Source organism: Daucus carota, chromosome 5, assembly GCF_001625215.2.
Source record: "Daucus carota subsp. sativus chromosome 5, DH1 v3.0, whole genome shotgun sequence".
NCBI lineage: Eukaryota > Viridiplantae > Streptophyta > Magnoliopsida > Apiales > Apiaceae > Daucus > Daucus carota.
In genome coordinates this window covers 30002143-30144503 of record NC_030385.2, presented here as the reverse complement: position 1 = coordinate 30144503, position 142361 = coordinate 30002143, and the positions used below count along the sequence as shown (strand labels likewise).

Below are 142361 nucleotides of genomic sequence, written 5' to 3'. Positions count from 1 at the left end.
AATTTTATACAGAGCTTACGTGGTTTGGAATGTGAATAGGTAGGAGACTTGGAGAGCAATGAGCGAGTCCTTGTAAGATAAGCTCAGCCTTGGCCTTATATGATTCTACACTCGTGTACAAATTTATATGGAGACATAAGTAGGAGTGCGCTGACTGTTTACACCTAGCTTAAAATAGATTCGGGTCCTCCAGCCACAAAAGTTTGGGCTCCCCAGCATAGTCCACTACAAAGAGCTAGTAAAGATGATTCCAAGTTGTAACAGGCATCTAAGACTAGTGTTTTAAGAGGGGGACCTTGATTTTGGGATACTGGGTCTACTTGATTTCATATGTAACAGAGATGTGTATTCCAGAGCATGTCCAGTGCTTGTGCTAAAATAGATGGAGCTATTGCTACAATTTAGCACCAACAAGTGGTTTTTGATGCTTAATAGAATCATGTTTCCAATGGTTGGTTCTACATCTTGTTCCAAATTTCATCAACTCTCTTAGTACCCCACTATTTTGAATACAAAATTATTTTTTCCATTCAACTTGTTCACTTCAAATGAGATCAAGATGGTATGAGCTCTATTTATCTTTTGTTCTATCTTTGGAACTAAGTATAGCACTGTGCTATTTTAGCACAAGATATAGAACCCCATTGGAGTGGTAAATTTAGTTTTGTTCTATAATGTAGATGTAGAACAAGATATAGCACACCATTGGATCTGCCCTCACAAACTGACAAATCTAAATTTACAAAAACATCAATGAAATGGCCAACAAATTAATTTTAAGCAATGTTTATATAGTTATGTGTACCATTATCGTTTCCCAAACCATCCGATAGGTCTTAGATGATTGGTGTTGAATACACAGGAGCCAAAAGCATTTTTAAATATTTTGACTACCCACTTCGACTGCCATGTATTGGTTATATTCAAACCGTGCTCAACCAAGAAATGGGAGGGGGAAGTGACCTTAGATATTGAATTAAGCTAAATCTCATGTTTAAGTTTTATGCATGTGTTGCCCCTCTTGTGTCCTGTTAGCTATCATTCTCAAACTTAAATTTACTGGATCATTTTAAGGTGCTTGCTGAGAAATTGCCAGAACTTCTTGATTTTTCAGAAGATCTTGGAAGCTTGGAATCGTCAACAAAGGTGTGAATGCTTGAGCGACTTGTGAAACTAAGTGATGACATTGACAATATATTGATCTTGCTTTTTTTCCCTGCAGATACAACTAAAATATTTGGCTGAGGAGATGCAAGCTATCAGCAAAGGGTTGGAGAAGGTGGTTCAGGAATTGTCTTTGTCTGAAAGTGATGGACCCGTGTCAGAAAACTTTCTGAAGGTAATTTATGTGCACCATCTGCAATTACTTAACCTGAAATTAGGGTTATTTTACATTTTGCAATAAGATAGTAACTCAGATCATCTACAAAGAGAGAAATAATCATGACAACATATTAGATTTCCCTGGCCGGGTTAAAAAGCTTTCCTCAAGCTAATCAGAAGAAAACATTGGATGGAAGAGAAAAGAAGGCTTCATTAACACTTATATTTCATCCATGCTTGCAGTGTTAGTTACAGATCTTAATTATCTATATGTTAGATGTATTCTGTCGTGTGATCCATAATTCGAAAGCAGAAGATTGGTATATATGGTGTAAAGAATAAAGATATATTATCACCTCAACCACACCTTCCTGATTCAGAAGCAAATAATGGACACATAATATGATTGAAAAGAAAAAAAGTGCTGTGATACATAAGTATCAAGTACTGCATTGTTTTTTCTAGAGGGCATAAGTGTCTCTCCTTATTTACTTTGATTCATTAATCAAACGTCACAACTCACAAGCGAACACATCATACTGTCTGTGACCCGGTGTCCCGGTTTTTATATATGACATGAGGATGCTAACTTTAATTTTCTCTAGCATGTAGCAGCTAGATACAAGTGAACTCTTGTTTATAGAATAATTAACACTCAATGATCTTAATAAGTTAAACAAACATTTCTTTAAAATAAACACCCTCTTTAGAGTAGAAGGGGTTTATTGTCAGGAGCCAATCGATTGGCTTCGTTTAGAAGTAGTACATTTTGAACATTTAGAATGAAAATAGGTGAGATAAATGATATTAGAGAGATTCAGATAGCGATAGGAGTGATTTGGCACAGAAAAGGGGGAGAGAAGAGGTAAATGTAAGACAAAGAAAACCAGAAAGAGAGGTGGTGAAAAGAATTCTATTTCCTATCCAACATATTTGAGAAGTAAATTTTAAGTATTTATAAGGTGTAGTTATTGATTGGCTTCGACGAGCTTGAAGATTTTTCCTTTTAGGACTGCTGGAGTACATGACACCAACCAATTATTCACTATACTATTAAGGAGCTAGAAGTCCTGACATTTTCTCACTGCTTTAGTGAGCTCTGTACCCCATGACCTCATTGAGGACCAAATTTGCCAAGTAGCAGCACTTGGACAATCTGCTGTCTTCCTAACTATCCTCATCAAAGCAATCTGCCACCCTTCTACTAAATTAAATTTGGTGTATCCCCTTGAGATCCCCTTGAGCTGTTGCTGGATGAAGCTGTTGAGGGATTTAATTGTTGCCGTGTTCCTTTTTGTCTTGGATAGATGTTATATAGGACGAACTCTGGATGTGTCTGGTACAGAGAGTGTATAAGCTACAACATTCATTCTTATACAAGATTTCATGAGGTCTATATTATTCGGCTGCCAAATTCATGTTCTTCCAGAGCTACATAAACCAGTATATAAGTTTGCAGCTTCAAGTATAACTTGTACCCCACTTGAAATTGTCCATCTGTTTTCCCTTTTTCAGCATAAGTTGATTATCCTTTTTTTTTTTTGAGACCACATAAGTTGATTATCCTTTGTTTTCCCTTATCTAGAGGTTGTCTACAAACACCCCATGCCTCTACCTTTGAGCATTTCCTCTAAGAAGCTGATACTGGGCTCTTTTCCAGGCCTTGTGGAGTGTGGTTCCTGGTCTCCTACCCATACACAGCGTAGAGCTCTGTGAGACGGTGTTACATCACCATTCAACTTCAGCTAGACAATATACCATCATGTGGGTATCTTGACTGCTCATCCTTTACAAGCACCCATTTAAACATTGATCTATTCTCTATGTACAGCCATCTGATCGAATATGAAAAGATAATTATTACTGTATTTCTTATTTGTAAAATATTTGTGTAGATAACAGAACTGCTTGTTTAGATAGCTAATTACTTCCTGCTTAGCAACACTAAATACAATTTCAGTATTAACGATACTCGATAATGTTCTAGCTTTGACCAGCTTGGCGTATTCTTAAAAAATGGTTATTTTGACTTTCACCATCGATGCTAATGTTTACTGCATTAGATAATGCCATTCACTTGATTAAGAGCTAAAATTTGCTAGGCGATTGTAGGTGGTTAATGTCTTCTGATAATCATTTGAATAATGCGGAATCATTCAGATATATTCTTACTATTGTTTTTAGTATTTTAGTATAATTATTTATAAATGGACTGAAACAAACGAGTTTTTCTATGATTACTATATTTTAGTTTACTATTCACTACTCCTATTATTTTTACCAAGACGTAGATTAATAGATATGACATAAATCTATACTAAACAATAATAATATTTCTTTTTTGGTTAACATATTGATATATTCTAATACGTTACAACAACATTGGATCTTTTGGTAAATGTTACTTTTGGAGTTTTGGTATATTAGTTAAGTATCTAAATATACACAGAAACAAATGAGCTTTTATTAAAAAAAAGTAAAAAATTCTGCATTTAATTTTATATTGCAATACAGATATGATATGAAATTTATTTATACAAATCTTTTAGCCAATTAATAATAATATAAATGTTCTATCTTTATTGAATTAATATTTTAACATATCTTCATGTATTAGACAAAACAGTGTCTAGGTGGGATTCTGTGTTGTTTGTCTAAGCTTAAAAGTAACTTATACATACAAGTATGAATATGGTTTGTTTGTGTATAAAGTATTTACAATACTTATAAGCAATTTAACTTTATAAAAATGCATCTTATCAATTCTATTTGTAACTTTTAGTATATTTTTGTTCTTGTTATATGTAACAAGTTATAGATATTGCTACTAATAAATTTATCTAATCAGCCAGTAACTTTAAATCAAAATTTAGTTTTGTGTACAAAGAATATACCTTGAATTAAATTTAGTAAAAAAATAAAAATAAAAATACCTTGAATTAACAAGTAAGTTTCCTTAAGGTGAGCCAAGTGGGCAGTTTTACATAGTCAAATGGATAGAGGACCTTCTAGCGATTAACTGATGAATTGTGAAATTTCAGAACACTCAAAAATAGATTCTTGAAACTCGAAACTAAGCAGAGTCACATGCTTAATATTCTTTTTCAAACATCACAATTTTTGTGTTTATTGTTCACCCCTGTTGGCTTCTCTAATTTTTGTGTCTGTGCTACTCAGGATTTAAAGGACTTCCTTTGTTTTGCTGAAGGTGAAGTTAGGTCCTTAGCCTCACTTTATTCTGTGGTGGTATGATTCTAACTGTTTTGGAACGTCAGCTTAAGATTCCCTTGTGAATATTTTTTTTTTCCTGACCTATTATCTCTAACGCTTGAATCTTTCAGGGAAGAAACGTAGATGCATTGATTCTTTACTTTGGAGAAGATCCAGCTCGTTGTACATTTGAGCAAGGTATCATTGTTACATATGATTAATTGGCAGTGTTGGTGTTAGGTCAACGATTTTCATTTGAATTGCTATTATAAATGTAGAGTCACGTACCACTATAAATCATTTTAGCCTATAAACTCAAGAAACCTCCGGAAATAACTAAAAATATGCACAAGGTTCACTAATTATATGATTTTGGGTCACCAAATAATCAGAAACATACAATTATAGTTTGTGGTTTATATAAAACAAGATCCAGTACTATGCAATTAATTTAACTGGATATATATACAATTTATTGTTTGTGGAATTTGTAAGTTAACATGGGTTTCTGTTTAAAGTTGTGTGGTGTGTGGGCTCATGTACTTGAAGTCATCAGTTGATGCATTTGGAATCTTGAATATTTATAAAATAATTAGTGTTGTATATATGTTTGATGGGATTTCACCCATACGTCCTGTTTAAGAACAAATATAATAATGCTTGTGTAATTATTCAGATGGTTGGATTTGCACCTAGTTTACCCTTAATTAAGCAAATGTTCATTTCTTGGGAGCAAGTCCAATGGTTGTGATAAAATATATGGAGCTATTGCTATACCAAAAAGTAGTTTTTGGTGTTAAAGTATATGGAGCTATTGCTATACCAAAAAGTAGTGTTTGGTGTTCAAATAGCACCACATTGCTAATGGTTGGTTCTATATCTTGTTCTAAATTAACTCTCCAAGTGTATTTAGTATTAAAAAAAACTCTCAAAGTGCTCCCTTTATTTTAAATTCAAATTTACTTTTCTACCATGTCTTTACACCAAGTATCCCACTATTTTACTTTTTGATGAGGTGGCAATTATAGTTCCATCTATTTTTTTCTTCTTCAGTATTTAGCACAAAATATATCGTTGTTTTATATTAGCAGATAGAAAAGGGTCATGTAGAGAACCATTAGAGAGAGAACCCATAGAACCCTTACCTTACCTTATGTTTTAAAATTATTTTTGAACACACACAACGATGAAAAAACATGAAAAAAACATGTATTTAGATTTAGATACTAAAAATCTATTTAAAATTTGGGGTTCGGCAGCAGAACCTTAGTGGTTCTATGGTTCTATTTTAGGGACTGGTTCTCTCTTGAGCGCGACCCTATATAACATTTATACATATTATAATATTAAAAAAAATATTCGTATATAAAGAGAATAAAATAAAGTCTAGTCAAGTGAAAATAATATTAAGTTAGACAACCAAAAAAGAAAAACTAAAATGCAGACAATCTAAATTAGAAACAAAAAAAGCCAACAAAATGACATTTAATTGCCTCTTATAGGCCGGCCACAGTATGTGCCATCATACATGACCATCTAGGAAGCAGGGATTCTTTACTTACCTGCCGCACTATGCGCTCGATGTGCACTCGATATTTGGGGATTCTGGAGTACACGGGGATTCTCGGAGATTCTTTTCCCACCAAGTGAGAGAAAATAAGGAAGATACTTAAAAACATGATCAATTAAGGACATAAAAATGCATCAGTTGTGTTATTAAGTACAAATGACACATATTGTTAAGGATAATTAACTTATTTGGTTCACTATTTAGTATAATTTAAATAAAACTCTTGAAATATATATATTACATATATATTCAATATATTATGCCGAATCCCTAGCACCCGAATCCCTGTAATTTTGAATTTGCCGAATTTCCGTATCCCCGCAGTACGCACCCTCACACCGGACCCGCACTAATGCTTCCTAGATGGCCATCCATAAATGGTATGAATTAGCCATTAAACAAGACAAGACTACAATTAGCATACAAGTTATTTTATGGAGATAAATGACATTCAAATAATTTCCATGTAAGACAATCTAATTAATGACTTTAAAAGACAATTAAAAGAAATTGAATGATTAAGGTGTCTTCCAATTTTACAAAACTAAGAAACGTAAATCATGCATAAAATTTAGTCAATCACGATACCACGCCAAACCACCATCATCACCTATCTCATAATATACAACATGTTACAACGAAGAGATCACATGAGAATTCAAGATTGTTATTATAAATTACACCTAATCACATAAACAATTAAGACTATGATTTTAAAAGAGCACACCTTATTTTTGTGAAAGAACGTATTCAAGCCGAGGATCCAGATGGAGGATTTCCACAGCGATTGCGATACTTCCTCTTCTGTGATGGATGACTGATGACTGTGACACAACGTCGTTTTACAAGCCGTTCTCTTTGGATCTCAAATTACCTGCGCTATTGGATGATGATATGGATATCGAAAATTCCGATGATTTACAAACCACTGCTCTGAGTCTCGCGATGAAGATGGGGAGCCGTTGATGGAATGAGATGATGTGTATCAATCCGATCAAGAACCGTAACCGGAGACTTTACTGCTACTACCAACTATTGAGCCTTTTCATTTGTCTTACTTTTCTTGTATTAATTAATAGTTGTGCTTTTTAGTTGACCACAAACCAACCAAATGGAGCTCTTAATCATCTTATTATCAAATTTGCTGCAGTTGTCTCAACTCTACTTAACTTTGTGAGGATGTTCAATAAAGCCCATGAGGAAAACTGCAAGCAACAGGAGCTTGACAAGAAAAAAGCAGAGAAGGAAGCATCCAGTGAATTAACAAAGTTGAATGCTTCATATAAGGAACCTGAAATCCATGTTGTCAGATAAAATTTCTGTCACAATTTGACTTCAGAAAGTCACTTTCCTGTGATAAGAAACTTAATCTATTGCTGGGTGGAGGAAATTACCTTCTATGTTGGTGAAAACAGAGGACCTGGATGGAGTTGAGCAAAGAGGAGTGAAAATATTTTGATGACAAATGAAACAGAAAGTGTAAATGTGGATATAGAAGTCTGAAGTCGACTATGTTAACATGATGTGGTAGATTTTTGATCGATGATTGTCGAAAAGGTACTCTCCACTATCTGCTTTCTGGTGTAATGTGTGCTTTTAAAGTTTATGTTTCAGGATATTGAGTGTTTCTTTTTATCCTGTTAAATGTGAGAACTAGCTAGTCTGATCTGTTTACTGTAGTAGATATGAGGACTTGTCACAGTCTGGTTAGAAAGGCAACTTGTAGATATTACTGATAAGTGTTTCCGTAGGAAAAATATAGTGATACAGATCTTCTAGATATCAATATACAACTTTTCCAGATTTCTTTTTTTTAAGTTTTTTTTTCAAGTTATATCTTTTCTAGTAGAGAGTAATAATAATGTTATCACACATCTTACTTAAGTTCTTCTGTTTATCTGTTCTGCATTTTATCTTTCCCCCACTGTTTAGGTTCTACCGAGTTCTCTGTGTTCTATCTTGTAAATTACTCAAGACAGTTAGACCCTCCTTGTGAAGAGGTAGAATGTGTATATAACTGTAGCGGTGCCCCAGTAGTTTGGCTGTTGTAACTTGTAACTTCGTCCTTCTCGACATATAGTCTGAATATTGTGTACTCAACCTTACACTTATCTTTCATTCTTTATTAACCACTTCTCATTTCAATGCCATCTTTATTATATACATATATATATGTGTGTGTCTGTGTGTGTGTGTGTGTGTGTTTTACGAGAGTCTGACGGTGGCTGGTGTAATTTGTGATGGCAAACTGTGTCATATTATTTCAAGTTGGTTTCTTTTTGGTTAGTACTAATTTGAGCAGGTTGTATTTACTACACATTTATATTGTTCTCTGCATTTATTTGACGAGTACACAACTAATGCTTAAAGATTTACGACTAAGTCTGGCATTCACTGAAAATCCAGGTGTTCCATATGTAATCTGATTAATTGTGTAATGCTGACGCTGCGTATCACCACAGTCTACACTTTTATTTCACATAAATATAGCTCTGTATTTTTATTGTTAAAATACTTAAAACCTCAGAGTACCTGAGCTGAGGACATCGTGACTCGTGAGCCCAACAGGCCTTCAAAGATTTAATTTTGCTCGGAGGGTCGGAGCAACTATTTTTTCCATGTGAATTGATCTCTGAGCAATTTATATGGTTATTCTTTGTAAAAAATTGCATGTCCCTAGAAATTGTACTCCTTCGAACTGTTAAAGTTGATTTATTAAAAATTATATGTAATATGTAAAATTTTATTCAAATCATCTAAAATTCTTAGTTAAAATTAATGGTAAAAAATATAAATAATATGTAACATTTTGTTCGATTCAACCATGCATTTTCCTTTTCTAAAAATATAGACAATCCGCTAGCAGTGTCAAATCACATAAAATCGTTAGATAAAATCATTAATACATATTATTAATAAAAAAAGGGAAAATCGATTTTTTTGTCACTGAACTTATTATGTTTTTAGAAACTTGCCACTCAACTAAAATTTTTTTCCTTTTAGTCACTGATGTTAGGTTTGGATTTGTTTTTAGTCACTAACTTAGGTTCGGATATGATTATTAGCATTGTGATAATTTTTGTAGCATCATTAATACATAGTGATAGTATATAATTTTTTGATAATATGATGTATGTTTATATCTTTGTATATAGCAATAATAACATAAAATGAGGTGATATAATATTAAAATCAGGAAAACCGTAATTAGAATTTTAGAAATTCATTAAATCATCAGTATGGAATCAATGACTTCAAATAATTTATGCTCTCCATGATAAAATAAAATCTAATTGAGTGATACGATGCATCATCTTTAACTATTAAAGTTTCAATCACTTAGTTCAGCCTAAAATCTCTCTTAAATTTATCCTCATAATTTTTAATAACTTATCTTATTATAATTTTCAAGATAAAGATAAATAAATAGAGAGGAAAACTTAATCTTCGATGATTTATGAGATTTTCTTTTGCGTATAAAAATTCAAACACTAAATTTTTATTCGGAAGAAAAAATAAAATAATTTATGAGAGTACACTTTTAGAAACCGTAAAATGCGTGTTTAACTCTTATCACCGAAGATAAACGATCTTAGGTACATAAAAGTACTATATATAAAAATAGACATATATCAAATCATCAAAATATTACAGGTTATCACTATATTTTAATAATACTACAAAGAATTAATATAATGGTAATAATCAAATCCGAACCTAACTTTAGTGGCAAAAAAAATTCCGAACCTAACATTTTAGTTGAGTGATAAGTTTCTAAAAACATAATAAGTTTGGTGACAAAAAAATCTATTTTCCTGTAAAAAAATATAAAGATTATATGAAAAATCACCCAACTCCAAGGTACTTGATGTTTGTTATTTTTGTCGAAATGTTAATTATATTTGTCGAACAGATGTGAAACATGTGACTTTGAAAAAAATTGTTAAAAATCACATTTAGTTACATAATAAGTTACAAGTAGTTGTAAAGATCCAAAAATGGATGTTTCCGCATGTCCTATTCTAATATCACAAAAGTAACTAGAAAATCAATTAAATATTTAAATGCAACCATGAAATTTACTAAAATCAACCTGCCGGAGATAATAAAGCACTGCAGACATCTCTTCTTTATCTCCACATTCTCGGTTTCAATGACGCGTATCAAGTAAACAGCTGAAAAATCCACCGGAGGAAAGACATCTAGGAAACAGCTCGCCACAAAAGCCGCCCGCAAATCAACCTCGGCCACTGAAAAAGTGAAGAAGCCGCACCAGATGACCAGAGAAAGATGGCTCTTGCCTGAAGAAGATCGGTTCGAACCGCTTCAGTATGCTTGTGACTACTAATGTTGGACTGAGAACTTGTTTAGGAAAAGACTTGGCTTACATGCAAATAAAATTCTGTGACTTCAATTGTGCTGTTGGGCTCCGTCTCATTTCTAACCAACATGTTCGACCACTTTTCAAAAGTAACCAGTTTTTTTTCGAGCTTTCAAAACCAACCAGTCTAAATGAGGGGAGAAAGAGCGACCCGCATGGAAATATTTATCACAGCTTGCGCGCTTTGAAAGAGCGACCCAAGCTTGAAAAAGCCAAGCTAGGGGCGCGCTTTGAAACCGCGACCCAAGCTTGAAAAAGCTACATACGGGGCGCGTTTTCAAACCGCGACCCAAGCTGTTAAACATTCACCGAAGCCACCCATAAAAACCCTACCCACAGCCTAATCAAGCATAAAAACGGAGGAAAAAAACTGAGAAGCGGCGGAAGAAAGAAACAGGGCAGCTGAAGAAAGAGGAGAGGGGAGTCCGAGAGGGTCACCGGAGAACTGAAAAGGGAGGAAAGGGTCGCCCAAAGTCTGATTTTAAGCTTCAAATCAACCCCGATTAGCATTAATTTGAAGGTATTATCTTAATCTTCTCTAAAGATTTGTGTATATATGTATGTATAGTGCCTTGATTTTAATTAATTTGTTGTATGATATACTAGAATTTGCATGCTTCAGATTTTATATGAGATTTGATATGAAATAGTTTAACAATTTAGAGATATTAGGATTTTAAGATTTTAGGATTTGTACTTGTTAAGCATTTCTAAATTGGATCTTTAGTCTAAGTTCATGATTTTAGGATTTTAAGATTTTTAAATTTGAATTAAAATATACGAATATAATATACGAATATAATATATTTGGAATAAATATATAAATATAATAATCGAATTAAATATATATAAATGTTAATATTCGAAAAACATAATATTAATATTATAATATTCGAAAAACATAATATTAAGATAAAAATATTAATATTCGAAATTAAAATATCAAATGAAAAAGAAAATATTCGAAATATTAATATTGTAACTAAAATATTAATATTTGAATTTAGATTTTAAATTAAAATATTAATATCTGAATTAAAATATAAATATTAATATGCTTTAATATACGAATATAATATATTCGGAATTAAAATATTAATATTAAAATATTGATATTATATTATTAAAATATTAATATTATAATATTCGAAAAACATAAAATTCAAATTAAAATATTAATATTAAAATATTAAAATTTGAAATTAAAATATGAAATGAAAAACATGATATTCGAAATATTAATATTGTAACTAAAATATTAATATCTGAATTTAGATTTTAAATTATGCTTATTTTAGGCATTTTTAGGAGTTTTTAGGAGTTTTTAGGGTAATTATGAGATTTTAACTAATTTTTAGGGTAATTTAACATAATTCGAATTAATATTAAAATTCAAATTAAAATATTAATATTATAATATTCGAAAACATAATATTCATATTTTAATTCGAAAAAGATAAAATTCGAAAAACATAATATTAAAATATCAATATTATAATATTAAAATATTAATATTATAATAATCGAAAAACATAATATTCAAATTAAAATATTAATATTAAAATTCGAAATTAAAATATCAAATGAAAAACATAATATTCGAAATATTAATATTGTAACCAAAATATTAATATTTGAATTTAGATTTTAAATTATGCTTATTTTGACTTAAAATATAAATATTTAGATTTTAAATTAAAATATTAATATCTGAATTAAAATATAAATATTAATATGCTATATACGAATATAATATATTCGGAATTAAAATATTAATATATATATGGGATTTGATATGAAATTTAGAAATTTGAGTTTAATATATGGGTACTTGTTAGGAATTTTTAAATTCGAATTAAAATTGAAATTTATTTGTTGGCGCAGATGGATCCCGTAGTTCACCATCCCGGCCGATCGATGACAGCTTGTTGACATTGCAGACGGATCACAGGTCTGAGGCGGTGTGGAACATTAGAGAGGTAATGACCTGACTTATTGCTATTTATTAGAATAAAACGTCTGCTTTATGATAAACTACTGACACATTTTGCATTTTTATTGTGCCAGCCACCGGAGGATTTGGTAGTGAGGGTCAACTTCGGTGATTATTGGAACACAGTTAAAAATCACCGGCCGCATGTCTCGATAGTGGCTGCCATCACGGCCGCGGGTTTTGGATGGATTTTCAGGCTGGGGAAGGTCAGGCATGACAGGGGGGTGATCACAGCCTTCATTGAGAGGTGGCGTCCAGAGACGCACACTTTCCACTTTTCATTTGGCGAGGCCACCATCACACTGGAGGATGTTCATCACATTCTCGGCTTACAGACCACTGGCCGACCACTTATCCTACACGGGCACACCTCCACTGCAGCTCAGAAGGTGGATTTGGTACGAGATTTACTTGGACTGGCTCCTGACACCGCTGATTTGAGGAAGGACAATTTGAAGATCCGGTGGTTGATTACACACTTTGGCAGATGTCACCGGTTGGACGAGTCGGCTGAGGATTTTGGTGCGTAGTCTATCTTTCACATTAGGGCACACCTACTTTGTGTGATCGGATCGTTGTTTCCACATGCCAGCGGGAACTCTGTGCCGCTAAGCCTTCTTCGGTTACTAGATGACCTGGAGAGCCTGGGTGGTTATAGTTGGGGTAGTGCTGTTCTTTCCTACACATACAGGAAGATGTGTGATGCGAGCAGAGGAGTCAAAGACTTCACTGGGTATGCCACATTACTTCAGGTACGCATTACTTCCACTAAATCCCATTACTGTCATTTAGTTTTAACAAATTGTCTTCCCATACAACTTGATGTGCAAATACATGTACTTTGATACCAGGTGTGGATATACGAGCGGTTCCCTACGATAGCTCCACATCTCAGGTCTCAACCCCAGTACACTTACCCACTTGCGCTTAGGTATGTAATATGCTACTCTTCTCATAAACGTATTCAATTATTGCACATGCACTACTTCTCGTCCTTAATTTAAACATTTTGTTGTAGGTGGGTGGCTTCAGTGACCCGTACTCAGGTGCCGGACGCTCAGAGTCGTATGACCCGGTACGAGTTGGATAACATGGGTGTGGAACAGTTTTTGTGGTGGCCGTATGCATATTTAGATGATGAGTTTCAGCCCGAGCAGACATTGTACTTGCAGTGGACAGCTCCCACCCCTTTGATGTACATGGCATATGTGGAGTGGTGTTATACTGACAGGGTCACGAGGCAGTTTGGGTTCGTACAGGACATACCTACATCCTCCCCACGTAGGAATCATCATGAGTTGCACGACATCGTCAATGAGTCCATTGACTGGCAGGGCGCCAGGGAGATATACATTCATTACTGGGATACGTCTCTTGCCCGAGCTATGACATCTCCGCCATTCATTTTGGGCAATGGTTGCTCTCCCGCATACATGCCTTGGTACCTCCAGGTTACACGTAGATACATGGTTAACCCATTGTTCTGGCGTAGAGCGGATGCTTTTCAGGGGACACAGGGCGCCACACAGTCATTGGTAAACAACTACTTTTACTGTCTTCCACAATTACTTTTGTTCTACTGCATATGTTATGTCATCTAAAATGTATTCTCGGCCTGACTTCTCTTTGCATGTTTATGTTTGGTAATAGGAGGAGCAGCTTCTAGAGGTGGACTCTGCCATTGACCCTGCTGCTCCCGATCTCAATCGGGCACAGAGTCTGCTACAGGGGATGATTGCTCGTGTCAGGGGTCACGGAGGCCCTCCGACACGCAGAGGTCGGCGTCCTGTCACACCAGTTGAGCCGGAGCCTGGCACTTACTACACTCATGTGGGCAGTAGTAGCTGGTCGCACCATGTTGGCACCTCTACTGCGCCAGATAGGGATGCACGGGCTCCTTCAGGGGCGGGGGAATGGCCCCGTTGGACCGAGGTGGCAACTGAGACTGCAGGGGATGACTACGTAGGTGGTGATGGTGGTTTTGCGGTGAATTTAGGGGCTGACGAGGACACCTCTCCTAGTGGTGGGCACACACATGTTTCTCCTCCACTTCAGGAGTCATACCAGTTTGCTGATCGAGATGTTTATCGTCCTGACATGTCATTCCTGACCGATCAGTACACCACACCTCCGCTACAGGCCCCGGTCCCGTCATTTGGTAGCCCATCCTACGTGTTCGGGGCACCTGCGTTTCCAGTTACACCGGCAGGGGTGAGGTCCACTCCTACTCCTGTACATATGCATAGTTTTGGTGCGTACGCTGGTGAGAGTAGCCCGTGGGCAGTACGAGATCAGTCGGAACCCGAGGGGCCGTCCCAGCCTGAGCAGAGACAGCAGCCACCCAGAGATGCAAAGGGGAAGGGCAGGAGATGTCACACGGGCAGCCATATCATCGGGCATAAGAAGAAGTAGTTTATGTCTTTTGAGTTTATGTATTTTCAGTTTGTAGTTGCGTTGTTTGCTTATGTATGTTTATTTGGTACTTGTTGCTTATGTATGAACACTTGGTAGTTGTTGCTGCTTTTCAGTTTAGGTGTCATTATGTATGTAAACATTATTGCATAACATCAGTTTTTTTTCGACAAACAATGACAAAGCCACATAAACATAGTAAGTATCAACGTAACACTTAAAATGCCACTCAAACATAGCATATTTAAAATGACCTTATAAGGTTAAAAGAAGATCCGTTCATCCGGTAAAGAAGCGAGGTTTTTTCAAGATTATTGTCTTTGTGCACGTATTTTGTGGATGCAAGATGTTTCCAAAAGAATTTGTGAAAGAACAAGGTCATCTCTCCGATACATATTTGCTAATTAATCTGCTTGGTCAACATAAACATTCTTGCATAACATCAGTTTTATTCCAACAAACAATGACAAAGAAAAACACATAACATGAAAAACACGAGATAACAACATTTGGAACACTTATAAAATAGATAGAGATGTGCATAAGTTAAAAAACATTGAAAGACAAACACATAACATGAAAAACATCAAACATCCTCAGCATCCCATCGAGATCCATCACCCTTCATGGTCTTCTTCAATTTTTTTACTCTTTCAGCATGCTTCGTCTCCATTTCTGCAATTTCCACTGCCTGAGACCATTTGAGGTCACTTATTTCCTCAGAAAGTTTGTTGATGACCACAGTTGACCGGGTGTCTAGCCGCTCATCTAGCCATACTAAGTAACCACAACCACTAGCGCCGTTAGGACATTGCAACATCCGTCTACCAACGTCGGGACCGTTGTCATGACAAACTCTCTTAACAAGGACTTTGTCACAGTAGCACTTATCGACAGCAACGGAATCCATAAATGTTATAATGTGTTTGAGATAGTGATGAAGGTGAGATGATGAGGGAGGGACTTATTTATAGGTGAAAATGATAAGTCCATCAGTTTAAAATATAAAAAAATAAACAACTTAATACATAAGACTGGGTTCGTAAAGTGGGGAAGGACAATGTATTATTGTAAGTACATAATAAAAAACACAACAACACATGCATGTTACTAGGACATGAACTTAAACCAACGTTCGTTTTTATTTTTTGAACAACCCTCCCCTTTCTTTTTTCCCTTCACAGATTTAACTTCTTCATCATGCCTCTCCCTAATCCTCTCCTTTGCAAAGTGATGATCCCATATGAGGTCGCTCATCTCCTTAGTCATCTCAGTAAGCACTGTAGTAGCACGCGCCTCAAGTGGGTCATCGATCCAAAACATGTATCTGCACCCCTCTGGCCATAGTGCACACCGGGACATCATTCTTCCAGCATTAGGCCCAGTCCCTCGATAAGTACTATGAACGGCAAGCCTTTCACAGTAGCACGTATCCCCTTGAACAACCTCACCTATTGGATCCATGTAATTAAGATTTGTTTAAGAAGTGTGAACAAGTTTTCCACTATTTATAAGGCCAATTTCCCAAGTACGCTCCCTTCATACAAATGTTTACTCACCATATTACCATTATTGCGGAAGAAAATAATGGAATCTCTGTCATGGGTGCATTATAGGCTTCACATGGCTACAGTCTCCGAATTTCTGCAAAAAATAATTCACATGGGTGCACATGAGTACAGTCTCCGAATCTCTGCCAAAAAGACCATGTCATTTACTTTTATCATGGTTACAGTAAACGAATCTATGCAGTTTCACATGGGTGCATTATAGGGGTTCACATGGGTACACTTTCACATGGCTACAGTCTCCGACTTTCTGCAAAAAATAATTCACATGGGTGCATTATAGGGTTCACATGAGTACAGTCTCCGAATCTCTGCCAAAAAGACCATGTCATTTACTTTTATCATGGTTACAGTAAACGAATCTATGCAGTTTCACATGGGTGCATTATAGGGGTTCACATGGGTACACTTTCACATGGCTACAGTCTACGAATTTCTGCAAAAAATAATTCACATGGGTGCATTATAGGGTTCACATGAGTACAGTCTCCGAATCTCTGCCAAAAAGACCATGTCATTTACTTTTATCATGGTTACAGTAAACGAATCTATGCAGTTTCACATGGACCGATTCAGACACCTTCACCACTATACTCAAGTAGCTTCACATGGCTACACTCCATGAAAGTTGTGCAACCCTAGCCTTCCAACTCAACTACTTCACATGCCTACAGTGGATTATTAGTCTATATGTACTCATGTTTATTGAAGGTGTCTACACTTACAACTTCAAACTTAAATCTTCTCATCACGATATGTTCTCATCCTCTAGAATTTGGTTGCTACCACAAATGGATGACGACTACTATAGTTTGAGATACACCGATCCCAAAGAGTATTTCGCTGGAGTGCGGCGCGAGTGGGCATTCCGTCTTGAAGAATCGAATCAGTTGCGAAATGATCTGATTGGTCTCGGTGCAAAGCTCCCCGTCCGCGATTCTTTAGGCGTGTATCCGGCTCGTAACTTCAACGGTAGTTGGGGTGATTATCGCCGTTTGGTCATTGAAGCTGTGGGACTAATAAGGGAAGAGAACAACAGAATGTTGTTGCGTCGTTGTCGTTTCTACATGCTTAAGTTGGTAAAAGATTCGGCAGCTGCTAGCGGCAGGGAAATGACTTTTGAAGAAGAATGTCAACTTCTTCAAAATCCAAATTACTTGTCCGATGAGCCGATGTCGGATGAAGAGGCAACTGATGATGATGATTCCGAATAATATATTTTGTTCTTGCTTTTATTTTCAATAAATCTAGTTGTTTGTACTTGCATTATATTTATTTCAATGAAATTGCACTTAGTAAGAGCATAAACACAACATTACAACTACTTCAAAATCACTCACGTCTAACATATGACAAAATTCATCACGGATGCTTTGCATACTCGTCAAAATTTGATTTCACAATATCTATCACTTTTGCATCGTATTCTGCCCAGCTCTCTTCCAACAATGCTACCCTTTGCTCCTCCGTGATCTGTCCTTTCAAGAAAGAAGTATTTGTATCTCTATCTTTTTTGAAGTGATATTCTCGCAACGCCCTGCCTACTCCATACATAACCTCAGTGTCGGTCTCATCCTTGGTCGGCACCCAATGTCTGCCCTTTCTTTCTTCTCGATATTGCAACAACCGCATCTCCGCAACAAACTTCATCTTCCTCGATGCCCTTTCCGCAGCAATTGAAAGCTCGCCTTTCGTTTGTTCATAAGCCCATTCTTCCATCCCCTCGTCTTCCTTTCTCGATCTTTTATGGTTCTCCATTCAGAGCTTTGTTTGTACGAGTCGATCTAGAATATGTGTGTATGTGTGAGAATGGCTAAAAACCAATGGTATTTTATAGAAACATATAGGTTAAATATTTAAATTATACTTCAATATGAGCTTAAATATTTAAATATTACAATCTATAATATTTTATCTATGTTATAATATTTTTTATCTATGTTATAATATTTTATAATATTATTTATATAATGATATAATATAAAAATATTTAATTACATAAACTGAAGGGAAATTACATATGACCTACAGTCTAATCTTTACAGTGAGGCACTTTATTTTTGCAGAACCTTTACTTTATGACCTACTGTACACCATGTGACCCTCTGCATTATCAGATACTACTGTTGATCATGTGAATATCAGCATTATGAGATACAACTGTTGATCATGTGAATATCAGCATTATGAGATACAACTGTTGATCATGTGAATATGAGCATTATTTCGTTGCAATGTTATGCTGTGCCTATAAATAGGTTCACATACAATATTGTCAATGCACTCACAACCATAGAACTCGCACAAGAAATAGTTCAACATAAATCATGAGTTACACACCAGGTGATCTGTTTGTTGCCATGGGTAGGAAATGGTGGTGTGAGGATGAGTTTAGGTACTCTTTAAATCCTAATTTACGCTATTCCCCTGAGTCGATTACCACCATGTTGGATGAGTGGACGTGGCGTGTGCGTTCGCTTGAAGTGTGCAGGGAACGTTGTGCACTAGCTGGGATTCCAATTCCTAAACAAAAGGCTCGTACTATGCCTCGAGAGACGCCGCAGGAGATGGAGGCCGCCCTATTCAGAGCGAGAGAAGAGGAGAATCGCATGCAGCTGCGTCTGCAGCGTCAGAGCCTATACGATGATGCTAGGATGTTTCGGGAAGCAGGGGACTGGTTTAAGGAACAACAATACCTTGCACTGGTCACCAGTCCGGATTATTATTCTGATAGTGTAATGTCGTCCGAGGACGAATAAGTGGTCGTAGTACCATCGTGTTTGTTATCTACCTTTCAGTCTAAGTTGGTTTTCTCGTTCTTTAAATGTTGTGTTGTTAAATTTGTCGCAATTTGGCTTCAAGCACTTTCAAGTTAATGTCACGGATTTAATTGTTGTACATTTATCTATCGTGCTTTTGTGCCTGATGTAGTCATTTTAGCAGTATAGGCCTGTATGAATTTCCCTTGTCATTTCAAAAATGTAAATATGAGTTGTCTTCTCACCACTTTAAACAAAATAAAGACAACACTGCAAAAGAAGACTGCAAAGAAACAACACTGCAGCAGAGAGTTGTTATTTCAAACTTTTAAAAATGTCAGGCTTATTACTGTACACATGTGAACCATATCTTCCATCAAAATACGCATGCATTTAAAGAAATCAAAGCATGCATTTAATGAATACAGTTGGATTTCAATTTTTGCCTAACAATAATTCCTTGGCGACCTGTCTTATAAATAGGTCCTCCAGTCTGTCTTCTACACATACATTGAACTCAGTTTCCACATTTGAACTACGAAAAAACATCACTTCAACTGCACGAAGATGGAAAAGGGTAAAATGCCAATGTCCCCTGGCTACGAAAAACGCCTGGAACAGCAACAACATAGAAGACAACAACCAGAGCTATTGTTGGGAGGGATGCGCAGCAACCAAAACAACCAACGACCTGCAGTAGCTCCTAAAAGCAAACCACCACAAACGTTGAAGATCAAGCGGGATCATGCGTACTATTTGCAACGCAAGTTCTCTACTAGGAGAGCCCGAAACGGCAAAGATTGGGTGCCGACAGAGCAGGAGGTTGAGGACGAGGGGAGACGTTATCCTGAAGTTGATAAACTTTTAGAAGACAGACTTCGTCCGTTGGATAAAGTAGTTTCTGATGCTCGCTACAATCGATACATGGCTGGAATTAAGCAAGAATGCGATGCATTGCAGGCTAAACTTGATGCACGTGATGAAGCTGATTATTGGGCAATTTGGGGAGATGTTGACGCTGTGGATGATGAAGATGATTATGAAGAATATGGTTCCGACTATATTGTAGACATCACCAAGGATTGAGAACTTAAGTCATGTTCTCATTTTAATCATATGTAATTTCGTTTTAGTTTATGTAATGCTTCTGTTTCTTTTAAGTTTATTTACTGCTTTAACACCATTACATTAAATTAATTAACGAAAATGGATTAACAACAATAAAAAACAAGGACTGAAAAGAAAAATACAGATTAACAATAAAAACTAGATCATGCACTGAAGCACAATATGTCATTACATGTGCTTTAAACCAAATTGCGACAAATTTAACCACACAACATTTAAATCACGAGAAAAGCCACAAACAATGCGATCATTAAACAAAGTAATCCTACTACGGTTGTCAATGCCTTATGCATTTTCCTGCTTCTCTCCAGGATAATTGCATTCTCGAGTTCTTGCACCCTTGTCTCACAAGCGTGAAGAGTGGCCTGCAGATGTAGACGCTCATCATTCAATCGAGTAATTATAGCATCATCCTCCAAAGGCTCATCATCAATCCATTTGAAATAATAACAGCTATTTGCCTGCAGCGAAATATTTTACAGTTTTAAGCACAAAGAATGTAAACATATGCTGTATATTCCAAAACTTTACTTACAATTGGAGAACCGCAGCAGTAAAATCTCTGAGCCATCATCTCATCATTCCAACAAGTTCGTATTTTAGCCCTCACACCACAATTACAGAAGTGGTTGCTTGATGCAACGAGAGAGCTTGAAGACAATGATATCATCGGAGTTTGTAGTGTTTGTTTTTCTGATTTGGTTTTGGTGCATAATGAAGAACACAAAATGCTGCTTATAAGGACACAATTCAAAAGAAAACACTGTGCTTGAACAGTGGATGCATTTGCTTTCTTCACTTAATGGATTTGCAGAATCGTCCTCTCACCAAAAAAGTCATCTTTCAGCAGTGAAAACAGGCTTGAATATTTGATGCAGATTGCTTTCTCTACTTAATGGATTTGCAGAAAAACGTCCTCTCAGCAAAAAAGTGAATATTTGAGCAGTAACAACAGGCTGGCTTATTGAATTCTTGAATGATTTCAATGAAGTTGGCAGCTTTGTCCAGTGTTAAATCAATGTTTTGTAATAAAAAGCTAAAAAACCTACTGCCTTAGATGTGACCATACAATCAAAATTATTTGCACACTCCTCAAAAAATAATTCTCTGCATCACATTTTAATATTAGGTAAATAAAACTTTAAATATTAGATAAATAATTAATAAACTATAAATATTAAGTAAATAAAAATATATTAGGTAAAAATTAGATAAAGGAAAAAATATTTCCGAATTAAATTAAATTAAAAAATATAATATTACAATCTATAATATTATATTATATCATTACATAATATAATAATATAAAATATAATATCACAAATAATGTATCACTATATAATATAAAATATTATAAAATATTATAATATAAATAATATGGGTCACCCTTTGAAATAATATTTTCTGATTTTTGATTTTTTTTTTTTAAAAAATATCCCGTAAGGGTCGCCCTTTGAAAGCGCGACCCAAACTTATATATTTATGTTTGGGTCGCTCTTTCAAAGCACGACCCTTACTGGAATATTTTTCTGGTGTGGGTCGCGTTTTCTCCCCTCATTTAGACTGGTTAGTTTTGAAAACTCGAAAAAAAACTGGTTACTTTTGAAAAGTGGTTGAATAGAGTGGTTAGAAATGAGAGGGAGCCTGTGCTGTTGTGTTGCCAGTTTTTGTTGGTTCCTGGCCGAACATAAGATGTCCTTGATTTTGTTTATGAAGAATAAGTTATTTTTTTAAAAAAATACTGAAGTTGCACAAAATTGCATACTATATTCACAATTATTTTTATAAGATAAAATCACAAAAAAAACTTACAAAAAGTTGTATTTTCTAATGTTTTTCAATTGTTATATAACATTTTGAGTTTAATTCAAAATAATACTTGTTTATAATAAAATTAGAAAATAAAAACTAGATTTATTATAATTAATTTACATTGTAATATGAAAATATTTAAATAATAATATGATGAGGATTATTTAACTTCAATAAATAAATATAATATATTTATAATTAACATATAAATATAATATGTATATAATATATGAAAATCGGGTGGGGATATCCTAATACCCGAGCACGCCCCCATCTCCCAATTTTTTTTATAAAACTTCCCCAATCCCGGTTACATACCCGAAAAGATCCCTGATTTCCCAATCCAAACATGACGGTGATCAGATTTGATTTGAGGAGAGTGGGAAGAATGCTCATTCTCAGTGAATACGTGTTGTTTTCGAGAACCTTACTGTTAACTTTTTAACTATAACACAAAAAATATGGTTTTAGCAAGCTAGTATTTCTAATGTTTTGTTTTGTAGGTTGTTTGAATTTTTTGCATATATTTATAAGTGTTATGATTATATAATAAAAAATTTATTTTCTTAAAATTCTTTTGTAAATTAATAGATTTATTGTATAACTTATTTAGGAAAAGACATTAAAAATGATATCTTTTTGTTTATACTATATAGTGTTTTGACTGTATAATAATTTATTTATTTTGTAAATTAATATATTTATTGTATAGTTTTGATATTTAGGAAAAGAAGTAAATGTGTCTGCACGCACGCGTCTGCTCGTGCCGCGTGTGCGCGTGCATGTAGTGTCAAACAAAAATTATAAATAGTGTATAAAATTTAAATTAGGGGATATATTCAATTGAATTTTAATGTATTAATAATAATTTGTTAATTTTAATAAAATATATCTGATTTTAATTTTGTGCGGAATCTAGCAGATTCCAGATAAAATGTCACAAAATTGATGTAGAGTATTTAATATTTTGGCGTAAAACTTCAAAATTCTGTATATTATGTTAGGATATCAAAAGACATAAAATAGACTTGAACAATCCTACAAAATTAATTATTTGAGGAATTTCAAAAAATATCTATCAACATTTGGGAGGATCTTCAACCGTAAAAAATGTTTTGGTAACAATAATTGATATATCCTATAAATAAAAAATATAGAAATTTAATATATAAAAAATAACTCCAACATAGATATTTCCTTATATATTATCTTAGCCAAGTGTTGATTATATTTGGTTAATTTCCTCATATTTCTAAGAAGATTCCATATAATTTGTCACCATATTCAAGTAATAATATTTATTATAATATAAAATAATAATAATACACTATTTTAATATATAACAATTAATATAGTTAGTATTATTGGAGCATAATATTTTACAAATTCAATATTTTACCAGCCCTCTTTAGCCAACATCATTGGAAATTTATATAATTTCAATTGTATTATCAGATTTTTAAAGAAAACTTAAAATATCGATTAACTATCACCAAATTTCTTAAGATAATCTAAAATCATAATTCAATATCTAAGATTCTGATATATTTTTTTAAAAATTAAATTGAATACACCTAAATTCCTTGAAAGATTTTATTTTTTTAAATCTGATTAAATACACTCTTTATTGAGCATACATATAAGCCATATTCGATTGGAAGAATTATAATCTTGTGATAATAATATTATTTTCTTTAAATTTAAGAGATTAAATTTTTATGAGATTGTATGCGAATTGTCTTTCTCTCACAAAATATTATAATATCATACAAATGAACAAACAAATGATGAAAACATAAATTTTCATCAAATTATATTTTTTAATTAAAATAAATATAATAATAATTTGTTTATTATAATCCTTTCAAACAAATATGATGTAACAATAATATACACACGTTCGGAAGTATAAATATTTTTGGATCAGGTAAAATTGCTTAAATCAAAAACATTAAATCTCAAACCGAGTCCAATAACGACGCGAGTCCATACCCAATTTACAACATACACCAATAATAATACTCCCTCCGTCCCTAAATATTTTTCCTATTTGCTTTTGACACGGTTGCCAACACACACTTTTGATCATTAATATCTTTAATTTCGTATTAGTATTAACGGTTTTTCTAGTGTGTGCCCATGGGCACACAACAAAAATTGATAGTTTTTCTATGTTTTGATTGGCTTACACTCCTTTAATAATGATAGCCCCCTGCATTCACACCAATCACACCAACGAAAACACACTAAATTTATGAGTTTCCGTGCTTAGCATGTGCCCATGGGCACACACTAGACAAACCCTAGTATTAAATATAAAAATTTCACCGTATTAAATTACTCGTAAATGCAAATTAAGATTACATGATAATCCCACCACATCATAATCGAATAGATTAAACAGCCAAATCACAAGGACTAAATAGTAATTTAACCCTTAATCCCCACCTATAAAATTTTAGCGCAAGGCTTATAGATAATTGTGTAGTATATGTATAACCCAACCCACACCACTCTACTCCCAAAATTATAAACCCCGCCGCTCGTTATCAGTTATCGCAACCCTAAAATCCTATTATTCAATGCGGAGAAATGGTCGGGATTTCGCGTTCTATTAAGCTCACCGTCTCAAACTCCTGCGGCGGCAGAAATTGTCACCGGAAACACGTCGAGGACGGGTGAACTCTTCGATCAACGCGGTAATTTCATCGTCTGAATTTCGGTTTTTCTTTCGGTTTTACTTTTCATTTATTTAGTCTGTGAAAATGTCGAATGAAGATCGTAACCGTGTGTTGCACGGTAAGTACGAGCTCGGGCGTCAATTAGGTCACGGTACGTTCGGGAAAGTGTATCACGCACGTAATCTACAGTCCGGCAAAAATGTCGCCATGAAAATTGTTAGTAAAGAGAAAGTAATTAAAATCGGAATGACGGAACAAGTGAAACGTGAGATAGCGGTTATGAAGATGGTGCGTCACGATAATATTGTTAATCTCGATGAAGTCTTGGCTAGTAAATCGAAGATTTATTTCGCGATGGAGCTCGTCCGTGGCGGCGAATTGTTTTCGAAAGTTGAGAAAGGGAGGATTAAAGAGGACGAGGCGCGGCATTATTTCTATCAGCTAATTTCGGCAATAGATTTTTGTCATAGTCGCGGTGTTTATCATCGTGATTTGAAACCGGAGAATTTGTTGTTAGATGAACAGGGTAATTTGAAAGTTACTGATTTCGGATTGAGTGCTTTTTCGGAACAATTAAGGCAGGACGGGCTTTTGCACACGAGCTGTGGGACTCCGAATTATGTTGCACCCGAGGTTATTGCGAGAAAAGGATATGATGGTGCGAAGGCTGATATTTGGTCTTGTGGTGTGGTATTGTATGTGCTTTTAGCTGGATTTATGCCGTTTCATGAGGATAATATTGTTTCGTTGTATCGGAAGATTCACCGTGGTGACTTTAGGTGTCCGCCTTGGTTTTCAGCAGACGCGAGAAGGCTTATTGTCAGAATGTTGGATCCGAATCCGAATTCTAGGATTTCCATCTCCAAAATTATGCAGACTTCGTGGATGAAAAAGGCGGTGCCGAGAAGTGTAGAAAAGGAAGAGGATCCTCAGGGATGTGAAGGTAAACAGATAGAAACACTGAATGCTTTTCACATAATTTCATTGTCGCAAGGTTTTGATTTGTCGGCTTTGTTTGAAAATGAAAAGAATGAGGGGAAGGAAGAGATGAGATTTGCAACAACAAAGACCCCTAGCAGTTTGATATCGAAGCTGGAGGAGTTAGCAGATAGTGCAAAATTAAGTGTTAAGAAGAGTGATTCGAGTGTGAGATTGCAAGCAAGGGAGAATGGAAGAAAAGGCAAATTAGGAATAGCGGCGGAGATGTTTGAATTGGCACCTTCTTTGATGGTGGTGGAGGTGAAGAAGTGTGGTGGCGATACTATGGAGTACAATCAGTTCTGCAGAAAGGAGCTCCGGCCAGCTCTTAAAGACATTATCTGGACTTCAAAGGAGCATGATTCGAGGTCTGATTAATTGGTTTTCTTATTAAATTTGCTTTTGAGCTTGTTGCATTAATACGATTACATGTATGAATCTGTTTTTAATTTGTAACCTGGAGTTGAAGAACATGTTCTGGCAACTTAAATTCTTTATTGCATCAGCTGGTTCTTATAATCATTCAAGTTATTGCATCAGCTGGTTCTTATAATCATATTCAAGTCAAGATGTTGCTTCCATGAATAATTATAACCATAATACACTTACACACACTTGTTTTAAGGTGATCTGCAAGTCTTGAAATAGTTTTTAGACCAAAATCAGTCATGTTCAGGCCTAATCAGTTGCCAAAATAATCATATATTACAAGAATAATTTATCTTATCGGATAATGGCCCCATAGTGATTGACAGTCAGTTTTTCATAATCTTGGAAAGTTTGATTGATGATATACATCAAAACCGGAAAATGTCATGTTCCCTAAAAATTGTCCCAGAATATTTGCAAATACATGTGTTTTGTAAATATGTTGAGCGGTTACGTTTCTTTCTCGAAAGAAACGGACTCTCATACATGTACATGAATAGCACGAACTAAATCACGCTACTTTACATTCATGAATCTACATGAATAGCACGAATTAAATCACGCTACTTTACATACATGAATCATTTTAGGATCCTCGCATTGCTCTAAAAGCATGATGAATGATGCTAGATTGAATGGTTTCTCAACAAATATTCATAATTCATGGGATGCCTCACTTAATCACAATTATTTGTACTTGATTGTCTGGGGTGGACCATGTCGTCAACTACTAAGAGATGGGCGAGTTTCAAATTTTGTAATCTGTAAATAGTTTATCAAGAATCAAACCAAATTATAGAGGACAAGAAGACTTTCATAATTCACACCAAAGTGAAAGCAATCTTTCAACAAATAAAAGTACAGCATAAGTTCAGGTGCTAAACAAATTAATTACTAGACTCCTATAGTATAAATGCTACTCCATGTGTCCCTCTCATTTTTTTACACTTTTTTTACATTACTCGACACGCATTTTAAGGCGCATATAAAATATAATTTCATAAAAAATTTATGAAAATTTTATTTTTTGTATAAAAGTTTAGATAGTAAATATTTATTCAGAACTTGGGAAAAAAATAATTTATTCAGAAGAAAAAAGAAATAAAAAATTATTTATCAAACTATATTTTATGAGAGTATTAGAATACGTGCCGAGCCCCCGTCTTCCAATGTAAACAATTGAGGGGGACGAGGGAGTATATCTGACTCTGGTAATACCGAGAAGAACAACAATGTTATACAACCCAGATTTATATCCAAAATTCTTCCCAAATAATATGGTGTTGTAATGTGTCAGTCTGGAATGTTTTTATTGTTAAAATTATTGTGAATGTAGAGGTCAATTATATTTAAATAGAATTATAACTTATTAAATCATGACATATGTCATGGATTCGTTTCGAGAATAGATTTAAGTGCTCTAGCATTTTTCAATTCAGACGTATAAAAATGATTAATATAAAGGATTAATTAATCTGTCTAAGGTTTTGCAGTACAAAATAGAGTAAATTTTAAAGTTGTAACCAAAGTTTACACCGATTATCAAAGAGTTGGTCAGTGTTTCAAATTCTCTGTAAGATATCCAAACTTTGCCTCCGCTTTTTAAAAGTGTGGCTCCCGTTAAATGCGAGAGTAACGGGCAGAGAGATAAAATGAGTTCCAAATTCTCGTAAAGGTGGCCAAATTTTGGCTCCGCTTTCTAAAAATGTGACTCCTGTTAAATGTCACTAACGGGAGCCACATTTTTAAAACGGAGCCAAAGTTTGGCCACCTTTCTGAGAATTTGGAATTCTAGCCAAACTTTTTAAAAATTGATGTAAATCTTGACCACAACTCTGAAGTTTACTTACATTTTTCCTTCCTCACATTTTCCGCTCATCTCTGCATAAAAAGCAAGAGATTAATGGTGAAGGAAGTCGCTGGGCTCAATTATTGTCCTATCATTTATCAGATACTACAAATTTCATAATCACTACACATGTACTCGGTACGTTTATACCTTTACGTGTCTTCCCTCGAGAACTTTATGAAACTGTATCCAGTGAACGCAAATTTTAACCAATGTGATCGGAATGAAGTTGCTGTCAATCTTAATGCCTGAGATAATTAAAACAACCAAGAAATACTGAAATAGAATGACTTGCTCGCTCTGCCATCGTCTAATGAATAGCAACAAACAAGGATGTAACATTCATTTACTCCTCAACTACTAACCACAAATCGGGAAAATGATAGTCACGTGTCTACTCGTTATTTCTAAAATTATGAATTTTAATCCACAATTTGCCGGAGCTAACAAATACGAAAATTGATAATATGGTTGTTTATATCTGATCAGAAAACAACTCTGAGCATTAACAAAGCCAGATCATTTGCCTTGTAATATTTTGAGCTGATTCTAGTTAAAGTCCGTAGTCATAATAATTATAATGTGTCAATATAAGATTATTTCTTAGAAGAATGTCTGAAGAATGTTGATTAATAATTTGGTAATACAAACACTTTCCTGTGACTCTTCTGAATCTTAGTGCTATATGTTAAAAAGGTATTGGGTGGATCCTTGGGCCACACTAAAGTGTAAACATACATGTACAAGATTCTTATCCGGGTCCACCAGTAGTTTGATTGCATGGGTCAGGCCCACCGGAAGTTAGGACAGTAGAATCATGCCTACACCAAATTATTCGGAGACAGATGTACAAGTGAAAACGGAAAAGAATCACATTCACAGCCTATACTCTTGTCTCTCCCGGGAAAACTAAAGGTTGAGATGGCTCTATAATTTGTCTTCAATGATGCGTCTGGGTTTTATTTCTTCTGCTGCTAAACTCTTATCTTGTGTTTGGTCTGGGAGAATGAAATGAAATAAAATTACTTGAAAGTAATAGAAATAAAGTTAAGTTTTGAAATAAAAATTGAGTGAATGCGAAATTGTCATGATGAGATTTGAAAAGAAAATTGAGAATAAAAGAGGATAGAGTATTATTCTCAGATTGAAGGTATGATCTCTACCACATGATGTAATGAAATAGAATGGAGGAAGGAAGGAATTTCTTAAGAATATACTATAATATAGTTCATTTTTTATCTCATTCTTTCTGAAATCATCCACCTCAACTATACACAACATTAGGCTTCATTCGCTTGGATTGGATGAATGTGGGGAGGATGGAATAAAATGAATTATTTGAGTTTAAAATCTAACCTCGCATGTTTTGGAAGAAATGCTTAATCTACTTCCACTCTGAGGACATGATAAGAGGATATCTTGGTGATTAGTAATAAGAGATTGAGAGTCTCGATTAAGATAGGATGTGTTAGCATTTAAACCTTTGTAATTGACCCCTGAATTGTAATCCGCAACTTTCCATCTATTAAAATTTAAATATCAGATTGCCATCATAGTCACCTTGAATAAAATTTAAATCATTTGCACAAAGTTGATGCGGATTGGTGTATATGACGATGAGATCATCGCGGTGGTGGGAATGACCGGAGTTGGTGACTGTGGCGACGATGACAGGAGGTAGTATTATTCACAGAATTTGTAATGCATGGATTGATGGCTACCCTTACAGATCTCTAACCTCTAAATTTTGAAATTAAGCTACACAATCATATTATTGTGTGACCTATATACTCTCTCTATGTACATCCACCCTGTGTATTCATTCTTTTCAAACAAATAATTAATAGAAAAGACTGCTATTATCAAGAAACGGCATTTGATTTAACATCTGTTATTATTCCCCTCCTGTTTTGTTGGTTGTTAGAATGGCTTCTATCGCCTGCAGCTGTAAAATAATCAGGACCTTTAGAACTAGAGAAGAATGTTCGCCAAAGAAACGCTAGAGCACGATAAACCTGATGAATTTGGCAAAATTATCCCAGCTCAGACGAGCCTCTAAAGTAGGAGATTTAGGTCTATTAACATTTGCTGGAGCCATTATCGGTTTTTCATGATACTGTTGCAATATTTTCCATATTTTCCACCTATTAGCTGTTGCAGAATTGCTGCAGTAGTTTCTTGTTTAAATCGTTGGTGAATTGCTCTGTAGTGTTACCAGTTATGAAAGCTTTTGCTGACAGTTATAATTGAGAACCGCTAAAATAGTAGTTGGACGATGCTAAAAATATAAACTTTAATTACAATTGTTCTAAAACACCCTCTTTAGTGCGTGCGCTCAGAGGAGGGAAGACACGTATAATATTATCTGCAAAAAGTTGCTGGATTTATTAGCTTAATGTAAGATGTAAGATAAAGAATAAGATTCATTCATACTACATACTAGGCAAACCTGTTTCGTATAGAAATGTCAAATGCAACTGAAATTGAACACCCCTCAAGAAACTATTGCTTATTGGTTAACTAGTAAGGGAGGTGTTTGTTTTAACTCCTCAGCGCAGGACACTCTTGCGTGATCGTGAGACTGCCTGTGTCACTGCTGTTATTTTCTACGCGTTTTTATAAAGATCAGGAATTTTTTTTTAACTTTATCATATTATTCAGATTGGTAAAAGGAAATTGAAATTCTTCTTTTGCTGCATCACATCTGAAGCATTTCATTCTGCTGGCATAGTTATGTAGCTTCACAGTTCATGACATCAGTACCGCCGACAAACGTCTTCTCTGCTGATCCTTGGGGTGTATTGTGATTCTAATTTTGCTCGAGACTCTATAAAGAATTGTGTTAGTAATTTTTCTCTCCTGCACTGCAGATTTTAACTTCTATTATTTATTTATTTTGTCACATGCAGATTTTAAGTTTTAAGTTGTATTAATGTTGGTAAATTTGATCTGGGTTATGGAGTTTTAGTAGTTTGTCCAAACTACCAGTATGTGATTTGAGGCATCATTTCATAATTCCTTTATAGACACAACTGGTTATTTATGTGTTTTTGCAACCTTGTTAATATATCTGGTTGCAGGCTGCAGCTGCCCCTGGAATTTGGAAATCCACTTTACAGGTTGTAGTTTCAACTCTCAATAGCATTGTTTTAACATGTTTTATTGTGCTTTCTTTTTGATCAATAATACTTAAACTTATTCTACAAGTTTCTATATGTTGATTTATATCTTTGTTATAAGTTGGTATCTTATTTGCTTTTCTTTGAATAAACTTAATTTCGTCTTCCTTCTACTTTAAGACTTTTTCCGAGAGTTCTCGTACACATCTTTTTAGTTATTATATTATTTGTTTTGAATAAGATTAAAAGATTAGAAATTATTTGGTAGGAAAATCTCAAGCAAATAAGAGGACGTGACAGAAAATCTGGTAGCTTAATAGAGACAAGAAGAGTCTGAAAAAGTTGGAAAAGACTGCACCCGGAAATAAATCATGTAGAAAATCATTATTGTAATACGATAACCAAAACCTGGATCTCTATATAAGGGACCTCATTGTAAAATCATCAGTTTTGTGATCTTATTGTTTTAACATCTACCTCTATCAATGACTATCCAGAAACCCGCACCCCTTGGCATACTCTCGAAAATTGAATCTTGCATGAGAAATGCCAAACAAACCCTTCATTACGTAAAACTAGTCTGTTCACGGTGGTTTACTCGTGCTTATAGGCACTTGAAGTTCAGGGAAAGCACTTTTTTGCATATGCTAGATGGCCTTTCAAAACCTATCAGCTAGCGAGATCTTCTTGAATGTCATGATACATCTGATTCTGGAAATTTTCACCAGTACAAGCTTCAGCTCAACTGGCTCTCCTTAGAAGATGCTGTCAAAGAGAAGTTCACTGTACTTGAGAACGTGCAATGGTTCCAAGTTCTTCAAGGCAAGGGAGGGAGGGCACTGCTTGATCTGGAACTTGTGGGGCTTTGAAGACTTGTAAAAGACAAAGCAAAATTGCTCTACTTGGGGCAAAGGAAAACGCCACCCCGTTTTCCTATATGCTTGATCAGGGTGATTAGAAAATTAATTCTATATTTTTACTCATTGGTTTTTAGAAAGAGAAAGAACATTTAATGTAAAAGAAAGCCTCATTAATGACTGATTCATCATGTATCTTTGAGTGAATTTTGTAAAAATATGACAAATAATGCAAACCACCTGAATTAGTAGTTTGTACTTATTTTTAGGCTCGTATTCTAAACACAAACACCAGCATACACACATTAATTAATACAAACTAACATCTTTTTCCAAAATAATAATCCCCATTTTAAACAACTTCTCTGCCATAACTTGAAACAAAAGAAAAAAATAAACAGGCACGATGTCTTCTCTATTATCATCTACCTAAACTAGGAGCACTGCATTGATGCAACCATCATTCTCAGGGTTATTTGTCACTTGAGCATATTTCCCTGCAATTACAAAATATTAACGTATCAGCTACCAACAGAAGATGTTATTTAACACAGTTTATGTTGATCTGAGATTCTAATACAGTAACAACAAGCTATTCTTACCCCATACAACTTTTCCAGCAGGTGTGACAAGACCTAGTTCGCTAACATTCACCTGATAATATATACAATGATGAATAATGGTTGGAAAACCGAATCAGATATTGCATGACAAGGTATAGCAACCAGTTTTTCACCTCTATGATAGTTCCTCTGGTTACAACACCGAGAGATGTATACATTGGACCATTTGGATTCTTCTTCACACCAATCATCTCAAGATTAAAAGTGCATTTCAGCTCAGGGTGCGTCACATGGGCTTTTGTAAATCGCAAACCAGAAGGACGGATGAAACGTTCGTACTTTGGGGGCTTTCTTGTAAAGCCTTGTCCCACAAATGTTACCTTAGTAATCATTCTTTTCCACTGTTTAGCTGCATAATATCATATGATAAACTATTATACAGATTGTAGAAACATAACATAGATCTTGACATAATAGTTCTCATGAGGCAGAAATGACTACATACTGCCACATATTTCACATTAAATAAAAGCATAATCAGCAATCAACTCTACACAGCATACTTACTTTTGCGTTTACCAGTCCTGATCACTTTAAACATCTCATCTTCAGCCACAGGCCTGACCTGAAAAGTCAAATCCCCTCCAGTTACTAAATATGTGATTTAGTCACGGAAAACCCAGACAAAAGGAACAACACTTCAAAGATAACTGCATTAGAATCTTTGAAGAGCACACAAAAGTTGATGATGATAACAATGATAATGCAAAAATTTATATGAACTAGTAGTGTCTAACATCCATCAATCCATGATGCACACTGTATAAGTGTAGAAGGAGATATTCCACCATTCTCTAATAATTCTATACCTATTGCAGAGTCAACATTTTCTGCACTACCTTCGCAGTTGACTTTGCACAACAACTAAGGGTCTGTTTGGGAGTGCTGTTAAAAATTGTTGTGCTGTCAGAAAAAGTGCTGGTAAAATAAGTGCGGTTGTAGAAATCAGATAACTGTTTGGTAATTTTTTGATATTTACTTATTTTGAGTTATAATATAAAAAAAATAATATTTTTGATGAGGTTTTATAATGAAATCTATAACAGCATTCTACAAAAGCTGAAAAGCAGCTTTTTCCAAAAGCATGGGAGGACCTGCTTTTTCTAACAGCAGCTTTTCAGCTAAAAGCTGCTGTTCGGAAAAGCTGCTTTTCGATTTACCAAACAGTTTTTAATTCTTGTGTCTTTAGGATTATTAAGTGAGAAGCAGAAGAAGAGGTATATAAGAAATAGAGTGCCCAGAGTTTTGAATGCTTGCTTAAAGTCACAAATTGCATGAAGTGGCAAATTTGTTTACAGTCGAACAAATAAGAAACAGAATTGACCCAAAGGCCAAAGTCAGAATTGACAAACATTTCTTGTGCTGCAAAAAGTTACAAAGACGATGATATAGAATGATGCAAAAAATAATGAATAATAATAAAATAAACAGGGAACCTACCTTTGGCAAAGGAACATCCCATTTACCAGCTTTCTCTTTCCTCTTTTGTTTTATCGTATTGCTAAGAATCTACATAAGAAAAACATATAAATATATAATTAAACCGTTGCTAAAACAGAGCTACATAGAGACTCACTTAAAGTTACTGATCAGTAAATCAAAACCCGAAAATATCACCTTTGCTCGCGTCGTACTGTCACGATCAAGAAGATATGAAGGAAGAGCACCATCATGAACTTCATCATCAACCTTACGTCTACTGGAGCTTTCTTCATGCATAGCCAACCTATAAACATGACAAATAAGAGCACACATACTTGGGATCAGCAACTACTACTTTTACAATACTATACACAACATGAAGAGGGTTCTTGGCTAATATTATTCTTCACAATTTAAATAATTATACCCCTATTAAACCAAATATACAATTAAATAATTAAATAATAAAATGAACACATATATCAGAGTCGAATTACCAAGAAACCATAAGCAAGCATTGGTTGCAATGACATACAATTACCAACAGAACTAGAAGCTCACATGTTCGATTAATAATAAAATTTACAAGTGCGTTACACTGTGTAGTGTTGATGTTTATATATAGTACAATCAACATGACAAGACATGCATATATACAAGGAAAGGAAAATATCAAGGCTGTGATGTGGCTCCTACCCAATCTCCAGTTCTATTTCCTCTAGTTTTTTACATTGCATCCTTTAATGCCTAAGAATATACAATCAGAGTAAAATTAAAAGGATCATATACATTAACGACTTCCAGCCTCTAAGGGAGCATTTTGTTTATAGTTTATGAGCCCAGTTAACGGGAATCGGAACCTCATACCCACGTACTGGTGTTTGGATTAGCAATTTTATTGTGTGGAATAGGAATGAATAGGAACCTCATTTCATCTAGATAGGTAAATTATTCCTTCCACATCCCTTGTAATACTCATTCTCATACCTCCCATTCCCGTACCCCTCATTCCCATCCCCCCAATTCCCGATTACCATTCTCAATCACCATCCAAATGCCCCCTAAGTAACCCCAATAAATTTTTTGTTTCTATTGAAGAATAGCCGCTAAAATCACTTTACGAGTTAAAGACGTTTTGGCTGATTTTTTAATATTAAGTAGATTAAGTAACAACTCTAAAGACAATGGAGATGCGTTAAAAATTCTGGCAAAATCTATATCAACATATATAATAACAATGAAAACCTTTATATAATAACAATGAAAGCACGTACAAAACCCTCATATTGGTTATTGACATGAGATCCCTATCTGCAACCCCAATGCCTCAGATAAATTACACCAAAATTTAATTATTCAGTTTCTTTCTTCCTTGCACAGCAATATTTTTTCAATATTGAAAAACAATAAAAACAGCATTCCAGGTGAAAACCTCTGTCAATATTTTGCTATAACATCATGTGTTCTTACATTCAACAACATGGAGATGTAGTCGGTTGTCACATGGCCCTGTTCATATGGTATCTTCATTAAATTTGTATAATGAAGTATCTTACTCTTCTTGAACAGGTTTGTACTTCAAATCCAACACCTCCGATGGAATTAGTTGCTATCCTAAAGTTGTGTTCACTTAGTTGAAATGAGATTTGTACTCTTGGTTGAGGGAGATCAGAAAATAGTGCTTATAATTTTGAGCCCATCATTCCTTCCAATCAATTTAAACTAAAATCCTAATGCACCTGTTTTGGTTTAATTTGTAAATTTCATAAACTCAACTATCCCACTGAAGTTGAACCTATTTCATTAGGTATGGAAGTATTTCACCTAGAGATACTTATAAAAACATACATACATCATATCGAAAACCACAAAATTAACTAATTAGATATGGAGAGGGAGGGAGGGAGAGAGAGAGAGAGAGAGAGAGAGAGAGAGAGAGAGAGAGAGAGAGAGAGAGAGAGAGAGAGAGAGAGAGAGAGAGAGAGAGAGAGAGAGAGAGAGAGAGAGAGGTTACGTTTTCTTCATAAGAGCCTTTTCAGCATAACGTTTTTTGGCGAACATCTTACCCTTAATACCCAAAGCCTGCCAATTCAAACGAATCAATATACATACACATATACATACAATACAGATACAGAGAGACGAGGAGGAAGAATACAAACATTTTGAGCAGTTTTAGAACGCTTGTGAACTTCACGAGCCTCCTTCTTGCGCTTACGATCGAAGTGATCAAGACGATATCCACTACGCTTCCTGTGAAGCTCTATATAATCTCCTTGAGGCTGCAATTCATCAGTTTATCACTTGTTAAACATCAAATTAATGGAATTATTATTAAATATATACATAAAAAGATGCTGCAGAATCTACATACCATAGCTGTAGACTGTAAGAAACAAGAATAGACGATGGAGGGATAAATGAAACCTAGAAGCTCGGTTGGGTTTTATGAAATATATATGGGCCTGTTTGGATTAAGGCGGTGGGGTTTTTATTAAATATATATGGGCCACTTGGGAGTAAGGCCTTGAGTTCACTATTTTTAACTACGGTCCTTTCTGTTCCAAGCCTTATGTTGGGCCTTGTGTATGAGAGATATGCATGACAGATCTGATTATTTTTGGTATACACAGCAAAATGACTGAAAACAACATGAAAAGTTATACTTAATTTAAATTTTAAATACATGATACAAAAACAAAAAAAATTCGCGGCAAAAAAAAAACAGAAACAAAAACAAAAATTTTATTTCGAATTTGTTAACGACACAAACAAATATATCATATTTGATATGTTAGTATTTTGCATCATTTCATGAGGTATCATATTATATTTAAATTATATATCATATTGGTATTTGAAAAACTAAACACGACTTAGAATTCATATGATTTTTACATCAAATATCTGAATATAAAAAATTTGAAAAAAACACAGTATAAATTTATGACTTCGAATTCGCGTCAAATATCTCGATACACAAGATTTGAAACTACATTGTACAAATATACACTGAAGTGCCATGAAAACTTATTATCTAACCGTCGGACATGCAAGATGACCGGGGAAATTTAGACAATAAAACTTTAATGTCCGAAAAGAAAACCGGCCTTCTCCCAAGAATCCTAAAAATAAAACAAGAGAAACAAAAAGAATATAAGTCGATATATTTAACAGATTATATCAAAATATTCCCACAATCATGATAACTCATGATTGAGACAATTAAGCTTAACGCCCTCAAATAAGGCCCAATTAAAGCACTCAATAAATAGGCACAATTTACGCCCTCAATAATTGAGGCACGATTTACGCCCTCAATAAAGAGGCATAATTAACTAGGCACAATTACCGCCCTCAATTAAGGCACGATTAGCGCACTTTCCTTTCTGAAATCGGATCCCGTCCTGAAACCGCCGTCACTGCCACCATCGGCCACCACCGCTATGTTATCGATCAAGTTGCCTCGTCGTATGCGAAGCGAACAACGAAGCGTATCACATGTGACACGAAAAATCGCCAAAAACCAAACAAAACACATGGATTAAACAAACAAACAAATACACACAAACAAACAAGATTAAAATCAACACCTTTCGCACAAAATATATTTGTTCATAACATGAGGCCAACCGAGTCCTCTGAACATTGTACTATCCATGAAATTACTGTGAGGGTCAATTGTGAAGCTAATTTCGGAGGAGATGCCGGGTTGGATTGCACAAGAAACCATCATCTTCATTTTTAATTTTCAGAATATTTGTATTCAGTTAGTTAAGCAATCTGGAAACAAAAGCGACTAATTATTTAGTTCGTTTATTTGTTTTTCAACCTGGTTGCATGATCAATTGGGGGTTTGCCCCGATTGAGTCTCTTTCGTATTAATGAAATATGCTCTAAATTTTGGCAAAAAAAAAAAAAAAATCAACACCTTTCGCAATTCCACTCAAAATCATGAGAAAAAGAAAGAATATTGTAAATAATTGTAATAGAAGGACATACCATATCATATTGTTCATGTAAGAAATATCAAAAATAAGAAGAGACATACCCATGAACTGATTAGAAGAAGCATGAGCACATTTTGCAGATTTTCCCATGCATATTCCCATTTTCTCTTCACCACCAAACTCTCAGAAGCAAGCCAATTTATGTAAACAAAAACACAGGTTGCACAAGTAGATGTGATAAACGGCCGAGTCACGTGTTTAAGCGATAGAATGTTGTGGTGCCGTTGTAATCCTTGCTTATTGTAGTTCCGTAAACATTACTAGAATCTATTCCTTACTGTAGTTGATGACATAAACCTACTACGTTCTAACATAACTGATAGATTATCGAAAATAAGAAGATAAGATAAATCAAACGAGGTCGCGAGAACGAGAACTTGATCGAGAATGTATGTCCGAATTCACTGAAGTGCCATGTTTAGTTGAGAAGTTGTCACTAAACAGTCCGCTGTCCTTAATGCAGTCGTTTTGGCATTTCAAGTTTCGAGGATGTGATGACCACCGTCCACCACTTCATTTCAAGGCACAGGGACAGCACAAAAAGAAAAAATTACAGAAATTTTTTGTGATGGCTGGGCTAACGAAGCTTTGGCTTCTTTCGATAAAAATTCGATTTTTACTCATTCTGACTCATTGACGTTTGATTTTTTACACGTATTTTCAATTATTATTTAAAAAAATCTAAATAAAATTATTTAAGTTATAACTTTGTTTAGAAAAAAAAATTACAAAAATATTAATATTTACTATATGGTCAAAGCACCTAAAATTACGTGTAAAAAGTGAAACGATTTATATAATTGATTGTAGGGAGTATTTTTCTTTACTATCTTTTTGTGTAAAATGTCAAAAGCAATTATTAATGTTGGCTTTTATTTGAAGACTTTTTTATCTTTCCCAAACAATATCATGTAAATTTAAGATTAGTTTTCATTTTTAATCCACTTTTTTCTTTAAACATGAAGCATTTACCCAAATGACCCTTTAATAAACGACCACTCATGGGCAAAATTGAGATGCCACTTAAATGAAAGGGTAAAAAATGAGTATAAATACAAGAGGAAAGAAAACAGAGGGCAGTGAAGAGGGAAGCGTAAAAACGCTCAAGAAGGACGAAAGAGGCTAAAAAGCAGAGAGACGGGAATTCTATAAAGGGGGCTGTTGCCCCTCTCTGCAGCACAGCCCATGATTTCGCCACTTCCCTTTTCTCACAAACCAACAGCCCCCTCTTTTCCTTTTCCTTTATATTCAAAGAAACCACACTTTTCTTTTCTGGTTTTTGGTAAAGGATCTGCAGCAATTGCCATGGAATATTTCTCTGTACAAGTACAACTACCAGATTTCCATTTCTTGTGGCTTTCTCGGATTAATTTTAAAACCCTAACCCTAAAACAGGCTGTGATGATGTGATTAAGGATTCTTGAGCAAGTCGGGGCAGTGTTGATGTTCCCGTATCTTGGCGGGGCGGACCCACCAGATGGCATGCGCTGAGAGGGATTCATATGTTGAATGTTTTTGGGTTTAGGGTTAGGGTTTTGATTCAGTATATTTGAATCCCTCTCTGTTGATAAATTGTGCATGCAAGTGGTGAGGTTGCAGCCATGGCGGTGCACACTCCTTGCCCTGATTACTTTCTCATCTGAGCCTCATCGTTTCTCGGATTAATTAATTATTTTCTGTACACATAAATTCTGGAATTTGAAAAGGTTATGCATAAATTTATGTTTGTATTTTTATGTTCTTTGTGTATTTTGATGTTTCTAAATATTAAAACTTATATAAAATGGTGGTGGGTTTATTTTGTGGACACCCAGCTCTGTTGTCTCGACACACTCGGTTAGACTATGGCTCACTTTGACTATGGCTCACTTTGAGATGTATTAGATACTCAAAATTATTGAGCTTAAATGCGTCTCGAGGTTTGGCTTAACATATTTTTGTATCTGAAACCATAAGCAAGTCAGCATCATCGTATGATTGTTTAGATAAATTTAAAAAAAGTGCTTCTTCCGTAGCATCATCATCTTTGTCCTACTCCTACTGTTTATCTAGTTCGGCCGTTTAGGTAAGTTTTAAAAAAAAAATCTTACTTCAAGTAATTAAAGAAGTTAAGTGAATATGAGTTAGAAGTAAATTAAGAAATGATTAAATTGTTTGGAAAGAAGTAGAATCCCCTGAAACAAAAGTAAGCATATTTTTAACCCCTAAAATATTATTTTATATATATATTAATGGATACTTAAAATATTGGGGATCAAAAAGCTATTTTACTCCAACGGTGTTCCCTGATTTTTTATATTTTAAATTTATATATACAACTCAAGAAAAGAGAAAGATTGCACTAATAAATAACAGAAAAATAAGAGTGAGATTCACTACAAGAGAAAGCGCTTTTACCAACGGAAATTGCTAAGGAAAATTAGTCCGTTGGTAGTTCCCAACGGATTTGTAACGAGTTAACTAATCAATGCTCTGTCAACCAATTCGCAACCAAATCACTACGTTTATATACCAACGAGACGTTTATATACCAACGAGACGTTCTGTTAGGAAATATAGCCACGTAACGGAATAGTAACAAAAGGCCAAGGAATGAGCAAACAGACTAGCGACCAAAGCATCTGTTGTTAGGTTTGTTGATATTCTGTTGGTAAATACTAATAATTCCGTTAGTAATTAGTTATTAGTTTTAGATGGCAATTAATATTCGCTACATGAACACATACGTGAATATTATGCCAGTGGCTTAGTTGACATGTGTGTAATGCTAAAGCCCAATGGGCTTTAGCTGATTAAATTATTTGGGTTGTAAAAAAAGTCCAATATTATAATGGACTTAGATATGTATTTTTAATATTAAATAATTCTCCTGAATTTATATATGTAACACAATTTTTAATTGGCACATTCTTAATTAGAAATTTTATATTACGTTCTTAACTAGAAATATTATATTGAATATTTTTTTTAAAAAAATTAGCTTTTTATTTAGTACGTGGATTTTGTAGTCAAATGCCGTCAATTTACTTAGCCTTTGATCGAATACCTACCAGAAACATAAAACTGTTTTTTAAACATTTATTTTGGACGTTCCAACTGTACATATATTATTGTAATGTGATAATACATATTAAATTTTTTTAAATAATAGCCTTTTATTTGCTATGTGGATTTTGTAGTCAAATGCAATTAAATTACTTAGCCTTTAATAAAAATCTTACCCAAAACATAAAACTATTTCTTAGAAAATCATTTTGGACGATCCAACCGTACGGATGTTATCGTAACATGTTAATATTGATTAATATAAATTTTGAAAAATATGTCTTTTATTTGGTGTGTGGATTTTGTAGTCAAATGCGGTCAAACTACTTAGCCTATAATCGAATACTTACCCGAAACATGAAATTGTTTTTTTTTTAAATTATTTTGAATGATCCAACCGTACGGATGTTATTGTAACATGATAATATTGATTAAAAAATTTTTTTAAAAAATTTAGCTTTTTATTTGGTGTGTGAATTTTGTAGTCAAATGTGGTCAAATTGCTTAGTCTTTAATCGAATACTTACCTGAAACATAAATTATGTTTTTTAAAAATTATTTTAGACAATCCAACCATACAATTGTTATTGTAACTTGATTTTTAATTAAATACGGTAAAATTACTTAAACTTTATTGAAATATTAAAAGAAGGCTTTTTATTTTAATGTATAATATATAATAAATTACATTATGTGCTTATTTTATTTAATATAACATATTACGAAATCTAATAATTTTAAATGTACATATAAATATTATTTTAAGATGATTCTGATTTATTAAAAATATGAAAATAATAATTAAATACTTTCTTTGCGTGAAAAGATGAGCGGCAAAATTCCCACCAAAAATATAATTCACTCCCTCCTACTCTCTCTCTCTCTCACCTCTCTACTATGACCTGCCTCTCCGCTCTCACCTCTCCCGTCTCTACTCTAACATCTCTACTCTGCGTTTTCACATCTAACTAAATATTCGTTCATGGATTTTCTACTAATTGTTACTAAGTTGAACTATTGCCATCTAATTTTATTATTTCTACTAATTGGGTTTAATGTCTTTGTTTTGCAGGTGATTAGGGTTTTTCAATTGGGGCTTTCAATCTAAGGTAAATCGTGTCACTGTGCTTCCAATTTTAATTGATGTTGATTTGATTTACATTCAGGTATTCTTTGTATATTATTTTGATTTTGTTTTATGTGGAGAGAGATAGTAATAGAGACTCAAACATTCAGTATGAGAGAAGAATAGAGAGCGAGAGAGAGATGGTAACAGGGAGGGAAAGAGAGTGTGGGCTATAGCGAAGGAGAGAACTGAGAAATGGAGAGAAGAAAGAATAGAAAAATTGAGAGATGGACAGAGGAAAAAAGAGTTATAAAGATAGAAAAAGAGTTAATTGGGTCTGAATTTCTTGTTTGAAACCAGATTGTTAATTTAAGATTGGTTTCTAGATGTAAAAGTCAGATTCCATACAATATGGTGTTAACATGAGAGCTGACCAACTGACTCTTTGGTTTTATATTAGTTATAAATGTGAACCAGTTTGAGTTTTTCTTTGTGACTTATAATTTTTCGAACCGACTTATTTGCTTCAAAAGTATAGTATTCATTGTGTTGAGTTCTTACTTACCAAGCTTCTAACGATCCAGTGTATAGTAGCTACAGATCAGCTATGGAGTCTACCAGCCAAGCCAAGAAGATTCTCTGGTAATTATCTGCTGATTACCATTTAAATTCATTAAAAATGATTTTTCTTGTAATGCATCTTCATTTACATGTGTACTAAAGACATGTGATATAAATGTGTGGATTGTCCATTATCTGCTGATTACCATTTGCTTCCACATGCACTATTTGAATCATTGTTTGGAAAACTCAATGCATATTTACAGTTGGGTTTTGCTATATGGGAGCCGCCTAATGGTCCTTACAGTTGGGTTTTGCTGCATGCACTTTTTCTCTGTTATTTCTTTAGTTAGAGGATTCTCTTGAGTAAATGGATGACACTCAATATGTGCTTGAAATCAAGAGACTAGTGAATGACGGTCAAAGTAGTGATCTTATTAAGTTCACACTCTGGATTCTAAGCTTCGAGATTTTTACACAATTTTTTCAGACATGTGACCTGACTTTTTATGAGCTCTCTTTTATATAGTTTTGTGTGCTCAAACATATGAACTTGTAAGAACTTCACATTGTTATAGGACTTGAGATTTTAGTGAGTCTACCTTTTATATATATTCAGTATATAGAACTTCAGTCTAATTCTTTACTTATTTGATTATTTTATTTCTATCATTTATCATTCATTATGTCCAGTTGAGTTAAATAATAAGGTATGTATTGTCTTTTTAATAAGGCTGTGCATTGAGGTAATCGACTTGCACTTTTAGAATGACTAAGTATTACTAATCATATGATCGAATTATTATATTGCAGTTTGTCAGTAAAAAGAAACTCAATTTGACTGTAATTGTTGACAAAGATGGCTTTACCTCTAATAATCAGATCGAAAGTAGAAAGGCGACTGAGTTCACCAAGACAACCATAGACAATGCAAATTACTCCGACCAAGTAAGTCATTTAAGTTGACTATATTTTCATTATAATCTTAATTTCTGTGACAGAGGACTTTAAATGTAGACTATTTTCAGTCCTTAAATCTTGGCAGTATTGCATTTTTTTTAGAGCTCTGTACTATTAGGACATTGGCAGTAAGAGATGAATGTTTTTTTTTTTTTTTTATGATTTTGAATCTGTTGAAATGTAACTATTTGCATAAGTGAATATTAGTTTTAAGTCAGAAGGTTGAGACAAGAATGATAAGTCTATTTTCAGATATCATGTAGCCATGCATTTTCAAATAAACACTATATTATGCTTTGCATTTTTATCCATGGCAGACAACTGCATTAAAATGGCATTGAACACCTTGCATTATGGTTTTATTTGATTTTTAGTTATCTTGCCCGATAATCCATTATCTTTTATATTTCAGACAAGAGAAGTTGAGGAATAATGCTGAAAATATATCAGGTCAATCTGTACAGAGGCTACCTGTTCAGTCTGGACAACGGTTACTAGCTCAATCCGGACATTGGTTACCTGCTCAATGTGGACGTCAAATACAAGCTCAATCTTAGCATCATCTGCAATCTGGACGTGTTTCCGCTCAATCTGGAGATTATTATACATTTGTTCTTGCTATTTCTTTATATTCTTTAAATATCTTATAATGTACGGTCCTTGGAAACATTATATTTGTGGTGTTTATACTGGAAATAATTAAAATTCTATTGGTAAAGTGCTGGGAATTTGGTAATAAAATGGTTGGCAAAGTGTTGGTAACATGTCTGTTAGCACTTCTTTTACTAAATGTACTAACATAATTTCGTTTGCAATTCTGTTACCAAATGTACCAACAGAATTTTTGTTACTAAATATACCAACAAAATTTCGTTGTGAAAATGTTACTAACAATACTAACCAAATATTCCGTTGGCATGTTCGTTGTAACATTCTTATTGTAAAAACTCAGAAATCTATTATTAGTGTGTCGGTATTCCGTTAGTAAATTTAGTAACGAATTTGTTCCGTTAGCATGAACTTCCCAACGGGCTATATGCCAACACTAGGGGTGTGCACGGGTCGGTTCGGCTCGGTTTTTAGCTAAAACCGTTACCGAACCGTACATGTCGGTTCGGTTCGGTTTCTACCTTAAAACCGTTACCGAACCGTTTCAAACAGTTTTTTTCGGTTCGGTTAACCGTCGGGTTGGTTACGGTTTTTTTCGGTTTCTTATAATAAAAAATATTATACAAATTTAATAATCAACTCAAAAAAGAAAATTAATAAAAAATAAGGTATAATCACTAATTAAATATTATTCATTAGTATGTATTTTCCAAAATAAATAAGAAAGAAAATATTTAATATATAAATACTTATTAATATAATCGAAATGAAGTAGATGAGCACTATTACGGTATGTAAAAATGATCCAGAAATGTAAAGTATGAATCAGCCCAGTGTTTTTTTTTTAAGAAAATGAACTTGCATTACTTAGAAATTATCAGAATTCAGTACAAGGCTTAGTTACACAATATCTCTTTACGGAAATGATGTTAATTACTAACTACTCTAGTACTCTCTCTACTTAAATATAACAAACTACTGTAACTTGATGACTTGTAACTATAGTTGAGGTGGATAGTTTCTTGCTTAGCAGATAATATACCAATAATACCAACGTAATAATTTATTTTATATAAAATATATAATATATAATAAATTATATAATATTATATAAGCGGTTCGGTTTTTCGGTTCGGTTTTAGGTGTAAAACCGTAACCGTCAGTTTGGTCAACCGTCGGTTCGGTTGAGCTACGGTTTTTTTCGGTTTTTGTCGGTTTCGGTTTTTTCCGGTGTGGTTTTTCGGTTTTTCGGCTCGGTTTCGGTTTTTCGGTTTTTTTTGCTCACCCCTAGCCAACACATTGTTTTCATCATCATTCCGTTGGCAAGGTGATTTACCAACGGAAATCCCTATTCTGCCAACGGAATTTCTGTCATTAAAAATGAATTTTCTTGTAGTGATTTGAGCTGGTGATGACATGGAGTATAGGGGTTGCTTTTTCATCCCTCAAATAAAGGGTTGAACTTTCTCTCACCTAAAATTAATAGGGGATAGGGAATTGCGTTGAGTTCTTTTTGTTCTCAATCCTCAAATCTTGTCCATGTAGATCATATATAGGTAAGAAATGGGTGCATTGGAGTTGCTCTTAGCATTTTCAATTTTTTATAAGTATTTCTGACTTTTTATATAAACTGATCAAGAAAAATAGAAGTTCATTTTTTATCAAAAGAAACCATAAGTACCACTCCTTCCTTCTTATTTTAATGGTCCATTTGCACCGATCACATGTATTAATAAATATTAATGTGATAAGTTGTTATCATTATTATGTATTGGTTATACAAAATACAACTAATTTTTCATTCCTTTCATTCATTTTGTTAAAAGTCAACATGTTTGCATCATAAATCGTAAAAATTATGAGATTAATAAATGTTAACATTGAAATTTATATAATATTGTACTCCCTCCATCCCAAATTAGATGGCCCCGTTGACTTTGAGCACACAATTTAAGGTTCATTGACCGCATAGATACGTGACTTATTTTTAAAATTTTATTTTTGCAAATAAAAATTGAAATATGAAAATTTTATTTATAAAAGAAAAAATAAATTTCGGAAATAGACGGTTAATCTACCTAAAGTTACGTGCCCAAAGTCAACGTGGACATCTAATGGGATGGAGGTAGTGCTACTGTTAGACATAAAGAAAGAGTACTTTTGTTGAAGTGAGGATGAGAGATGAGGGAGTAAGCCCAAACAGCCACGGTATCTTTCGGCCTGTTTAACGTAAGCCAGGTTGGTTTAAGACTTTTGCTGAGCCTATTGGGTTCATTGGAGGCGGGCTTGGCTTTTGAGGCTTCAGTGTCGGCCTTTTATATGTGGTACCACTAATTACATGATGTTGCTATCCGAGATCGCAGACATAATAATTTTTTATTGTAAACGATAAAAATAACTAAATAACTTCTAAAATTTAAGTCGTATTATTATGATGCAAGGCTAAAATGGAGATAAAATATTACTCTGTAGGACTACTCAAGGGTGGTGAATAAAAAATCGAATTCAAACCGAACCCGATAAAAACCGACAATAAGCGAGCCGAACTAAAAACGAAAATATTAAAACAATCTGACCATTTTAATGGATGCGGTCCCGATTTTAAGTGAAAATCGAAACGAAATAAATCGAACCGACCGATTATAAAACATATAGGTATAATTGTTAGAGTGAATAAATTATAAATAAATATTTTAGTTACTATAAACATGGGTTCATTAAGCTAATTTATATAATAAGTTACGACAAAAAACATATTATATAGTTAAGTTTTTGTTTATATCATCATTCGTTGTATACAATTGAACATGATAAATAGATCCTTGTTCAAGCGATTGTTTAAATTTCAAAATTTCTCTTCGATCATTAATTTAGTTAACTAATTTATTTATTAAATTAGAAGTATGAGCTGTTTGGACAAGTTTAAAAAAGAGATTATTTGCTTAAAGTAAAAAAGTGGATTAGAAATAAGAAATAAATAAGTTAATCAAGTGTTTGAAAAGAAGTCGAAACTGTGAGAGAAAAGATAACATTCTCATATTCTTAAAAGTATTTCTGCGTATTTACACAAAAAGGTCAAAAAAGTAAAACTCAGAAGTAAAAGCAACTTCTGTTAAACAAACAGGCGCTATATTTCTTAATTTTATTTTTTTTACGGTTCTAAAACCGAAACCGCACCGATTGAAACCGAACCGGGTTTTAAAACCGGAATCGGTGGTTTGATTGCAATTGCGGTTTTCAATTTTGAAACCGAAGATCTTCAATTTCGCCAAAAAAATCGAACTGAACCGAGGTTTAAGAGAATCTCCAATAGTCTCTTAGGTGACTCCTATATATAATATAAAATATTAAGCTCCTAGGAAGTTAGTACATCACTAAGAGTTTGAACTCCAATAATGCTCTCTATACACACTCCTAACATCATATTTTATTATTATTTAAACTCCACTATGACAAAAGTTCAAAGTCACATGGGTGAGAGTGTATACTTTATTATAAAATACAAGTTAAGAGTCATATAGTGGCTCTTAAAAGAGAGGAGAGAGAAGGGGCTCCTAGTGTTTTTAGGAGCCACTAGGAGTCTATTGGAGCTCCATTTTTTCTTATCCTTCTTATTTTTGGTTTTAAGAGCCAATTTAAGAAGCTATTGGAGATACTCTAACCCCGCTACTAATCTTAGTAATTTACGAGATCAGCAGGGAGCACGCAATTCCGGAAGGATCTAGACACATCATCCATCATACATAACGGTAACGTTATCGGAGTCGATATCCAAATATGTGGTCCTCGCTTCCCCACGCCTCTATCCAAACACGACCTTATCAAAACCCAACAAAACACCTTCCTTACTTTACAAGTAAAATTAATAAAAAAAACACAGCACCGCCCCAAAAATCTTACATCCTCGTAAACCCTCAAACCCCTTCTGTCTATATATACACACAACCCAAACTACACACACAAAATCAACAAAAACACACAAATGGCTACAAAGAAAGGCATGCAAACAGTGAAGGGCCTCGACTTAAAAAGATACATGGGCAGGTGGTACGAGATTGCTTCATTTCCATCGAGATTTCAGCCCAAGAACGGTGCAAATACGAGGGCTACATACACTCTAAGAGATGACGGCATTGTGAATGTGTTGAATGAGACGTGGAGTGATGGTAAGAGAGGGTTTATTGAAGGAAGTGCTTATAAGGCTGATCCCAACAGTGATGAAGCTAAGCTTAAAGTCAAGTTCTGGGTTCCTCCTTTCTTGCCTATCTTTCCTGTTGTGGGTGATTATTGGGTTCTTCATATTGATGAGGACTATCAGTATGCTTTGATTGGTCAGCCTTCATTGAAATATCTCTGGGTATGTTTTTATGTTTAATTATTAATTATTAATTACTCCATATTTTTGTAATTAATTTTTCTGTTAGTTTTTAATGCTGTCTGTTGATTTTATTGACTATGTTTATATATGGTCCATTGGTTCGAACTTTTATTTTATCATTTATGGGTTGGTTTATATAATTATTTTTTCTGTTAATCAATTAAACTGTCAAGGGATTTGAACTGTATGTAGTGTTGAATAATTTGTCCATTATCCATAGAAGAAATAAATTTTTTGAGTTATGATCCAGTTTGACAATATTATTTAGTGTCAAATTAGAGATGCCTATGGGCTGTTGCTATCATATTGTAGGGTATTGTTGGATCGTAGATATTATTGAGATGGGATGGTATTGTTTGCATTTGTGGTTGAGGGGGATGTGCATTAAAAGATTTTATTCGCAGATATTGTGCAGGCAGCCCCATTTGGATGAAGGGATATACAATATGCTAGTGGAGAAAGCTAAAGAAGAAGGGTATGATGTGAGCAAACTTCATAAAACAGCTCACACTGATCCTCCACCGGAGAGTCAAGTAGCTCCGGATGATACCAAAGGGATTTGGTGGTTCAAGTCTCTTCTCGGTAAATAGAATGAGACTGCCAGAGGGGTTTGATTGTCTTGAGCGTGAAGTTCAAAATAAAAGCTACAGTTCTTCTAGCTGCCTGTCAGTTTCTCGTAAATTTTGAATAGCTTTGTTCGGTTTAAGTACTAAGGATTTATGTTCTATACTTGTAACTTGTAAGGCTTGTTCTTGTCTGTTGTTTATTTAAAACTTAAGTTTATGTATGTACATTACTGAGTGAACTCATGTTTGGTTTTTTCCATGCCTGTCTGGCTTTGTCAAGTTAGCAGTGACATGTTCATTGCAAGGTACTATGGAGGATGTGGCTGTATAAGTATCTTGTGTTCTTGTTTACCTCAGGCCTTGGTCGATAATTAGTGTAGCATACCGAGTAACCGAGAGAATGCTTCAGGCCTTGGTCGATTATCATTTATTAATGTAGCATACTGAGAGAAGGCTTGAAATTCTATTTAGCTTCTTGTGCACTGCTGGTTGAAGTTTTGATTTGTGATCAGGACTGTGTCTGAAACATATAAATTCACCCTGTGTTTGAAACATACATTCACCCCCAGTTGGAAACACGGGCCTTCACTGATTTCATTGTAAAAAGCTTTCACTGATTTCATTGTAAAAAGTTTAACTGCATCGCTAAAGTTTGAGAACTAAATGTGAAAAAGACACCTCCAAATTCCAAAATAGTTGCATCATCAATAGATCAAAAATGAAGTGAGTTGATGTACTCTGACCAGAAACTGAGAGGGGGTGGAATTATCGAGAAAGGTCGCGATTCCTTCAAGTAATGCTAAAAATGTCAAAGTTGTGAAACATGATCCGAAATTCACTTACTAAATATCCAATATTTTGGTTCTTCTGAAAAAACATTACATAGTAATATTTAGGTCTCAAAATCGAACTTCACTTATTTATATCGAATAATCTAATATTTTGATTCTTATGAAAAAACATTACATAATTATATTCAGATCTAAAAGTCACTGCAAAACGTAACACAACATTATTTCATGTAACACGATTTGGTCTTTTAGAGTGTTCATTTGGCAGACTTGACAGATAACTGACTCTTATTAAAAACGGTGCAAAATTTGCATGCATCTTCTGTTGTGTTTACTCTGCTCTGGGCAATCAGATTCAGATGTATTGGTGTATCTTGAGTAAAGATTTCCCCTTGTAGTGAAAATTGCAACAATTGGTAAATAGATGACACTGAACTGCCTGCTGACCGGAACAATGCAATCAATAGTAAACATACAGATACTAAAACAAACCTCAGAAAACATAGTCCATAATACTAGTATTCTGCTGTCAAATCTCCCAAGCAAAGGAACTCTTGGACTTGTATCAAATTTATAACATGATATATAAACAATGATTACGTGGAAGGATCATCCATCACAAACGAAAGTATATAAGATACACGTGGTTGCAAAGCTTTTACAGTATTGTACAGCATTGATTGGTTTTCTTGGCCTGCTTGTAGAACATCTGAAGAGAGAGACCACACAGACCACATATCAGAAAAGAAATGCCAATTATAAAAAAGGAAAAAGAAAGAACGAGAATTCTAATTAGAGGGTCGTTAAGTAGATGGAATATTCATCCCATGACATAAACAAAGGCATGTTCCGCTCAAACAGTTTATGAGAAATATTAAGATATGTATATAACAAGTTCTAATTTTGTTTACAGTAATCTAATCTTAGATATATTAAGAATATATATGTATTTTACATATTAAATCAAGCTCAGACCCTAAGCTTTCAGTAATATTTAGTATTGTTATTTCGAGTTTACAATCCGTACTTAAAGCATATCACTCTCTGTTGAGCCTATATTTGACTTTCATAAAATGAATCATCGAGCTCAAGCTTGAGTTCGAACTTCTCAGTCGTGCTCGAGACTAACAGTGTTCGTCAACAGTCAGCTCGACTTGATTACACATTTATATATGTTATCCAATGTGGAGTAGCTATATTGGCCTTTATATATAATTTTAAGTTACACACAGCAACAAAATTTGAATTGAATGATAAGGCAAGGGTGACAAGGATGAGACTAGATAATCACTCAGCCTTTGAAAACAGATAAAGAATAGTGGAAGCTGCATAGTAAGTACACTAGAACTCGGTGAATCCAATCATTGTTAAATAGCTGTTAGCCTGTTATATGTATCAGACCCAAAAGAATGCAAATTAGTTCCAATTCCTGGACATGGTCAGAGGCTAGAAGTTAAGAGGATGGTATGAAATCCAATAGTACTTGACAAAGAGTTGACCTTTCTTATGGTTTCTATACATACTACTCTATGTCACAAACTAACCTACCTTGGTTTACTCTCTCATGGTCATATTATGACATTTAAATATGGATGATGACATGGGTTATTTAAAAACTCGTAAATGACTTGGTCTGGCAGCAGAAAGGTTTGGGAGCTGCAGCAGTGGTTATTTCAGCTCAAAGTACTCTATATCCATGGATCAAGTCTCAAAACAAAGTGTTGGTACCAGCTCTGATATTTTCTCTTCCAGATGATAGCTATGGAAGGTGGATCAGACCTCCGCTTAAAGCCATAAACAATAAATGTGGATGCAGCTCTTTTCAAAGACACTGGACAGTTTAGTTTTGGCCGCATGGCGAAGGAATGATAGGTGCAGTGGTGTAGGCTTAACCAGTTGTCTTGTGGGCGAAGTGTCTCCTGAGATGGCTGAGGCAATTGGCTTGTTTGAAGCCTTGAGTTGGATTAAGAAATAAACCTTGGGATCAAGTGGTACTTAAAAGTTAAAACTCATAGTCTTACAGTGGTGCAAGCTATTAGAGTCATCTTAAAATGGCCTCATATTTTAGGAGTGTGCTTGACAAATGTAAGAGATTATATGATTCATTAAAGGGTGCTTTATTGCTATATGTTGGACGATCTGCAAATAATTCAGCTCATGGCCTTGCCGGAGTTCCCTATGATGATCAGCTGATCGTGTGTTTGGAAGTAAGGGCATACCTCCTGAGTTTAGAATTTTAATCTTGGATGAAGCTGAGTACTAATGACAGTTTATCTTCCATTCAATATAAAAATGGATGTAAGGACTGTAAGTAATATTGCTGGTAGGTACGGTATGTGAAGACAAACTAGGGCATGTTCAATGTCAAAAATATATGTACATGTACATCTAAAGACATTTGCAGCTTTAAAGAGTTACTATTCCAATTTCCAAATGCATGACAGAATCTATTATATACAACAATTCTTCTTATGCATAGAAAATTGTTATAATATCTAATCTCATAATCTGGTTTGACATACCTGGGAAGCTGCACTAAGATCTGAGCTTTTCTCAACTAAACTGTCCAGCTTCTCTCCTCGAGCAAGAACACTGTCAATGGTCTTGTGCTGTAGCAAATAATATCATTATTAAATATCTACAAGAGATACAATAAGACGAAGTAAAAACAAGTGAATATATCTACAACTCCGTGATATAGATGTTACAGATTTGCCATTTATAGAGTAATTTTGCATTTCATAGAATGTCTTTTGATTATTTAAAATAAAATTAAAAGCCAAATTAACCACCAAGATGAACAAAAAAGGATTTTGTCACAAATCATATATGCAATTACAGCAATCTGTGGAGCAGCACCGTGTCCCTTCAAGGCTTATTTACCTACATATTCAACCTGGAATGCCGGATCTAGGTTGTTTCTGCGAGTAGTTTTGTAGCTTCCACACTAGGAAGCATGAGTGCGGGTGCGGGGGGTGCGTAGTACTAAGATACGAAAATTCGGCAAATCTAAAATCATGGGGATTCAGGTGCAGTGGTAGTTTGCATATGTATTAATATATCAAATATATATGTAGTATATATATTTCAAGAGTTTCATTTATATAAAACTAAATAGTCAGTTAATTAAGTTCATTATCTCTGGCAAAAAAAAAAAGTTCATTATCCTCATTAATATGTGTCATTATTACTTTTAACGTGTCTAATCGATTACGATTTCATGTATCTACATTATTTTCTCTCACTTGTGGGTAAGAGAAGAATCCATAAGTATAGGCTGCACACTGCGGCAGGTAAGTGGAAAATCCCTGATTTCTAGCTTCCACATATGGCCACAATTTTTATATATTTTTTAAACAAACACTATCACAGCAGATTTATTTGATGATTACATAGATAGGTAATTTTAAATAACAAAGAAGTAACATGCTATTAATAATCAGGTCAGATTTCGTCTAACATACTTTCTGAAGGATACCAAAGACCCAAGTGAGCTGTTTCTGTAGGCTTTCTGCCACAAAAAGTACTTTGAGTCGCTATCTATTGAATTTGCAACTTTAGGTTGGGATTTTGCATGATAAGACTGTGAATCACTGTTTTCAATCATCTTTCAAGTATATTTTGGCATGACAAGGGACAAAAACCAAAAAACCAGCCAATCCATATATTTGATTAACTTGATACAATATTAAAATTTCATATATGGCTATAAATTTCTAATCCCATTTTACGACTATAATATGGCCGCTATATGTAAAGAACCATATTTGGACAGCTGAATTTTGCCTATTTTCTTCTAATCAAGTATTTTAACTGGAAGGAGTGTAATTGGAGGGAATGGAATAGAAATTTGAACAACTTTGCTGGAGAAATATCTGTGATTGTCAGTACTTTATCAATTTCATTACTACCAATTTAATTCAGAGTTCAAAGACACCAATGATGGTGAAAACTCCACTACTCCCTGCACATTTTTTCACAATCCTCATATTGTTCTTCGGCACTAGTTGCTAACTTGAAACAGAGACCTGGACTCTACTCCAGCTAAAACAGAAATAAAAAAGGAAGGAAGAAGGCTTATAGAAGAAATAAAAGTAATCACCAAAGCCCAAAGGTCTAATACTCTGCTGTGGTCGCCACTCTCAATAGACAGAGACCCTTTTCAAAGTGAAAACAAACTTCAATACAAGTTGATACGCTTATGCAGAGTTACAGTATTCATTACTGGTCACTAGTTTACTTTGGGATCTTTCAAGGTATATTCCATTTAATCTTTCAGGTGGATGTGCATGCATACGAAATAGAAACATAAATGTGAACCATTCAAATTATTCATTCAGTGTGAAGTATTTCATGATGCCAGTGTCACATAATAGATAAATATAACAATATTGCCACAAGGAGAGACTTGACCAAGTAGGAAGTTATAGTAAAAGGAACATATGCAGTAACAAACTACAACTTACAAGTATAATTTTTGTTTCATCCAGTTCTCTTTGAATTTTCAGCAGCTTGTCAGCCTCGGCAGGGTCCTAAATACATCAAAGGGAACGAATAAAAAGATTAATTCAAATCTTCAAGCAGTGCAACTTTTGATAAAATTCAAAGTACTAGCAAGGACAATGCTGGAGAATCTTAGCACTATGATTTTAAATATATATTTCCTATCTGAAAGAAACTGGATAATTACCTGAAATTTGGTCAAAGCTTCATTCAGATAGGGCCACGGTTGTGCATTATCTGCTTGCACAGTTCGCCAGGACTCTCCAAAATTCTTCTGGTACTCATCTATTAGCTGACATATTTTATATATAATCAGGGCATAGATTTCTGTTTTCTCATAAAGTCATATGCTTATCATTTCCAGACACAACCAAACACAAAAATTAACATATGCAAACTAATTGTGCATTATAAAATAATCAGTACACAGAAGTTACATAAACATACATACCTGATTCAGCAAAGAAAATGCACTACGGACTGGGTAATGATCATCCATGAATCCCAAGACACAGAGACCATTTCTATTATAAGCATGCACCTTGTACTCTGTCAATCAACATTAAGATAAGACATAATTAGGCCTATAAGTTCATATTCCACATCTAAAAATGCCAAAATTCCTTGCACGGCTTTCTAAGTATCAATTTATGACACAAAATATGCATTCAACACCAAGCTCCATGATCCGGTAAAGGGAAAAATTAATTTATATATATGTAAGAACAAATTATTTTTTAGTGATTTGGTTTTATATAAGAATATATTAGTAGAATAATAATGGGTTTGTTTTCTTTTGTACAGTATTTTACTTGTTCTCCAAGTTGACTTAATTTCTAGATTTTAAGAAATATATTTAAACAATGGTAATCTTTACTACTGGGGAGATTATGGATACTATGAATTGACTATAATTGAATAAATCTAAGGATTAATTTGCGATTTGCAACTCAAACAGTTGGCTTGGACAATAGGTTTTCTCCCTATGGTTTCAAAAGCCAAAACTGACTCGCATGTTTGAAGGAGTTCTTCAATGGGTCAACAGTTGGCCGAGCCAGAAGCACAATCTACAGAGGGAATCATCTCAAATCAACAGATTATGTCTTTTCAGGTAGATTTTAATCCTGCAATACTCAAAGCTCAAATTTCAAGACTTGATTAACTACTTTTTGATTCTTAAAGGTGAAAAAGCAATTTTATCCACAAGGTTGTGTCTGCCGAGCCGCGATCGATAGATATGAGAAAGTAAAGAAACAAGAAGACCGATAATATGAAAAATATGCAAGGGCCAATACATATCACTCAAACCTTTTCAACATTTTGGGCACCACAATTCTTAAAACCAAAAGAAATGTGTAGGACCTGCGGGTTAATGGTAAGGAGATTGTTTACCCTCTCTTCTGATGTTCCAACTCTTCTAAAACATGAAGGGGTAAATGTTAATGATTTGGAGATCGTTCAAGCGGAGCACCAAAACCATAGCCAGTGTCTGGGAGTTGTACTGAATTTATTCATAGGTATCCACAGTTTCAAGAGCTTCTTATGTTAAGATAATTCAAACTCAGAACCCCAAGGTCCGACACTAGTTTACGGACTTGGCACAACTTAAAAGAGCATCGACTTTAATTCAACTCCACTAGAACCTACAAACCTAGCAGATTAGAAAAATTCAGGAAAAATTAACTACATCAAAATCCTCAGGCCTTTTTCATACTCCTATTGACTACAATCAAGCCTTTTCGATAATCAACTCCGTCTCCGAATCACAGATCCAATTAAAAAATATTAAAAAAAACACTAAAGAATTGAAAATGAAAAAGACAAAATTAAGAAAGACGTTATGTACCTTCGTGTTGAACAGACTGGCGTTGATTGGGAGGAGTGCGACTAGCGACGGTGCGACCGACGAAGACGATGAACTCCTTGATGCTGGAGCGCTGAAAGTAACCGAAGTGGCTCACATCGGTGGCGTTGGCTAAGATCACTGGATCCGAACCCGACTGGTCGCATCGAAGTACCAGTAACGCCGTTATCTTCATCGCTGTTTGTGTTTATGTATTTAACAACAAGAGAAGATGAGAATCAAGAGAACGCTATTCAATTCAATTTGTTTGCTTTATACGATCACTGAGTTGCGTTGGTTTACAGTAGTATAAAAGTTGGGTTATTATTCTTTGGTTGTGCGTTTGAAGATTATGCTGTCTGTCTGTACAACTTTGAAACTTCCGCGTGGACAACTCACGCCTCACGCGCCTCGCTTATTTTACTTCGGCTACAATTTTATTTATTTTACTAGATGTTTTACTCATTTTTTATTATCCGCGTGGGAAGATTAGTAAGTATATATTACACTGCATACCTGATTTGAGGAAGGAGAAAACCATTAAAAATAAATAATCTTGGAGCAACAGGAAGAGATATTTGTAAAAAAATCTCGATTTCTCAGCACTTCTTATTCTCCTTTCGATTTTTCTTGTCTTTAAAACAGACGCAGAAAAAGAAATTAATAACATCATATGTTTTTTTAGTTTAATTGCTTTTATTATCGTCCATTTAAACAATCATATTAGTTTTGATAGCTTCATGCTTCCATGGCTTATTTTGAACTGTTAGCTTCTTGCACCGATTTACTTTGGTTTTCGCAATTTTACTTCATAAATATATATATAATCATTTTAAAAGTTAATTTGTAACTTTTTATTTATATTATTAATTTAATACCTAATAAGTTGTAAATATTAATATATTTATCATACAAGATAGATTAAAAATAATTGTTCACTCTTAAATAATTTCTACTTTATAATAATAAATATAACCTAAGCCAAACAGTCCCGAAATAGGAATTAATATATTTCATCAAATATAATTATTACTCCTCCGTCCCTCCCATTTCTTATCGAATGGGTTGGGCACAGAGGTTAAGGAATATGTATAAAGTAATGGAAAAGAGAAGGAAAAGTGGGTGAAGTGGTGGGACCCATTGATTTTTAATGTATAAAAAGAAGATAGTGGAGTAAAAGTAGTGTGCAAAGGAAAGAAAAGTGGAGAAGTGATGAGACCCATTGACTATTTTTGGTAAGTTTTGAAATGTAAAGAATTGGGTGGGACACCCCAAAAAGGAAAGTGTAAAGAAATGGGTGTGGACGGAGGGAGTATAATTTTCCATTTGGATATACGTATATATGAATATTAGTTGCAATAAGAAGGAATCTTAATATGCTTGTATATCAGTTGAAATAAGACAAAATAGAGTACAAGCTATCATCACATGCTTTATTTACATAAAGTCCTAGTCCAACTTGAAAGAAAAAGGATAGAGGGTTATATATGAACAAAACCAGGCATATAACCATTAACCAGTGTGAGCAGGCAAAACAATAGATGATCTTCTGTGTCTAGTTGATTTCAGATTCTTCTGGTCAGATTTGGAGTTCTTTTAGCAACTCCCTTGGTATTGGTCGCTCCTATAGTGGATGTGCTGGCTGATTTGCTTCCACACCAGCAGATTCTTACTCCCCTTTGCTTAAAGTCCACAACAAATATGTAAACACTGACAGAATACAAATCCTATAAATACAATGAACAAGCTGGTTTACGTTGCTATATATTCTTTGGTGATGCCACTTCAACTAGATCACAAAGCATAGATATTGAAAGCACCAACTGATAAAAAGATATGGAGTTCAGATTTAAAAGTCTGTAACCACGACGATAGACAATTTTTTACTAAATCTGAAGGGCATCAATGTTTCTTTTCCCATCTGGCCCCTTTGTATACCACAACGAAACATAATCACCATAGAGCACTTGTTTGTATCGAGGAGGATGAATAACTGGGGAGATTGTCTTCGTCTTTGCAGGGTCATGGAATGTAGCAACTGAAAGGCGGGCCCTGTTGGCATTGGTGATGGCACGATGTATGGCACTTCTATATTGGCCATTTGTTATAACCTGCACAAAGGAGCCAATAGGGCCAAACATAGGAAAGAGAATCTAATTAATCATTTTGCTCTTGTGATTGATAACATGTTTCTTGATTACAATTTCATGTAATTTACACAAACAGATATATACATATACACATTGTAGTTCAATAACACAATTACTTCATCTCCTAAAAAGAAGAGTGCTGTTTTTCTCTGCATGTCTTCCACCCTACACTTTATAGTTTGCAGTAATTGGGTCGGTGTACTACAAAGTGTGTATAGGAAACAACAGAAACAAATGCATCTTCACTTTTCAAGGTCTGCAAACGGCATATAAGAAAGGAGCAAAATCTGTTCAAACAATGGTCATCTCTAAGGTCAGTGAAATTGTACAGACATTGCATGTCATGCTAGAAAGTAGAAACCAAGAACTTCCATACGGTGCAGGAAACAGGACAGCAACGTGAGACCTTGCTGATAATCAAAATATAACTAAATGGAACAGAATATGTTCTAACAGCAAAGCGGAAATGACAGACATAAAAATTGATGTATCATAAAAGGTGAACTGAAAGATCCCGGAAAGAAAAATTCAGGTAGCAACCAAGAAAATTTCCTTCTTTTTGCAAAGTCCCTTTTTATATGGATTCTTCTCTTTAATAAAATATAAAACTTGATAAACTTTTGAAGACCAGTAAGTAAAAACCTCATTACAACATTCAATTTACTTGATGTACTAGAACTCTAGAAGATATACATAATCTCAACAACAACAATTCAAAATGATCGTTAACTCCTACAATTCCGAAGCATTCGCAATTCAAAAACAAAGATAATCTAGCATAGCAGTTAAACCATACAAAATACAACATTGTAAGTAAGTTATATGAAGTGGTACCTCAGTTTGGTCAGCCAATATTACAACAATGGCATCAGATACAGGATGTACAGTTACCCATTCACCATCCTTCAACACCTGAAGACCTCCAACATCATCTTGGATGAGCAGGGTGATGGCACCCATGTCGGAATGAGATTGAAGACCAAGAGCAAGCTCTGGCTGCGGGCAAGGCGGGTAATAACTCACAGTTATATTCTGGTAAAATTCCCCTGCAGCCTCTTCTATGCAAGATGAAGGCAAGCCCAGACTTTCAGAAATCAAACACAAAAGCTTTTGTGCTAGGGCATGCATGTGATCACTATACTCTGCTACAACTTCCCTGTATAATGACTTTGTTAGTTTTGTTTAAACGTTTCATTTTTGCCTAACGTCAGCTAATTGTTCATTAAATATTAAAATAACGCCATTCTCTTTATTATAATGAGCCTGACCAGAGTAAAAAGCAATCACTCCACCAAAAAACTATCCACTACATATAATACTAAAATCGCATCACATAAAGGAATCCAGTGACATTATAGAAAACACAGAATAGCAATAACAGGATATGATTGCTTTTTATTTTTAATTCAATTAGAATAGTGAGTCGATTCCTAGACCATTTGTGATGAATGAACTTGTTAGTCAAAAAGCTTAAAGAAATTACCGATGCCATTATTAATCCTCAACAAACTGAGCAGTAATATATCATTGTTGTTCCATTTGCAGTGAGTTTTAGCACATAATTATCAATACAGACCTCTTCCTGGTATATGATCAGCACGAGGAGTTTCTTAACTTAAATTACAAACAAATATTATGTTACATATAAAGAGAATAGTAAGTCGATTCCTAGACCATTTGTGATGAATGAACTAGGTTAATCACAAAGCTTAAAGAAATTACCCATGCCATTATTAATCCTCTACAAATTGAGCATTAATATATCATTATTGTTCCATTTGCAGTGGGTTTTAGCACTTATCAATACAGACCTCTTCCTGGTATATGATCAGCACGAGGAGTTTCTTAACTTAAATTAGGATCAAATATTATGTTACATATAGAGAGAATAGTGATTCGATTCCTAGACCATTTGTGATGAATGAACTTGGTTATTCAAAAAGCTTATAAAGAAATTACCCATGCCATTATTAATCCTCTATGAATTGAGCATTAACATATCAGTGTTGTTCCATTTGCAGTGGGTTTTAGCATATAATTATCAATACAGACCGCTTCCTCGGTAAATGATCAGCACAAGTTTCTTAACTTAAATTAGGAACAAATATTATGTTACTACATATACAGATATCACTACATATTATAATAATATCACATCACATAAAGGAATCCAGTGACACTATAGAAAACACAGAATAGCAATAACTGGATATGATTGCTTTATATATTTAATTCAATTAGAATAGTGAGGCGATTCCTAGACCATTTGCGATGAATGAACTTCGTTATTCAAAAAGCTTAAAGAAAGTACCCATGCCATTATCAATCCTCTTCGAATTGAGCATTAACATATCATTTTTGTTCCATTTGTAGTGGGTTTTAAGCATGTAATTATCAATATACACCTCTTCCTCAGAGTTATGTGATCAGCACGAGCTTCCTTGCTTAAATTAGGAACAAAAATTATCTCACATATAAAGATATCTAAAAAGTAATAACCATAATTATATACGACTCGACATAGCTACCTATAGTTAGAAGGAGAGTCAGGCCACTTGGATGGATTCCTCCGAGAAACGGGCATTGTATGATGATCAAAATAATCTCTCCAATCCAAAACGGTGTCGTTAGATTCAACCAGCATCCGGCTTCCATATCCTTCAGAGGCAGGCAAATTAGGATCACAAGAATACTTCATCTTTTCCTCAAGTTCCTTATCTTCAAAAAATGATCGCCCGTTGTTTCGCATATCACTCAGCAAATTTACCGGAACGCCATGATCGATGACGTGAAAGGCGCCCCAGTCTCGGCAGGCCTCGCCGATTTCACGGCGGAGGGCGGCGGAGTCACGGTGGCTGCTGAGGGAGATTGACGGGAGGGTGATCTGAGAGGTATGGGGGTCGGGTCGGGTCTCGGGTGGTTGGATGTATTGAGAGGGGATCCGTGAGGCTTTGGTGATTTGGGATAGGGTTTGGACTCTTACCGGCTCGCCGGCGGCAACTTCCATATCGATCGTTTTTATCTTAATGATTCCCGGTTCAAGTGAGGTGAGTTACTGAATCTGTTTATACCAGCTCTATCCAACAACAAACAGAGAAATGGTATACCCGCTTATCCGCATTTTATATAAAAATATTGTCCGACCCGTTCGTTTAAATTTCCCTAATCCGATTTTTCAGATATGGATCCGACAAATAAATAAAAAAATAAGATTTTATTGCATGAGAAACCCTTAGCTAACATCCAATGCATGCCTGTAAAAAATTTATAATAATATTACACATCACTTATTATTATATTAAAATGATAAATTTTATTTATAATAATTTAATATTAATAAAATATTATTTTTAAATTATAACTTACCAATATAACCAATACCATTAATTAAGCAAAATTTCTTACAGTTTTAGCAAATTTTACATGATATCCTACATATCCAATTTAACCGACCATTATAATTTTACATAATATCCTATATGTCCAATTTAACCGACCATTGTAGCCAACTCCAATGGAGAACTCTGTTAGTTTAAATATTTTATATTACTGCACTGCTCTAAGATCATGTAATTTGTATTTTAACATATAAAATTTTCAGTTCTTCTATATTTTTATTATGCAATTAATACTTTTTTATCTAGTTTTTTTTTTTGTCAGGAATACATTTTTATCTAGTTAATGTGTTTTTTTTTTGGCTAGTTATCTAGTTAATGTTATGTATATTAGAACAATCATATTACTAATCGTACTATCTATGCTCGTGTAATTTACAATAAAATAAACTATCTTTTTCTCAGAAAATTCTCTCTGTATCAGCCAAGGATCAGAACATATTTGTTAATCGATCTCGCAAGTCAGATATTTATAACAAAGTACAGTAATAACTACGATCACTTTCTACTCGGCCTGTAAATTAAAGATATTCTCCTAGCAAATTATAATTTGCCTTGTCATTTTGTAAACATGTTTACCAGCTGTGAGTTGCATCTCGAAACGCAATCCTGATAAGATTACAACCTGAAGCACTCTTCCAAAGCTCAGACGTAAATACACAATATCCTAGTCACAAAGACCTCCTAAGCCTTGTTTTTAGGAGTAACCTGGGCAGCAAAAACACAAGTTGATCATATATACCCATAACTTTAAGGCATCAACATATTGTAGTTTTCTCTCTGCAGCAGATTGACCCGAGAGAATTTTTATTAATAAATCAAATAGATTTTGCAATTTCATCAAATTCACAGTAAGACAGCCTTCCAAACAAAAAAATAAAAAATAAATAATGAATCCATTTATACACCATATATTCCAAAGCTTCCAAATAAATTTTGGATTCACCCTAAGATCCGACGTGTTGCCATAAACCATAAGAGAGTTCCAGCAGTATTCTCCAAAACTGACAGTTGTAACTTATACAAGGCTAGCATGTTGCAAAATTACTTCAAGAGGGTTCGTCATGTTCACTTCCACACAGAAACTGAGATAAAAATTATGGTGATGGAAGTTGTTCACTTTCACACAGAAATGAAATGGTTAGCCTGGCTGCTATCATAACTTCAACGGTCTGGAAAGCTTATCGGTTCATGAGGTGCAGTTGGAATAAACATGTTGAGACAATAATTTTATCAGTATAACCTATCCCGAAACAGAAAAGTTAAAAAATATATGCATGATTGTTCTTGAACACAATGCTCTACAGACTGTAACAGAAGAGCTTTATTTTTCAACTGGTAGGCGAGCTGTGAGATTAAAATTCCAGCTTCAAGGCCTGAAGTGTCCACATCAAATTCGTTAGCAATTAGTTGTCAATTTGTGTGGTCGAGCTAGAGCAGATCTGTTAGCTTGAGTTAGTTCATGACTTGTACTTATAGCTTTGTATTCAGTTGTCAAAGTTGATTAAAATTGCCTTATTTGGTCGTGTATAGTGTATATAAAAAGTCTATCCTAATGCAATTGGTTGTAACGTTGCATCTTTGCCCTTCGATTCAGTGTACTATGCTATGAAGCTTCATCCGACATGTATCACAAAGTATGGTGAAGCTACTATTATGGAGGATCTGTTGTAGAGAACATGATGAAAGAAGAGAACTAAACTGTTTGTATTGAATAAACTTGTCCTTATCTGTACATAGCCTTCTGTATATATAGACTCCTATAGAACGATCTAGAAAACATTACACACACCAGCTGTATCTATTATTTTGTAACTAACTCTCCACCACGTGGAGCTACTACTTCCACTTCTTTCTTGCTGACGTCCTCACTGCTACTTGCACCTATATCAGTAACATCCCCCCTCAAGTTGGCATTTTGAAACTTGTTACAAATGCCCAACTTGGACAGCAGTTGTGTAATGGTATGCGAAGGAAGCGCTTTGGTAAAGATGTCTGCAGGTTGCATATTAGATGCAACATAAGCTGTGTCAATAACTCCAAGCTGTAGTTTTTCACGAACCACATGATAGGGGTGTACACGGTTCGGGTTGGGCGGGTTAAAGGAATTTAACGACCCAACCCAAATTAATCGGGTTTTTAAATTCTCAACCCAAACCATAAAAATTAAATTCATAACCCAAACCAATTTGTATTACTTCGGTTCGGATCGGTTCGGATCGGTTTGATCGGGTTATGAAATATAAAATAATTTCTTTTTCATGATCTAGCAAAACCAAATTTCGACACATCAAAAGATAAAACTTTAACTGAATGTAGTATTCAAAATGAGTTCAGCACTATAACATCTTAAAAAACATGCACTACTGACCAAAACAACTAAAGCTCGATACCAAATTAAGCTCGATACCAGAAACTTCAGAATTACAACAATAAATTTAAAAATTAAGTTGAACAGAAAAAATTAGTAAAGCACAACAAATCAACAATTAGCAAAGCACAACAAATCAATAAATTAGTTAAATGGACTATGCTAACATATTATGGGTTACTAGGGTGGGGTTTATATGTAAATTAATATTTTTTAATCGGGTTGGGTTGGATCGGTTAAAAAAAACCGAAACCCGTGTCCAACCCAATTAAATCGGGTTACTCATTTTTTAATCCAATTATCAATCGGGTCAAAAAAGTTCGGATTGGTTCGGGTGAAATATGGTCGGTTTGGGTTGGTTCGGTCGGTTTCACCGACCCGTGTACACCCCTACCACATGACATGCAATATCAATGTGCTTAGTGCGTTCGTGGAAAACAGGATTTGAGGCAACATAAGCTGTAGATTTGCTATCACAAAGCATCGTGACAGGCGTGAGCTTGTAAAAACCAAACGCAGCAAAAATATGAAGCAACCATGTGATTTCATTGCATGTTGCTGCCATACACCGGTATTCAGACTCAGCTGAAGACTGAGATACAGTCTGCTGTTTTTTACACTTCCATGAGATCAATGAATCTCCAAATTTGATAGCATATCCAGTGAGAGATAGCCTTGATTCTTGACACCCCCCCCCCCCCAGTCAGAATCACAGTAAGCAGTAAGGCAGGGCTTACTTTGAGCTGGCATGAATAAGCCTTGACCCAAAGTACCTTTCACATATCGAACAACTTTATAGGCTGCTGTAAGATGATCACTTCTTGGTTGAGCCAGATGTTGAGAAAGCACCTGAACTGGATAAGATAGATCAGGTCGAGTAACTGTAAGATAGAGTAAACGCCCTACCAACCTGCGATACAGGCTAGCATTCTGACTTGATAATACAGCACTGTTATTGCAGTTAAGATCATGATTCTGTTGCAACGGGACTTTGGAAGGTTTGGCTCCAAGAAGTCCTGTATCAGTTAAGATGTCTAGTGTATACTTGCGTTGATGCAAGTAAATACCATCTGTGGACCGAGCCACCTCAATACCTAAGAAGTATTTGTGTGCACCTAAGTCTTTAACTTTGAACTTGGTGCTTAAGTACTGAATCACACCTTGAATATTGTCTGGACTTGTGCCAGTGACAAGTATGTCATCAACGTACACCAACACTGCTACAAATTTGTTGCCACTGTATATGGTGAACAAGCTATTATCAGCATGGCATTGAGTGAATCCCCTTTCTTTCAGAGCATTGGCAAATTTCGTGAACCAACATCGAGGCGCCTGACGCAATCCATAGATGGATTTACGCAATTTGCAAACAATATTTGACCAATCTGCAATGTTAGATATTGCTGCTTGAGACGACAATTCTGCAAAGCCAGGAGGAAGTCTCATGTAGACACATTCATTTAAGTCCCCGTGTAAGAACGCATTGGTAATGTCTAACTGAGAAATCTTCCAGTTTTGTGACGCAGCAATGGCAATCAGAGTGCGCACAGTGGTCATCTTGGCCACTGGAGCAAATGTTTCAAAATAATCAAGGCCATGAGTTTGTGTAAACCCCTTGGCCACAAGACGTGCCTTAAACCTTTCAACAGCACCAGATGGTTTGTACTTGATTTTGAACAACCACTTGCAATCAACAATATGCTGATTTTCAGGTTTTGTCACTAGTTCCCAGGTATTGTTGCTCTCAAGGGCATGCAATTCTGTTTTCATGGCTTGCATCCAGTTTGCATCTGAGGATGCTTGCTTAAATGTGTAGGGAACAGGATCGACAGCAGTTGCACACAAGTACTTTTGATATACTGGAGTAAACTTATCAAGTGATATGTATTGCTGAATAGGGTAAGTACAGCTAGCAGAGAGAGCCATACCTGTTAAGGAAGGATATGGAGTAGAGATGGTAGTGTGAGCAGAAGGCAGACCTGTATAGTCTTTAAACTTGGATGGCATTTGCCTAGTCCTTGTAGGTCTGGGCTGAGCAACAGAGTTTTGTGGACACATAGTAGCAGTAGTAGATGTAGTAGGATTAGTAGTTGACTGTGCATTGGTATCATGTATGGTAGGAGGGTTCCCAACATCAGGTACCACACAAAGTGGAGTATCAGGAAAGATGTAGGAAGATGACTGAGTAGACTCAGATGGGGAAACAGACATCTGTTGAAATGGAAAAACATTTTCCACAAACGAGATGTCACGAGTGATGTAACATTTCTTAGAGATTAAATCCATAACCCTGTAGCCCTTCTTATGAAAGGAATATCCCAAGAAAACACACTTGAGTGCTTTCGGTGCAAACTTGTCCTGGGGAGGAGCTAAGTTTGAAATATAGCACAGACAGCCAAAGACCTTAAGTAGCTCATAGAAGGGCTTGGACTTAAACAACAATTCATGTGGTGATTTGTAATCTAAACTTTGTGCAGGTAGGAGGTTGATCAAGTGAACAGCAGTCAGTATACAATCACCCCAGAATGATATAGGTAAATGAGCTTGGAATCTTAAGGCTCTAGCAACATTCAACAGGTGTTGCTGCTTCCTTTCAGCAACCCCATTCTGCTGAGGGGTATAAGCACATGACATTTGATGGACAATACCAAGAGACAACAAATGTGTGGATAAATCTTGATTGACAAACTCTGTGCCGTTGTCAGTTCGAATAGTTTTAACAGACTTTTCGAATTGCTTGTAAGCATAAGCAATAAAGTTTTTGATCAAGTTGGACACTTGGGATTTTTCAGATAAAAGAAAGACCCATGTACATCTGGAAAAGTCATCTACTATAGTAAGAAAGCTGTTACAATTTCCATGAGTTGTACGTTTGTAGGGACCCCATACATCACAGTGTATTAGTTCAAACCTATCAGTACTAGAGGTTTGACTAGTTGCAAAAGGAAGTCTGGCTTGTTTGGCTAAGTGACATGTATCACAACTGTTCAAAGCAGTAGTAGGTATAGTAATATCCAAGGTATGTTGTAGAACAGCTAAGGATGGGTGACCTAATCTTTTGTGCCACAGTTGATTGTCCTGTAGTTGAGCAGAGCAGACTGATATAATATTGTAGTTGAGCTTGTACAGGCCACCTTCTTGACTACCAATCTCTTTCTCCATCTTCGAGACATGGTCCTGAAAAACACATTTGCCATTATTGAATAGAACTTGACAAGTACTATCCTTGGTTAGTTGAGCAACAGATAGCAAGTTATATTGAAAGTTTGGAACCACTAAAACATCTCGAAGACAGAGGTCTGCATTGAGTCTAATGTTACCAATGTGACTCACTACAGCTCTATTACCATTTGGCAGATGTAATTCAGAATTGACAAGTTGAGGTTCTGTGACCAGAGACAGATGTGGTGTGATGTGGTGTGTAGCACCCGAGTCAATAATCCAGGTGTGTGTTGAGTGTTCAAGCTGTGCAGTATTGGCATATATAACTGAATTAATTTTGAATGCACCTGCTATCTGAGCATTATTGTTGTTCAACCAGCTGGCATTTGATGACTGATTCTTCATAGTGTTCTGGAACATTTGCAGGAATTGCTGATATTGTTCATTTGACAGAGTAGCACCACTGTCACCACCAGATTTGTTCTCAGTGCATACTACAGTTGCAGCATTAGCAGAGCTCTGAATTTTCTTATTTGAAGCCCTAAGTTTGGGCTTAGGTTGTCCATACAACCTGTGCCAGTCTGGATAGCCATGTAGAGCAAAGCACTTGTCTCTAACATGTCCAGTTAGCTTGCAATAGTCACATATCAGAGACTCATCCACCTGTTTCTTATCATCTTTCCTCTGGCTCACATTTTTGTTCTTTCCAGCAAATTTCACATTCATAGCAGCAGATTCATACACAGTTGCAGTATTAGTCTGATTTGCTCTCTGACTTTCTTCTTGCAACAACATAGCATAAGCTTGTGTGATATCAGGTAAAGGCTTCATGAGTAGAATCTGACCTCTAGTATTAGTGTACTTCTCATTTAATCCCATAAGAAATTGACTCAGACTCACTAGTTGCTCATATTTCTCTATTTTCTGATTAGATTCAGCACACTGACACCTAGGTATTGGTGAGAAATTCTCCAATTCATCATTTAATCCTCTGAACTGAGTAAAATAGGTGTTAATAGAGTTTGATCCTTGAGTGAGTGATAATAACTCCTTTCGCAGATGAAACATTCTAGGAACACTACTCTGACCATATCTATGCGTCAAATCATCCCAAATTTGTTTTGCAGTTGAGAAATACACAATACTCTTCCTAATATCTGGAGAAACTGAGTTTAAGATCCAGGAGATTACCAGATCATTGCTCCGCATCCATAAGTGTTCCAGAGGTGAATTTGCATCAGGTTTCGCTTGTGTTCCATTGATGAACCCTAGCTTAAGCTTTGCAGAAAGTGCGATTCTCACCGATCTACTCCATTGTTGATAGTTCTGATCTGTGAGAGCTTCACTTACAAGAGATAGGCCTGGATGATCAGATGAGCTGAGATAGTAAGGATGATTGATGTCAATTACAGGTACTTGTGCTTGATTTCTGTTATTTGCTGAAGAAGTCATCGCTGAATTTGATACCACTGCTGCAAATGATAGCATTCAAGATGTGTAGATCTAAAGTAATCTGGTGTGTTGTATGATTAAGGACCAGAGCAACCTGGCTCTGATACCATATCACAAAGTATGGTGAAGCTACTATTATGGAGGATCTGTTGTAGAGAACATGATGAATGAAGAGAACTAAACTGTTTGTATTGAATAAACTTGTCCTTATCTGTACATAGCCTTCTGTATATATAGGCTCCTATAGAACGATCTAGAAACATTACACACACCAGCTGTATCTATTATTTTGTAACTAACTCTCCACCACGTGGAGCTACTACTTCCACTTTTTTCTTGCTGACGTCCTCACTGCTACTTGCACCTATATCAGTAACAACATGAAATATCAGTAAACCAAAAATTTCAGCACGATTATTGCAGTTTGGCCACAATGATACACCCACTTCAACCCACTATATAATTCAACCTATAGCCTCAATCAACTTATCATCAACATGGATAACATGACAAGTACTGTAGAAATTACTCTCAGAAAATTCAAATCCTCAGACGTTGAAGCTTTTATGGAGTGGGCTGGAAACCCGAATGTTACTCAGTTCTGTCGATGGGACACTTTTAGTTCAAAGGATGATGCTCTGAACTTCTTGAACGGGATCATTAAATCCCATCCCTGGTACCGAGCCATTTGCATTAATGACTCTCCCATTGGCTCTATCTACGTGATGCCTGGCAATGCCGGGAAAGATGAACGCAGAGGAGAGATCGGATACGCGATCAGTGAAAAATATTGGGGTTCTGGTATTGCAACTAAACCTGTGAAGATGGTGTGCTCATGTGTGTTCAAGGAGCTGGATTATCTAGATAGAGTGGAGGCCTTGGTTTTTGATGTCAACACAGCTTCACAAAAGGTTTTGGAGAAAGCAGGTTTCTACAAGGAGGGTACACTAAGGAAATATTTCTTTGTTAAGGGGGAGAGTAGAGACATTGTTGTGTACAGCATCTTGAATCCGGACAGATATGACGTGGACTGTGGATTTGTTCAAGCCTGAAGTGCTTAGCTTCCAATATGACAAATTTCAATGCTCAAACTCAGGGTGCTTGGTTTGCAATATAAACACATTACAATATTATCTATATGTCTAAAAATAAAAATTCTTGTGTATCTTTTGGAAATTTGCCTATATATATGATGGATAACTTTGGCTAGAGTTCTCATTTTGGACATGGTCGATCAAACAAATCACATACATATCTTCGTGCATGCATCTAAAATTACACGAGTTTTATTTTCATGCAATTGTCTCCAACCAAATTAATAATACTAGCTTTGAAAAGCACGGGCATAATAAATCTCCCATTCGATTTTTGTCGGTTTAAATTCGATTTTTTCCTCCCCTAAATAATAGTACTACGTATTACTCACTTAGATGATCTTTTCGAAAAAAAATATTTATTTCAAAATAGTTGAGCCTCTCACTTATCAATGCATATTTACTAACAATCTTCCATTCTCACCCTCTCTTCTTTATCATTTCTATGTACCATTAGCTCATATACAAAAGAAGTCAATACAATAAATATGAGTAAAGATGAAAAAAATTATAATCATTTAATACATTAGCTCATATACAAAAGAAGTCAATACAATAAATATGAGTAAAGATGAAAAAAATTATAATCATTTAATACTTCTTAATATGTGTGAAATGAGCAAAATGCTCATCTAAATTGAGATAGAGGGAGTAATGTATATCTCCATTTTAGCCTTGCACCATAATAATATGACTTTAATTTTAAAAGTTATTTAATTATGATTTTCAAAAAAAAATATTTAGATATTTTGATCATTTACAATAAAAAAATTATTTTATTAACATTTAAACAATTTCCGACCCCAAAAATTTCCCTCGACAAAGAAATGTCTGCGTCAACATCATGTAATTACCACATTTAAAAGGCCGACACTGGAGCCTCAAAATCCAAGCCCACCTCCAATGAACCCAATAAGCTCAGCAAAAGACACTGGAGCCTCAAAATCCAAGCCCACCTCCAATGAACCCAATAAGCTCAGCAAAAGTCTTAAACCAACCTGGCTTACGTTAAACAGGGCGAAAGATACTGTGTTTGTTAAGAAAAAATTTCTCCTATTACTTGTCCTCCTATTTTCAATATAAATTTTATTTAAATTTCGATGTTAACATTTATTAACCCCACAATTTTCATAATTTACAATACAAACATAACTTTTAATGAAATGAATAAAAAAAATAGTTATATTTTGTATAACCAATACATGACAATAATAACAACCTATCATACTAATATTTTAATGCATTTGATTTGTGCAAATGATTATTATAATGAGAAGGAAGGAATAGTACTTCTATTTCTTAATGCGTTTGATTTGTGCAAATGATTATTATAATGAGAAGGAAGGAATAGTACTTCTGGCTACTTTCGATAAAAAATCGTCTTCTATTTTTCTTGAACCTTCATGTAAAAGTTTGAGAATGTTAATTTTGAAAAACTATTATTTTAGAACTCCTACTATTTTCAAACAGTTTGATGAGTCTTAATTTACTCCTTTATCTTACTCAATTTTTTTACAAATCAAAAAATAAAAACTTTTTTTAAAATTACCTAAACGACCATACTAGATGGATAATAGGACAGAGCCCATGATGCTACCAAAGAAGTAGCACTTTTTTTAAAGTTATCTAAAAGACCATACTTGATAGATAGCAGATAGCTGGACAAAGATGATGATGCTGAGTTGCTGATGGTTTCAGATACAAAAATATGTTAAGCCAAACCTCGAGACGAATTTAAGCTCAATAATTTTGAGTATCTACTACATCTCAAAGTAGCAATAGTCTAACCGAGTGTATCGAGATACCAGAGCTGGGTGTCCCAGAACAAAAAGGGTAAACCCACCCTTTAGCGCCATTTTATTTAAGTTTTACTCCCTCTGTTTCAAATTACATGTCCATTTTCAAAAAATCACATAATTTAAGAAAAGTGGATTTTGAGAAAAAAGAGGTGTAATAAGTCATTAATTGAACCTAATGTGTGGTGTGGAAATATAAATTTGAAATATGTGGTGGATAGTTGATTTTGGAAATATAAATTTATATTGAAAGTTGAAGTTGACAAATATTTTGAAACAAAGCTTTTTTTCTAAAGTGGACATGTATTATGAAACGGAGGGAGTAATATTTACAAACATCAATATACACCTGACCAAAAAAAAGAACATAAAAATACAAACATAAATTTATGCATTTTCTAATTCCAGAATTCATATGTGCAAAAAATAATTAATTAATCCTAAAAACGATGAGGCTCAGATGAGAAAGTAATCAGGGCAAGGAGTGTGCACCGCCATGGCTGCAACCTCACCACTTGCATGCACAATTTATCAACAGAGAGGGATTCAAATATACTGAATCAAAACCCTAACCCTAAACCCAAAAACATTCAACATATGAATCCCTCTCAGCGCATGCCATCTGGTGGGTCCGCCCCGCCAAGATACGGGAACATCAACACTGCCCCGACTTGCTCAAGAACCCTTAATCACATCATCACAGCCTTTGTTTTAGGGTTAGGGTTTTATAATTAATCCAAGAAAGCCACAAGAAATGGAAATCCTGGTACTAGTACTGGCAATAATTGGTTTCCAAGTAGAAAAGAAAATTCCAAAGTATATGATCCATATTCCCCACCAAAATCCTATAAATAAATAAAGAAATGATTTGTTTAAGTTTGGAGGAAAAGGAATGGAGAGGGGCTGTTGGTTTGTGAATAAAGGGAAGGGGAGAAATCATGGGCTGATGTGCAGAGAGGGGCAACAGCCCCCTTTAAAATTCCCAGCTCTCTGCTTTTCAGCCTCTTTCATGTTCTTTGAGCATTTTTTACCCTTCCACTTGATGTGGCCTCTGTTTTGTTTCCCCTTTGTATTTATAGTGCTAGCTAACTATAACTATGAGTTGATTTCCCTTTTTGTCCATGGTTTATGTTTCTTTAATCTTCTCGAGTCTAGTGGATTTATCTTGGGAGTTGAGATCAAACTGGCGGTTCTTGCATAATGTCACTCCTTAAGGACTTGCAAGTTCTCACCAAAATTACTGTCAAACATCGGGTGAAAATTTTCATTAATTCTCGGTTTTTAATAAAAAAAAAAAGTTTTATATCAAAATGCTCACCGAACTCGTTAAAATGTATCAAGTACCTACTCAATCTCCACGACGACTCATTTTTTTTTGACAGCATGATATATATAATGAATTTAGTATGTTAAATGAGTCGTCGTGGAGATTGGGTAAGTACTTCATACATTTTAACGAGTTTGGTGGGCATTTTGATATAAAACTCATAAAAAAAGGGAAAAAGTTGGATTTCGAAATGTAACAATATTCGATCAGTGTTTAAAAATTTGTCCCAGTATAGTGTTACTAATTTTGGGTGTTTTTTGTGGACAATGAGATTTTGTCTAGATTTTGCGGAAAGGTTCCTACGTCTATTTCGATTAAATGTAAAGAATTTATTCGTTGAAAGAAACTCTTCGTGATAGCGTACTTCAGTACAAAAGGGATATAAGGTTAAAATTTCGAATGATGCTTAATGATTTTCTCATTTTACATGACTCTCTCATGCATTTCGGCATTTTCAGGCATATAAAAAGTACTCAGTTCCGACTTTTATACAAAACAAAAATTACGAAAAAATATATCTTGAAAAGCGTGAAAGAGTCATGTTGGAACGAACATAGTTTGATTTTAAAATAACAAAATTTTGAGGGTCTTTATATAAGATTTTTTGTATTCAAATAGATGAGAATTTTATGACGATACAAAGAAAACTTTAAAATACCTGTACCTGTTCGCGTTGTTGCACAAAGCCACCCTAATAATAATAATCCTAAGCTGATCATAGTACAGCATCCTAATAATAATAATCCTAACCTGATCATACAGCATATTTCAGTTCTCTCTACGGCTCGTGGACTCAGAGGAAATTTATTTGTATAATAATGCTCCTACGACATGTAACTAAACTGATTCAATATTCCGCAAAATTTAGTGTTAGATAAGCCGAGCCTTCTGGCCAAGCAGATAACACTCACAATAGCATCCTGCTAAAAAAATGTCTACATTATTCCACCTTATATTTTAAGCTTTTAAATGAAATTTGTGATTATACCTTGTCCATCGGGATATTTGTTCCAAACAGACCATATATGACAAAGTACATGTTTATGCTTGGGGAAAAAGGGTGAAAGAACAAGTATCACATAGTGACTGCATATTCTAAAAGATGGCGTCTATTGAAATGGTCCATTAAATTCACCCTGAGATCCAACGCTTTGCCAGAAGCGTTTCCATCCGACAGTTTCTCCAAATCTGTCAGGTTGCAAGTTATACAATGTTAGCAACTACGCATCCTGCAAAATTTATGCTGGCTTTCATGCAGAAAAGGAATAGAAAGAAAGATTCATCGAAAACTATAGACCACCTTTGTCTAAAAGATTTGTATTTTACAGCGCAATGGAGATAAAAATCAAGCTGATGAAAGTTTTGATTTTTCTTCTAACCACTCCACGAAATTGTCGAAGATTAAAGGCCAAGCCTCGCTGCTATCATAACCTTTAAGATCCGGAAAGCTTATCTGTTCATAGAGTACAATTGAAAAAAGAACAAAATCAGGAACAAAAGAAAATTTGAAATGAACGAGACGTTAATATATTCATAAAGGTATCAGCATAACCTAACACAAAACGAAAAAGATTTATGCATTCTGGTTCTCACAACACATTGCTCTACAGCTAATACAGATGAAAGCCTTTTTTACCGAGAGATAGGCACGCAGTAAAGTTTATATTAAAGCTTTTAAGATTAAGCGTGAACAATTAACTTACTAACAATTAGTTAATATCAGCTTGAGTGGTTCGAGAATAGATGATCTCTTAAGCAAAGTAATTCGATCAGGGTCTGTCACTCGAAGACTTTCACAGTTTAAGCCACTACATGTAACGTTATTTAATCTTTATGAAGCTCAAGTACCACGATATAAATATGGCCTTAGTCCATCCTTCACACCTCGCCTCTTTGTATTAACTATTCCTAACCACTAACCAGTTTCTGCACAAAGTGCATATAGGTCTGCCAACTAATATATACATGTACAAGCCTCAAAATGCGCACCACATCATTCAATTATCTTTAATAATTGATGTTTGGATGACGACTTAGTTTCACCCCATCTCATTGTTTGCCACTACACAATTCCTAATTCAAAAACAAAAAGACAAAACAAGAAAAAAGTACTGAAACTTCAAAAATAAATATAAAAACCAGCATACCTCATTGCAAAACCGGTGAAAGCTCTTCCACTGATCCAAGTTTATCACCTTATACTCACTCTGGATCTGGTACAAACAGTTCAAACATTATTTTTACGCAGTTATGATGAATTATAGATATATAACAATAATCTATTTGATGGTACTGGGAAAACTATTACAAGAAGAAAACTAACATAAATCCTGCAATTATCCTAATTTACTACAAAAGAATCTTTTAGCCCGAGTAAACTACCAACTGGCAAAACCAACATTATAAACAAAATCATTTCTAGTTTAAAAATATGAGATAAAATCATAAAAAATTGCATCTATTGTCCGGTAAATGAATCAACTCACCTTCAGATATTCCGTGAAGGAATCAACCTGCGCTCGGAACTGGGACCCAATAACAATATCCAACAGTGCACAGGCTGTATCAATGTCTACACACTTTTGCTTGTCTTCTGAAAGAGGTACACATTGCCCAGTAGCAGTAAGAAACAGCAGTTATAATCTTACCGCATAATATTGTCATTGGAAATAAAGGTTTCAATTCAATTTTACTGTAGTGCTTAATTACAAGCTTACCAGTCAAGCAGTACTGAAACGCGTACAGATAGAAATCCTCAAATTTTCCTGGCTCCCTGATCTTTTCAAAGAAAATGTAAACTTATTTCTCATTTGTACAAGACAATAAGTTCTCAAAAGCATATACTTCAGCAAACCAAAAGAATAGAATTACCTCTTTTACTAAATCCGAAAGTCTAGTCTTCAATTTCTTTATAGTGTCGGCCCGAATCTCCTTCAATCCTCTTTGCCATTCATCCTGATAAGGAAGGGGTAGTGTTGTTAACTAATGAAGATTCATAGTATATTGCAAGATGAGCTAAATGTAATCTTGCTACTGTCCTGACAAATGAATCATGATTTTCCCACTTGAGAGACAATGAGTAAACAGTAGAAATAAATCAACAGTGCTAGTACCACTGTCGATTTTACATCAAATATGTGCAAAGCAAGTACAAGAAAACTGTGAAGTTGCACAAATTAAAAAAATACGGGTAGATTCAGACACTAGAAGTCAAAGTCTTGGTGCATCAGTTCTATGTCCCCAACATACATAAATTAAAATCAACTGAGAATTGATACTAAAATGATGCATTGCTGTCTAAATCATCACAACCAGAGTTTGATTTACCTCTGTGAAATATCCCTGCTTTTCAGCATTCAGTTTCCTGGTTCATGAAAATTTGCAAGTCGAGTATTAGGAAGAAATCTATCTACATGAAACTCGATAGCGCACAGCAGAAATAAAATTAAATCCACGAATAACATACCAGGCCAGCAGTAGCATCCTCACATCAGTGTGAGCAACACCCAAATCCGAACAAAGTGCCTCAATCCCTTCTGGACTGAAAGATTAATAGAACACAGATAACTAAATATTGTCATAAAAGATTCTGGTGACCACATAATATGAAAATAAGGTAAACCAAAGCCATTTCCTAGAAAAGTCCTTTCTTCCAACCCTCCAAGGTCAAATTGAGTTAAGTCCAAATTCTAAATAGATTGGGATGAAGTAAAGCCATAATTTAGAATATTCCTTACTCCTCCCCAACCTTTCCTTTTAAGAAAAAACTTTTAGACTAGTGAATATTTTTCCTCTTCTTTTTCCTGTTCAACTTCACAATAAACATCCAGACTTCAGTGCGTACAAAATCAAGCAAGAGTCTTAACTAAGGCCGGAGAAATAGTGAAATTACAATTTTCAAGTACTTGCTGGCCAGTTAAGAAAATTGCATCTGTGATAGAACCTATATTGTTCTAGTTGCAGCCAAAATTTTCTATATCTTATTTCACAATATTTCGTTTAAGTACCCATAATTCATATGTCCAATCAGTATCCATGTAAGAATTAGGATTCACTTCCCTATAACTAACACAAAAGAAGAGGAAAACATCAGACTGTAATGCATATTTATATCTCAAGATTATAGTTGCATCAAGTCTTTACTCAGTTGGAATATACAATAAGATGACAGAAAGATCTCGCTGTTATAACATGTTTCACCAAGTGCAACATACGCCCTCTTGGTCATTAAGGGTAGCATCAAAAATATTTTTTGCAGATAATGTCGACTATATAATAGTATGAATAATGGCATTAAAATATAGTCGTCATAAGATACGGGCCAGTAGCACATAGACATATAGAGCAAACGAGTAAAATAAAGCAAAACGTAAAGAGTACACGAGAAGTTAATACGTGGAAACTGATTAAACTGACACAATGGAATAGCGACTAGTGCTACATATTGAAATTTTTTAAACCAGAAACCATGCTTATTCCTTTGTACTAAAGCTTTTCTAATCACTATATCTGATAATATGAACTGGCGAAAGAATATTACTTACTCAATCATGCGCAGTGACTTGTTTGCATAAGAATCAAAAAGTTGATCAATGCGTTCCACTTCCTTCGATGCAGCTTTCTTCGATGCTGAATAATACAAATTACAGAAGTCAGAACTATAATTTATATAGACAAAATTAAAATATAATATATTTATGTATTATTAGAACAATTAGTGCAAACTACTCATCCGAAATGTAAAAGTGGGTGTAGAAAGTAAACATTTTTTATTATGAAACTTGGATCTTGTACTAATCAGACAGTCCAAGATCAACAAAGGATAATGATATAGGTCTTAGTATCCTCCAACATGCACATTACACAGGCAAGACGAAGATGAGAGATTGACAAACTAAAATTTATCAATGAAAAGGTAATTTTCAAACAAATAATTAGAGACATGAACATATCTTTAGCATCTTAGTCAATAAAAATATTGTCACTATCAGTTACAAAACTTCAAGAACACTGACTGACAGTATTGACCCGTACAGTGCAATACAGGTTAAGCCGAAATGCGATACTGTATATACATATATGTGGGAAAAGATTATACAAAGTTAATTGTAGAAACAAATAAGATAACAACAATCACCTAATATATACATGGTAAAAGATTATCTAAAGCAGAAAAATAGATAACTTTTCTATTAGTTTGGCTTAAAATATAGTAATATATTTATCAAAATTTAAGTAATCCATCAGTACGGATGTTTAAATCATACAAAAATAAGCGGATGTACAAACATGTAACATATTACCAATAAATAGATAGGTATAATATTATGATAAATGAGTATAAAAGAAATATTATATATATAGAAGTGATGCTCTTCGTTCTTAAACCTGGCAAAATCATAATCCAATTGTGAGCAACGATCCGTAACTAGTTTCACAATCTTCTTTTAAGTATACAAAAACGATATTTCCCTCTGCCTATGGTTCTGGAAAATAAGCTTTGTATAAAACTATTTGTCCTCGTTGAATTTTGGTGATTCAAAACTAATTTTTGAGACTACTTCTTACTTTATTTAAAAAACCATTCACTGTGAATGCACAGGTGTGATAGACTTGAGTGTTTTTTGGGGTTCTTTAGGAAATTAAATATTACAAAAAAATAGTAAATAAAGTGTTATAAATGTTAGCATGAACATAATCTGATGAATAATTCCAAAACAATACCATATTAGTCAAGGGATGAGGCAGCATTAGGTAGTCGGTGCTACTAATTGTGTAACCTTTAAACTGTACTGATATCTATATACTAACCTAATCCAAGGTAATATATTTGTGCTGTTATAACATATTTGGTAACTTAACTAAAACTGTTGGTTGTTTATCCAGGATGTTTGTTCTTGCAATTTATTATATAGATATTTATTCTTGAAATATATAGATACAGACAAGTCAAGTCCGCATTTAACTAACATTAATATCTTCTACCGAATTAGAGCATGCACGACAAAAATCAATAGAATAAGTACAATTTGAATGATATTATTTATACCTAAATAACTTATACTGGTCATTCGTACAAAAGGAACACTGTTATATAAAGAAAAAGAACACCACCGTAGAATCTAACATAAAATTTCATTTAGATTGCAATTATTTACAAGTAGGTTTTATATACATAAAATAGAATATAAAACAATATTAACAATAGTTAGGATTAATATGACATAACTTCAAGTAAATTACATTGCGAGAAAAACTATTGCAGGTGTTTTGCATTCCTTATTTTGCAAAGGAACTTATGTTCAAAAAATATATACGGTAAAATATATTTTTGTAGGAATATTTACTTGGGTGGTGTTTGACATTCCTTATGTTGCAAAAATAATTACTTTTCCTGAAAAAAGTACACAATTATGTACTCGTTTTCTGGATATAATACTTATATTTTTAATATAATAGGGCAGGCCAAATAGGGAATATATAAGGCTATACGCGGGATTCTATACCAAATTCTATAACATTAAATTTCTAAAATTTGGATGAAATTTAACATTAAATTCGATATGTTAAACTTATTTAGTTTTAAACTTTGTCATTCCAACATCAACCACCCAATTTTTATACAAATGCATGGTATCTATGGTGACTTATATAAGCAAGTTCTTTCTGTAACGCAACTCGTATATATGGAAATTCTAATACAAAGGTAACTAGTCCCGCTACCTAGGTCTCATATACCAAAACTGCTAAAACAATTACAACTAATTTATCTTCAAAAAAAACTAATAGCAATCAAATTCTGGTATTTCACTTGATTTCATAAAAACAAAGGTTATAAATTTTCATATACTTTATAAAGTATTAGTATAATTCAAAATTGTTATACAATGTATCACCCTGAAATTGAATCCCAAGCATTACAAAAGCTACATACAATTCAAATTTGGCTTCACATCGAATTCACAAAAAAGTAAAAAACGAAGATCGAAGAAAAGCGAGAGAGAAGCAGGGGATTGTATACCAGGAGTAGCGGGAGGTTCAGTACGAGCTGATTTAGCGGGGGGTTTAGAATTGGATGCGTTTGATTTTCTTTTGGTTGAAGCGCGGGGAGGCATCGCGGATTCGAATTTGATTCGATTCGATTCGATTGTTTTTGAGGGTTTTATGTGGGTAAATCGCGAACAAGGGAAGGGAATGATGTATGTGTAGGTATAGGTATATATAATGGTTGGGGTTTATGGCGGAATTGAAAACGCGACGCGAGGGTTTGATGTGCACGTGATGTTCCCTTTTCGAGTTTGGAGACTCGTACTTTCTTTTTATTTGGATACCCACGTAATCATATTCTTCACCGATTTCATCAGAGCACAAGTACTCCCTCCGAGCCCACGTTATTTACCGAACAATATTTTCATAAATTATTTTAAATTTTTTGGACAGAAATTTTGTTACGTATCTTTTATAATAATCATGTCACGTTATGTTTAGAAAAAATTTGGAATATAAGTTGAAATTATTAAGATTATTATTTCAACAATGTTGTCCACATTATTAGAATTTAAAAATATTATTATAGAAATCAGAATTAATTGATTGACCAGTCGAATTAGAATTTGTTAAAGATTTTCTCGATAAATTAGAAATTTTTAAATAAATCGAGAATTTTAAGCACACTGCTTAAAACTATCGAAATTCTGGAAATTTTAGGGATAGAGATGTTAAACTTATAGGAGTATAAACTTTGGATATAGGTTAATATTTTCGGTCTGTTTGTCTGTTAATGAAATTACTACAGTTTTTTATACATACACGAGGATAATGGAAGACGCCGAACATAAATTGAACACTATACCGTCAAACTGCATCATTATTTACTGAGTATGATAGAATGGTAGACACTATACAATGTGAAAGCAAAATGTTGCGCTGAAAGTATGATACAATAGTAGACACTATACAATGTGAAAGCAAAATGTTGCGCTGAAAGTATGATACAATAGTAGACACTATACAATGTGAAAGCAAAATGTTGCGTTGAAGCTTGATCTTAGGGTCGTACATTAAGCTTTTCGGAGAATAACTCTTCTTTCTCTCTCGTACTCAACTTCATCTCTTTGATGCATGATTAACAGAGCTCTTCTTACCTGCAAGAGTATGCAACATGATTTCAACAACTTACACCATAATCTTCACATATTTCACGCGATGGTGAGGCATGAAAGTTGGATACAACAAGGTAGACCCTTACAATAGATTCATCCAAGCCCATTCTGGAAAGCTCATCGATTAGTCTTCTTTCTGATATATGGCTTGCAATTCCCATTCTTCTGTTTATCTGAGTTTTTGCTATCTGCATACGAAAGGCACTAATATACCAAGATCTTGAAGCTAAATGTGTAAGAATTAATGTAAGCCAAACCTTATGTCATTTGCCATCTCAGGAGTAAGATTTATCTGCTGATTGATTCCTGATTTTGCTATATCCATTGTAGCATTGTTGAATAATCTGATAGCTTCCATGACATAGTTATCGCTTGCAACATAGGACCTGAACTCAAAATGCAAACAGATTAGTACTACAAAAAAATTGACAGATACATAAAGACTAGCTATGAACACGTGTATCATAGAGACTGGATTTACTTGGTATATGTTTGTTAGTTTAAAGTTTTCTATACAATTTTGTTTTATGACCAACTGGAACTGGATTTACTTGATATCTGTTTGTTTTGAGTTTTTTAAACATTCTTGTTTTACGACCTTCTGGTGCCAGGGTAAAAATCTGTTATATGCATTGTTTGTCTGTGTACTTGCTTGAATAGCAAAATTACTAGGAATCAACAAAACCTCAAGAGCTGTTGCTCGCATCACTTTACTATCTATACTCGTATCAGCTGCGGTCATTACATTTGCTACTGTTTAGAGTAATCACACACCACAGTTCTCATTTTATAGTTAATTGCCTTGTTAAACATTATGAGATTTGATCACATATATTAAGTTTCTTCTTTCTTTATCCGGAAAACATCACAAAAGTTTTAAAGGACAACAAAATGCTCTAATAGAACTTTATATCTAGTCATTTATATATATATATATGGAGCTGCAAATTTTTAATAAAAATAATGACAACCTTACAAAAAAAAATATAATGAGTAAGAACCGTCTACTGAACTCACAGTTGCATCTTCGCAAGTGCCTCGCTCAACCTCACTATAGCTTTCAACTGTCTCACAGTTATTGGAACCGCTGCAGTTTCTCCATTTTCATTTGCTTGTCGCCTCGTATCCTACCAATAAGTATTTAAAAAGGAAAGTTAAAATAAGAATCAACCTCTAACCCTCTTTTCATTTTTTGTACTTACAAAGTTAAAACAGAAACCATTTTTTGTACTTATAAAGTTAATACATCTAATTATAGTACTTGCTTTAGTTGAATGGCAATAAAGAAGTCAATCAGGAGAGTCATATAGTAATACGAAAGCCTAGACAAATAATATATTCTGGAATGTAACAAGTGACTAATTGCATCAATGGCAGACGATTGGCTGAGTTGACTCGAAGCAAGATAACGTTAAAGACTAAGCTTTAGAAGCATATTCCTAAGAGCAACATCATTCACTTTAGAAGCTCTCATATTACAGTAGGTGTGAGAGCTGGCCAAATCAAGTTTTTTAGTGCTCTCAATGTTTGATGGGTTAAAGCATACTCTGATTTCACCATTTCCAGGTAAGTTAATTTGTTCCTTTTTTTTCTTTTTGAGATACGTAGATGCTTTTTTGCTAATTTTAAAATAGTGTCTGGTAGCCATTGCATTACCAGGCGAGATCCCAAGGTAAAAAGGACACTGAAAAAATCTAATAACAACCCCCCCTCCCCAAAAGAAATCACTTCAACTAACAAAAAAAACTAACCAAAATTAAGCACCCCACTTCAACATAAACATGAAACGAAGTTAGTTCACTAACACCAATTTATCTTTATCACTGGAAAATCTTGAATCTACTTAAAGTGACGATAAAACCTGGCCAGGGAAGAATTGAATGAAATGGACAAAAAAGGATTTTTCTACAGTTCAATGTATATTCAGCCTAATCTTTCCAAAGTGTACCTGTCTAATTTTTACATAACAATGTCGTAGTGATGCCTCATATCACTAGGAAAACCTCTTCAAGCTTTATTTTTAAGGCACCTCTCTTTTTTTCCATCTTATATTTTATAATAAATTATTATACATACTCTTTTTCTCTCTCTACTTTATATTGTCATTCAATGATGAATGTAAACCTTTAATAATAAAATATTAAATTTATATTGATGATAAGGCATACTGTTGGAGTTGAATTTATTAAATATGTCATAAATTACTAGGACGTAATTTTTTATATTAAATTTAAAGCTTCAACTAAGACACAGTTGAACTTGCTTTAAGTACCCATTATAGTCAATCTTGTGCCTGGAATAATTGTTTGCACCAGATGCCTATCAACTGAAAAAAGCATATTCCTTGGTAGTTTACCAGTAGGTACATCCTATTTATAAAAACAGTATAAACACTGAGCACATAAATTCACCACAGCTGACCTCCCCGATCAAGCAATGTACGAATCATACCTCAGGATTTTCTTGTAACTTTAAGGTCTGCTAATCAACATACTTGCTTTTATCTGGAACCACAATCCAGGGATCAATGGGGCAAGGTTCTTCTCCAGCCTGCATAATGTTTGTTAAATTTTTTTACAAAATCAGCAGAGAACAAAGGGTCTCACCAGATTAGAATTTACGGAAAAAACCTGTGGCACATGGTCGCATGAATGTAGCACAATCGCCCCTCCTAGCCCTGGACGACATGGAATAACTTTTACATTTACAGTTCTTACACAAAAATGTAACATAAGTTGCCCCTGCCTTGGTCCTTGATGCAGCAATAGTGATCCCCGATATCTTTACTAATTTGGATATATATTGTACCTATCATTAGACATAAAGTACAACCATAAGAAACAGAACACAACATCTATAAACAATAAAAATCAATTACTAATGAAACAGTACGGGCATAAAACGAATCCCTAGTAAACGCATTGAAACTGGATCCTGCTTCGATGTCAAAAAAATCTGCACCTCCTCAGTCTCAGGTTCCTCCATTTCACCACTCTCCCCTGATACTCTAGACCTCAAACTTGGCAGAGCTTCCGCAGCAGCGGTTTCAAACTAAACATATTTCACAAAATCCCCCAACTCATATCATAACTAAATCATCGACTCAAATCATTTAAAAATCTGCAAGTGCATCACAGTTTTGTATACTTATTACGAAATTAATCACCAAATAAACACTATGACTAGATTAAAATTTTAAAACACATCAATTAAACCTAAATTTGTAAAAAAATGTGATAAATTTGAGAGATATGTAGCGGAATTACGGCAGGGTTTTTTCGAAGCAAATCGCGAAAATCCTGGTCTTTGTCCTAATTGAGGAGATCGGAGAGATTGACGAGAAGATATTTAGGGTTTTGGACCAAGCTTTCTCTGTAGGGGAACACATTTGGTTGATTTTGAGCGCGAGGTTTCGAATAAACTCCTTCGACTTTCGGAGCACCGTGTGGCGACTGGCAGCCTGTTCGGGGTCTCCGGCGCCACGGGGGAACTGAGCTTGTTCGCTGTAGTACACGGCTCCTTCATCCCAACCTGACATCTTCAATCTCTCTCTCTCTCTCTCTGAAACTCTGTGGGAGAGAAAAAGATACTACTACACTGTTATTTATGGCGGGAAAGATTTGGCAGGAGATTCGTGTGTAGGGATGGCAATCGGGTCGGTTGAAACAGGTTTAGCAAAAACCCGAACCCGATTTTCTTTGTCAAACCCGAACCCGAACCCAAACCCGGAAAAATCCAAATCACTAAACCCAAACCCGAATCCATCGGGTTTCTTCGGGTTCGGTTCGGGTTCCGGTTAGTGAATCTCTGTAAATTGCATCTTTATTTTCGCAAACTCTAGTAAAAGATTACCGGGATCTGATTCAAGTCAAAGGGCTCATGGGTCTGACGATGTTGAAGAGCAACACTAGCTCAAAATTATTGGAGAAAGAAAGTGCAGATGAGAAAGATACCAATTATACTTACTTTGAATATTACTTCTGAAAATATGTTTGATGATAATATTATAGTTTAATAATATTAGACTTTGCTGCAATAATCTGCATAATGTATAGTCGTTTTTAGTACAAATATTAGTAATATATATTATACTAATACTACTTCTGAAAATATGTTTGATGATAATATTATAGTTTAATAATATTAGACTTTGCTGCAACAATCTGCATAATGTATAGTCGTTTTTAGTACAAATATTAGTAATATATATTATACTAATACTACAAATTACATGACTATACATGTATATATAAAATATTATTTATATATTATTATACGGGTTTCGGGTCGGGTTCGGGTTTAGGTCAAAATCGAACGGATTTCGGGTTTTCGGGTCGGGTTCGAAACGGTATGCTCTAAAACCAAACCCGACCCGAAAGCAGTTCGGGTTTAAAATTCAAACCCAAACCCGAATCCAAACCCGAATATTTCGGGTTCGGTATAACCCAGTCGGGTCGGTACGGATCGGGTATCCATCGGTTCGGTACAAATTGCCATCCCTATTCGTGTGGGATGGAAAGAGGAGCCAGGCCGTGACCGATGTTCTATTTCTTGTGGGGAGGTTCGGTTCCTGGTTCCGAGAAGCCCAAATTTTTAAAAAGAAATTCTTTCGAAATGTCCATGATTTGAATTACATTATGTGACGAGTTCACTCAACTCATTTAAATGTACACTCTTATTGTTAAGCATCCGAAAAATAAGATTTGCGCTTTGCGGGTAGCTGCAGCGAGAGTCGATTAGGTTCGGTTTAGATATTTTAGAGGTTCAAATTATACTAAATCAAATTTTTGAGTTTTAAAAAAATTACAAATCGTGCCCAAATCGAATGTTATAAAAATCAATCCAACCAAACCGATTCTCAACGAATGGTTTCGGTTTGGGTTCGATTTAATACTAAAATATTATAAGACTGTACACTTTTATTAGATTAGAGTATTATAATAATTTTAGATATTTCTTCTTTTGTCTGACAAAAAAAAAAGATATTTCTTCTTTTGTCAATTAACAAAATACCCAATAAAGATAAAGATGAAACTTGTATAACTCTTCGATATAAATAATTTTAGATGCAATCTTTATATGTTTTTACGAAAACAAATAATTTATTTTATTTAAAAAACAAAACAATATATTTTATTTGAAAGAGAGAATAAAGGTTGATTATTAATGAATAGCAGATACAATACGGATGGAGAAAAAGGAGAAGAATAATTTTAAAAGTAAGGAATGTCTATAATATTGATCAACATTTACGGCACTTGAATATCTAAATCAAATTTATAAAAATATCAATTATATAACATATTTGATAAAGGTTCAGTTCAGATATTTCAGTCAGTTTAAATGTGAAAATCGAAACCAAACAAAAAATTTCATTATTCCGATCATCAAAACCATATTAAACAATTAGAAAATCAAAATATTCGGTTTGGACTAACCAGTTTGGATCGGTTTTTGAATAATTATTTTCGGATGTACACGAATTAAAGAACAAATCAAATTAGGTTCGCGCCTCCGTCCATTGTCTCGTCTTTCCTCAAGCTAATTGAGGGGCTCCACTGATTTTTCACCGGTGGAAAGCCCCAACCATTTTATTTTCTTTCATTTTCGTTGATTTTCATTCAATAAAATCCAATTTTTTGGGCGTTTGTGTGTCTCTCCTTTTGGAGTGTGTTTGATTTGTCTATGTTTTTGGAGTGTTTTGTTTAGTTATGTTTTGGTTCGTTCGCTGTTGGATCTATTCAAAATGATTTTATTGGTGTTTTGGAGATTTGGAAAGCCCTCGTCAAATATCAGCTAGTACCTTTTACAATCAAAGATTGTTCGGGTTTACACTTTCGGCATGTCTATATCTCGTATCCGGCATGTAGATAGCTGAGGTGCTACTCCTCGAATCCCAGTTTATGAGATTATGGTTTATGAACATTGTTCAAATAATGGCTTTCACGTGATAAGGTCAATTGTGATGTTGTTACTTTCTGCGATGTTGGTGCAATTTGAATCGCTTAGAATATCTTTAATTTCAATTTTTTGTTTTAGGAATGTTTAAATTCTATCTGTTAAACGATTAGGAAACAAATCAATTGATTATTTTTAGCATGTTATTTGTTTTCCATCCTGATTGTATGGTTTGGGGGTTTGTCCCGACTATATTATGTCATGTTAATGATATTGTTTTTATTTTGTGTCAAAAAAAAAAATTCGAATGCAGGTCAAAGTCTTAACTGTGTTACTGCACCCAAAAGGCCGAAACGGGAGGAAGACTGTTTTTACCCAGCCATACAATGCATTATGCATATGTTAGTCAGCAATAAAGTATACTGACATAGTCGTTTTACGCAGGTCGGACTACGAGAGACTTCTATCTTGACACTTAACAATTAAGTAATGTATTTAATTTATCTATAAAAATTTAAATTAACATGTTACTTCGAGCACAAGGAACATACTTGCGCATGAGACCATCACAAGATTATGGCGGTGTTTAGGGGCCCTTTTCTTTAAAAATTTAAGGAATTACTTTTAAGAAAATATATATACTTAAATATGCATAATAAATTTAAATATACTAAAAACAAAAGATAATGTAGTATTCTAATTTTGTTCTCAAAATTTTTTCTCAAATGATGTGGCAGACACATGTCTAATTTTAATTGTGTGGCTGATGTGTATACATGGGATCGTATTATTACTAGTGCGAGTTGAACCAATTATATGTTGGCAAGTAGATTTGAAGAAAAAAAAAAGGTTGAAACGAATTTTTGTGATACCCATCATTTTTCAAAAAGAAAATTATTCAAATAAACATATTTATTAAAGTTTTTGGCTCACCCTGAAAATTATTAGAACAGATATTAATTTGCAAGACATGTAACTTGTAAAAAAAAATCGATTTGTAAAAGAAAAACACAAATCTTAAACGTGTGAAAATGGGTCACGAGGCTGTGCCTCGTCCACAACGTTATATAAACCGCCCCTCGTATCGCAGTTTACACAACTCATACATGATACAGATACACAGCTCATACATTTTTAATTCTCAAAATCACCACAAATATGGCAACAGATATTCTCCACCCCCAAAATTGCATACGCAACGAAACCCTAATTTCACCTCCATCCAGATCTCGCAACTCTAACCCTAATCCAACGCGTTCGCGGCGGCGCAAACGAAGCCAATCAAACATCACGGAGAATAACACCGGCCGATCTCACAATCGGACGGTGGAGAATAGACCCGGATCCAAAAACCTGGTGATGGGAGAAGTGAAGATCTTGAAAAGGGGAGAAAAGTTAGATGATTTGAAATTAGGGTTTCCGGATGAGGAAGATGTTATTTTGTCTTCCACGGATCGGATTGGACCCGACCCGGCTACAGTGAAGGAGCAAATTAGGGGTTTTAGTGATTTGTATGCAGGTTCTCAATCGATGTTGGCGTCTCCACCGCCTAGTGCTGTTCCGTTTCCGGCTTTTTTCACGAAGAAAGAGGGGAAAATTGATGAGGTCACTAGCGATTTGCGGAGATTGTTGCGTCTAGACATGATTTGAGTGAATTGTTTTTCACTTGGAGTTTGACGTGTTGGTAATTTATCGGTTGCTTTTTGCTCGAGTTAACTTCCTTTATTTTTTCAAGAGGAAGTTTCGAGTGAAAAGCAAATTGATTGAATATCGAAAAGTTTGATGCAGAAGTTTCGTACTTAAGATGACAGATTACTAGTTAGTATTGGTATTGGTATTAGTATATCTACATATAGTTTATGTAATAGGTGTTTATGTATCGTGTTTCAAAGTTTCTGTTGGTGTGGATAGGTCATATTCTATATTTTCAGTGCAAGTTTAGGGCGAATAATTGTATGGTTTCAGTGTAAGGTGAATAATTGGATAGGTCGAAGCTTAAGTTTGGTATGGCGGAGTAGTGGTGGTTAATTTATGTATGGTCAGTTTAACAGGGGTGTCTGTGCTGTGTTTCAGACCTCCATGTTTCGGGACAAAGTAGGTTTTTTTAAGATAATAGAAGTATCTAGTTTTATGTTTGTATGAGCTTAATTGCTTGTTTGTAGCAGCTGAATTGCGTAATTCATGTGTTTTGTATCATGTATTATGAGTATTGCAATTGTGTTGGAGAACAAACACCTCTAGTTGTTTGAGTTTAGTGATATGTGCTGGTTTATTGTGATGGTCAACATGTTTTTGTGATGAGATAATTTGGTGAAGTCCATGGCACTTGCTAAAGCAGACAGAATAATGTCCAGATGAAGAAATGCTTAACAACCAATGCCATCAGTAGTCTTGGTCCCTTGGATCGGAGGGAGGCGAAGACAGACAAATGAAGCTATTTTGAGGATGTACGAAGAATGAAGGAAATTAGCCCCAACCTTTAGCAAGAAGGTAGAGCTGTGTGGTATGCCGTTGCACATATTATAGAGTTTTGGTTTTGCCAGTCAAAAGAATCATTATGGATATAATAAGCTTCATTAATTCATTTCAGATTGTTACTTGATCTGAGTAGCTATCCTCAGTGGTAGTCTTTTGGGAGTGCATATATGAAAGGTTATTGTTTTTTCCCATGTAATTCGAGTAATCATTATTCTCTACAATTACTAAAACAAAGAGATGTAATGATAAATATTATGCCATAACATTGTAGGCACCTAGTCGTTAATAATTCTTTAATATGTTTTCTAGGACCTCTTTAATCACCTTCACTTGTAGTTTCAAATTCTAATCTCTTTGCCTGTTCCAGGCTTCCAGCGTATTGTTTTACTGTTCCTGTTGTGAACTTCATATTAGAAGTGTCCATACTAATTGTGCATATGCATTTATATGATTAGTATTATTTGGGGGTGGACGTGATGCTCAAAATTACTGAGAGGACTTGTGGTTTTTTTTGGGGAAGGGGAAACGAATATATTTAGGCAAATTGTCATCGGCAAGTTATAGCAGGCAAAAGAAACGAATCAAGAAAAACTTAAAGCATGTAGGAGAAACTGGAAGCAATAAGCTATGAGGAGAACAATGAACGGGTTCGAAGGACTTGCACTGAATTTAACTTCTACCAAATCTTCGTTAATTTTTACACCACCGCTGCCGCAGATAAAAACAGAAAAAAAACCCGGTTTGATGGTGTCTCCCTCTCCACGGTCATCTTCAAACACAAAAAAAACCGGTTTGATGGTGTCTCTCTTCTCCACGGTCGTCTTCAAACATAATACATACATGCAACCTAAAACCCCAATTTTATTTGGAAACCCTTTTCACAACCAGTATCTCATACACAAATGGAAGCAAAGTTTGGACCGGGTTACGTTTAATATAATGGTTATATTGGTCAGCAAAAATAAGATGAAAATTCTAAAAAGATCAGCATGTCATGTCCCTTTTCCGTTATGCAACTTTAACGACTCAATTGCAACTTTAAATTACTTCTCTTAGACTTGAATTTCAGTTCAATAACCCATTTAGAAGTTCGATATGAGTTCAATTATGTATAAGCTATTTAACCCAGAAATTTGATGGATAGCTAATGGCCTAATGGCACAGGATGCAGACTACATGAACCATGGGAAACTTTAAACAGAAGAATATATTCTTTATAGACCACAATACCACATAGTTCTTTATGTCTTTTCCGTTTACTTTTTAATCTTAAAGCTACCACTTTATGGGTGCATTGATCTGCTGACAGAATTGAATTTCAGGGTTATTGCTCCTTTTGTTATCATGTTTAGAATGAACATCAAATAGAAAAGGTTCTTACTTGCTACTAGTCATAGACCATAATCTATGGAAATGTTATTCTACTAATCATTCTTTTCCAAGATTGATCAGGTCATAGGATAATATCTGTCAACGTAGGTAAACAATTCTAATTGGAGAACTTAACATCGTTCAAAAGCTCCGTTAGTAGTTCATCTGTGAGCAACTTCTCAATTTCTACACCAATTGCATCAATGCAATCTCGCGAGCCCATCCAGTGCATTTCTTTGTCAAGTAGTTTTTCTGAATCTTCCTCGCTGGCTTCTCTTACTTGAACTTCGAGTAGTTTATATAGCTCATCTCTGATCTCACATGCCTGCCACTTGAATCGGATTCCCACTGCTGACGGTTTCACCCAGGGCAATGGCTCCGCAAAGGATTTTGGCATTCCCGATAATGCTATATTTATGCGATCAAACAGTAGTCTCCTATCATGTTTTAATCTGTTTACCTCACTATAGTGCTTACTCTCTAGATTGTCAAATACCCACGGCCCCAAAGGACAATCAGTTGAGTAGCATATAGTCATGAACATGTCTGTGTCAGTATCAGCAAAACCAGACTCAATCAGCACATCAGCAATGTAAGATGATTCCCAGCACTCAGGTTTATTCTCTCTTCTGTGATCAGAATCTGTGACTGACCCTTGCTGGACATCGTAGTCATCATCTTGAGGTGTGGAATCCCCTTCATCTGACCTGGATTCTCTCCTGAGTAGCTGAAGTTGCTTTTGAAGCTCTGATGGAAGCACAATTAAACAGCTTCTTTTTATTATTAAATGAAAGAAGAAACAGTTAAAATCATAAATCGGCTTAGGGAAATTACTAATTCAAATAATGTAAGCAACTTTCATTACTAGTCTACCCAACTTACATAATTTTAGTAACATTCTAGAGGAATATTAATTTAACTGCATTTGAAAATGATTCAGAATATACAATAATATGGTTATGAAGAAAAAAAAATCAGTACTGTTAGCTCTACGATGGGGATCAAAGTGGATAAAAGTGAAGTAGGTTTTACAGGAGATGGCAATTGGAGACATGCCTAACATAGCGTGCTAGTTGACCTCTAAAATTGGATTGGCTGTTACTTGTATTCTATCCGAAACAAACATGCGTGTACCATGTAGTGACAATCACATATATAATTCACTAGAAGTCACTCGTGCAATTAATAAAAAGGTAATCTGGAAAGCAAACATTTACCCTACAGATTTAGGTTCTATTTGCTGTTGTAGTTTCTTTTATTCAGAAATTCCAGTGTTGTACTGTCTTTTATTGATTTGAGTTAAACAATTTTCATTGTCAAAAATTAAACTATATCAGTAGCTTATAGGTACCTCGAAGGTCAGCGCTGACTTGCTCAAAGCTCTCAGGACCTGATAATGCATCATCTTCTCTTAATGGAACTTGCAAAACAGAAACAGGACTTGGATGATCAGCTTCCTTGGAACTCTCCAAAGATTCTGCCTCAGCTTTAGTACGCTGCACGTTTCAATCTCTCTTAGATAGATTACTAATGCTTACTAAATATAGATATTCAGGTACTAGTGACCTCAATGACACACAAATTGGATAAAGTACATGTTATAGAAATTGGATATACATACCTGTGGAGTAGAATTCTCTTGATTACCAACAGAGGAATCATCACTATTTTTCATGAATATTGATGGTTCTTGAGGCATCTCATCAGAAGATCTTGGAGAGAGGTTTCTAGACCCATTCTGAATGATGTCCGCATCTGCAATACTTGTAATATTTCCTGATGTCTGAGATGCTCCCAACTGCTTATCTGGAGAACCTTCCTTGTTGAAGTTTGTCTCCGTCTGATCCTGACTCGGATAGATTTCTAGTGATGAGTCAGTATTATAGGCATATTTCTTGCGATCTGATAGTGATCTTCTCTTGCTGGACTTTAAGCTGTTCAATGAGGAATTCTCTTTCTTCTTACAATTTTTATCTACTACTTTCCTTTGATACTGATATGTGTCTTCTTTCGGCACCAGCAACTTGTCATCAACTCGACATTCACCACCTGCATTGTTTTTCTCACTTACTACTCCTGGCAGTTGACAAATTGATCTAGAGTTTGATGAGTATTTGGAAAAACTGTCCTTCCAACCGTCCTTGCTGCTTATACCACCCATTGTGACATCCAGATTTCTTACTTTCTTATCAGATGTAGAAAGCATTTCACCAAGTGTAATTTTTTTACCATCCATCCCTGCATATTGATAAACATCCCTTGTCATGTTTCTTTTATCCTCATACTTGTAGGCCTTTTTTAACCTCTCTAACAATCTCTTTTTTGCCTCACTACTGGCGAAGGATTCTGTGAAATCGTAAGTTAACTTTGTCTCTTCTGATTCACTCGCAGTAACATTTCCAGAGAAATCATAAAGACCACTAATATCAGGACTTCCTCTAAAAGGAGATGGAAAATTATTCATCACATAACCAAATTCCTCGACCGTTTCCCCATTTAATTCTTTAGCAGTGCCTCTCCTATTCTTCATGCGACTGTAAGTGTTTCTCATTTCTCTGGTAGCTTTCATGACAGTTTCCGTTACTTCTCTAGACTTGCGCCTTGAGAAGTCTACGTCTTTAAAAATATCCATGTTTCTATAGTATCCTTCCCTATAACTATCTTCAGATTGTTCATATTCGCTATAGACGGGGAAATTAAATTGTGAAGAATCAGGCGATGACAATGACACGGGGTTAAAAGCATTATGTGCCTTCACATAGTTTGGCTTCAGAATAACAATTCGTTTAGCCATAATGTCAGACTCGCCTGCTCTGTCTGGGCTAATGGTTGATGACTTGTATAGGCTTTGAGAGCCATGATTATTGCAAGTGTGCCTCACAAAACCATGTTTCATGGGACCTTCCCGTTCATCTTGCCATCCCTTGTCCTTGGCCTTTTGATTTGTGGAATGTGATGGCTTCAAAACTGCTATGCGATTGTATTCATAACTGGAAGGAGCTTTTTGCATAGGCAGATTTTCTAGAAACAACGAATCTGATTGCTGAAGAAATTGTGTTCCCAGGTTCTTGTTGGAGCTCGATTTGTTGATTGTGTCTTCAAACACATCCTTAAACTCTGACTGCTCCATGTAGCTCTTCTTATAAGACCGGAGCTCACGCCAATGAGCATCTCGATCTGAAATCTTTGGTAAAGCAATCTTCCCTTTATTGTCAGCAGGTACTTTTTGTGATATATGACTCACCTCCGGAGATGGTAAGCCATCGAGACCCATCAATCTTGCAACTACATTTGGTGACACCAACTTTGAAGTACCTCTGTCCTTATGGTTTCCTGCTAAAATTAGGCTAACCAACATTAGAATGTGCATTCCGACAGATCGTAGAAGACAAATTAATTCAAATTAAAATGCTCGCCACAGTTGGAGGTACGCCGTGCAATCAAAGCACCGAACCACATAAAACCGATATGTAATCAAATATAAAGGCATCACGAAGTGCAAACTTACTGACATTAGAGAAAATTCAAGACTATGATTTATGACTCATAATAATTAAATTAAAAGATAAAGTAGCTAGGTGAACAAATAGAATCCAAAGGCATCAATCAAGGCTTTCGGTACAGGAAACCACCCACCATAATTTATTTCAGTGCTAAAGAAAGAAAAGTAGTAATAATGCAATATACAACTAAATCTAAAACACTACTTACTGATTCTCCAATTGCAAATGAACTTGTTAAACAGTTATCATAATTCATTTGGCATGACATAAAAAAACAAGCATTAGTGTTTAACAACAAACTGAAGCATATCCACAACTATAAATCACACATTTATATTTCAGTGTTTAGGAACTATATGTTGACATATTGTACTACTTAACTTGATGAGTAAACAGTAGTTAATTCCTTTTAAACAAATTGAAATTGCAGATGGCTGAATTGTCATGCTCAAATTTCTCAGCTATACACAGAAATCTTAACTTAACAGTAAAAAACATATTTCACAGAGAGAGAGAGAGAGGGGGGGGGGGGGAGAGAGAGACCTCCAAGTGTGTTGGTGGAAGTTTTTCTAGAGTTGTGTATATCTCTGATTCTGTCCATTTTTAGATCCGAATAGAGAGATCAATTACATACAGGAATGTAACTAGGCACAGCAATTGTTATTGCAGAGAGGGAGAGGGGGGGGGGGGAGATAGGGTGTGTGTTAGGAGGAGCAGAGCGTGAGTTAGGAGTGGGTATTTCAAGTTTGAAAATGGTGGGGGTAGTGGATAGGAAAGGGAAGGGGGGGTAAAAATATAAAATGAATATAATAAATAAAATAGGTGGAGTGGAGCTGCATTTACTATGTGAGGCTATGCCTATAAAAGCGGGCAACTAGGGGTGGCTCCACTTGATCGTTAGTGGGCCCTGTCTTTACAATCGCCTCTTTTCTTTCCTGTTCGGGGCACTTGGATTCACTCACGTCACTGTTTCTACCTTGGCCCCAAATTATGCTATTAGATTTTCTAATTGATGCAACATTTGAATTTTTTTTTTATTTTTTCGAATATTGTAAATAAATTTCTACATTACCGTTACCCTCATAACCTCATTTGTCTCGTGATCAAAATAAATTCACTTTTCCTATCTTATAAATTATTATATCTATCAATTTAAATGATAATGTAGAATTTTAAGTGATAACGGGTGCAAGTTTATCTTAATTATATTATATAAATATTAAAAATATGATAAATAACGGACTGAGTCTAACTGATTAAATTCAACTAGTACGTGTTAGACTTGGCATTTTTCTGTATTATTTGTAAGCTATGATATACAATATATTTTGACGGATAATTTTTCATTGAGCAAGAATCCCATCTCCAATTGAGCTATCAATGAGAGAGTATAATAAGCGTTTTAAAGCTTAAGATTTAAAAAAAAAAAATGTGTATGTATTATTTTTTGCTTTTCGAAAAAAATAAAATTATAGATCTGAGATTTTTATTCAGAATTTTATGAAAGTTGACGTGTATAGATAATTTGTTTTTACGCCTCAAACTCTATATAAAATACCAAAATGACAATTATTTTAAAATAAATTACATATATAACTTTTAATATTCTAAAATACATGAAGGGGGATGGACATTACAAGATCGATAAGCGGAGATGCCACTAAATATTTTAAAATAATTATATTTTTTATTTTTAATATATCAATTTAATTTTTGGTTAAAGATTTTTTATGATCGGAGACTTTCTGGTTGCAGATGCTCTTGCTCCCTCGTAAAATTCACTCTATGTACTCCCACCCGCACACGCAACTTGTTAAAACAATCAGTCATAAAAAAATTAGTAACAGGGTTGATGATCAACTGGTATCGTTTGTCAAAGAATACAACATCTTTCGAGTTTCGAGTACCAATACCTGTACGGCTGTACCCCTCTAAATCAAATAAAGCATATTTGGGTTTTAGCAACAGAAAACACTATTCTTTTGTTTGCGTAGAAAGTATGACTATCAAGTACTAGGACTACTGTATTTCCTATTCATCTCCTACATCACCCAGCTCTTCCCTCTCCAAATTTGTTATACTCAGCATATTGGATCTGAACGAAAAATAACTTAAAACTAAAATTGTTTCTACTGAAATTTGAACCGAGACAAAATATTCATCATAAATAATTAACTCATCGAAAATCAAGTGTTTGGAGAAAAATCCTCATCGAACACTCGTCTGATTTTATAATCGAACAATCATCTAAAATTTCAACAATACTCGAAATCGAGTTTGCTTCTAGACCAAAATGTTCGATTATAAAATATAAAATCATATATTTTTACGAGAAATGACTCAAACATAATATGATTCTATAAAAAGCATTATGCAACAAATATAACAGGAATTTCAAATTTCAGCTGAATGGCTTTTCTTTTGTTAGATAACCAAAACGTCGAGCACAAGTTAAGCATTATAGTTGTAAAACCCCTGATTGGATGAACTGCTTGATACTCCAAAACCATGCAATGCAGCATGGCCGCAAATACCTAACCTTAGCCAAAAACTCCCTGCTTCTGTATCACCATGTGACACTTTATTTTTTTTTAATACGAACCCTCATTTTCTCCCATATTTATCTACGTTGATTTCTGTACGTTTTTTCAGTTCTCAGAAAAATCATTTCACAATCTGACAAACTATTTTGGCTTCCCATCATCGAGCTGGCACGAAAAAGTCGACCACGACATAAACAATGGAAGATTGCTCAACCCATGAGATATTATAATATTTGTAACATTTTATCTTGATTGCTGGTGGAAAGTGACCTCTCACGAGGACGAGTCTGTGAAATGTGGTACCATTTTCTATGTCAAAATTTAGAATATATTACAACCACACTCTGTACAATTGTCGCTTGTATGAGTATCTCCAATTTACTGGATAAGTAATTTAATTCAATATTTTCTTGATTTTCTAATAAGCTTTTTACTTAAAATTCTAACTAAAGCGATACATTACTATATAAAAATAAGCATGGGTATAAGAAGTGTATGTTTCTTGCCAAACCGTACCCTACATGCTACATGGTGCTCAATAATTCAATAAATCTGTGAATTGAACGTATAGTTTGATATTGACGTGAGGTCTCTAAAGTTTGTTTGTTTCGTGGGAACATGTCAAATTACTAGATCGTCTTCTTCGCTATATGATTCGATCCAAATGTGTTACAGTGTACTGCCCAACTCTATGCTTGGTTTTAGTATATGCTAGGCACACGAAATTAACAACGTCAAAATATACTCAATCAAAAGGAAGAATTTCATGGACGAAAACAAAAGATGAAGTGGTAAAAGAGTACTGTTATATGTACTAAAATGCATAAAAAATTCTCTAAAAAATCGGGATTTTTTTTTTGTTATTATTTAGAATTTGATGAAATTGATTATTACAAATTAATAATCTCAATGAAAATAAGGATGAAAAAACATTGTAATGCTTTAGCGATAATATCATTTGAATTGGTTATATATAATATAAATAATTTTGTGGAGTTACTTTAAGTTTTATAATTTTCTAATATATAAAATATAATTTTCTTAAAAGTTCAGGGGAGTAACAATTTCTCTCGCCCCTTCATAGGTGGGGACGAAACTACTTGTATGAGTAAAAAAAGAAAGGAAAAGAAGCTGCTTTTGTGAGAGGCCGGTTGAAATTGAATGAAATAGTGATAAAAGAAGTCAATTACATTTCACATCTTCAAACATCTGTTTCTCTGTCCGGAGAAAAGAGCAGTAAAAAGGAATTGTCAAATTTGAAAAATATTGGCAAATAAAACCAAGAATCTGTCAAGTCTGTATTGCTGACACGCATAAAATTTGAAGGATTTGTTGCCGAATTTGAAAAAGGAAAAAACCGAATGGCGACAGATGATTTATATGTGCACCAATATTTACGGGATATGTGCTAGGCAGTAGCCAGTAGGCATGCAAAGTTTCTAACCTCTAGGCTTCTAGCTATTGTTGTCGCAACTGAGAATTGAGATGCTTGTTAAGGGCTTTATGTTGTGGGTTTAACTCATGTATGGGCTTTAACTTGTAGGTGGTCTGAAAGCCCATGTAATATAAACTATTCCTCAAATCTCTCAACTAGTAAAGCTTCTGTGAGCAGCTCAAAGAGGCCTCGCCACAAGTAACCTTGTCTTGTCGGGTAACAATTTTTCGTTTACGTGTAATACATGATGGGAGCGTTTGAACTGTGGGGGAATCGAAAATATATATATTTTGGAAAAGTGTAAGGGATAATGTTGTTTTCATTCTATTTCACAAAATTACTAATCTAAACAGCTAATTGAAATCAATAATCATAAAATAAACATCTACAGTATCGGTGTACATGGTTCAGGTTGAGCGGGTTAAAAAAATTTAACGACCCAATCGAATTAAATTGGGTTTTCAAATTCTCAACCCAAGCTATAAAAATTAAATTCATAACCTAAACCAATTTGTATTACTTCGGTTCGGATCGGTTTGATCAGCTTATGAAATATAAAATAATTCTCTTTTCCATAATCTAGCAAAACTAAATTTCGACATATCAAAAGATAATTTTAACTGAATGTACTACAGTAAGCAGGTGAAATACTCAAATATATACAAAATGAGCTGAGCACTATAACATCTTAAAAAACCTGCACTACTGACCAAAACAATTAAAACTCGATACCAGAAGCTTCAGAATTACAGCGAAACAATTAGTAAAACACAACAAATCAACAATTAGCAAAGCACAACAAATCAACAATTAGTTCAATGGACCAGGCTAACATATTATGGGTTACTGGGGTGGGGGGAATGATTTTTATATATACTTTAATAGTTTTTAATCGGATTGGGTTGGATCGGTTAAAAAAAAACTGAAACCCGTGTCCAACCCAATTAAATCGGGTTACTCATTTTTTAATCCAATTATCAATCGGGTCAAAAAAGTTCGGATTAGTTGGGGTGAAATATGGTCGGCTTGAATTGGTTCGGTCGGTTTTACCCACCTCTATACACTCCTACTTACCATCTAGAAGGCTGGTTGGTGGGACTTAAAAGTCTCTGAATTTAAGTTATTTTCGTCTTTCGACTTCAATTAGAGTAGCAAATTATTTATTTGTATAATAAGTAAGAAACTGACTTAAAATTAAAAATGAATTTAAAACTCTTTTAAAATCAGAGGTAAAAGTTGGTAGGATGATTTTTTGAACAACTTATTTTATTTTAAAATTTTTTAAATAAAAAAAATCTCATCACTCAAACAAATAACGCAACAAACAAACAATTTAAATCGAGCATTCATCATCAAGTCCCAAAAGTCATTATTTTTAACCGCAGTCCAATCCGGATATAAAAATACACATTAAATCGAGTTCTCATGAAATATTAAAATCTCTGCATAAGAAAAGGCTTTGCTTTTCTTGGCAAAGGGACAGTCAAGAAAAAAGAATGAGATATACGCGATGATCCATCTGCAGCAGGAACAAAATTTATCTGAGATTTCAGGCAAACCAAAGTGAAGCTCAGTTTGTTCCCGCAAAATGCAAATAATCTCCTCCTCAGTCGACCGATTTCTTTGATCATGAAATCATAATTGGAGCCTTTAGCTAATTATAACACATAAAAGTGAGAAAGCAGTTTGATTAATGTGCGTGAATGTAGGTATGGTCATGAAATTATCATCCAAAGATGGGACAGAGTACAGAGATACATTGTCCAGCACACTGTTGTGCCAGAATCATACATTGAAGCTCGTGCATGTGACACAAAATGGGGGAGACTATAACTCAACTCTGAGATGATGTAAATATGAGACTGATTAATATTAAACATCAAAGGCCTGTCAACCACTTCTCTGCTTTGCCACAACCTGTATCGTACTCAAACCCTCATGTTTTAAAGCTCCCTCCGTTTCTATATATATTTCTCGTTTGAGATGTTGCCATGCTGATATTGTTCATAACATGAAATAAATTATTAATTTACGTTTAATCTATAAGATTAAACATAGTCTTAGATTTGTATCCATGAGTTACAATGAAATTTTTATATTTAATACTGATACGAAATTAAAGATATTAACGATCAAAATTGTGCGTTGACAAACATGATAAAAATAAATGGGAAATATATTATGAGACTGTGGGAGTATCTTATTTGCCTAAAAATTTTGTTGATAAATTAAGAAATTTTCGTAATAGTTTTAAACTTGTTTCAAATAAAGTTCTCGAGATTGGCTTGATTTTTCAAAATTATAAAAGTTGGTCAAAGTTTAAAAATAATAAATTTATGGTCACACTCTACCTCCATTTCTTAGAGCCGCCCATCAGATACACATTATCGGCAAATTGAAAAAAACACATGCTTTCAAACTTATTTAAAAACATGTTCAAAAGCATATGAGATATGAGATTGTAATGTTACCAATAACTTTTTATGTTGCAACTGTTAAATTGAGATTGCACGTGTAGTTACACCATATTTTTTTAGATACTTTTTTTTTTTAATGTAATTTAGATAAATTTTTTAAGAAAACCTTTATATTTCATTATTATCATATTTAAAAATATGTTTGCCTTCCGTATATATTTGGCTTCAAATACACTCACTCGAAATTGGGTTTTTCTAAATTCGGTGAAAAACTATAAAAACTGAACCGAGTAAAAGGACTTGCTCTAACCCATCTAATATTCATTTTATTATCTTGTCCGGACGCAAGATGAATAATCTATCCGTAACAGCCAGCCCAAAACAGAAATATATAACTGTTTCAATCTCAACAAACTTGCTGAAGGCAGCTTCTTCACTGTGTATAATTAATAATGTCAACAAGTTGACCCATCAGATGCAGAAGATCTAAGATCGCTTAGCATCTTGTGGATTCTTTGCTTCATAGTTTCCAACTCATAATCAGTAACCGCTGATTTCTCCTTAACCAAACTTCTCATTTCTCTTGTATTCATGGAGTAAGCCTCAAAGAACTGTTTATTCTCTTTCTCCAGCTCCTTCCACACTGCAATCACATCCTATTATTATTTCATCTTATAAATATGAAAAATAATATAAGCACAAATTTAGCTTACCTGTGGAAGTAACGACAGGTAAGATGTTGGCATGTTTGGCAAGCGCATCCATGCATTCTTCCTTGCTCATGTTAAATAATATGCACTCTAACAGATCCTAACCACTAAGTCTATCCAATACCAGACCAAGTCAAGCGATCAGATAACTGAAGCACTTAACTGAACTACTGGATATGCACTGTTAGTTTTGTATAATCTTGTAAATGTTATCCTGTATCAACTATATATACCCTGTACCCACAACAATTATATTAACTTGAATATATTACAACCATTACAACTCACTGTTCTTTTACACTCCTCTATCAAGTGTTGCACCTGATAACACAAACATATATCTGTTCGGTGCGGTTTTTTACTAAAATCGTAAATAAGACGGAATTACTTACCATATGGATATATGAAGCGGCAGAAGAGGATGAAGCAGTCATGATGATAAATGTACGCTGCGAATGCTTGGTACAAGAAACAAAAAGCTTCGTATGAGTATAGATTCGAAGATGGTTATGGGTAGGTTGATATATAGGCGGCACATAGGACGAATAAATTAACGAGCGGACAGTGAAATAGCACCGACTACAGGTACCTGATTTTACGTTTATTGTTATTATATTACTAGTTGTTTTTATTAAACTTCGTAGTGATCAGGTGATGTCATAATTATGGTGGGCCTTGATTACCCACGTGGGCTTCAGCTTCTTATTGGATGGGAGGAGATATCAGATGGAGCAATATTTCTTTTTCAGCTTTATTATTGTTGTTGGTGCATAATTAAAATTTTCACAGCTGAGCGGGAAGAAAGATGAACCAGTACTCGACTTGCTCGTTGCGTCTCCATTTTATAATATTTTATTTTTTACCTAATTTAAGATGCAAAGAAAAAATACCTCTATTTAGTGTTTTTTTTGAAAAAAATTGTGAATAAAAAAATGTAGTTTATATTTTTATTCATAAAAAATTAATACTACATATATAATACATGAGGAGGAAGTATTTAATTTGAACTTTTTGACTTCCCTCGCAAAAATCCGGATATATTATATTAATTACTTATGCTAAAATTATGTTAAAATGTCAAGTTCAATTATTCATAATTATGTATGATGTTCGAGATCTTTAATGCTCGTAGCTCAACCGGGTGCTCTTTTCTTCGTTAAATAACTTGCTCGAATCCGTTTATCTTATCTTATTTTCAAAAAAAAAAAAAAAGAGCTTAAAATCATAACGAATAATTTTTCTATAAATTTCTTATACTGTAAGGCAAAAAACCCACCTTAATCTAAAAAACCTTCCAAATTTAAGGGGACAAGAGGGTGAGCGTTTAAAGTTTGGAGAACAAATGTAAGGTCAAGTGTTTAATTCTGCGCACACAAGGTACTCCAAATTTCAGCTATTCGTTTTCCAAAATTAGATAGAAATGAATCCGTGAGAAACGAGTGAACTGCTTTACCAAACTTGTATTTTTATATTGGATGATAGTACTACAGTTGAAAACCTAGTGCGATTACAGCTAGTAATTGTAAACAGATGAAAAACAGATGATTGAGCAATCATTGATGTTTTATATTAAAATTTTAGATAATGCTTTCAAATCCTTTACGTGGCTCGACTTGGATGGAAGTGGCATCGAGATGCTACTACAAAAAACTTGCAAGTAAACTATAACAAATATTACCTGGCATTATTTTATTTTAATTAGTAAGATAAGTAGATAACAGCACTTGAATCTGCACTGTTGTTGAATATAATTACTTGCAAGAATCTGTGATCTGAAATAGAAAGAAACATAAAGAAAGAGAAAAGAAGGGACTCTAGTTATATAGATGTTTCCTACATATAATTGTAGATTCAACAGTGCTAGACTGCTAGTAGAAGAGCACCACCAGTAAAAAAAAGAAAGAGATAAACTCTGGTTGAAGCGAAGAACCAGTGAAAAAGGAGATGAACTCTAACCACAAATTTATTGTATTATACATATGGGAATTTGGGGGATTCTAAGGAAAAAAACATATTACAGAAAAAAAAAAAATCATGAAATTTAGTTTAGGGCATAATAGAACTTATTGCCCCCATAGCTGGCAACCTTTAGCTTAAGCAATTACCTACAGGCTACATTGAGGGGAAAACTGTCATGTAGTTTTGACTGGTTTTAATGGCCAAAGGTTTAACACAAATATTGGGATTGACTGTGGAAAATTAATAGAAAGCTGATAATGAGATTAATATGTAGAACTTTACACCGAAAATTATAACATGTACTGCGGGCTACTCAGACTTTCAACAAAATTGGTAAGGATGATAATAGAAACAAATAAAATCTCCAGAGTAGATGAGCTAGACCAAACTTTTAATTGATATGCCAAATCATTTCAGGGCAACCAAACAAACACAATATCCAGATTTACAGATTTAAACATGATCAAAGTATGGAACATAAGATTTGAGAAAATTTTGGGGTCAGGAAAGGGACAGGCAAATATAAATCAACACCCACACAATCAGCAACAGGAAATAATTTGGAAATTAACAAAAAAAAAAAAAAACAGAGACAGATTATCAAGATTTAATTTCTTTTTCTTTATCATTAATGCTTTATATAAACTTTTTTTTTTCCCTTCAACAATTTCACCACTGGATCACGGCAATTTCACATTGGAAAGCCACACCTTCTCAGATCCCTAGTAAAGAAGGGGTGTTTTAAAGCTTCCCTCGCTGTAAGTCTCTCTGTTGGATCATATCGTAATAGCCCTTGCAATAGATCAATTAAATCCCCAGCAGAGTGGTCTACATGCTGCATGACTAGATTCTGCAAAACAATTATAAAAAATTGCAGGTATAAATAAGTATATAGGATGGGCAAACAAGAACAAGAATGATGTGGCAAAGTTTTTTTATAAACCATGAATGTAAAAGACTGGCACACAAGATAAGTTATAATATCCGCGCAATCTGTAAACCGCATAAACTGTGTACAGTAGTTACCTGGAGACGTGGCAATTTCCAGACAGACCTCATACTCTCTCTTGAAGTAGCCCCCTCTGGCCAATCTAACCGTACACCTCTTCTGAAGTACTTGTCAGCACGACGACTGTAAAAGTGTATGCGGTCAGCTGTCTGGTGACAATTTAATTCTAAGAACAAAAAATGAAAATCTTATAGCAACGATATCTCACTCGGATCTGATAATCATATGTTGGGGAAGCGGTCCTAAAACCCTCTCCATCATTGCAAGATGTTCCAAGTTCTCATGTGTCTGGAAAAGGGCCTCACCCTGAAAGATAATATGGTCAAAAATGAATTGTAAAAGTTTAAAATTTTGACTTCAGGGTTCAATGAGCAACATTCAGCGCACGTAATATATATTTATCAACTATGAAAAAAGAGCTTTGCTCCATTATATTTATAATGATTTGATACTTGACTAAGAGAGATGCTGAGACTGGAAATTGACCAGGATTGATATATAAGCTATACACTGTAGGACCCATATGATAATAAGAATATTATTATCAAAATTGACAGTAATTTATAAATGAATTATAATTTCTATTACTTAAAAACCACCCTACTTAACAGAAGATATTCAGAATTGTAAGTAGAACTAAACCACTCATGGTGAAGCTCTACAGTAAATATCTTCTTTCAAACAAAGTTTGCAAATTAAAAACTCTCCAAAAAAAAATAATGAATAATACATCAAAACTAGAAGATATGTTAAAAGAGGTGTCCAGGCAATTGACAGAGGAAACGAAGGAGCACATTCACACTTGACTTACAGAGCAAAGTTCGACAAGGATGCAGCCAACACTCCACATGTCACAAGGATAGTTCCACCCAAGACCTGCAAAGAAAGACTATGTATGTCAACTTGTATTCATTAATTAATAATTAAATCAAGACAGGATGCCTTAGACTAATATCGGGACTCCCTGAAGAAAACTTACTGACCAGGACATCCCCAATCTAAGCTAATGTTTACACAATTGATGGAAGATCTTACATATACTAGTGACGATGAGATCGTAAAAGGCGCAATGTGTTTGATCAAAAATTCACTCCCTGCTTTCTTTATGAACAGAAACTTTAGGGGTAAGATTTCAAATCCAGATTGATGTAGGTCCATCAAAGTCTATCAATACAATATCTCTACTGCAGTATCAGATCAATTTTTGAAACTAATTGATTCTTAAGTAAAGACGTAAAATAGTATCACAGCTAAAAGAACTTATAAATGATCGAAGTTAAAACTAAATAATGGAAGAAAATGTCACAAGAGAAGAAAACTCACCCAGAATAACTTCTGGTGCACGGTAATGACGTGTTGATACTATATAGTTATGATCTTGATGTTCAAATGTAGTGCTCCCGAAGTCGATAAGCTTAATGGAGCTTGTCTTTGGTAAATTCTTGAAATAGGAACCTTCTCTAGGGCATCGAGAAAGAAACTTTACAAGAGGAAAGAAGTTAAAATGTCAGGAACAAGTAGTGATTTTAAAACCAAGCTCGCATACAAATTTCTGACTTTAGTAGCATAAACATTTATTAATAGACAGAACTGGATTCAAAACCATGTGACAAAACTGACATCATAAATCTAGTGCAAGATTTTTCCTCCAACAGATATAACTGATCAAGTACACAGCATCTATTTAACAGCTTCAGAACTGTGAATATGTGCATATAAAAGAGATGCCCACAATAAGATAAGCGTCCGATTAAAAATGGATATCATGCTAAAGAAGCAATACCTTATGATCTGGAACTTTAATATATTCGGAGGAAACAAGAAGTATATTTTCCGGTTTCAGATCAGTGTGAATCAGGCGAAGATCATGCATAACTGCAGAGAAGGGAAAAATATGTATTAGTGACAACTGTCATCTTAATTAATAATTATAACTAGTTATGTTATTAGAAGTTTAGAACCACCTATGAGTAAATTAGAATGTAGCAGGCGGCAACTGACATACAATTTACGCCCGTATTCTAGTTTTCAAATTATAGCACATAATCTAAACCAAGATATAAACAGCACTAAGAAAATTGGTTCGAGATTCGTCTACACACATGCTACAGAATCCAAAAGTTGTCTGCCAAACTCCCGAACAAGATCAATAGGGAATGAACGGTAGCTGTTTTTCCGGAGAAAATCGTATAAGCTTGGCCCTAGCCTCTCAAAAACCTGTTAACACCATTTAAATCCATCCGCAAGTTTTTAACTTACAGAATATTGGGCCTACATAATATTTTCGCCCACCAAAATCAATCAAAAAGTATGCATCAATAGAAACTTACAATACATATATGATTACGATAGTCAAACCAATTCCGTATTTGCACACAACTGCAAGGAATGAAATCACTTATACCAAAGGTCACTTTCAATCTACTCTTCAACAATGAAACTGGAAGCCCTACATAAAGAAGACTCTTACCGTTGGCCACCAATGTCATGCCTGCACAACTTTTGTAAAACATCTATTTCAATCAAAGCAGCTTCACGATATTTATGTATGGATCGAACAATTTTAATTGCTACAATCTCTTTCTTCTCATTGTCCAAACATTCCAAAACTTTTCCGAAAGTCCCTGCAGTATTGGTCAATTTTTTCCACTTAAGAAGGCAAAGAATACGTAAAACTTTTGAGACAAGGCTTATAGATCCTAAACCATCAAAATCAAGTTCACAACTAACCTTCACCCATCTTGCTCAGAATTCTGTCTGCAGAGAAAGAGAGAAGGAATGCTATGTCATCAATATTAATAAATATAGAACTTAAAGTGATACGGAGAAAGGAAACAGGTTTTATTGACATATAAGCACAACCTAGCTGAAACTTGTCCAGATAAATCAAAGTCAAGATACATTCTCGGTAAAAGAAGAGTTTTTTCAGATCTAGAGTGTTGTATCAAGAAGTCTAAGTCATATCATGGACAAGCAATTGTTTGTAAAATGTTTCGACATATTTCAATAACACTTCTCTCTTAAGTTTTCCATTGTACACCAACTTAAACAATCTAGCAACTGCTTCCTAATAGCACACAAAATTTCAGAAAAAGACAGAACATGACCTTTCCTACTCTTAAGAACTGGGTCATGGTCTCCTACATTTTTTCAGAAACCTAAGAGCAATATTCATCAACAAATTTACAATGTAATATAACATTGATACTTCAAAACAGATACATATAGGGGAATTGCACACTTAGTGGTTACTTTTCATATATCATTGGTCTCTTTCTTCCAAGCAGTCATGCCCACACCACAATTTTGACACTATCGTTGAGACAATCACAAAAATTTTGGAATACAAAGATTGACATAACGAACACTACAAGTAACACAATTCAGGTCAAAATTGGAGTACTTACAACGAGGAGTCAAACTATCACCAACAGCGAAAACGTAATGCCCATCTTTATCATCTGGTCTCCAAGGAGGGGATCCTCTGGGAGGCAAGTCCTTGTAATATATAGAAGAAAAGGCATAATTCGGAATGCACCCATTGGCATATTCCTGCCCGTTATGTAGTGCTGGAAAGACCTGAGTGCCATTTGAATAAGAAACAGTCAGAAAATTATCCTCCGGCAATCAATCTAAACAGCTAAACATAAACTATTGCTCATGAACGATAAACATGTATAATTCCGCCTTGTTAACAACCATAGCAATCCTAAAAATTATTGCAAGAAAAGCATTATGACCCAAAGAAAAAGGATAACTATGTATTACCATGTAATTCCCAAAGATCGGTAATATAAAAATTCTTTCACTGACCCTACATGTCACAATATGATTTCCATAGATCAGGCATATGACAATTTCTTCATTTACCGTGCAATAATCTCTTCACGTAATCAAACAAAAAAATCTAATAAACATCTATATAGTGTACTTTATGTGTTATGACTCAGTTCCATGGTCAATCTAAAACATATATGCACGTAATACATATCCTATACATATTAGCTTCTCTATTCCTGAAAATTTATTATCTACAAGTACCAGACATCCATAGAAGATTGGAAGAACAACAAGAATAAACTATTAATCCATAGAAAAATAACAGTATAAGACATATATCAGCTCATTACAAATCTTCTGACACATAATACAAACTAATCTTATCAATAAACTAGCAATTAAATATTAGAACATAAATATACACCAAATTTCAGGCATAATAGTAACAAATCATCCCAAGCCTACAGTCAATTATGTATCGTAAACACAATAAACAAATTACAAGATTACTAGGCACGGCAAAATAAGATAGAAATGCATACAAATTGAAACAGATACATACAAGAGAGATGTATAAAGATACAACCTTTGGATAAGGAAGAGGAGGAGGCATGTCCCATGTCAATCTCTGACGCTTCCTGGGACGATTATCCATGTTATGAGCAAAATCCAACATTCTTTGCGTCTCCATTTATCTTTTAATTACAAATACAATTGAATAAAATCAAACATTTGAGATAAAAATGATTAGAAATATGAAGATGAAGCGTGATTAAGATCAGATCTGGAAGATATTTTGAGAAGCAGCATAGCGATGGAGATGAAGAAAAGATCTGTGTATCAGTGGGAGAGAAGAGACTGGGTGGGTTGGTTAAGCTAACCCTGGTTACTTTTTAACTCCAGCCTTTTAGTAATTAACCGAGCCTCGGTTGGTTTGCAAAATAATGGGGCCGTTTGGCTGAGCTTAAAAGAAGTGACTTATTGCTTAAAATAAAGAAGTGGATTAGAAATGAGAAGTTGGTTTGGACTTATAAGCTATTAGAAGTGTTTGGATATCGTGACTTATAATTTTTTAAGTGTTTGGATAGCTTAACTTATAAGTTGGTATAGTTTCGTAGTTTTGTAATATATTATTTGATATTTACGGTATATATTGAGTAAAGTTAGATGAAAATATTAGATTAGATTAATATTTATATCATATAAAAAAATTGATTTTTGGTTTGCTTTGTCTCACATTTTGTTATAAGTTTCATTTATTTATTTCTTAAGATTATATTAAAATATAATATAGGAATGAATGAAAAGATTTAACCAAATTTAAATAAGTGAAATTATGATTTGAAATTATATATTGTAACAGACTAAAATGTCTCAAATTTAAATATTTAAGTGATCTATAAGTGTGTTTAACAATTTATATAAATATTAATATAAAATATTAATATATTTGAGTATTTATTAAAATGAGGACAAAAGCTTAATCCTTATATTCAATGGATGGAGTCACGGAGATAACATGATGTGATAACAGCAATAAAAAATAAAAAGCAGGAGGAATCGAAAAAAGAAGAAGCTGATGGCAAAAAAAAAGCGGGGTTTCAGAGCTTTTTTTCTTTGACTTCTTATACCATTTATAAGCGCTTCAAACCAACACCCAAACGCGTGGGCTTCTAGGCTTTTAAGCCCAGAAGCCCTCTTCCCAAACACCTACAATATAAATGGTACACGGACTCCAAAAATATATTTCAATTTATAGCATAACGGAGTTTAAAAAAAAAATTATAGCATAACGGAGTATTATTTACGGGAGTGTATTCGATTGGGATTTTAATGGATTGTTTTTAGAGGGGTGTATTGGATTCGGATTTTAAAGCATTTTTTTGCATTCATGAAATCCGAGGGTATTCGATTGGGATTGTTTGAAATCCATTAAAATCTTGAGGTATTCAATTGGGATTTCAAATTATGCAACAAAATCCGGTGGTATTCAATTGGGATTTTAAATTATGCTTTAAAATCCGATGGTATTCAATTGGGATTGTTTAAAATCCATTAAAATCTGATGGTATTCAAATGTTGATGGATTTTTTTTCATTTCATAAAATGATGGATTTTGTGGCATTCTTCAGTGTATTTTAAGTTTTTTGAAATCCCACCAAAATCAATGGGATTTTGAAGCATTGTACCTAAATCCTATCAACTCTACAACATTTTATCAAGAATCCGCACAATATCAAAATCTCATACAATTCATTAAAATCCATAGACTAAAAACAATCCATTAAAATCCCAATCGAATACACTCCCGTTAGTCTATGGATTTTAATGAATTGTATGAGATTTTGATATTGTGCGGATTCTTGATAAAATGTTGTAGAGTTGATAGGATTTAGGTACAATGCTTCAAAATCCCATTGATTTTGGTGGGATTTCAAAAAACTTAAAATACACTGAAGAATGCCACAAAATCCATCATTTTATGAAATGAAAAAAAATCCATCAACATTTGAATACCATCAGATTTTAATGGATTTTAAACAATCCCAATTGAATACCATCGGATTTTAAAGCATAATTTAAAATCCCAATTGAATACCACCGGATTTTGTTGCATAATTTGAAATCCCAATTGAATACCTCAAGATTTTAATGGATTTCAAACAATCCCAATCGAATACCCTCGGATTTCATGAATGCAAAAAAATGCTTTAAAATCCGAATCCAATACACCCCTCTTAGTTTTTTATAATTTATTAATTAAATATTTTAAAATAATTATATATATTTTTCTAAAGTGAAAATTTAGAAATTTCTAATGAAATGAAATAAAACATAAAAGATTTATTATATACTCCCTTTGTCCTCTTTTGCATTTCCATTTTGGTTTTCGAGGAGTCAAATTGACCAATTTTTGACTAAACATTACACCTTATCTATGCATTATAGTATTTTTTAAGAAGCAACCTACAAACACATCACTTTTTAAAAACTGGATTATAAACAGTGTTACAGAAATCGGGAATCGGACCTAATCGGTTGAGCTACCGATTCAGGGATTAATCGGAAATCGGGGATTAATCGGAAGGATTAATCGGAGTGAAAATCGGATTTATTTTAATATTAAAATGTTATTTAATATGAGGAAAGTTTTATGGAGACCGCTATTTAATCGGAGACCTCGAAGACCACGTATGTTCTGCAATCAAAACACTATAAAATATATTATTTTGTAAAATATGTTCTATGAGAAATATCATGTATTCACTAAAATTGTTGAAGATCATCTATGTTTAATAAGTAGATAATGTATGTTCTGCAAGTTGAACAAATGTTCTGCAAACTAAACATATTTCATTGAACAAAACATTTTGTAATGTTCCACATGTAAAACTTATATGATATTTAAAATTTTAAATGAAATAATGATTTCGTAAAACATGATTTGTAAAACTAATGTTTTTATGAAATATTTTACTTGCAGAACATATGTGGTCTCCAGGTCTTTAGATAAAATGGGGTCTCCATTGAACTTAACTCTATTTAATATTTATTTATTATTATATTAGCTATTTAGTAACTAATATACTTACTATATTCGTAAACTTTGTAATTATTCATATTTAAAGTAATATAGTATTTTAATTTTAATAATTTATCATATATACTTCGATTAAGAAATATATATAAGGATTAATCGGATTTCAAAAATCGAATCGGTGGCCAACTTTGCAGGGGATTAATCGATTAAATCGGGGATTTTTAGAACACGGATTATAAACAGTGCTTCGCGGCTGTACCGTAATATTATTTTAAATAAATTCATAAATAAATGAATGTTTTATTATACAGTATTATACATAGATTATTCATAACGATATATTTCGAATTTTGATCGTTACATGAATAAATTATATAATTTAATATATTCATATAGTTTTAATGGATAATTCTATCATTATGTAATATAATATGTAAATTTAAGAATGGAAACAAATTTGAATAAAATAATCATACACTATAATCTAATTTGAAATTTAAAATAAAATATTAATAGGTATTTAAAGTTTCTTTTTAATTTTTATAGTTAACTTATTTTGGCTTAAGTCATTAGTATTTTTTTCGAATAAACTTGAAACTAAAATGATAGTTCCTATTTTTCTATATTATCATTCTTGCAATTCAGAAACTTTTTGTAAATTTCAACATTGTCAATTAAATTTTCTTATAACATTTTTGAATGAATAAAAGGTAATTTTTATTTTTATGTATTTAAAATTCAAAAAAGAATCAAAGAAATATCGCTAAGCTCTCAAGTATTCCCACTCTCCGACTCTCACGTATGGAAAATACTTGGTGCATATAATAATTATGTACAAAATCTTGTACATAATGACACATGGTTAGTTTTAACTGGAATGTGCCATTTGTATTTACATCAATCACCTTAATTAAAACATTAATTGACACATCATTATATATAAATTTTACGTGCACGATTATGTGCCCCTAGCATCACTCCTCAAGTACTCACGCGGTGAGTCTGGGAGGTCCATTGCCCCTGCTTAACTAGTATCTAAAAATATTTTACAGGCTTAATTTTGTTGATTGATCTTGGCTGCCTCGCTTAAAATATAAAACCAAAACCTTTGTACACATAAATTTGCCAAGTCCACAGGTTACAATAGCCCAAGCCCACCCAGCAAATTCACTTAAAACAGAAGAAAGAAATACACGCAGTAAAACATAAAGTCAAGAAACAGAGTTAAGAAATAGAGTAAAGATACTACCCATCTCGCCGAGCAAACAAAACACCGTTCTCCGGAAGCTCCGACCAGAAATTTAAAGACCATTATAATGTTATGTTATTTATAGGGTTAATTATCTGATTGGGCACTCACTTCACACCAATATATCATCCAGGGCACTCTCGAATTTTCGGTCTCATTTGAAACATTGTTTTCAGAAATTGTATCAGTCTTAAAATTATAATATTAAATTCGAAAATTAATCGACAGTTTAAGAAGTGTTACTCATAGGGATTTAACACAATAGGCTATAGAGATTACGTAGGTACGATTAATTGAAGTTCCACGTCCGAAAAATGGCTATATATGGATTATTAGGGTTCTTCATAACCCAACTCTTCCACCATCAATTCTACCCATTTTTTGGACGCGGAAATTCAAATAATTGTACCTACATAATCTCTATAGCCTACCGTGTTAAAACCCTATGATTAACACTTCTTAAACTATCGATTTGTTTTCGAATTTAACGTTTTATTTCTAAGACTGATACAATTTCTGAAAACAGTGTTTCAAATGAGACCGGAAATTTGAAAGTGTCCCGGATGATATATTGGTGTGAAGGGAGTGCCCAATCAGATAATTAACCCGTTATTTATATGACGCCCCCTTACATGAATTTCTAGTTCCGCCACTGGTTATCGTGCCAGGCTCTGCCTATCCTTGGGGCCAGTAAACTCTCTTTAGGTTTGTTTCTTGACATATAACTGTGGTCATGTCATTTTGTCCATGTCTTACTACTAGTATGTGCCTTTCTTCTTTGATTGCTTATTTCATCTTTTTGTTTGTCAATTGCTCACTAGTTTGCCATCTCCATGTCCTGGTAACTCCCTAAAATTCTTCTACATGAGCAAGATTGAATGGCTGCCAGTATAAAAATGTTTGGCATCCTAAGAGCGAAGGATTCTTACGCGGTGAGGATTTTATATTCAAAACAATTAAAGATATCTGTGGCATCCTAATGCTCGACGAGTCAGAGCTCAACATATCCATGTAAGTGGTTATTGGTCTCTTGTATTTGACTTCATTGTACATATATTTTCCACCAGCTGTGAATCTATGTTTGTATCAAATCTCTATTCTTTATAACATGTGATATATACATGTATACCGAATAGTAACGTTATTGTGTTGGATTAAGCACCTGTAGTTATTAAACCATTTGAAAGCATGGACATACTTAGATTCTATCATTTTTTGATTGGTTTCTCTCCCTTTCTAGGTTCAATTATTTTCCAAATGATATATACTTTTTGTTTTCGCTGACATTTGTTTTTGCGTAAATTAAAAACTTTGGTGCCTTGATGTGCTCAAACTTCTTGGTGATTATGGTTCTAATATGTAAAAGTTCAGGCTTGAAGTTCATGATGCAAGGCAGTATGCAACTGAAACCGTGAGGTTCGTCAACCAAAGAACAGTCAGTTTTCTTCTAAATGATAATTTTTGATTTCCTCTGAGTTAAATCGATGAATTACCATTTTTCATGGATTCTTTTGATCTTTCTTTGTGTTCTGATTGCCTTGACCTAAAATGTACAGAATAAAAAATTTGAACCGTTGAACCCGAGTTTCGGTACGCTGTGTGATCCTGCCGACATGCTTACTTTATCATCTCAACTTTAAGGCTAAGGAGATGTATCCTAGAGCTCCACAGATGTTGCTTTTCCGCAGAACTGACAGTCACCTTCAGTGGAGATCTTTCGATTGAGGACTATACTGTTTTCAAAATTTTAGATATAAAGTCAGGTTTGTTTCTGACATCTCGAAGTGGTCATGTAATTTGAATCAACTCGGACTCCTATATGGTAGTTTTTTGTGCTTTATTGTTGATTTATTTGTTTATCAGGTGACCAAGTTTACAGGCTCCTAGTTTGGTAACTCTTAAAATTTGTCTTGCGGGAAATGAAGCGGGAGATAAAACAAATGGATGTTATTATTGCCACAAGTATGGCAAAGTCCGGCATCCTTTTTATGGCGGATTCGTACGTGCGGTGATTCATCGTACCTTTCCGAAGAAGAGTTCAATTGCAAAGAAGAGACAGATGACAGCTTGCTGAGTCTCAGCATCTATATTCTGTGTTCTTTCTTTGTTTTATTATTTGTAGAACTCTTAAAACAGCTCTCAAATGTTGCTATGGGTCTCATGTTAATTATCAAGTCACTAATCATGAAATTGAGCGAGTCTTAGTTGCTTGTTCATAGCGAGAGTCATGTTTGGATTGTGTTTCAACATTATGAAAGCTTTCTATGGTATGTTTTATCACTCAAGATGACCAATGAATAGATGAGATAAGCTGATCCAAAGTTGTTCCCTTTAAGTGAGTGAAAATTTTGAAGTGAGTTTGAAGTGTAGAAGCCATTTTAAGACTTTATGTGGTAGAACACTTTTCAGGGATGCAAATGTGTTGCTAGTGTATTGTTTCACCACTCATGCATACGCAGTGGATGCAAATTGTGAGATTTATAAACTAATTTCATAGCTTGACAAACATTGATTTTACGAGTGTGCAATGAACTGACATGAATATGACAAATTTTGGTTCAAATGAATACGGACCAGTTTGGTTAAATTATCGATTTATTTTTATTATGTGCGATAATGCACAAGTTTCAATACAAAAGAGGGAGGAAATGAAATTTGTAAATTATCAAAGACTAAAAAAAGACAAAGAGGTTTAGGATTTATTAGCTTTATAATTGCAGAGGATGGGTGAGTCTGAGTGAGCGATAATAATATTCGATGCAGCGAGAAATTGAAATGGGGGCAGGGACGGAGCCATGTTTTTGATAATGTGGGGGAATTATTACTTTTGCAAGCTTATTTACTATAAATCTATAAATTTTATCAATATTTTCATGTGATTTTATTAATTTTAAAATATAACAGTTTAAAGAATATTGATTTTTTTTCTTATATCAGCAAATTTTTAACAAATATTTCCTCACAACTATGTGCCTTAAAATTTATACTAAATAAATTCATTTACTTTCAAAATAAAATAAAATTATAAACTCGTGTTTTTTTCCATGGGAAATATGTATCGATGAAGTATCAAATAACTTCGGCGACATATGACAAAAAATAATAATAATAACTTCGGCGACAAAATTAGAAACTAGTATTTATGCCCGCCCTGCTGGGCTTTTTCATGTCCAAATTTAAATTTGCCTGCAGGATGATTGTGAATTTGAAATGACATGAAAGTTGTTGTTTGTGAGATTTGAAAACCCCAACGATACTTAGGTGATAGATATTCAACAAAGATGGTAAGCCGAATTGATCAGTTGTTGATACATGTTTCATACAAACCGAATTTGTTCTGATGCCAACAAACAACATATAATGGCAGACAAAAGGAAAAGTACTGAATCTGATAAGAGCATTCTTAGAAAATAGCAAAACAGAGTAATGGTAGCCTGATTCTTTAAATCAAGTAAAGGTCAAGTTGATATCTGAGATTCCTTGCGCATTGTAGGTCGAGGGTTGCCTGCAGAAGAGGAAATCAGGTTAGGCATTAGGAAAGAAACATAGTTACTTTTGGAATATATCTGAATCTTTAAGTTTTTTAGCATTTGATCTGTGATGTTTGTTCTTCTTGGTTTGGAACAACTGCACTTGCATCTTTTGGAATGTCAACAAAACCATTGCAGATGTTAGTCGATTCCCTGATTTGTATGACGACGCTGTATTCTTTGTTGAGAGTAGTCAAAAAACTCTCTGGGATGGCATTACCATCTTTCATCTGCTTCGTAAAATTATTTTAGTACTAAAAGAATGCACACAAAAAAAAAACACAAACTGTTAATACCTCCGCAACTAAGTCCAAAGCTCTTCTTCCAATCAGTGTGCGTACTTCCCTATCCGCCAGGACCACTTGGATGTGTCCAGTACTGTCCTCGGCAACAAAATGCATTTTGAACCTAGATAGCAGGAAAATTATAATTTAATAATTGTGTTTTCATAAAAAATGTCAGTTTAAATTTGCCCAAGTAAATCACTTCCTCTGTGGATAAGGAACACAGCGATTACAGCTCTCACAAATATGACATGGAACTTCATTTTTTGTCTCTTTGTCGCAGCTAGTGCAGGCATTGTAAGACCACCCCATACTTTCGTCAATGCTTTTGAACTTCACATGTAGCATAAAAAAGGTATGCAAACATGATAACTGCGTTATTCACCTTGCACTAATTACGTGATAACTGATGAATTTTGCATACCTCAACAGCAGTTATTCCAAGACATTTCAACTCAGCAACAATGACCTTCTTTGTAATGGAAATCCTTCTCACTTTGTGGTCTGATAATGCTCGTTTCGCAAAATCAGGGTTCAACAACTTTTTCAAAGTTGTTCATTACAAAACTTCAAAGAAAAAATGCATAAAAAACAAACAGACAAAAATCCAAGTACAAAATAGATTTTACTAACAATCTCTTCAGGTGTGTCACACTATGATGCTTGTGATTGAGGTAAATTTTTGTTGCTGGGTTGTTTGATATATCAACTTCACCTTCAGAGAAAAATTTAGACTGAGATTTAGTTGAGTTAAAAATGACAGTAAATTAGTCTGGAAACAAAACTCACCATTCCATTTACCAACTTTGCATCCTGATATAATAATAATGACGGGTTTCTGAACAGTAGTCGACAACATTTGGTCGAATGATACCCCAAAATTGTCCCAAAATGTTACATTAACAGCAGAGCTACATTTTTGGAAGTCATAAAAATTATTTCTGTTTAACATATGTGGCGATTTAATACAAATGATGTAATTTGTACCTTCCATCACTGATAAACAAAGTTCCCTTACTTTGTCATAATTTTTGATTATTCCTACAACCTCTGGAGAAGAAGTTTATGTGTTTTGTTGGATTTTTATATTTATGAGCAGTGGCTGGTAAAAAATGTGAGCTTACCTGCCAGGTACCTAGTTTGGTTTGAAAGTTCCTCCAGCTGGCTGTGATCGTAAAAATCGAAGGCGTCCTGTGGTATGCTAACCCCATCATCTGCTAACTCTTGGATGTTGGTATCTTTGCTGAAGACTAACTGTTTGTCAAGCCTGAGGAAGCGGAATTTGTCTGTTTGGTTGTAAAGCTGGACTGTAAAGTTCTTAATGTTGAAGATCCTCCCAACAGTAATCTTGTTATGAATGTCCTCAGCGCATTTAGTCGGAACAAAGGCATGGATCCTTTGACCCTGCACAGAACAAATCAGTCAATGTAACTTTTGTGTTATGTTGTTTACCGAAAAATGTAAAAAGTGTGATTTTCTAACGTTGTGGTCCAGTAGGATTAGGTTGAAATTCTTGAACTCCTCTCCAGTCTTGGTTGATCTTCTCCATAAACGCATAATCCTAACCTTGATCTTGTGGTCCTCATTTCCTACTTTAAGCTTTTCAATAGTTTGATACTCTCAATTTGATATTTTGTTTTCCTCTTGTTTGGGCAGCAAATATGGAAGTGTGTAGTTATTTGTAGTGTGCAATGTATGTAACTGCAGTAAATGTTTACAACTAACCAAGCAATAATCTTAAATAAAAAATCCAACAGTTTAATACAGAACCATGCATCACATCCAAAAGCAAAGTGTTGTTAAATGCAGTTACAGACCTTAATAACCAACCACAAAAGTAAATGTTTGAAAATCTGAGTTCAAGTACGAATCTTGCAAATAAAATAATCAAAAGATCCAGGTTTTTGATTGCGAGGTTCTGTTGGCAGCTGGAAAACCATTTGCTTACTTCGACAGCTGGAAAAACAAAATGACCATGTGGTTGAATAATGCAAATTCTGAAGAGGAAATTTTCATATTAACGTAAAAGCTGTGAACATGAGCTAACTTTTTCAACCTTGACATTTTTTTTCCAGATGAATTGCCGATGTGTCTGTAGGATTGTAAGCCAATGGTTCAGTAATTTTGCGTGCTCTGCTCTTCGTGTTCGTAGAATTCCCTGTGTTTGGAGTTTGATGTGCAGTTTCTTGGATCTCAGTCACCTAGTTGTGACAGCTCTCAAATCCGGTGGTCTGGATTTGGTGCCACCAAAAGAAAAACAATTGAAAACCTGTATTTTTTTTTCGAAAGTAAAAACAAGTATTTCAAACCTGGATATAAAAAATGATTTACACTTTTGAAACATGTATTGTTGAAAAGCTAATAAAAATCAAAGAATTTAAAACCTAAAAGCATTAATAAAAGATTTAAAAGAACAAAGTTTAACCCCCTTTAAAACAGGATCGCGAACAGGCTATAGTATTGAAATCAAAATTATAACTAATAAATCTTATTACAACACAACCCAAATTATCAGAGTAGCTGATAATATTTAATAAATTTATTTTACATTTGAAGCGAAATTAAGCCAACTCTAATTACCACTAATCTCGCAAACATCTTCCTGAATACTTTACCTGATCATTCAGTTACAACTAATCACTTGAAATCCTTGCCTAGCATTACTCTTACGCGCAGCCTAGACAGATGAATCATCTTTAACACTATCTGAAAGGGGTTAGAAGAAATAGCAAGAATGAGCAAAAGAATGCCCAGCAAGTATAATAGTTAAAAAGAAACAGGAGTTAAATTAGAAAAAGTAATTGAACTGGAAGTACACAAAACAACATGCTTTTAACTTGAAACCAAAACAATTCAAAAGTACATATAATTTCCAAAGCATTCAGATATATTGGACGTTAATAGTCACGTAGATGATCAGTCTACAGTAACTTGGACAATGGTTACGCATTACCCTGAAATAACATGTTCCGGAACTGAAGACTAGCTAGGTCTTCAAATAACGCTGGGCCATTGCCTTACAATGGTCCTCTTACGCAAACAAATAGGCTGGGCCGTTACCAAATAACGGTCCTCTTACGCAACTCCAATTATATCTGAGTTTTTACTTCCCAGTTCTAAAGAATTGCATTTTTAAGAAAAGGTTTATTCCATAGGAAGTATACTTACAACGGATAAGCCTTACAACCGAGGAACTAAACCGAGTTATGAAAATCATTTATAGAGATTTTGAAACCATGTATATCAATTTGATAAGTCCCTCTTTCCAACTCAAAATCGTACTTAAGTCATGCATTTGTAATAAATACCAGTTTTAAGGAAAGAGTACTCAGCTTTTAAATATAGCATTTGAATAGGAATACTTGCAGTAAATACAAGTTGAGAATAGAATTACTTGCATAATAAGGTTTAAAGGAAATATCACTTGAACAATAAGTGAAGATAGGGATACTTGCCTCAGTTCTGCTGATTTTCATACCGATTTAATTCTACCAGACTATCTCACAACACAGCTTCGTTTTAAGGAACTATTCCTCATTCAATTCGCAAAGCTATTTAACTACTTCTGAATGTCCTTGATAGACAAGTCTCGGTTGATTCTCCAAGAGTGACACGGTACTTCAGTTGTCGATGCCGACGGAGTTAACTAATATCGAATAACGTATAAAATCCGTAATTAGCTACCCTTCGTAAATCCATATACATACTACAGTCAGATACACACATAGCACATAATTGAACAATTAACTTTTATAACTATTAAAAGTCAATATTGATAAGCTAACATATAACATGTTTCAATTAACAATGTCGCCTTATTCTTAAATATTTAATATTCTTTAACAATAGAATATATATAATTTCTAAAGAAAATTCGGCAACATTTCCTCTATTTATCGGACTATCCACCTGTTTTTAGTCTAGTACCAATAACCATTCCAACAAGTTTCCAACCCAACAACTCAACAACTGTCAACCAATAGTACTCTAAACATAATTATAACTTAGCAATCCATATATCACTTTATACTATAAAGAACAAAGGTTTTAATCATATACACAGATATACCTCAAGAAACTCGAAGTATATTTATATACATAACTAAGAACTTAAATTCCTTAATCCTCGTATAATCAATATTGATAGTCAAAATCCCAAAATCATCAACTGCATACTATAAGAAAAATAAAGGTTTTAATTACATAATCACATATACCCTAAAATCGAAGCATATATAAGTATGCAATCAAATCTCAATCTTCTTAATCCTCGTATGATCACCATGTTCAAAGTACTTTAACAAAAGTGAAAAGTACTTCTCCTTTTACCTTAAACCTTGGTTGCTTAACTCTCACCCTTACAACTTGCAGCAATTCCAATAGTAAATCAAAATAACTGTAGCTCCAACTTAACCTTTTTAAACCAGCTGCCACTTTAATATGATGTTGCTCAATTATAACCTGAACAAATATTTTCTTAATATAACAATTTAATAAAAGTAAGTCCTTTTAAATTAAAATCCCAATTTAGTTGCACAAAATCAGAATGACTTATATCATAATCCTTTTCAGAATAATTAACTATCCATAAACTAAGCTGATTCATTTGTTTTAGAGAATTGATTTATATTACTAATCACGTCCCAAGCACCCCTACACACATATACATAATCTGATTTACTAAGAGCAGTAATATAACATCTAATTGGCTTTTAAATATTCAATCTATAATTCTAGGATCACCTGATTAGTTACTCACAATCTATTCAAATAGAACTAACATGATCCTTTATATATTCAAAACTAATTCAGTTATTGATTTTCACAAGCTAATCGGACAAATTACAATCTCAGATTTTAACCAACTAATACCTTGCTATTAGCAAAAATTATAATCAACACAACCCATATAACTGCATATATTTATGTGTAACCGATTCGAATAAAAATTTAGTAATTCACAGCAATAGACATCACACAAGCAGTTATACACATATACATACACGCATAACTAATAGAGGAGACAATTCAAGATATACCTAATTGGAATAATCAAAGATGGGGTGGACTGCTAGCCAGAAAACGAAGTTAATTGACCGAAGAAGTGAAAGCCAATGATTGGCTTCGAGAACAGTAGCGCGGCGACCGGAAAGATGGAAAGAACAGCAGTGGTGTGTGATTCGTTAGATGGCGAAACAGTGTTGGCCGCACTTCAGGAAGAAACCAGGAAGAACATGGGCGGTGGGAGAGGCAACGTCAGGAAGAAAAGGATTGCGAGAAAGAAACACTTGCGGAATTGAGAGGGGTGAGGAATCTGGGAGAGATTGAGAAGGAGTAACGAGAGAGATGAAGAGGGACGAGAGTCTGTGAATAAACAGAAAGAGATGTAAAAGAAAAGATACGTGGAGGAAGAATAGAGATTACAGAAACACGCGTCTTCTTAATCCTACATTGCCATTTGTTTTCTGAGCTGATTAATCAACCATCGTATACCTGCTTTTAACTGATTTACAGAGATAACTTGCAATAAAATTTCTTCCGAAAATTACTGTAATATTTTTATAAATCCTGAAATATTATAAAATTATTAAAATAAAATTTTCGGAGTTTACAGAGCATTTTTAAAATTTATACAAAATTTAGAAGTTAGCTACATTCGGAAACTAGTTAAAAATCATGTCCTTATAGAAATAAGATTTTTATTATCTTAAAAACTCCTAAAATATTTATGATCACTATCGAGCAATTAAAATAATTTTTCAAATTATCTTTATGTTTTTATAAAAATAAAAATCCATTTAAGAGGGTAACAAATTTAATAAATTAATATAATAATATTAAAAGTGGAAATAAATGCACAGACAGACATAATCATAAACAAATAATAATTCAATTAAATCTCGTAACAGATAATTGCACGATTGATAGATATTTTCCCATAATCCCAATGACTAGGAAAATAATGTAAACACATATTTTTGAAAAAATTTTAAACTGGAATAAAATATTGAATTTTATTTCTCATTTTTCTCGAATAATCTTGAAATAAAATAATAAAATAATATCTTAAAATACGAGTCGTCACACTAGTACATGCAAAAGGAGTTAAGCACTTCAACTATGAGATTCTATATTTTTTCCTCAGAGGTGTTTTTAGTGGCATTTTGTTTTTGCAAGAGGTGCTTTCCATTCTCTCAGCTGCATTTTGTTGAATCAAGTATTAAACAAATTAATCATTGTTTCAATAAGAAATCAAGAAACACAACTATCCTTACCATTTGAGCTGTCCGTTTCAAATAGAGAATCATCACAATTTTCAAACCTTAGCATCTCTGTGTATGTTCAATCATAACCAAAAATCAATTACTGCTATTTATTGTCTTTAAAGGTGATGATATAGATAGCAAAAAATATAATACAGAAGTCATACCACAATTCTCATCATCCACAATAGCCGAGGCAGTCTGATTTTTACTCAGCTCATCATCAGGGAGATTCCGACCAAGGTATTTCAGTCGGGCATTCCCTCTAATTTTATATTTTATTGGCCTTATCTCTGTCATCATTGGTTCTAGGTAATTTATTAGTAATATCAGTAAAGGGAGTCCTTAGAGGTGTTTTCTGTGGCATTTTGTTTTTGCAAGAGGTGCTTTTGATATTCTCAGCTGCAAAAACAACAGTCTTATATATCAAGGCAAGTTCAGCAATTTTTATGTAAGGCATATTAAGGTTGGCTACTGGTATCTTAACAGAGTACGACAAATTACAAACAGAACATCAACTAAACAACACATAAAGCAACACATAAAACATACCTAACAACAGTACATAAAATTTACAGGGCAAATGATTAGTACACAATATACGAATAGAAACATCAACACATACAACATACTTAACAACACTACATAAAACATGACATAAAATATGCATTTAAACTGCAAATGAATATTACAAGAGGTCGTAGAAGACACTGTTGAGCTGTTTGGTGCATATGCGCTGTTGACAGATAATACTTCTGCCTCCCTATTCATGAATCCAGAAGCTTTCTTGACATTTCTAGCAGTTTTCCTTCTTTTAAGAGCCTTGTAACCTAAATTAAATTAATGAAAAGATCATATGTTAATGAAGTCTGATAATGGCTAAAATCTGAATTTATAAGGATAGTGGCATACCATTAATCATATCCTCAGATGTAAATAAACGCCAAGAAGAGTCGTCTTTATCAGCATTCTGTCAAGAAATTAACAGGTAGAGATATTAAAAAAAATAGCAAACATATTTAAATGCTGCCAAAACAGAGCATTGCAAAGTAGAATTCCTACAATACCTCAGACATGATCTCCGCAAAACAACCACCCTCGAGTGCGTCGAAGAATGGGAGCGGTGAAAGAAGAAAGCAGCGAGATACATGATTCTAAAATCAAGCTTCTAATTTGAAAAAACAACTTCCCAAGCAAGCTGTTGTCACCAAACTTTCAAAAGAAGCTGTGTTGTATGCATTAGCCATGACATGTGTCGCTTTCTTCAGCGTACACATAAGGTTGTGAAATGTCACGTGGGTAGTGGCATTTTTGAAATTAAACAGCAATGCAGGGTGAAGTTGTTTGCATAAGAGGGTACTGTAGGGAACAACATTCAGCAACTATTATATAAAGAGAAGAGAAAGTGGGTGTTTGGCACGGGCATATAAGCCCGGTTTCTGAATTATAAGTTAGAAACACTTATTTGTACCGTCTGTGTAAGAAGTCAAGAAGTACTTAAAAAAAGCTACGATTACTAGCTTTTGTCTCACGGCTTTTACTTCTTTCCCAAACACTTTTATCACTTATAAGTCTTAACTTGCTTCTAACTTCTACTTCACTTTTTTTTTTTTTGGAAGAAAAGGGAAGCTTATATTAAGGTAAATCAGCCAACAAAATAGTTTTCAGATTGACAGGAACATTTCTCCCATCAATTTCTCGACCTGGAAATGAATATGCCTCCTTCGCTAGAAAGTGAGCAGCCATATTAGCAGATCGGCGAATAAAAAACAAGACACACTTGTTAAAACTAGAACAACCCTTCCTGCATTCTTCTATTATTAAGCCAAACGGTGAGACCATGGAAACCTTACTTCTGATAGCCTGAATCACCATTTTTTTACTTTAAGCAATAAGCACTTATTTTAAGCTCACCCAAACGGCCCTAGTTTTCAAAGCAAAGATGAGGGAGACGCATAAAATTATTTTGGGCCCTAAAGAAGTTGGGCCACAGAAACACACCTTCTGGGTTTCGGAGAACAACGAACATTTTGGGCCTTCTATATTCCAATCGTTTATATAAATACTCGCCTCTGTATCTCTCTTCAGTTCCAAAACCCTAGCCGTTCAGGTATGTCTCCCTTGTTCTACCTCGATCTTCTTCTCGATTCATCATTATACACATCTATACATACATATATGTATATGCCCTAATTATTATTGCTGCTATTGTTACAGGTGAAGTCTTACAGGTCTTGATATCGAACCATGTCGCCGGCTAAAGGTACTTGTTCGATCTGAATGTATTGTGTGTGTTTGGATACTAGTTGGTGTCTTTGATTAATTTTGTGGATATTATGTTGAGAATGCTTGATGCACACAATTTTTTTTAATTTTATGTTGATTGTGGAAAATGGGGTCAGTGGTGTAGGTGCACTTGTTATCTTGTGAAATGATATGATTTTTGATTTGTAATTATATTTTTATTAAATTCGAGCAGCTATATGCATTGTTGGTGTAATGACTGCCTAGTAAGTTATCAAGATGTTTAGAATAGTGTGACTTGTAAGGATATACTTGGGTGGTAATACTGTTTAGAAATCGAGAAGAGAACTATGTGGATTGCTTGTAGGGTTTATCTATTAGCAGTTAAGCTCCAACTGAGATAATTTACGGACTTTATATGTTAATTTTTTTAATTGGGTGCTTTTTAATGTGTGTCACTACTAATGAGCATAGCTTGCACTTTTGTATTTAAAGCAATAACAGATATAATGCAATTAAATGCTGTTGGAATTGGGTAAATACTAACTGTGGAAAATATTGAGCTAAATAAGTGATAATTAGCCTGGGTTTAAATCGTTGATGTTTCTGTCAGTGGATGTGACCAAGAAGTCTGATGCAAAGGCTCAGGCACTGAAAACAGCAAAAGCTGTGAAATCTGGCACAACAAAATTCAAGAAGGTCAAGAAGATCAGAACCTCGGTCACGTTTCACAGGCCAAGGACACTGACCAAGGACAGGAATCCCAAATATCCCCGTATCAGCGCAACTCCAAGGAACAAGCTTGATCAGTACCAGATCCTCAAGTACCCATTGACCACTGAATCTGCAATGAAGAAGATTGAAGACAATAACACTCTGGTTTTCATCGTTGACATCCGTGCCAACAAGAAGAAGATTAAGGATGCTGTCAAGAAGATGTATGATATTCAGACCAAGAAGGTCAACACATTGATCAGGTAAATCACTCAGTTCATATTTTGGCTCCTTGTTTGTATAAAAGTTTCTTGTTAAGTTGTTAAAACTTACCTAGATGAAACTATTTCTGGGCTCTATAAACTAAGTCATATAAATAAGCTTAAATTCCATCTCTTTAATTATTTGTTTTCCTTGAATGCTCTTTTCTTTTGGGTCTGGGTTCCTCGAAATTGTTTTATTATAACATATATTTGAATTGCATCAGTGTGAACTTTTGAAGTTTGAATTAGCTTCAAATTTTGAATGCAGTCAATGCACCTTTTTTTGTCAACATTGTAATGATTTTGTAAATGAAGTAGAAATGTTAACCCAGATATGTATCTTGTGTATTTTGAGGGAATTAATCTCACCCTTGAACAGAAGTTTGTTACTTTGTCTGGGATTGGCTCTAAGGACTTTTTGTGTGTGACACAGAATTTTTTTGTAGGTATGTTGAGGGCTTTATGAGTACATATTGCTTAGGTTTTATTGTTCATACTATTGCTTCATATCCTTGGTGTAAACCTTGGAAAATAATGTTCAACTTGGATAACCTGTATCACTGTATGGGTCTTTTTTATTTTGCTCGTTGAATATGTTGTCATTGCTGTACGGTGCTTGTTAACACTGTTGGTCTTCTTTTTTGTGTTTTTGTCAAAAGAGGACTGTGTTAAAAAGAACTTTCATTTGTTGTATTCCAGGCCTGACGGAACAAAGAAAGCCTATGTTAGGTTGACTCCTGACTACGATGCATTGGATGTTGCCAACAAGATTGGTATAATTTAAATGACTTGTTGCAGTCTGGAACAGTTGTATGGTATTTTGCTAGAATTACATTGCGTTTTCGAGTATTTGATGAGAGATCATTTCCCGTATGTATCTCAAAGATTTCTCTTTTTCTTTAGTTAACTGTTGAACTGTACCTGGAAGGTTTTCTTTTGTTATATTCTAGAATATCAATTTTGAGTTTCTTATTCCTAGTTTTCCACTTTTAATTTAAGCAAGCAGTTGTATGATTTGTATATATAGCCCTTGTTCATCTTGGGTTTATGTGCAAATGTACAATGCTAAGACAGAAGCTAAGTTATGCAGAAGATGTCAACAGAGGAGATCTGGAATGTCAACAAAACTATGATAGTTATATCACTTGAAGAGATTAAATTATGGAAGAATGAGAACTTGATTAACTGGAGAACAGGGAAATATAACTTGATTAAGTTTAGTATGGAACTGGTTTGGTATATAGTTTTTTAATTAGTTTTTTGTATTCTAAGTAGTCATATGACAATTTTCTAACTGATATTTTTTTACCAAATAGCTTTTTCAAAACTAATTTTTGGAGCTTAATTTGCTATTTTGGAGCTTCTTATGTTTTCCCGGACAGTACCGGTTTTTGTGAGTTGTGAAGAACCACATGTTATTAGATAACAGCCTTGTGATACGTGCATCCCAATTTTTCTTGTTCTGTAGTCTATGATTTTTAAGATTACTCATTATGGACCTCTCTTGGCAAATACTAGCACTACTGTTTCCTGGTACAAAACTAAAAGTGTATGGCATCGTCTTGCAATTCCTCGATACTCATTTCTTCATTGGCATATTATGCATAACAGAGTTGCTACTTTAGATAAACTTTTGGATTCTGGCACTGTGGACGGCGATCCCTGCTTCTCTGTATCAATGGTAGAGAATCAAACCAGCATCTTTTTTTAGAATACCCCTTCACTCAGCTTGTTTTCAGACTTTGTATTACTGGACTTGACAATCCTCTTCCCCCTACCTGAACTAATTTCCCTCTTGTTTTAGTTTTATTCCTAGTCTGTAATCATGAGCAGCTGATTTCTTATCTGCTCCTTTTATTTTCTTTTCTTTAATGCAAATACCTTAACAAAATAAGAAGAAAGAAGATTACTCATGATGTTTGAAGAACTTCATATAGCCATCATTAGCACATTGAAAACCTCTTTTTTAGCGGGCAGGAAAATGTGTAGCGTCGAGGTTCTTTGGAAGATAGGTGCATGACTCATGAGTAGTCATATTTTTTCTCTCTCTTTGAATTTACAGGTTCTCAGCTTTAATATTTTGGATTGCTATAAAATTCTTTGCACAAGTTTTATATAGTTCCAACATGTCAAATTCCCCCAGTTTTGTAAAGAAAGAAAATTTCTCAGTCAAGAAAAAATAAGTAATCCAACAGTTGTTCCAATCCCAGTGGGCTTTAAGGTACCGTTTGGGGCTGCTGTTGCAGACAGCAACAGCAGCTTTTTGCTGAAAAGCAGGTGAAAAACTGTTTGGTAAATCTAAAAGCAGCTTTTCCGAACAGCAGCTTTTAGCTGAAAAGCTGCTGTTGGAGAAAGCAGGTCCTCCCATGCTTTTGGAAAAAGCTGCTTTTCAGCTTTTGCAGAAAGCTGTTACAGATTTCATTATCAAATCTCATCAAAAACATTATTTTTTTAATATTATAACTCAAAATAAGCAAATATCAAAAAATTACCAAACAGTTATCTGATTTCTACAACAGCACTTATTTTACCAGCACTTTTTCTGACAGCACAGCAATTTTTAACAGCACTCCCAAACAGACCCTAAAACCATAATTTGTACACCCTGTATCAAACATTCAAACGTGTTTACTGTTCAGTAGTAAGCTCTTAGTTTGTACTTTAACGGCATGCTCTTTATTTATTTATTTTTAAAAATAACTTACAATCAGAGAAGGAAAATGGAAAGAAAATGTTCTTATTTCTTTCCTGATTATTTTTTACCTTGGACATAAAATGCAATCCACTCGTTTGGCATTGATTTTGCATCCCCGAATCATTTTCCGTAATTTTTGTTGACGCATGTAATACTGTTTTTGCTAAAAAAATTATACAGTTATCAGTAGTGCGGGGAAAAAGTTCAATTTTAGCCATGAAAGGAATAAAATGAAATTAGTTATAATCTGGAGGGTGAATACCATTTTGACCCTCTTTTGGCACTTGTATATCCGAGTTTTTATTAAGATGATTTGGATGAGTTTAAAATAATAATTTATAATTTAAAATAATTTTGTTTTGTAAAATTAAAATTGGCTAATAGATTAATTTTTTATTATGACTTATATATAAATTATTAAAAAACAAAAAATCAAATTTAATAGATTATTCATTTGAATGATAATATAATATTAATAATTATCATATATAATTACAAAAATAAAACAGGTTGTTAAACAAAACATACTTTCTTCAATGTGATTTTAATCGACTAGTTGAGAAGCCGCGCTTTGCGGCAGACTATAAAATATTACTAATGATTCAATATTAGAATTTATAAAATAAAATAAATTTGCAGCAGCCTATAAAAATTATATTAATGGTTCAAAATTAATAATTTTAGAATAAAATAATTTTATATTATAAACGTCTCGATGCAATACCAATATTAATATATAAAATTGTAAGATTGTACTATATATAATTCATGAGTGAAACAATGAAAATAAATATCTGCATGTAATTAATGATTCAAAACACAACAAATCTTAATTTTGATTGTGTTTAACATAGGTGCGTAAAAGTATAAATAATATTGAGATACAACTCTGTAACCATCCCTAATTTCAATAGGAATAAACATTGTGTTCGAGTTGTACGAACATTAATCATCTCGGGACGTATGAGCTCTAATTCATGCACGGGTGTATTAGTGATTCCTTCCTTTTCACGATTGATTGACTGCAAAAACATCAACTTAAATCCATGAGATCTCGGTCTATAATTACCTTTGCAACAGCCTTTTATTTATGCTGTATAAACAGATTTCACTTAAAAGGTGCTTGAATTTAACTAAGCAAACATATATTATGAAAGTGTTGCATGAATAATCATTTCCTGTATATAAAGTAAACCATGTAAAAATTAACAATAACAAATATATCCGATGAACAAAACAAATATTATAAAATAAAAATAAAGAACAAACATACATCCCTGACCGTTAATCTATTGACCTTTTCATCCATCAATATCATGTCAAGACTATATTGTTCACTCGTGTTTGGATTTGTCGACTACCACATCTAACAAACTCTTACTCTTATGAGCCAATCATCTTTATCGTCGTTCAAAACATCTAGAGTGTAACTTTGTATTAGATGGAGAAGACAAATAAGCTCAAGAAAAATTGTGTGTGTTAAATTTCATGAAGTCTGGCCTTAATTTACAGGGGTTGATCTGAGAAAAGACCGGCTTATCAAAAATACTTTCTGTTTTTATATACGCTTTTTCCAAAAATATGATGATAGTTTCAGATTCTGATTTGATTTTGATATTTTGAAAAAGATAGTTCTGAAACTTTCCTCCAATATATCCGAAACTAAAAAAAACAGTTCTAATTTTTGATATTTTTTTCATTCAAAAATTTCAGAAAATTAGGAAAAATAGAACAGAGCTATTCGAGAGGCGCCACCCACACGCCTCCGCTTCTCCTTTATATAAGTATATTGATTTTCAATTTATTATACAAACATCCATTTTTGACTTAAAATCAAAAACAACTATAAATCAATTATACGAGAGCCAGAGAGGCTCTTAAATATTTCTTTCATATTGTACTATTTTCCTTATAGTTTTGGGGACCAGAATGTCAAAATAATCCAAACTAAGAAACGCGATGGCAATTTCGCAAGGGACCTAAAGAACATGATTAACACTTCATTCCAGGGTCCCTCCAGGCATAATATATTCCGTACAGAATTAAAAATAACGTTGTGAAATGCTCCCCAGTTGGAACCATAACTGATCTACTTATATATTTTGGTGTTACAGGAAAAAAGCAACCCCGGAACAAACCCATTAATGAAACGTTAACTTTGTGATTAGCATGACTTAAGAATGTAAAACAATCCAATCAAAGTTAAGTAAATATGGGTTAGGTTTTTTAGGCATGATTTTCGAATCTTCCTGTCCATTGAAAAGGCTCCACGAGGCCAGGAGTAGGAGAATTTTGCACCATTGTCACGTCTGCTATGTTCGTCCCCCCGTATCAATACGTACGACTTATTTAGACAACTATAATTCCATTGCGAGACTATTTTATACCACACTTTCTACGACTTTACAGCGCTAATCAAATATAAACTTACTATAATCTTGTTTTGGCCTTTAGTTGGCTGGCTGGCTTATTTTTGTTAAAAATTTATTGAGTAAAATTTTTTTTACTGTGCTCTATAATCATTTTTCAGGTCAAATTCCGAAATCAAAACGAAATTCAGGTAGATTTTACATACAGAAGAAAACTAGTAAATCTCGTGGGGTTAGCTCAATTGCGATTTTGAAGATTTTTTTTTTTTCATTTATGAAATTTGGGTGTGGTCAACTCGGATTTTAAAAAATATATGATATCCAGTTATAATTTTGAATTATGCTACAAATTTGGTGGTATTCAATCATTATTTTAAATTATACTTAAAAGTCTGATGATATTTAATTGATATTATTTAAAATTCATTAACATCTGATAAAATTCAAATTCATCAGGGTTTTTCGGACTTCATAAAGTGATGAATTTTGTGAAATTATTTAATGTATTATAAAATTTTGAATCTCACCAAAATCCATAAAATTTCAAAACATAATGTTATATTCTAAAGACTATATATGAACTCTACTACATTTTATTTAAAATTCATATAAAATTAAAATCCATAAATTATATATATTAATTAAAATCTCAGTTGAATATATCCATTGATTTTCTTTTTCATTTTTTCTTTACTCCATAATTTGATGACTAATTTGGTTAGACTTGATAAAAGAAATTTCCGAAACTTGTATACAGAACAAATTACTTTACATGTCAAGGTGCGTATGAATGTTACATTATATAAAAAAGGAAACGATTATTAACACGCATCATTCCAAAAAATAAAATAAAATGTAACACTATTATGAATGGAGTGCGAGACATGCGGTAATTTTATTTTATATTGCGAATTTGGATTAGCATGAATCTACTGCGGATTTTCTTCGTAAGCTAATCTTTGATGTCTATACTCTTTCTTGAGCTCGTACCACGTATACTAATCCAACGTCTAAAACCAATTAAGGAGTTTAAAAATGACTAAACGGTGTAATGGTGTGCTTAATTTGCTCATCTTTGACTGCCTTTTGGTTAGGGAGAAAGATAGACAAGCTGAAAGTTTTTTAACTTCTTCCTCCTATTAGGAAATTTTAATTAACGCGTACTTTATAACACTTTCGAGTTGGCAAAATGTTGTGTTGCCAAGTGTTGCGGTTAATGCTGATTGCTATGAGGAGAATATGGGTAGGGTTTGTCGAACTAATCGTATCATAATTCCATTAGGTGGTTGATTAGTGGATAATCATTCTACAAATTCTGTCTTGATTAGTAGAGCAGCAAAATGAGCCAAGTCTGACTTTGAAGTTCTTTTAGAAAGTACTCCGTACATAAAATTGGAGTTCGAGCTGAGATAAGAAGTATTTTTGAGTTCGAGCTTAGATGAAAAGTACTTTTTTGAGTTCGGTTTCGCGAAAGTTTAGAATCCGCCCGAGTTATTTTTTACTTAATTATGACCGATTGGCCATTTGTACAAGTTACTTTATCTTTGCTTCGCTAAATGAGTAAACCAGCGTGGAAGGCTCGAATGAATAAATCTGCAGAGAAGTTGAGGTTTTTTCTGTTTTTTGTGGAAGCTGAATGCTTGAAAACTTGGACCAATAAATAGCATGAAAATATAATGTAGTTTAACAGGCAAGTTTATGGTTTTGGTGAATTTTCATGAATAAAAGTTGCGGGAAATGATACCAGGAGAATAAACAAATTGAACACATTTAAGAAAATTAAAAAAATAAAAACATATGAGAACTTTTTAGGTTGCAGTTTCTTTTACCTAGCTTAAATAACTCCTAAATCATCATATTTACACATTTTTGTAATTTATAAGTTTGAAGCCAATTAATTTTCTCTCCAGTTTCATGTGAGAGCTTTATTTTTCTCTCCATATTCTTAAGTTTTAGAATACTGTGGGAGCCTTGTTTTCTATCATGGCGAATGAGGAGGATATTGATCAACATATGGAGTCTCTGCAGATTGACGAAGAAGAAAATGAAGCATTTGTGCTAGAAGGAGATGTCGACGAAGGGGTGAATAAGTATGAACTGTGTCTTGTGGGGCGTCTGCTTACAGAAAAAAGCATTAACGTGAGGGCTATGAAATCGAAATTAGCAGATGTCTGGCGACCAACAATGGGAATAAACATTAAGGATCTGGAACAAGGTCTCTTCTTGTTTCAGTTTTACAGGAAGGAAGATATGCAATGGGTTCTAAAAGGAGGACCATGGTCTTTTGATAATGCAATGGTGGCATTAGAAACTGTGGGGGTAGGTCAAAACCCAGCGAGTGTTCAACCATGCTTTTTGAATATGTGGATTCAGCTTTACAACCTCCCGGTTGGATACATGTTGGAAACGGTGGGTAAGCAATTGGGGAATTTTTTTGGGGAATTCTTGGAGTATGATGTTAAAAACAGTACGTCCATATGGCGTGAGTGCATGAGGATTCGAATTCGGCTGGATGTCAGGAAACCAATCAAGAGGAAGAAGAAAATAGTGAAGAAAGATGGGCAAGAATTTACTGTGGTGTGCAAGTACGAGCGACTGGGAGAATTTTGCTTTGTTTGCGGCTTGGTCAGTCACACAGATAGATTTTGTAGGAGTCCACTGAACAGGGGAGATGAGGGTGTAACAAAAGAGTGGGGGAGCTGGCTCCGAGCACCGCCGCGCAGGGTGGCAGGACAGTCGCAGAGTAAATGGCTAAGGGAAGAAGGTGATGACACGTGGGAGGTCAGGATTGGGCGAGAGAAATTTGCGGGGGAAAATTTTTCAAAAAGTGGAAAGGAGATAAGTCCAAGGAGTGATTTCCGGGCGACAGTTGAAACAAATCCCCGTGATGAGAATAACAAATTATGGGATATACATGGTGCTAATTTAAAGGGATATTCAACAACGTCAAATATTCTGTATGAGCTGAATGAGGAAGTCAGTGAGGATATCCAGCTTGAAGACCGAAAAAGAAGGAGGGGAATAACTAATGAAGTGGGCCACATGGAGATAGACTTGGGTCAACGTTCGACTGCGTTTCAGACAGTGCAAAACAAAACAGGAGCTGATATTTCCAATGAGGATTTACCAGTTGCTAACCAAATTGTTCCGGCTGAGCTTGCAAGGCAAGCCAGCCATCAATTATGAATGCTTTAGGGTGGAACTGTCGAGGTGTGGGCTCATCTTGTACAGTTCGAGTTCTAAAAGAGATGATTAAATCTCACAAGCCTGATCTTTTGTGTTTATCTGAGACTCTTGCAGATAGTAATAAAATTTCGGCCCTAGCTTCGAAACTGGGCTATGCTAATTTTTTTGCAGTAGACAAGCAAGGTAGAGGTGGTGGCTTAGCTTTGTTCTGGAAACATAATTTAGTTTGCAATGTTTTTGATTCGTCTAATAATCATATTGATGTAGTAATAAAGGAGCAAAATGGAGGAGACTGGCGGCTCACTTGGTTTTATGGTTTTCCTGAGAGAGAAAGAAGGCAAGATTCATGGGAGCTTTTACGATCTCTAGCATCAGTCTCTCAATTACCTTGGTGTATTTTTGGGGACTTTAACGACATGATTTATGCTAGTGATAAGAAAGTCAAGCACAAGCATCCTCAGAGATTGCTGGATGGTTTTAGAAGTGCAGTCGAAGACAGTTCTTTAATAGAATTGGACCTGAAAGGTGGTGATTTCACGTGGGAGAAGAGCAAAGGAACGGCAAACTGGGTGCGCGAAAGATTAGACAGGTGTTTTGCAAACAACTTGTGGTGGAGAAAATTTCCTTTATGCACTTTATCTGTCTTTCATGCTATAGTTTCAGACCATGAGCCTATAAAGTTGGAGCTGATGAACACGGCTATCCCAAAGAAGCAGTTCAGGTTTAGGTTTGAAAATACCTGGCTGAAAGAAAGTAATTTTCATGAGGAAGTGTCTAAATTCTGGCAGCATCTTCCTGCAATGCATCTTCTTCCTAAACTCTTATCGGTATCAAAATATATGGCGAAGTGGGGGAGAGAGTTCTTTAATAAATTTAGAGAGAAAGTCATTAAGCAGAAGGAGATTATTGATACGTTAAAAAGCCGGGAGGATGATGACGGGATCCAGATGTACTTTGATGAAAAGGACAGATTAAATTAGGGGTGTGCATGGTGCGGTTTGGTGCGGTTCCGGACATTAACCGTTACCAAACCGATGAATGCGGTTCGGTTCGGTTAATCATCATTATCCGTAACCGCACCAACTAAAACGGTTTTTCAGTTGCGGTTAACCATTAGGCGGTTGCGGTTTTTTTCGGTTTTTCCACTATTATTTGCTACTCTTGTGCATAATGATTTTTTTTAAAAAATATAAAATTTTCATGAACATGTACAATATGTTCGGTTACTATTTACTATTGTTTCTATATGAGGATATAGGAAATATTACATACTTTCATCTAAAGAACCTTAATACATAATAAAAACTAAAACATACATATTTTGACAAGAAATTAGATGATGTCAAGTCAATAAAATTACCCAAAATCAACTAATCATGAAATTCAAATAAAAAGTTTTCAAAAAGTACATAAATAAAAAAAAAGTAGAATAGGTTTCATAATAAAATTTGATCAGCAGATTAACAACAGAAATATTTCTACTTTGTGGCAAATCACAATAGCCCTAGTTTTTGATCAAGCGCTTCTCCAAATATTTGGGTGCCCGGTTATTTAAGTGACTCAGCAAGTATGCAAGTATGGAAGAAGAACCTCCATATAAATTAGATGTGAAGTTTAAAAATGACTAAGGTGCTTTATTACTATTATTAATATATATATATATATATATATATATATATATATATATATATTTCGGTTCGGTTAATTTCGGTGCGGTTTTAGCATAAAACCGAAAATAAAACCGCACCACTAATTTCGGTTTTTTATCTCGGTTATTTTCGGTTTTATTTGCGGTTTGGTTTTTTTCGGTGTGGTTTTTCGGTTTTTTTAGGTTTTTTTTGCGGTTTCGGTTTTTCCTGCTCGCCCCTAGATTAAATGATTTGCTAATTCATGAAGAGGCTTACTGGCAGCAAAGAGCTAAGACCTTCTGGCTTAAAGAGGGGGATACAAACTCGAAGTACTTCCATGAAGCGGCATCGAGTAGAAAGAAATTGAATCACCTATCTGGCCTTAAAAATGCAGAAGGAATTCTAATTACTTCCCATGAAGGAATGTGCAGTTTGTTAAAGGACTATTTCAGTCAAGTGTTCAAGGAGGCTGATTGCATTAGTAACCCACCAGAGCAGAATTCTGAGTTTATTATCTCGAGCTCCCAAAATGATCAGTTAACTGCAGAGCTGACGTTTACAGAATTTACTCAAGCTGTTAAAAGCATGCACCCAGATAAAGCGAGTGGTCCGAATGGCTTGAATCCAGCCTTTTTTCAGCACTTCTGGGATCTGATTGGTTTAGAGGTGTTTAATTGTTGTAAACAATGGCTAGTGGACGGTGCGCTTCCTGCTGAGGTAAATGACACTACACTGGTACTTATTCCTAAAAAAGACAATGTAGATGATCCCAAAGATCTTCGGCCAATAGCTTTGTGTAATGTTCTTTATAAAATCTTAGCTAAAGTCTTGGCCAATAGGCTTCAAAAAATTCTTCCTGGTATTATTTCTGAGGAGCAATCTGCTTTTGTCCCCGGCCGAAATATAACAGATAATGTGTTGGTAGCTTTTGAGATTCTTCACTACATGAAAAGAAAGCAAAGTGGTCAGGAGGGAGAAGTGGCCTTAAAGCTTGACATTAGTAAAGCCTATGATCGTGTAAATTGGGAGTATTTGAAGAATCGAATGGTAGGGATGGGTTTCTCGGAAACTTGGATTAAATGGGTGATGATTTGTGTGACGACGGTTTCTTATTCTATTTCTTTCCAAGGATCTATAATAGGTCCGATTGTTCCAACTAGAGGGCTCCGCCAGGGAGATCCTCTATCTCCCTATTTGTTCTTGTTGTGTGTTGAAGGTCTATCACAAGCTCTAAAAGTAGCTGCTGAATCAAATCAAATAAAAGGGTGTCGTATTTGCAGCTCAGCTCCCGCGGTTACTCATTTATTATTTGCAGACGATAGCTTTTTATTCTTCAAAGCTAATGATACAGAAGCAAGGACAGTAAAGAATCTGCTGAATGCGTATGAAAGTGTGTCAGGACAGGCAGTAAATTATCAAAAATCTGCGATATTTTTTAGTTCTAATGTCAGGACGGATAAGCAGAGAGAAATAAAACAAGAGCTTGGAGTGCATAAGGATATAGGAGACAGTAAGTACTTGGGGCTGCCTTCGTTGATAGGACGCTCGAAAAAAACGGTATTCAGATATTTGAAAGACAGAGTCATTCAAAAGATTCAGGGATGGAGTTCAAGTCTGTTATCAAAGGCTGGGAAGCTGATAATGTTAAAAAATGTAGTGCAGGCGATCCCTTCATATGCCATGTCATGCTTCTTGATCCCTAAGACGCTGTGCCAAGAAATTGAAAGAATCATGAATGCTTTTTGGTGGCAGACTAAATCTTCTACTAATAAAGGAATTCGTTGGATGGCTTGGAGCAGAATGTGCATGTCAAAGAAGAGCGGAGGTTTGGGATTTCGGGATATTCATGGGTTTAACCTGGCTCTATTAGGCAAACAATGTTGGAATTTAGTGAACAGACCAAACACTCTAGTTTCTCGCGTGCTGAAGGCAAGATACTTTCCCACCTGTCATTTTCTTCATGCTGCTAGAAGTGGAGGTGCCAGTTTCACGTGGTCAGGCATATGGCAAGCAAAGGAGGTGATGAAAACAGGCCTGAGATGGGTTCTTGGTGATGGAAAATCGATTAATATCGCTAAAGACAGATGGTTGAGAGCAAAAGACAACTATTGTGTTGATAACACAGAGGTTAATAGCCAAATAGAGCGGATGACAGTGAGTGATTTTTTCCAACAGAATGTCAAAGTTTGGGATGAAAACAAAGCAAGACTTCATTTTAATAGTGATGATGCAGATGCCATAATAAATACCCGTATTCCGCAAGGGTGTACTCGAGACAGGATTGCCTGGGTCCATACTTCTAATGGACGGTACACGGTGAAATCGGGTTACTTTGAATGGTGTAAAAGTCACACTACAAATGAAGGAATTTATCCATCGAATGGCTGGAGTAAAATCTGGAGACTGGAGATCCCTCATAAAATCAAGGTTTTCATGTGGAGGTTCTGTCGTAATTCGTTGCCAGTTAGAAATCTGCTAAGAGGTAGAGGTGTTCTAGTCCCGGTTGGTTGTTCTCTGTGTGTGGGAGATATAGAGCATGTGAATCATCTCTTCCTCGATTGCCAGTTTGCTCAGGATTGTTGGAATGAAGTCAATCTCAACTACAATGACAGAGAGGAAGAATATGCTCATGAGTGGCTTCTCAATATGTTGACAAAAGCACCAGATGATGTTATGATAAGAATCGCCACTGTGTTATGGGGTATCTGGTTTGTGAGAAATAAGAGAGTCTTTGAAAATAGGTTTTGTGTCAGCAGCCTTTGGGATTCAGTGGAGCAGGAAACAAGTGGAAGAGTGGCAACTAGCAAATAAAAAGTCTGGTTCAGTGCAGGTGTATGGAGAGCATGGAAATTCAGCTGATCACAAATGGAGAACCTCCACAGGAGGATCACCTCAAATTAAATGTAGATGCATCAGTTGTAGCGGGACAGAACTCTTTTGCTGTAGGTATGGTCCTCAGAAACAGCCAAGGCCATTTTATTGCAGGCAAAACTATGCGATTTTCAGGGGCTGTTACAGTCCTGGAAGCTGAGTTAACAGGTATATGGGAAGCCATGGTGTGGTCTCGGGATGTTGCAGAGAGCCCTGTGATTGTGGAAAGCGACTCGTTATTAAGTGTTCAAGCTATCAACAATGGCCATGATAATCTTCTGGAGAGTGGTGACCTAGTGCAACAATGTCAGGAAGAGATCAGAAGTTCTTCTAGGATCTCAGTTAGTCATGTTAAAAAACAGGCGAACAAGGTAGCGCATAATCTGGCTAGAATTCCTTGTGAGCTTAACTGTTTTACTTTATTCTCGTCTCCTCCATCTTGTTTGTTGGAGACATTATTGTCGGAGGTTTTGGTGTTTTAATAAAATTCTCATTCTCAAAAAAGTTTGAAGCCAATTTATCATTTATAATCCATTTTTTATCTTAAATAATAAAATTTCTTATAGTCAGAGCCAAGCGATCCTTGTATAACTTCTCACAATCTTGTTCTCGAACATATTACCTAAATTCGATCACGAATTACTGAGTTATCATAATCAAATTTCTGAATTTATTACAAAATTATATTTAAGATCAAACTGTTTATAAAGAAATTGAACTCGTTTTAACTTTCTCCTGTCAAATTCTTTGATTATTTACATCTTAAAGCTCCATTGACGAATCGGAAGAGTCAACACCATAAAACTTAGTAAGAGTTTAATCTTGCAAACAATGTACACAAACACGAATCGAATCTTCCAATACGGGACTTTTGGAGGACACAGTCGATTCAGATTCAGTGTGAAACAAAGATAAAAACGAAGCATATTCTTAGAATTTGCAATTTTGGCTGCACACACTATTATCAAAATTCAATCAAATCTCCCCATATGTGATGATCTCTTTCTCTTAGAAAACAAGCATGAACATGGGAAAAATTGAAATCGACTGATGAGCCAATAGCGAGGACTGAAATGATAATGATATCTTATTTCAACTGGTTGAATTGTTTGATAATACTAAAGTCAACACCCTCCAAAAAAATAAAATTCAACATGTTTGTAATCGTTGGAATCTGCCTTAGAAATTGCCCATTTGGCTGCATGGATTACAATATTCCCTTTCAATCGTTGTGTGCGCATATGCATTGATATCATGCAAAGATTAATCACCGAATATATGTGATTCATGTACAGTCAAGGCAACGTTAAACCACCCGTCAAGTTAACCATATAAGAAAGTTTGACTATTATAACAACCAGTGGCCCCTACTCCCTCACCGTTGTCTGCAGGTCTTTGGTCAATGGTTTGGCTGCATATGATCCCTCGGTTCCACAATATTTTAACATTTCATTTATTTTTTATAAAATTGTTTTGATTTTTTAATAACGGTTTGGCTAGTGTGTGCCCATGGGCACATGCTAAGCGCGGAAATTTTTGTATTTTGGGAGATTTTGATTGGTTTGGTTGGTGTATTTGCAGGGGGTCCACCATTATCATTAGATAGGAGCCAATCAAAATGATCCAAGCACAAAATTTTCCGCGCTTAGCATGTGCCCATGGGCACATCATAGAAAAACCGTTTTAATAAATACGTTGTACTGTTTAGAATAAAAATTGTTAAATTTTGGCTTTGTATTTGTTCACATCTTAATTTTTTATTTATACAATCGAAAATCGTATATATATATAATTAAAATGACTTAGAAAAATAGAGGAAAGACATGAATTGAGCGCCGAGGATTAAAAAAGCTAATAATAATATTAATCAGTGAATTCTTCTAAAATTAGTTCGGAATGTGTGAGAAATTTGTTGAATGACTTTTGTTTAGACAAGAGTTCACGTGATAGTTTTCCTCTACCACGTTTTAGACGAATTGGTTATTTAATATGATATTATAATTCTAAATCACGAGTTGGTTATTTAATATGATATTATAATTCTAAATCTCGATTTGGAGTTAAATGAACGTGCTAAATTTTTCAAAATTGAAGAAATTTTTATATATATCAAAATACTGTAGAGTTTAAATATGTAGTCCGTAAAGTTGATGCACAAGTGCACGGCAGTACAGAGCCATTAGTTAATACCAAAACAATTGAGAAAGACTTGATCAACCAGAACAAACAGGTGGGTGCAGCAGCCATCCATGGTTGAGTTAATACATAAGAATTAAGATCTTCCTAATACAATGAATGCGATGCATAATCACACTTGTTCCCTAATTACATGTTTAGGCACTAGCCTTTTACAAAACATCTTATAAATAAAGCGCAAAGCTCGTAGCTTTTCATCCACTTAGCCACGTTTGTGCTCTACTAATTAAACTAACCGTGCTGTCAATGTATTCCAATTCATTATCATTTTTCCGGATCTAGTTTCGTTTTCATCTTGATCTCATTTAAACGCATGTAACTTCTGTTTTACGATTTTGTCAAATTACGTTAACTTGCGGTAAACGCCTTGTTTCGAGGCCGGTCGACGCATTAAATAATCGGAGACAGCATTCGATATATTTTTAATCTTTTGTACTCGTTTAATGTAATTAGCGTTGAATAGTATTATATGTGTTTTTATTCGAATAATAGCTATCACGCTTTTTTGTAACGTTGATCGAAAATTGGAATAGTATCATGTTACTGCAATAGACCACGCCGTCTGGTCACTGCAAATGTACTAAACTAAAAATAAATCTGAAACTAACATTTGCCTGCTTTTCTAGCCTAAAAGCGGCGACAAGACAAACTAAAAGTAGCAAAGTGTTTTTCAGTTGCGGTCTGGCGAGATTCTTAATTTCTCCTGACTATTATACCCCAAGTAATAATGCACTTTACCTAAAACACGCCAATAAGATTAAGAGTTCAAACTGAATGCAGGTAACAAAAATTAATTAGATTAATTAAAAAATAATTAATTAATCAATTAATTTTTTAATAATATGGCTTATAGCCAGACTTGAGAGATAA

The 142361-nt window shown here is 34.3% G+C and overlaps 16 protein-coding genes and 4 long non-coding RNA genes across 31 annotated transcripts in view; 11 read left to right on the top strand and 9 right to left on the bottom strand.

The window, feature by feature from the left end:
* Positions 1 to 7906, top strand: part of LOC108223112 (formin-like protein 17) — a 16576-nt gene extending 8670 nt beyond the window's left edge. For 2 of the 4 annotated variants that reach the window (XM_017397196.2, XM_017397198.2), the window contains 5 exons: positions 1075 to 1146; positions 1223 to 1339; positions 4501 to 4569; positions 4665 to 4731; positions 7254 to 7906. In XM_017397196.2, the coding sequence (XP_017252685.1) occupies positions 1075 to 1146; positions 1223 to 1339; positions 4501 to 4569; positions 4665 to 4731; positions 7254 to 7417 (489 nt within the window). In that variant the 3' untranslated portion in view covers positions 7418 to 7906. Of the gene's footprint in view, positions 1 to 1074; positions 1147 to 1222; positions 1340 to 2908; positions 3088 to 4500; positions 4570 to 4664; positions 4732 to 7253 lie in introns of those variants that run through there. The other 2 variants (XR_010292233.1, XM_017397197.2) reach the window with 2 other exon arrangements.
* A 4401-nt stretch (positions 7907 to 12307) lies between these two features.
* LOC135152853 (serine/threonine-protein phosphatase 7 long form homolog) lies at positions 12308 to 13012 on the top strand. Its single transcript, XM_064093982.1, has 3 exons — positions 12308 to 12311; positions 12369 to 12463; positions 12552 to 13012. Exons 1-3 carry the CDS (start codon positions 12308 to 12310, stop codon positions 13005 to 13007), a joined length of 555 nt encoding a protein of 184 aa, XP_063950052.1. The 3' UTR covers positions 13008 to 13012.
* LOC108220236 (uncharacterized) lies at positions 13012 to 15042 on the top strand. Its single transcript, XM_017393944.2, has 4 exons — positions 13012 to 13229; positions 13329 to 13408; positions 13496 to 14012; positions 14128 to 15042. The coding sequence occupies exons 1-4, from the start codon at positions 13173 to 13175 to the stop codon at positions 14887 to 14889; spliced, it is 1416 nt and encodes a 471-aa protein (XP_017249433.2). The 5' UTR covers positions 13012 to 13172; the 3' UTR covers positions 14890 to 15042.
* Positions 15043 to 24642: 9600 nt separating this feature from the next.
* On the top strand, positions 24643 to 26337 carry LOC108220111 (CBL-interacting serine/threonine-protein kinase 6). Its single transcript, XM_017393786.2, has one exon. It carries the CDS (start codon positions 24922 to 24924, stop codon positions 26191 to 26193), a length of 1272 nt encoding a protein of 423 aa, XP_017249275.1. The 5' UTR covers positions 24643 to 24921; the 3' UTR covers positions 26194 to 26337.
* A 3257-nt stretch (positions 26338 to 29594) lies between these two features.
* Positions 29595 to 32191, top strand: LOC135152996 (uncharacterized). Its single transcript, XR_010292420.1, has 2 exons — positions 29595 to 29770; positions 30755 to 32191. It is a non-coding gene; the product is annotated as an uncharacterized LOC135152996 (long non-coding RNA).
* Positions 32192 to 32378: 187 nt separating this feature from the next.
* On the bottom strand, positions 32379 to 36580 carry LOC108220331 (uncharacterized). The gene is made up of 9 exons (XM_017394070.2): positions 36489 to 36580; positions 36277 to 36396; positions 36129 to 36196; positions 34310 to 34418; positions 34133 to 34201; positions 33200 to 33257; positions 32806 to 33041; positions 32672 to 32723; positions 32379 to 32566 (listed from the first exon to the last, which is right to left on the bottom strand). Exons 1-9 carry the CDS (start codon positions 36489 to 36491, stop codon positions 32499 to 32501), a joined length of 783 nt encoding a protein of 260 aa, XP_017249559.1. The 5' UTR covers positions 36492 to 36580; the 3' UTR covers positions 32379 to 32498.
* Positions 36581 to 42007: 5427 nt separating this feature from the next.
* On the top strand, positions 42008 to 44520 carry LOC108220177 (uncharacterized). Its single transcript, XR_010291855.1, has 4 exons — positions 42008 to 42278; positions 42820 to 42877; positions 43610 to 43744; positions 44169 to 44520. It is a non-coding gene; the product is annotated as an uncharacterized LOC108220177 (long non-coding RNA).
* Positions 44521 to 48217: 3697 nt separating this feature from the next.
* LOC108219932 (temperature-induced lipocalin-1) lies at positions 48218 to 49660 on the top strand. Its single transcript, XM_017393530.2, has 2 exons — positions 48218 to 48722; positions 49148 to 49660. The coding sequence occupies exons 1-2, from the start codon at positions 48348 to 48350 to the stop codon at positions 49331 to 49333; spliced, it is 561 nt and encodes a 186-aa protein (XP_017249019.1). The 5' UTR covers positions 48218 to 48347; the 3' UTR covers positions 49334 to 49660.
* Positions 49661 to 50593: 933 nt separating this feature from the next.
* LOC108224125 (VAMP-like protein YKT61) lies at positions 50594 to 56859 on the bottom strand. The gene is made up of 6 exons (XM_017398689.2): positions 56450 to 56859; positions 55055 to 55152; positions 54791 to 54895; positions 54567 to 54632; positions 52623 to 52709; positions 50594 to 50809 (listed from the first exon to the last, which is right to left on the bottom strand). Exons 1-6 carry the CDS (start codon positions 56640 to 56642, stop codon positions 50759 to 50761), a joined length of 600 nt encoding a protein of 199 aa, XP_017254178.1. The 5' UTR covers positions 56643 to 56859; the 3' UTR covers positions 50594 to 50758.
* A 953-nt stretch (positions 56860 to 57812) lies between these two features.
* On the bottom strand, positions 57813 to 61736 carry LOC108219991 (jasmonate-induced oxygenase 4). 2 transcript variants are annotated; one of them, XM_017393609.1, is made up of 3 exons: positions 61125 to 61736; positions 59431 to 59752; positions 57813 to 58557 (listed from the first exon to the last, which is right to left on the bottom strand). In XM_017393609.1, the coding sequence occupies exons 1-3, from the start codon at positions 61601 to 61603 to the stop codon at positions 58333 to 58335; spliced, it is 1026 nt and encodes a 341-aa protein (XP_017249098.1). In that variant the 5' UTR covers positions 61604 to 61736; the 3' UTR covers positions 57813 to 58332. The 2 variants fall into 2 exon arrangements, with proteins under 2 accessions (XP_017249098.1, XP_063950437.1); XM_064094367.1 differs by lacking the exon at positions 57813 to 58557 and adding an exon at positions 58581 to 58883 and having other exon boundaries at positions 61125 to 61698.
* A 7737-nt stretch (positions 61737 to 69473) lies between these two features.
* Positions 69474 to 70028, top strand: LOC108221545 (uncharacterized). The gene has a single exon (XM_017395415.1). The coding sequence runs from the start codon at positions 69474 to 69476 to the stop codon at positions 70026 to 70028; it is 555 nt and encodes a 184-aa protein (XP_017250904.1).
* Positions 70029 to 74114: 4086 nt separating this feature from the next.
* On the bottom strand, positions 74115 to 80536 carry LOC108222001 (uncharacterized). Its single transcript, XM_017395877.2, has 10 exons — positions 80215 to 80536; positions 77738 to 77822; positions 76660 to 76734; positions 76521 to 76557; positions 76065 to 76148; positions 75911 to 75971; positions 75680 to 75786; positions 75341 to 75406; positions 74494 to 74646; positions 74115 to 74381 (listed from the first exon to the last, which is right to left on the bottom strand). The coding sequence occupies exons 1-9, from the start codon at positions 80306 to 80308 to the stop codon at positions 74539 to 74541; spliced, it is 717 nt and encodes a 238-aa protein (XP_017251366.1). The 5' UTR covers positions 80309 to 80536; the 3' UTR covers positions 74115 to 74381; positions 74494 to 74538.
* A 490-nt stretch (positions 80537 to 81026) lies between these two features.
* LOC108221544 (uncharacterized) lies at positions 81027 to 85252 on the bottom strand. 4 transcript variants are annotated; one of them, XR_010291977.1, is made up of 7 exons: positions 84622 to 85252; positions 83986 to 84475; positions 83807 to 83905; positions 82373 to 82482; positions 81613 to 81741; positions 81442 to 81543; positions 81027 to 81337 (listed from the first exon to the last, which is right to left on the bottom strand). It is a non-coding gene; the product is annotated as an uncharacterized LOC108221544 (long non-coding RNA). The 4 variants fall into 4 exon arrangements; XR_010291979.1 differs by having other exon boundaries at positions 83986 to 84163; positions 84622 to 85244; XR_010291978.1 differs by lacking the exon at positions 84622 to 85252 and having other exon boundaries at positions 83986 to 84163; positions 84248 to 84613.
* A 3159-nt stretch (positions 85253 to 88411) lies between these two features.
* On the top strand, positions 88412 to 88903 carry LOC108220033 (uncharacterized). Its single transcript, XM_064093981.1, has one exon. It carries the CDS (start codon positions 88412 to 88414, stop codon positions 88901 to 88903), a length of 492 nt encoding a protein of 163 aa, XP_063950051.1.
* Positions 88904 to 91034: 2131 nt separating this feature from the next.
* LOC108223867 (uncharacterized) lies at positions 91035 to 95367 on the bottom strand. Of its 2 annotated transcripts, none has more exons than XM_017398318.2 (4): positions 95149 to 95367; positions 92724 to 94438; positions 92454 to 92598; positions 91035 to 91849 (listed from the first exon to the last, which is right to left on the bottom strand). In XM_017398318.2, exons 1-4 carry the CDS (start codon positions 95204 to 95206, stop codon positions 91221 to 91223), a joined length of 2547 nt encoding a protein of 848 aa, XP_017253807.1. In that variant the 5' UTR covers positions 95207 to 95367; the 3' UTR covers positions 91035 to 91220. The 2 variants fall into 2 exon arrangements, with proteins under 2 accessions (XP_017253807.1, XP_017253808.1); XM_017398319.2 differs by having other exon boundaries at positions 92724 to 94435; positions 95149 to 95366.
* A 5939-nt stretch (positions 95368 to 101306) lies between these two features.
* On the bottom strand, positions 101307 to 102234 carry LOC135152664 (uncharacterized). Its single transcript, XM_064093207.1, has 4 exons — positions 102103 to 102234; positions 102014 to 102031; positions 101714 to 101801; positions 101307 to 101643 (listed from the first exon to the last, which is right to left on the bottom strand). The coding sequence occupies exons 1-4, from the start codon at positions 102142 to 102144 to the stop codon at positions 101456 to 101458; spliced, it is 336 nt and encodes a 111-aa protein (XP_063949277.1). The 5' UTR covers positions 102145 to 102234; the 3' UTR covers positions 101307 to 101455.
* A 1809-nt stretch (positions 102235 to 104043) lies between these two features.
* LOC108223762 (serine/threonine-protein kinase AFC1) lies at positions 104044 to 109343 on the bottom strand. The gene is made up of 12 exons (XM_017398171.2): positions 109045 to 109343; positions 108086 to 108257; positions 107409 to 107435; positions 107149 to 107302; positions 107009 to 107057; positions 106781 to 106895; positions 106462 to 106553; positions 106002 to 106158; positions 105490 to 105554; positions 104887 to 104984; positions 104696 to 104801; positions 104044 to 104519 (listed from the first exon to the last, which is right to left on the bottom strand). Exons 1-12 carry the CDS (start codon positions 109147 to 109149, stop codon positions 104361 to 104363), a joined length of 1299 nt encoding a protein of 432 aa, XP_017253660.1. The 5' UTR covers positions 109150 to 109343; the 3' UTR covers positions 104044 to 104360.
* A 7185-nt stretch (positions 109344 to 116528) lies between these two features.
* On the bottom strand, positions 116529 to 122521 carry LOC108220153 (uncharacterized). 4 transcript variants are annotated; one of them, XR_010292531.1, is made up of 4 exons: positions 122102 to 122521; positions 119678 to 120708; positions 117075 to 119331; positions 116529 to 117008 (listed from the first exon to the last, which is right to left on the bottom strand). It is a non-coding gene; the product is annotated as an uncharacterized LOC108220153 (long non-coding RNA). The 4 variants fall into 4 exon arrangements; XR_010292529.1 differs by having other exon boundaries at positions 116529 to 118466; positions 118545 to 119331; XR_010292530.1 differs by having other exon boundaries at positions 116530 to 116753.
* Positions 122522 to 125429: 2908 nt separating this feature from the next.
* LOC108220188 (large ribosomal subunit protein uL23) lies at positions 125430 to 127518 on the top strand. The gene is made up of 3 exons (XM_017393880.2): positions 125430 to 125588; positions 126183 to 126546; positions 127246 to 127518. The coding sequence occupies exons 1-3, from the start codon at positions 125573 to 125575 to the stop codon at positions 127328 to 127330; spliced, it is 465 nt and encodes a 154-aa protein (XP_017249369.1). The 5' UTR covers positions 125430 to 125572; the 3' UTR covers positions 127331 to 127518.
* A 6075-nt stretch (positions 127519 to 133593) lies between these two features.
* LOC108221543 (uncharacterized) lies at positions 133594 to 134796 on the top strand. Its single transcript, XM_017395414.2, has one exon. It carries the CDS (start codon positions 133594 to 133596, stop codon positions 134794 to 134796), a length of 1203 nt encoding a protein of 400 aa, XP_017250903.2.
* The last annotated feature ends 7565 nt before the right edge of the window (positions 134797 to 142361 follow it).

Bases quoted from the DNA above. Each gene is read 5' to 3' on its own strand.
- LOC108220111 (XM_017393786.2), top strand. From the start codon at position 24,922: ATGTCGAATGAAGATCGTAACCGTGTGTTGCACGGTAAGTACGAGCTC.
- LOC108221543 (XM_017395414.2), top strand. From the start codon at position 133,594: ATGGCGAATGAGGAGGATATTGATCAACATATGGAGTCTCTGCAGATT.
- LOC108224125 (XM_017398689.2), bottom strand. From the start codon at position 56,642: ATGAAGATAACGGCGTTACTGGTACTTCGATGCGACCAGTCGGGTTCG. The intron at 55,153-56,449 runs GTACATAACGTC...GTTGATTGACAG, and splicing joins CCAGTCTGTTCAACACGAAG to AGTACAAGGTGCATGCTTAT. The intron at 54,633-54,790 runs GTAATTATCCAG...TGATGTATTTAG, and splicing joins AAGCTTTGACCAAATTTCAG to GACCCTGCCGAGGCTGACAA.
- LOC108220236 (XM_017393944.2), top strand. From the start codon at position 13,173: ATGTGTGATGCGAGCAGAGGAGTCAAAGACTTCACTGGGTATGCCACA. The intron at 13,230-13,328 runs GTACGCATTACT...CTTTGATACCAG, and splicing joins GGTATGCCACATTACTTCAG to GTGTGGATATACGAGCGGTT. The intron at 13,409-13,495 runs GTATGTAATATG...ATTTTGTTGTAG, and splicing joins ACTTACCCACTTGCGCTTAG to GTGGGTGGCTTCAGTGACCC.
- LOC108220331 (XM_017394070.2), bottom strand. The intron at 36,197-36,276 runs GTTTGTATTCTT...TTGAATTGGCAG, and splicing joins GTTCTAAAACTGCTCAAAAT to GCTTTGGGTATTAAGGGTAA. The intron at 34,202-34,309 runs GTGATATTTTCG...TTTCTTATGTAG, and splicing joins ACAGTACGACGCGAGCAAAG to ATTCTTAGCAATACGATAAA.
- LOC135152853 (XM_064093982.1), top strand. The intron at 12,464-12,551 runs GTAATGACCTGA...TTATTGTGCCAG, and splicing joins CGGTGTGGAACATTAGAGAG to CCACCGGAGGATTTGGTAGT.
- LOC108219932 (XM_017393530.2), top strand. From the start codon at position 48,348: ATGGCTACAAAGAAAGGCATGCAAACAGTGAAGGGCCTCGACTTAAAA. The intron at 48,723-49,147 runs GTATGTTTTTAT...TTTTATTCGCAG, and splicing joins CTTCATTGAAATATCTCTGG to ATATTGTGCAGGCAGCCCCA.
- LOC108221545 (XM_017395415.1), top strand. From the start codon at position 69,474: ATGGATAACATGACAAGTACTGTAGAAATTACTCTCAGAAAATTCAAA.
- LOC108220188 (XM_017393880.2), top strand. The intron at 126,547-127,245 runs GTAAATCACTCA...GTTGTATTCCAG, and splicing joins AAGGTCAACACATTGATCAG to GCCTGACGGAACAAAGAAAG.
- LOC108220033 (XM_064093981.1), top strand. From the start codon at position 88,412: ATGGCAACAGATATTCTCCACCCCCAAAATTGCATACGCAACGAAACC.
- LOC108223762 (XM_017398171.2), bottom strand. From the start codon at position 109,149: ATGGAGACGCAAAGAATGTTGGATTTTGCTCATAACATGGATAATCGT. The intron at 107,436-108,085 runs GTAAGTACTCCA...CTTTCTCTGCAG, and splicing joins TGATAGTTTGACTCCTCGTT to ACAGAATTCTGAGCAAGATG. The intron at 106,896-107,008 runs GTAAGTTTCTAT...TGGTGTTAACAG, and splicing joins ATCGTAATCATATATGTATT to GTTTTTGAGAGGCTAGGGCC.
- LOC135152664 (XM_064093207.1), bottom strand. From the start codon at position 102,144: ATGACTGCTTCATCCTCTTCTGCCGCTTCATATATCCATATG. The intron at 101,644-101,713 runs GTAAGCTAAATT...ATGTGATTGCAG, and splicing joins ACCTGTCGTTACTTCCACAG to TGTGGAAGGAGCTGGAGAAA.
- LOC108219991 (XM_017393609.1), bottom strand. From the start codon at position 61,603: ATGGAAGTTGCCGCCGGCGAGCCGGTAAGAGTCCAAACCCTATCCCAA. The intron at 59,753-61,124 runs GTAGCTATGTCG...GTCATTATACAG, and splicing joins GACTCTCCTTCTAACTATAG to GGAAGTTGTAGCAGAGTATA. The intron at 58,558-59,430 runs GTACCACTTCAT...TCCTTTGTGCAG, and splicing joins TATTGGCTGACCAAACTGAG to GTTATAACAAATGGCCAATA.
- LOC108222001 (XM_017395877.2), bottom strand. From the start codon at position 80,308: ATGCCTCCCCGCGCTTCAACCAAAAGAAAATCAAACGCATCCAATTCT. The intron at 76,149-76,520 runs GTAAATCAAACT...CTTCCTTATCAG, and splicing joins AGCAGGGATATTTCACAGAG to GATGAATGGCAAAGAGGATT. The intron at 75,972-76,064 runs GTAATTCTATTC...TTCTTTGAAAAG, and splicing joins TTTCGGATTTAGTAAAAGAG to ATCAGGGAGCCAGGAAAATT.
- LOC108223867 (XM_017398318.2), bottom strand. From the start codon at position 95,206: ATGGACAGAATCAGAGATATACACAACTCTAGAAAAACTTCCACCAAC. The intron at 94,439-95,148 runs GTCTCTCTCTCC...GCCTAATTTTAG, and splicing joins TTCCACCAACACACTTGGAG to CAGGAAACCATAAGGACAGA. The intron at 92,599-92,723 runs GTATGTATATCC...TGAAACGTGCAG, and splicing joins AAGAGAATTCTACTCCACAG to CGTACTAAAGCTGAGGCAGA.